General features: G+C 37.6%; 1 long non-coding RNA gene and 1 pseudogene across 1 annotated transcript, besides 2 other annotated features; both read right to left on the bottom strand.

The window, feature by feature from the left end:
• Positions 1-14391: 14391 nt before the first annotated feature.
• On the bottom strand, positions 14392-34816 carry LINC02821 (long intergenic non-protein coding RNA 2821). Its single transcript, XR_945070.3, has 3 exons — positions 34605-34816; positions 34193-34252; positions 14392-15410 (listed from the first exon to the last, which is right to left on the bottom strand). It is a non-coding gene; the product is annotated as a long intergenic non-protein coding RNA 2821 (long non-coding RNA).
• Positions 46548-46748: a silencer, noted in NCBI's record as "peak1798 fragment used in MPRA reporter construct". NCBI's record gives its function as "represses an SCP1 promoter by STARR-seq MPRAs in K562 erythroleukemia cells {active_cell/tissue: K562}" and the evidence as "EXISTENCE:reporter gene assay evidence [ECO:0000049][PMID:32103011]".
• Positions 57988-58188: a silencer, noted in NCBI's record as "peak1797 fragment used in MPRA reporter construct". NCBI's record gives its function as "represses an SCP1 promoter by STARR-seq MPRAs in K562 erythroleukemia cells {active_cell/tissue: K562}" and the evidence as "EXISTENCE:reporter gene assay evidence [ECO:0000049][PMID:32103011]".
• On the bottom strand, positions 100835-101485 carry LOC100125409 (histone PARylation factor 1 pseudogene; annotated as a pseudogene).

Here is a 103067-nt window from a genome sequence, read left to right as displayed (position 1 = left end):
ACCTATGTTGATGATGTAATGTGTTAATTCTTGTTAAAATATTAGTGGGTGAAAATGCCCTACCACTGCACCAACCCACCCCCTGCAGACTCAGGCTCTAGTCCCATCCTAGCACCAAGCCAGCTCCCATGGTCCCAGGCTCCAGACTGCCCCCTGTGGCCCTATGCTCCAGAATATCTAGGTTCCAGGCCCACCCCAGTAGAATTTGATACTAGTCCAGCCCTCAAAGACCCAAGCTCCAGACTGGACCCCATCAACCCAAGACCAAAGCCTGCCCGCATGGACTCAGCCTCCAGGCCCACTACCATGGACCCAGGTGCCAGGGCACCCCACTGAACCCTGGTGCTAGGTCAGCTCCTGTAAACTCAGGACCAGGCCCATCTCCATGGACCCAGGCACCAGGCCTCCCCTAGCAACAGGTTTTCCCTCATGGACTCGGGCTTTAGGCTGGCCCCTGTAGACACAGGTTTCAGCCTACCTATGCATGCCTACCCATGCAGGCCCAATCTCTAGGCCCAACCCAGTGGAGTCCAGCACTAGGCTGGCCTCTGTGAACCCAAGATCCAAGCCTAACCACCTAGATTCGGGTTCAACGCCTGCCCCACTGGACCCATGAGCCAGACTCAGCCAAGTGGACCTAGCCACCAGACCAGCCTGCCTGAGGATTCCAACAGCAAGCTTGCAAGCAGACCCCACTAAATGGCTCACCAAGAATCTCTGGATGGTCTGACTGGTAAAGGACTTTCCCTGCCAAAGCCAGTCTGTAAAGATGGGAAAAGCTGCCTGCTTCTTTTTAAAAATTATATTTTATTTTTTAGAGACAGAGTCTTACTATGTTGCCAGGCTGGAGTATAGTGGATATTCATAGGCACAATCATAGCACACTGCTGCCCCAAACTCCTGGGCTCAGGTGATCCTCCTGCCTTAGCCTCCTGAGTAGCTGGGACTTCTGTGCCTGGTTAAGAGGTTCCTACTTCTCCAAATAGACAAACACCAACACAACACCACAAGGATTACAAATAAAACTGCCTGACAAAGAATTGAAAATAATTGTCTTCAAGAAACTTAGTAAGCTCCCAGAGAACACAGCTAGACAACTAAACAATTATCAGGAAAACAATACATAAGGAAATGAGTTCAACAAAGAGAAGGCATTTAAAAATTCTGGAGCTGAAGAACACAATGCTTGAACTGAAAAATTCCATAGATAGATTTAACAACAGATTTGATCAGTCAGAAGAAAGAACCAGTGAGACTGAAAACAGGTCATTTGAAATTAGAGCAGAGGAAAAAGAATGATAAAGAGTGAAGAAAGCCTATGGGACTTAGAGAACACCATCATGTAAAACAATATTTGTGTGTAAGTTTTCTGGAAGGAGTAGAAAAAGAAAAGGGGAGAAAGCTTATTTTAAGAAATAGTAGCAGAAAACTTCCCAAATCTGGAGAGGGAAATGAATGTCCAGATTCATGAAGCTCGAAGAACCCCAAATATATTAAATATAAAGAGATCTACCCCAAGACACATTATAATCAAATTCTCAAAAGCCAAAGACAAAGATTATTTTGAAAGCAGCGAGGAAAGACACGTCACATGCAATGGAACCCATATGAGATGGTCAGTGAATTTCTCAGCAGAAACCTTGCAGATCTTGAGAGAGTGGAATGACATATTTAAAGTGCTGAAAGAAAAAAAAAAACCTGAAAACCAAGAATGCTACCCCTGGTAAATCTTTCCTTCAGAAATGAAGGAGCGATAAAGACTTTCTCAGACAAACAAAAGCTGTGGGAGTTCATCACCACTAGACATACCTTACAAAAACTGTAAAGGGAGTTCAAGTTGAAACAAAATGACACTAACTTTCTAGAAGCTGAAGCTGTGAAAAATTTTTAAAAATGACATAATATAAAAACATAGAAGTATAAAACTGTAAAGGTAAGAATACAGTCAAATTCAGAATACTCTAATACTAATGATGGTAATGATAGTACATAAATAACTCTAGTAAAAAGTTAAAAGTCGTGAGTGTTAAAAATAAATATGGCAACAATAATTTGTTAGTGGATACACATTATATAAAACATGCAAATTGTGACACCAGTACATAAAATGTGAGAGGAGGAGAAGTTAAAAGTGTAGAGTTTTGTATGTGGTTGAAGTTAAGTTGTTATTAGATCCAAATAGACTGTTATAAGATGTTTTATGTAAGCCTTATGGTAACCACACACAAGAAAAGTCTGTAGTAAATAAAAGATAAAGAAGACGAAATCAAAGCACACCACTACAAAAATAAATCATTAGGCTGGGCACAGTGGCTCACGCCTGTAATCCCAGCATTTTGGGAGGCCGAGGCGGGCAGATCATGAGGTCAGGATATCGAAACCATCCTGGCTAACATGGTGAAACCCCGTCTCTACTAAAAATACAAAAAATTAGCTGGGCATGGTGGCGGACGCCTGTAGTCCCAGCTACTCGGGAGGCTGAGGCAGGAGAATGGCATGAACCTGGGAGGCAGAGCTTGCAGTGAGCCGAGATCGCACCACTGCACTCCAGCCTGGGCAACAGAGCGAGACTCCATCTCAAAAAAAGAATAAAAATAAAAATAAAAATAAATAAATCCTTAAATCACAAAAGAAGTCAGCAAGAGAGAAAGAAAGGAACAAAGGAACTACAAAACAGATTTAAATGATTAACAAAATGGCAATATTAAGTTCTTCCTATCAATAATTAATTGTAAGTGGATTCAGTTCTTCAACAATAGAGTGGCTGAATGGATAAAAGGAAAACAAGATTCAATTATATGCTACCTACCAGATACTCACTTAAGCTTTAGGGACACACATAGGCTGAAAGTGAAGGGATAGAAAAAGAAGATATTCCATGCAAATGGTAACCAAGGGTGAACAGCAGTGGTTATACTTATATTGGACAAAATATACTTTAAGTCAAAAACTTTCACAAGGACAAAGAAGCTAATTATATCATAGTAAAGAGATCAGTCTATCAAGAGGATATAACAATTATGAATACTATGCACTCAACATTGGTGTACCTACATATTTAGCAAATATTAACTGAACAGAGAAATAGAAAGCAATATAATAATAGTAGAGTACTTCAATACCTCACTTTCAAAAATGGATAGATATAGATCATCCAGACAGAATATTGATAAGGAAACAGTGGACTTGAAATACAGTATAATATAAACCAAATGGATCTAACAGATACGTACAGGACATTCCATCCAACAGCAACAGAATACACATTCTTTTCAAGTGTACGTGAAACTTTCTCAAGGATAGATCATATGTTAGGCTGTAAAACAAGTCTTAACAAATTTAAAAAGATTGAAATAATTATCAATATCTTTTTCAACGACAATGTTATGAAATGCTGTAAAATGTTAGGAAAACAACAGGAAGAAAATTAGAAAATACACAAATTTGTGTAAATTAGACCACATACACTCGAATAACCAATAGGTCAAAGAAGTCTTCAAAAGAAAAATAAAAGGCCAGGTGCCTGTAATCCCAGCACTTTGGGAGGCTGAGGTGGGTGGATCACCTGAGGTCAGGAGTTCGAGACCAGCCTGGCCAACATGATGAAATTCCGTCTCTACGAAAAATACAAAAATTGGCCAAGCATGGAGGCAGGCACCTGTAATCCCAGCTACTCGGGAGGCTGAGGCAGGAGAATCACTTGAACCCAGGAGGCAGAGGTTGCAGTGAGCCAAGATCGCGCTACCACACTCCAGCCTGGACAACAAGAGTGAAACTCCATCTCAAAAAAAAAAAAAAAAGAGAAATGAAAAATATCTTGAGACAAATGAAAACAAAACCACAATATAACAAAACTTACTGGATGCAACAAAAGCAGTCCTAAGAGGGAAGTTTATAACAATAAATGCCTACTTAAGAAAAAAGAAAGATCTCAAATAAACAACCTATCTTTATATCTCAAGGAACTAGAAAAAGAAGAATGAATTAAGGCTGAAGTTAGCAGAAGGAAAGAAAATACAAATCCAAGCAGAAATAAGTGAAACAGACTAGAAATATTACAAAAGATCAAGGAAACTAAGAGTTGAGTTTTTTTAAATATAAGCAAAATTGACAAACTTTAGCTAGACTAATAAAAAAAGAGAGAAGACTCAAAATATTAAATTATAAATGAAAGAACAAAAATTGAAAAAAGCCAGGCACACTGTTGTGCAGCTGTAACCCCACCTACTCAGGAGGCTGGGGTGGGAGGATCTCTTGAACCCAGGAGTTTTAGGCCAGCCTAAACAATGTAGTGAGACCCTGTCTCAAAACAAACAATTATAATTGAAAGAGGAGATATTATAACTGATATCACTGAAATATGAGGAATCATAAGAGACAGCTATGAAAATTATATGCCAACAATTGGATAACTTAGAAGAAATAGATAAATTTCTAGAAACATAAAATTTACCAAGGCCGAATAATGAAGAAATAGAAAATCTGAACAGACAAATGATAAGCAAGAAGATTGAATTGATAATCAAAAAAACCTCCCAAAAAGAAAAACCCAGGATCTGATGGCTTTATTGGTTAATTCTACCCAACATTTAAACAAAAATTAATGCCAATTGTTTTCAAACCCTTAAAAATTCAAGAGCAGGGAGCACTTACATCATGAGAACAGCATTACCTTGACACCAAAGCTAGATAGTTGGACACTATAAGAAAAGAAATTATAAGCCAATATCCATGATGAACATAGATGCAAAAATCCTTAACAAAATACCAGCAAACTGAATTCAATTACACATTAAAAGGATCATACGCCACAATCAAGTGGATTTATCTCTGGGCTGCAAAGGTAGTTCAACACATGCAAATCAATAAATGTGATACACCACAATAACCAAATGAAGGACAATCATATGTTCAGTTCAATAGATGCAAAAAAAAAAAAAAGCATTTGACAAAATTCGACATCCTTTCATGATTAAAAATTCTCAACATTAGCTATAGGAGGAATGTGCCTGAAAGGCCATACATCACAAGCCTAGAGCCAATATAATACTCTATGGTGGAAAGCTAAAAGCTTTTCCTCTAAGATGAGGAGCAAGACAAGAAAACCTACTCTTCTCACTTCTATTCAGCATGCTACTAGAAGTCCTAGCTAGAGCAATTAGGCAAGAAAAAGATATAAAAGACAAGAAAACCCACTCTTGTCACTTCTATTCAAAATACTACTGGAAATCCTAGCTAGAGCAATTAGGCAAGAAAAAGAAAAGGCATTCAAATTGGAAGAAGTAAAACAGTCTCTGTTTACAGATGACATAATCTTGTATATAGAAAACCCTAAAGACTTCACCAAAGAACTGTTACAGCTAATAAATGAATTCAGTAAGCTGCAAGATACAAAATCAAATACAAAAATAAGTTGTGTTTCTATACACTAACAATGAACTGAGAAGGAAATTAAGAAGATAATCCTATTTACAATAGCATAAAGAAATACTTCAAATACATTTAACCAGGGAGGCAAAAGATTTGTATACTGAAAACTCTCAAACATTGATGAAAGAAACTGAAATAGACACAGATAAATGGAAAGATATTCTATTTTCATGGATTGGAAGAATCGATAATGTTAAAATGTCCATACTACTCATATAAACCTAAAGATTCAGTGCAATCACTCTCAAAATTCCCATGGCATTTCTCACAGATAGAAAAGCTATCCTAAAATTTGTAAGTAACCATAAAAGATCGCAACTAGCCAAAGCAATCTTGAGCAAGAACAAAGCTGGAGGCATCATGCTACCTAATTTCAAAATATACTATAAAACTATAATAATCGAAACAGCGTGGTCCAGGCACAAAAACACATAGGCCAATTGAACAGAATAGAGAGCTCAGAAATAAATCCACGCACTTACAGTCAATTGATCTTTGACAAAGGTGCCAAGAAAACACAGTGGGGGAATAGACAGTCTCTAATCAGTAGTGGTATGGAAACCATATATTCACATGCAGAAAAATGAAATTGTACTCATGTCACTTCATATGCAAAAATCAAGTCAAAATGGATTAAAGCTTAAATGTAAGACCTGAAACTATAAAAATACTGGAAGAAAAAGAAAACATGAGGGAGAAATTCTTGGTATTGGTCTGGGTACTGATTTTTTTGATATGACACAGCACAGGCAACAAAAGCAAAAATAGTCAAATAGGGTTATATTAAACCAGAAAGCTTCTGGACATGAAAGGAAGGACATAGAGTGAAGAGACAACCTATGGAACAGGAGAAAGTATTTCCAAACTATGCCTCAAATAAAGCATTAATATCTGAATTATATAAGGAACTCAAACAAATCAGTAGCAGGAAAGTAAATAATCCAATTAAAGAAGTAAAAGGACTTGAACAGACATTTCTCAAAAGAAGATGTGCAAATGGCTAGCAGGTATATGAAAAAATTCTCAACACCACTAATTATCAGCAAAATGCAAATTAAAACCACAGTGAGGCTCGGCACAGTGGCTCAAGCATGTAATTCTAGCAGTCTGGGAGGCTGAGGCAGGTGGATCACTTGAGGCCAGGATTTGGAGACCGGCCTGGCAAGCATGGTGAAACCCTGACTCCACTAAAAATACAAAAATTAGCCATCCATGGTGGTGCATGCCTGTAATCCCACCTACTTGGGAGGCTGAGGCATGAGAATTGCTTGAACCCGGGAGGTGGAGGTTGCAATAGGCCAAGATCATGCCACTGCACTCCAGCCTGGGTGACAGAGCGAGACCATGCCTCAAAAACAACACAATGAGATGTCTCCTCACACCCGTTAGAATGGTTAATATAAAAAAGACAAAAGATAGCAAGTGTTGGTGAGGCTGTGGAGAAAAGGAAACCCTTGTGCATTGTTGTTGGCAATGTAAATTGGTATAGCCATTATGGAAAATAGTATGGAGCCTTCTCAAAAAAAAAAAAAAAAAAAAAAAAAAACAGAAATAGAACTACCATATGATTCAGCAATTCCACTTCTGGGTATGTATCCAAAGGAAATGAAATCAGTATGTTAAGAGGTATGTGCACTCCCATGTTCACTGCAGCATTATTCACAATAGCCAAGATGTGGAATCAACATAGTGCCCATCAATGGATGAATGGAAAAAATGTGATACACACACACACACACACACACACACACAATGGAATATTAGCCAGCCTTAAAAAAGGAAATATTGGGCCAGGTGCAGTGGCTCACACCTGTAATCCCAGCACTTTGGGAGGCTGAGGCGAGCAGATCATGAGGTCAGGAGTTTGAGACCAGCCTGGGCAACATGGTGAGACCCTGTGTTAGCTCTACTAGAAATACAAAAAATTAGCCGGGCGTGGTGGTACGCATCTGTAGTCCCAGCTACTCAGGAGGCTGAGGCAGGAGAATCGCTTGAACCTGGGAGGCGGAGGTTGCAGTGAACTGAGATCGCGCCACTGCACTCCAGCCTCGGCGACAGAGCAAGACTCCGTCTCAAAAAAAAGGAAATCTTGTCTTTTGGGACAACATGGATGAGCTTGGAGGACATTTTACTAAGTGAAATGAGTCAGGCACACAAAGACAAATACTGTGTGATCTCGCGTACATGTGAAATCTAAAAAGGTAGAACTAGAGGCAGAAAGTAAAATGGTGTTTGCCAGGAGCTAGGAGGTAGGAGGAATGGGAAGATGTTGGTGAAGGGTACAGAGTTTCACTTATGCAGGATGAATAAGTTTTGGAGATTTAATGTCCAACATGGTGACTACAGTTAATAAGACACTATTATATATGTGAAATTTGCTAAGACGGATCTTAAATGTTCTCACCACATACACACACAACAGGTAACTATGTGAGGTAATGGATATGCTAATTAACTTGATTGCAGTAATCATTTCACAATATACATGTATCAAAATATCACCTTGTATACCTTAAATATATTCATTTTTTATTTGTCAATTATACCTCAATAATGCTGGAGAAAACAATTGACTTATTTTGTATAAAATATATACTAGTTATTAGAATCATGGAAAATGGTGGTTTGATTTACTAATTTAATGATTCAATTATTAAATTTTTCTCAAGGCTTTTTTTGGGGAAATTTCTTTATTCTAAATTCTGAGCTCCAATTAGAAACATCAGATGTATGTGTTGAGGGTCTATTATGTTAATGAATCAAATATTTAAGTGTTTATGTATCACACTGTGCAAGGCACTGGAGATATGATGGTGAAAAGTACAGAATTTCCCTGCCCATATGGAACTGTGGTAAGGCTAAAAATAAATTAAATGACAGATTTCTAAAAGATGTTACGAATAGAATGAGGCAGAGAGAGAGAATACTCAGTGGTTGAGGTAACTACTATCAGGAAAGGCTTTTTTTTAAAAACAAACAACAACAAAAAAACAAGGTCTTGTGCTGTCACCTGGGCCGGAGTGCAGTAGTGCCTCCACCTCCCAGCCTCAAGAAATCGTCCCACCTCAGCCTCCTGAAAAACTGGGACTACAGGTGCAAGCCACCATGCCCAACTAATTTTTTCATTTTTGTAGAGATAGGGTCTTTCTATGTTGCCCAGGCTGGTCTCAAACTTCTGGACTCAAGTGATCCTCCCACCTCATCCTCCTAAAGTGAAGGGATTACAGGTGTGAGCCACCATGCCCAGCAGGTAAGGCATTTCTGAGAAGAACTTTAAGTATCTGTTCTTTGCTATATTCCTAATACTAGGCACAGTGCCTGGTACATAGTCAATACTGAATGTATATTTGATGAATTAAAGGATGGATTATACCAGGAAATGGCTTTGAAGAGAGGCATTGACCAGAGATGAAATACCATCAGCTTTTCTTTTTTGACTGGTCATAGATGTTTGGGTTGGTCTGGCCTAAAGGTAGAAATACGCAATGGGAAAGAGAGCATAGGAAAACTATTGGAGATATATATATATATGGCATAGTAATATCCTTTTGATATGGGCCAGCTTATAAAGTCCAATCCAGGCAGAAAGATTGATGCGAATGTTGACTCTGTCAGTTCAAGTCTACTATCATTTAGTTTACTACTAAAGTACCAAACAAGCAGTGCAAGGGATATGTACACCAAATAAGCATGTAAGTGAATAGATGCAGCTCTTTAATGCTTCCTTGTACTTGACAAATGCCCAAGTTCGGTAATTGAGGCAGCCCATGAGGAATAAGATCAAAGGGGTTCAAAACTACAGACCTTGGTAACATTAGGCTGGGTGAGGGGGCCATAGTTAAGGATCTAATTCACTAATATATAAAAAATTTGTTGTTGTACTATAGTAATGTATTTACACAGTCTGTTCCTTCTGCACCCTCTGGCCAATACTAGAGCTGTAGGCCTGCCAAACCTTCCTTGAAGCAAAGTCTAATTGAAGACCTAAGAGTAAGATGCAAACTTACGTGGAATAATTAAATGTTAGTTTATAACTGTAATAATAATGTAATAAGAAAGGAGGGAAGCTTTTTTTATGATGTAACTCTTGTTAAACTGACTCACATTGACAGTCTTTCACCTTGCATTCAATAGACCGATCTATTATGCACATCTTTTGTCTACACATAAAAATATGCAAATAACACATTTATAAATAAAATCTATAAGTATTGATGAGTGCTTGGTTTTCTCACATCCATTCTCACCTTCTTCAATAAGAGAACCCAGATTTTTATTTGGATATATTGTTTTTCAGCTAAAAGACTACATTTCCTAGCCTACAGCTCACCTTTAAGTGGAAATATTGTGTGGTATTTCTGGAAAAATCTTTTTGAAAAGGAAGGAGTGTGTACCTATTCTTTCCTCTCTCCCATCTTGCTGCTCGAAATGTAGATGTGGTGACTGATGCTCCAAAATTCATATTGGATCAAGGGGACAAGAGCCACACCTAAAGCATAACAGAGCAGAAAACTGGAAGGACCTCAGCCCTTTGATTACTGTAGAGCCACCATATCAGCCCTGAGCTGTCTCTTGATTTCTCTTATACAAGAGAGAAAGAAGCATCTGTCTTGTATATGACTGTTCATTAGAGTTTCTGTTACTGTCTCCTGAACTTTATCCTAACCAGTTTGGTGAGCAATATGGATTTTGCTGAATTTTTTTTTATGACAGATGGAGGAGAAGGCAACATTTCATTACACACAGTAAACAATATTTTCATTATGCAAGTCTTCTGTCTAGTTTCTTCCCAGATCCAAATTCCCTTTAGCACCCCCGTCCCCATACCAAGCAAGGGCCATCCACCCCACCAACTCTCTATAATACTTTTTTCTTCTCCTGGAGTCAGGGCCCACTCTGATCCCAAAATGACGTTTGGGTGGACATTCTACTTACTTCACCCCTTCTTCAGGGATTCTTTTCCCTATATAGAGGGACAACTTAATTTTAGCTGAGCTTTTGCTCATAGATGCAGTCTACCACAAGATAATAGTAACAGCATCAACAATAACCCATATGATTAAGTGCCTACTGTGGGCAGTCATTTAATCCTCACAACAATCCTATAAAATGTTATCTATTTTACAGAGAGGATAAATAATCTGCCTGTGGCAGAAAAGCCTAGTTGTCTACCCAACATTCATATTCCTTCTTCCCTAAAATAAAGAGTTTTCACTGTGAAGTCACCATCCATTGTGGCTTACATACACATTCATAATTGTCATATCTTCCTTATATATTGATGCTTTATGAAGTATTTCCTTTTGTCTCTAGTAATAACTCATTTTCTTGAGGTCTATTTTGTCTAATACTAATACAACAACTCCTCTCTTGTGGTTATTGTTTGCATGGTATACCTTCCTCCATCTGTAAAATTTTTATTCTATTTGTATTAGAAGTGCATCTCATGTAGACATCATGTAGTTGGTGCTTACTTTTTATCCACTCTAACAGTTTCTGCTTTGTGATTGGAGAGTTTAGTTTATTTGCATTTGATATACTTATTGATATGATTGTATTTAAAGCTCTGCCATTTTGCTGTTTATTATCTATTTGTCTTACCAAATTTTTTTGGTTTTTTGTTCCTCATTTTCTTCCTTTTATGTTAATCAAATATTTTTTCATATTCCATTTTAATTTCTCTGTTGACTTTGTAGCTACATTTTTCATTATTTTTTACTTTTTCTAGTGTTTACAAAGTGGATCCTTAGCTAATCCCAGTCTACCTAGTTATATTGAATTAGTCCAGATGAAATATAGAAAACTCACAAGAGCAAATTCCATTTACCCCTTCTCCTTAGTGCTATTATTGTCATATATATTACATCTACATTTGTTATAAACCCATTAATATTAGTGAAGTGTCATACTTTTTTTTTTTTTTTTTTTAATTTATTTATTTTTTTTTTATTGATCATTCTTGGGTGTTTCTCGCAGAGGGGGATTTGGCAGGGTCATAGGACAATAGTGGAGGGAAGGCCAGCAGATAAACAAGTGAACAAAAGTCTCTGGTTTTCCTAGGCAGAGGACCCTGCGGCCTTGGCCTTCCGCAGTGTTTGTGTCCCTGGGTACTTAAGACTAGGGAGTGGTGATGACTCTCAACGAGCATGCTGCCCTCAAGCATCTGTTCAACAAAGCACATCCTGCACCGCCCTTAATCCATTTAACCCTGAGTGGACACAGCACATGTTTCAGAGAGCACAGGGTTGGGGATAAGGTCACAGATCAACAGGATCCCAAGGCAGAAGAATTTTTCTTAGTACAGAACAAAATGAAAAGTCTCCCATGTCTACTTCTATCCACAGAGACCCGGCAACCATCCGATTTCTCAATTTTTTCCCCACCCTTCCCGCCTTTCTATTCCACAAAACCGCCATTGTCATCATGGCCCATCCCCAATGAGCCGCTGGGCACACCTCCCAGACGGGGTCGTGGCCGGGCAGAGGGGCTCCTCACTTCCCAGTAGGGGCGGCCGGGCAGAAGCGCCCCTCACCTCCCGGATGGGGCGGCTGGCCGGGCGGGGGGCTGACCCCCCCACCACCCTCCCGGACGGGGCGGCTGGCCAGGCAGAGGGGCTCCTCACTTCCCAGTAGGGACGGCCGGGCAGAGGCGCCCCTCACCTCCTGGATAGGGCGGCTGGCTGGGCCGGGGGCTGTCCCCCCCACCTCCCTCCCGGACGGGGCGGCTGGCCGGGCAGAGGGGTCCTCACTTCCCAGTAGGGGCGGCCGGGCAGAGGCGCCCCTCACCTCCCGGACGGGGCGGCCGGCCGGAAGGGGGGCTGACCCCCCCCCACCTCCCTCCCGGACGGGGCGGCTGGCCGACCCCCCCCCCCCCGCCTCCCTCCCGGACGGGGCGGCTGGCCGGGCAGAGGGGCTCCTCACTTTCCAGTAGGGGCGGCCGGGCAGAGGCGCCCCTCACCTCCCGGACGGGGCGACTGGCCAGGCGGGGGGCTGATCCCCCCACCTCCCTCCCGGACGGGGCGGCTGGCCAGGCGGGGGGCTGACCCCCCCCACCTCCCTCCCGGGCGGGGCGGCTGGCCGGGCAGGGGGCTGACCCCCCCTCCCCCCTCCCGGACGGGGCGGCTGGCCGGGCGGGGGGCTGACCCCCCCACCTCCCTCCCGGATGGGGCGGCTGGCCAGGTGGGGGGATGACCCCCCCACCTCCCTCCCGGGCGGGGCGGCTGGCCGGGCAGAGGGGCTCCTCACTTCCCAGTAGGGGCGGCCGGGCAGAGGCGCCCCTCACCTCCCGGATGGGGCGGCTGGCCAGGCGGGGGGCTGATCCCCCCACCTCCCTCCCAGACGGGGCGGCTGGCCGGGCGGGGGGCTGACCCCCCACCTCCCTCCCGGACTGGGCGGCTGGCCCGGCGGGGGGCTGACCCCCCCACCTCCCTCCTGGACGGGGCGTCTGGCCGGGCAGAGGGGCTCCTCACTTCCCAGTAGGGGCGGCCGGGCAGAGGAGCCCCTCACCTCCCGGACGGGGCGGCTGGCCGGGCGGGGGGCTGACCCCCCCACCTCCCTCCCGGACGGGGCGGCTGGCCGACCCCCCCCCCGCCTCCCTCCCGGATGGGGCGGCTGGCCAGGCAGAGGGGCTCCTCACTTCCCAGTAGGGGCGGCCGGGCAGAGGAGCCCCTCACCTCCCGGACGGGGCGGCTGGCCGGGCGGGGGGCTGACCCCCCCCACCTCCCTCCCGGACGGGGTGGCTGCTGGGCGGAGACGCTCCTCACTTCCCAGACGGGGTGGTTGCCGGACGGAGGGGCTCCTCACTTCTCAGACGGGGCGGTTGCCAGGCAGAGGGTTTCCTCACTTCTCAGACGGAGCGGCCGGGCAGAGACGCTCCCCACCTCCCAGACAGGGCTGCGGCCCAGCAGAGGCGCTCCTCACATCCCAGACAGGGCGGCGGGGCAGAGGTGCTCCCCACATCTCAGACGATGGGCGGCCGGGCAGAGACGCTCCTCACTTCCTAGATGGGATGGCGGCGGGGAAGAGGCGCTCCTCGCTTCCCAGATGGGATGGCGGCCGGGCAGAGACGCTCCTCACTTTCCAGACTGGGCAGCCAGGCAGAGGGGCTCCTCACATCCCAGACGATGGGTGGCCAAGCAGAGACGCTCCTCACTTCCCAGACGGGGTGGCGGCCGGGCAGAGGCTGCAATCTCGGCTCTCCGGGAGGCCAAGGCAGGCGGCTGGGAGGTGGTTGCAGCGAGCCGAGATCACGCCACTGCACTCCAGCCTGGGCACCATTGAGCACTGAGTGAACGAGACTCCATCTGCAATCCCGGCACCTCGGGAGGCCGAGGCTGGCGGATCACTCGCGGCTAGGAGCTGGAGACCAGCCCGGCCAACACAGCGAAACCCCGTCTCCACCAAAAAAAAACGAAAACCAGTCAGGCGTGGCGGTGCGCGCCTGCAATCGCAGGCACTCGGCAGGCTGAGGCAGGAGAATCAGGCAGGGAGGCTGCAGTGAGCCGAGATGGCAGCAGTACCGTCCAGCCTTGGCTCGGCATCAGAGGGAGACCGTGGAGGGAGAGGGAGAGGGAGAGGGAGAGGGAGGGGGAGGGGGAGGGAGAGGGAGAGGGAGAGGGAGAAGGAGAGCGAAGTGTCATACTTTTTTGCTTTAAACAGTCATATGTGTTTTCAATAAGGAAAGAAACATATACATATATTTGTTATTTATATACTTACCCACATATTTACTATTTCTACTGTTTGAGTGTAATTTTAGTAAACTATGAGAAGTCTTGAAATATTTATATTCTGTTACCCAATAGTTGCATTTACAGGATTTTTTATGGAAATAAGTAGAGATGATAATAAAATTTCTTATATCATCATGTTTTGCTCACTGTTTCTTATAATTAAAATTTTGAAATAATTTAAATGTCTAAGAACAGGAAAATTATTACATAAACTATGTTACATATGTAGGACAGATAAACGTTTATTTTTAGGATATTGATTAAATTAGGCAAGTATATATTATATGTGTATATATTTTTATAATTATAGTTTTTAGGGAAAGACTGAGAAGAAATATATCTAGATATTAATAATGGTTCTTTCTGGCTATTTGGATTATGCGTTTGATTTACTGCCATTTTCTTATTTAAACTTTCTATATTTTCTAAATTTTTACAAAAATATATTTTCTTTTGTAATCAGACGAATAGCACAATGAGAAAATTCAGGATTGGGGAGTTATGTTATATAAGCGCTGGTCAGAATCTGAAACTAGTTAATCATAGTAGTAAGACTAATTGTCATAAATATATTTACCAACTTTAATGTCTTCAGTTTGACAAATTTGGAGGATAGAAGGTAAGAAGGCAAGGTATGGTGAAAGGTATATGAATTTACATATTATTCAATATAGTAAGCCTATTCTATTCGTAGGTCTTCTTTTCTATTCTGTTATGATTTAAAGATTGCTACAGGTTCCTAAATGCCTCAAAGGATCTCCCTCACTGGCTGCATTGGACGTTAAAATTTTTGTAAGTCAACTCCATTTGTTTAAAGCTCTATTGTCTCTCTTCCTATGAAACCTACCTTATTTGATCCAGGAGGGGAGCATCCATTGACATATAAGCATGGATTACTGTATCAAACTCAGGACATTCTGATGAAGAATATTTTGGTGGTGTGGGTAATACTCTACAGTTATAGAGCTGACTGTGTAGGGTTAATTCTAGTCAGAATTCTATGGTGAGGTATCCTAGAGGTATCACCTATTCTAGGGTGAGGTACTGGACACTTTGTGAGGTTGGTAGGTGGGTAGAAGTGAAAGAAAAAAGAAGAAAAAGGAAGGACAATACCAAATGGAGATGCAAGAATCATTCAAAATTATTCATTTGTTCAACGAACCTGTGTTCGCAGCTATTAAGCCTGTATTCCTCTTGAAGTGTCATTTGTCAGTGGCCAGTGATTTTTGTGGTTCTTGGTTGCTTGTTCCTTCATTGAGATAGAAGTCAAAATCCCTTGTAAGGTTTAAAGTTCTTTACCTATACAAGGTATGTTTATTATTTTGCCCTTCATACCTTCAAATTTCAGTCACTTCAGTAGTTGAAGAAATTAACCCCCAGTAAAGGGACATGGTAAGTAAACCATCCCCAGGGAAAATATACATAATAGTTAATCTGGGCCTTCTGGAGACTTTACCTCTTCCTTGGCTTTCATACATGCTGACAACTCTTTAAGATGGAATTTAAAGCCAAATGAGGAAGAAGGCAGAGGTTTGTGGATGCTTTGTGGTAAATGGATCTTTCAAAGGCCCCTAAGTCAATTTGCATTGGTAGCCCCTGTTCAGTCTTGTCCTAGGAGACCAGTCCAAAGGAAGGTAAGTTTTTAAAATGCACTCATAAAGTCAGAACACATACAGATACAATAAATCCAAATCTAATGCCTTTATTGTACAGGTAAAAAAAATTAAGTCTTGATAACTTGGTTGACTTAACCAAGATTATAACTAGATAAAAACCCAGGTCTCTTAGCTGATCTAATGGATTTTCCACAATATAAAGTTGTCCCAAGTCCAGGTATTAGATACACACCTTCAAAGCCCATAAATACATGAAACAAAGCAAGGCAAAAAAACAAGCAAGCAAAGAAAAGAAAAATCCTAGCAAGTCTCACATCAACCACTGGGAGAAAATGTGTAAACATTAAATGGAATGGAATTGCAAGCCATGTTGTCTTTTATAAAAAGTGGATTGTGTCAACTATACTAAATAATTTTCTCCCTAAAATTGTTGAACAAAAGAAGGTAATGTAGATTTTGCTTATCTGGGCTGTGAGGCTTTTTTGTTGTTTTGAGACAGAGTCTTGCTCTGTTGCCCAGGCTGGAGTGCAGTGGCGTGATCTGGGCTCACTGCGGTCTCCGCCTCCCAGGTTCAAGCGATTCTTCTGCCTCAGCCTCCTGAGTTGCTGGGACTACAGGTGCACACCACCATGCCTGACTAATCTTTGTATTTTTAGTAGAGACAGCGTGTCACCATGTTAGCCAGCCCTATCTCGAACTCCTGACCTCAAGTGATCCGCCCTCCTCAGCCTCACAAAGTGCTGGGATTATAGGCATGAGCCACTGCACCTGGCCCTGCGGCATTTTTTGATATGGGATGATGTGTATCATTTAAAATCTGACTTCAACTGATTTGGGCAATATTTCTTAGCCATAGACAAAGAATGAGTCTGTTGTGTGAAGATGCCTGGTTGAGTGTTATAGGAGTCAGGATAAGGTCACATTTACTTTATTGGATGTTTTATTCCATATCTTGACTCAAAGAAGGCAAAGGGCAAGATAATGAAATCCATTGGTGACCTAATTTCGGAGGCATTGTCAATGTGAACAAGAACAGAGAAGTAAAATAAATACAAGTTTAGACATATATGCCAGGAAGATGCAGTGGGACATCACTTCAAAAGCAACCTAATAGCTTGGAATGGAAATGGGTGCCAGAAATTCTAGAGATAGAAAATGATAATGACTTTTAAATGGTGGGGGGAGGGAATTATAATAGTTTGCAAAATCATACAAGATTACAATTTTGAATGGAGGAAAAAAATACCCCACACAAAAAGAACTATGTACTTAATATACATTTGCATAAATTTTCCATCTCAAAATCAGAATGGAAAGATTTCCATTATTATTTTGGAGATATAAACATTTTGGGTATAGGATTGGAGATAGTATCAAAGTAAACATGTAAAAGGATGAGTTACATATAAAATGACTGAGTACAATGTGAAGGTACAGATAGTATCCTTAGGATCTCAGATCTCACATAAATTAAGGAAAAAAAGAGAAGGAATTGAAAAGAGAGAAAAAAAGGAATTGCTCTGTCTGCCTTCTGTTGTCTATTATGCTTTTCTCTTGTTTTATAAAGAAAAAAACAGATTTTTTTTTCTTAATAAAGTCTTGCTAATATATAGGTTTAGAAAAGAGCAATCAGGGCACAGCAACAACCCATATCCAGGTAGTCTAGGAGAGACTCTAATTTTTATGAGTACTCTTGATGTCCCAGGGGACCAGAGCCAGTGCTGTTCAATTTTTTAAAATCCTCTCACAGTTTTGGAATTCATAGGGTTAAAATTCTCACAAAGTGTCTTTATGAGAACACATAGCAGTCTGTTTTCAATTGCATAAGTAATGGCATGATGAAATTCAGCACTGTGATTGCTATAAAATAAGAGATTCTTTCAGAAATCATATGCCATTGGACAAGAAAAGGACCCTTTCTGCACAGCTGGAGGGAGTAATTGAGGTGCCCTTTTCAGCAGATACCTGTATTTCATGGTAGAAGGAATCCATTAAAGATTGAAAGAGGTATTTAAATTAAAGGCTAACTTACCCAGAGAAATTAAAGGATCCAAATACACAAACTCTCACTAAATCACCAGTAAGTATGGGGTTAATTGTTCTGCATAAGTATAGTAGAAATCATCAGTGATGATGAGACATAAAAGGGAACAGAAGCAAGAGGAATAAAGGATACTTTAGCATACTTTTTAGTAAACATCCATCTAGTCTCCAGTTTTAAGGGGTTGCTCACAGCTTTACAATGAGGTAGTGAGTATTTATCGGCAGAATTCCTGGGAACTTAAAAGCAACAACTTTAGATGATCTCCCAGGAGAAGAGTTAGGAATGACCTGGATACAAATTTTCCCCTTTTCTTTCTAAGTCTGGCTGCTTAAAAATCAGCCATCTGGACTGCTTTTCTCTTCCCTAACCAGCACATATGCTGCTTGTGATCATTTTCCTAGGCCAGCAGGCTGTTTTGACAGAGGGCACTGTGTCAGCATTAATTTACCTCACTATATCCCTTTATGAACCAATTCAGGGAATCCTTGACCACATCCTCTTTCCTTTGCCTACTCAGTTCTGTCCATCTCAAATATTTGCTTAAAAATAAACTCAATGAAATGCCGCAACTTTTCAGATTTATAGAACAACATCGTATGTGCTATCAGAGAAGTGAAAGGAGCACCACAACATTTGTGAAGGCACTGTGGTGATTATAAGAACTCATTGAATACATGAGATATAAAGTCAAAATTGGACGCATTGATTTTATATTCAAAAACTTTCAAATAGTTGCTTATGGTTGAGGAAAACCTTTTATGACTTATTAATAACTAATGTCCATGGCATTTAATTATGGGTACCTGCTACATGAGCCAGGCACTATTTATTTCATTTCAGTCGTTACTAAATGTCAAGTATATCTCTGTCTTAGTTCGTTTGGGCTGTTATAACAAAAATACCATAGACTGGTTAATTTCTAAACAACAGAAATTTATTGCTCACAGTTATGGAAGCTGGGAAGTCCACGATAAAGGTGCCAATAGATTTATTACCTGGTGAGGGCTCACTCTGTGCTTCAGAGATGGTCTTCTCACTGAGTTCTCATGTGCAGAAGGGGCAGACAGGTTTCCTCAAGCCTCTTATATGGGCACTAATCCCATTTATAAAGACAGAGCCCTCACGACCTATCACCCCTCCCAGAGGCCCACTTCTTAATACCATTGCATTGGAGATTAAGTTTCAACACATGAATCTGGGAGGATCACAAACATTCAGGCCATAGCATGTGCTTATGCTGGAAGTACAAAGACGAAAGAAACATAACCACTTCCTTCAAGAGGTTTGGTAGGGGGAGAGAAAGATTCATTAAATAGTTACTTTCAGTAAAAATGTGGTAAGTGTAATAATAAAAGAGGCAAGCATGGAGAAGGCTATGGAAACATATAGGAAGGGTTAGAAAAAGTTTTCTGCAGGAAGTGACTTTTGAAACAAGTATTGAAGAATGATAGAAGGGGGAAGCAGCAGCTTCAGCTAGGGCCAAATGCTGAGAAAGTGCTTCAGTGGGAGTAAAGAATAGAGTGGGACATGTGGAGTCAGGGGAATGATGGCTGAAGAATCCAGCAGAGCCAGATCATGGAAGGCTTCATATGACATGTTAAAGAGCTTTCCTTAGCAGATACTTGATGGAATCATTTATTCCTAGCAGGAAAATTCTGTGGGAAAAAGCTTGGAAAACATACCAACAAGACTTCTTTAATGTAGAGTCTCTTGAAAATTTAAATATGCTAATGCATATTGTGAATCTCCAAAACAGGAATATACTATACAGTTTCTGACCATGAAACACTTAAACACTTATCAGAGATAATCTTTTGGGGCCAGAGTTCTGAGAATTACTTTGGGAAGTAGTGCACAAATCTTTAGGGAATCATTAAGAGTTTAAATAAAGCTTGTCCAATCCATGGCCCATGGACTGAATGTGGCCCAGGATGGCTTTGAATGTGGCCCAACACAAACTCTAAAATTTCTTAAAACATTAAGATAATTTTTTTGCGATTTTTTAAAGGTCATCAGCTATTGTTAGTGTTAGTGTATTTTATGTGTGGCCCAAGACAATTCTTCTGCCAATGTAGCCCAGGGAAGCAAAAAGAATTTAAAAATATTTAGGAGGTTAGATTGACCGAACTTGGTGATTGATTGATATAGGGAGGTAAGGGGTAGAAAAGATTAAAAGTTTCTAACACAGATGATCAGATGGATGGGGTGCCAACAAAGGAATAATTATAAGAGGAGGAATAGGTTTAGAGAAGATAACAGGAGTTTAGTTTTGGACAGGTCGAGATTGAAGACATGTATGGGATACGTAGTGGAGATTCTAGGAAGTGATTGCATATGTGTGTGAAGTTTCTATTAAATGCCCAGATTTTGGTAGTTAACAGGATATGGATGTAGTTACAATTATGACAATATTAAAAATTACCCAGGAAGAGTGAATAGAATGAAAAGAAGTATGGACCAAGGACAGAAGTTAGGGAATTCCAACAGAAGTATTTACGTACATAACAACTTCAAAACCTTGAGTCAACTCAAACCATAAACACAGGTTGCTGTTGAAAAAGACACCACCAACACAATATTAGACCTATATCAGTAATGATTTTTGGATCTATACTAAGTTCATGCCTCTCTCTACTTAGACTTTATATTGGTCTATAGCAAATATTTTAATATGCATTCTCCACTCCCACAACAATTCAATTACCAGAATTTTATTTTTTCTTTAACTTCAAAGTGCTTTTCTTCTTTTAGTTACTCTTTGAAAGCAGAGAGATTTGGGAGTAAATAGAGATTTGAACTGAGGCTGACATATTTGAACCTCTGATTTTGCAGAATCCTAGTGGTGGCTCCAAAGTTTCTATATAGGAAGGGCTTATGGAGGCAATCTGAAAGAAGGTGCTAAGGCAAGATTTACATAGGAAATGTTTTTACTAAGATTGTAGGTTACTTTGGTAACATTAAGGGTTAATGAAAATTATGCATGAAGTGGAGAGAGCCAAATCTTTTAAGCTGCCTCAGCTTGGCCTCATGACTGCTTTTTAACATCATTAATATTTCCAGCTGCTATTAAAATAAACCCTGTAAGCAGCTAACAATGTGTTAGCAACTAAATTTTGCTAAGCCATATCATCATGCATGTATTAACCCCATTTATATTGGTGATTCAGATACCCACTAGGATTCTATTATTTAGTAGAAATTGCTTTTTAAAAGCAATGTGGTAAAGTTTTAAAATACAATCACCCATGGCAAAATGTAGCTTTACTTAGTATCTACCACTGTTTGTGTCTACCACAATTAACTAAGATTACTTAGTATCTGCCAAAATACAAAAACTGTTGGCTCTCAGTTTTTATATTGTAGATGCTACAATTTTTATGTGGCTGTCTAAATTCTTTGTGAAAGGACTTGGAGTGTAAATAAAAATGAGTAAATAAGTATATGCTGCATTACATCTAATCTGAATAATAAGATTAATGATGTATCTAGTTCACTTATGTTTTAAATGGCATATGTTGGTGTTTGTGGTGCAGGTTTAATATTATATGAATGTGAGGAAGTATGAAGAAACACAGAACAAACTTCAAAAAATAAAACCATGCAATGTGCTAAATGCCTGTCAATTAATAGTAATTTAATAACTTTATATGTCATTGATATGAAGAATTAAAGCTGTTAGTTTTTTTGGCACAGAGTTTTCTTCTCAGGAGTAATTTAGGTATTAAAAAATATAACTTGTCATGTAGTTATTACAGCCTTGGAAAAAGCAGAAGCAATATATCTGGTGCATATGCCCACTCCAAATATAGCATTGCAGAAGGCATGTTTGCCTGGAATCCTTGCAAAGGGTACAATTAAGTTTAAGCTTAATGAAATCAAGGTGGTTTTCAATGCCTAGTTTTCATGATCAAAACAATGTTCATTGTTATGTTCTGTGCATGGTCAATGCATGGCCTGTTTCTTTAACACAAGAGATAAATTAAAAGAATAAAACAATGGTCACAATTACTTTTTCCATAGACTGGCTTCTTTCAGATAATGCCAAAGAAACAGTATTTTCTATTAATATTTGAAAATCTAGAGCAGAAATGATAAGTTGCATCTCAAAGGACTTCAAAGATGGTTCTTTAAAACAATCATTGTAAGAAGAAAGATACATAATAAGAACAGGAAATTTGAGGCTTGGAGGAAAGATAGTCTGTATATTATCCTTTGTCATGAAATATCTGGGTTTAGGCACTGTAGGCTGAGATTTTAGTTAATGGGATAGATGATTATGATTATATTTGCTGGTATTTCTTAGGAAATTTAGCTGGTATTTCTTAGGAATTCCTTAGGAAATTCCCATGAATTATAGATGTATACTGTACCGTTTTGTGAGAACCTCTCTCTCCTACACAGAGATGTCAAGTCCTTGGGTCTGAATTTTCTGGTTTCAATTTGAAAAGAAACCCTAAAATGTGTTAACTTAGAGTTTAAGGATCAGTCTGAGTAAAAGAAAAGTCTAAGTTGAAGGCTATATAAAATTTCAAGATCCTGAGATATTAGAGGTGCCGTTTCTTCCGTCTCCTCTCCCTTGTATCATTCCCAAAAGATAAATAATCCAAAAAGGATGAAGAAAAATATAATTGGGAGTCAAAGAATAACAACATAATGTTAAACCAGAGACCTTTGTTCACGTGTTTATCTGCTGACCTTCTCTCCACTATTATCCTATGTCCCTGCCACATCCCCCTCTCTGAGAAACACCCAAGAATGATCAATAAATACTAAAAAAAAAAAAAGAATAACAACCTAATGTTAATAGAAGAAGAAACAAAAACAAAATTTATTCAGATACATAACAATTTTATGAGTTTGCATTCTTCAAATATATGAGTTTTATCTGTGTCATCTTATGAAAATCAGATGGCATAAATGACCAAGAAATCTAGGCAGATGATTGTGAAACAATCTTGATGGACTTTCTATGTTTAAAGATGTGGTTTAACATAATAGTATAATTATAGATTCAGTGTTAGTTGATTTTTTGGGGGTAACATTCCTATGCCTGTGTTATTTCTAAACATATTTTCAATTTTAAATAATGGCTGCTATTGGGCATAATGTGACCAACTTTCTATCTTTCATATAATTGTATATACATATATAATATCATTTATTTATGTTATAGAAACTATATATATATATATTCCTAATGTGTATTTATGTTATAAAAAGGACTCTAACCTGTTCTGTTTTAAATTGTTAATTAGCCTGATTTTGTACACAAACACAGATTGCTTACGTTTGAATGTCTACAAATGTTCTTCCATCTCTATTCTACCTCCCTCTGCTCTCTGTAGCAATCTCTTCCAGCTGCTATTCTCACTCTATACTATGTCTCCCTGCTAAATTAGATTGGAATATACTTGCCTAGGAAATCACAAGTTCAAACATAGTACATCTAAATTTGGCAAAAGCTGTGAATAATATTTTCATTTTAAAAATCAAATAATTTTCAGAGAATCTAAGCAACATTCTCTAGAGTGGACACTCAGTACCTAGGGCATGTATTAGATGATCCGTGGGGTATGTGAAAAAACTACTTGTGCTTCTATTTCTATTTCTGTTTTCTTATCCCCTTATAGTTTCCATTTTTGCATGTTTTACAATGTGCATAATATATTCACAAAATGTTACTCTAGTAGAACATATGTACCAATATATGTTTGTTTGTTTGTTTTTTACTGCTAACATGTAAGGTCAAAGAAGATAGGAAATCAGAGGGGGTAAAGATGAAGAACACTTGCTTAGTCATATGATAAACCTAGATTTGATTCTTACCTCTAACACTTACTAGATTTGTGACTTAAGCAAGTTACATAAAATCTGTAAGCCTCAGTGTTCTTATCTATAAAATGGTAATCACTGTATAAACAAGGAGCCTCAATCTCCTTATTTTTTAGATTTGAGGTTTCTTGATTTTTAAATATTATTGTAAAACTCATCCCATTAGAGAAAATTTTTAATTTTTGTAAAGAGGTAAAATAAAATAGTTGACAATCATTTACCTACTCAAAAATTATTGTGCATTAAATTTGGTTTATATATACAAACACACACCTTCACACACACACTTGTAAACAGCAAAAGCTCATTAATAATTACTCCTAAAGTCCTGCAAATCATCCTAAAAGACACATCTTATTGATAACTTGCTCCAGAATTAGAGAATACAAAACATAATTTTAAATCAGTGAGGAAGTTAGCTTTTGTTCTCAGAAATGTGGTCTTATCTCAGATTTAGAAGACTTTTTTAGTCTGTTATGCTAGAGCAGGATTCCTTTCCCCCTAAACCTTTGATGAACATCAAAATACATTTTAAAAGTGTGCATTTTGTTTTGTTTTGTTTTGTTCAGTTTAGACTGTGTTTTTACCCATTGCTGAAACAGTCACTTACTCACAGAAACCTCATAAAACCTGAATAGCAACATGCCTGGATAGTAGTAATGTTATATGCTCACTATGAGTTTCTAAGAGAAAAGAATGAAAAGTAAAGACAAAAGAAGACCAAGAGAGTTTATTGCTAGCAGACCTACACTGCAAAAAATACAAAAGGAAGTTCTTCAGGCAGAAGGAAAATGGTAACAGATGGAAATTCAGATATTTAAGAAAGAATGAAGAGCTTTTCAAATGGTAAATATGTGGGTAGATAATTATTTCCTAGAAACTGACATAAAAATAATCATGTTTCTCTATGTAGCATTACTTTATAATGTATATAAATACCACAAATTTCAATTGAGACACCAAGATACAACAGAGGGCACATTCCAGAGGATATGATAATCCAGATGCAAATTTTCAAAGGAAACAGTCAAAAATATGTTAGATGACTCATCCTTATTAAGTGCATAAAAAGGCCAGGAGCAGTGGCTCATGCCTATAATCCCAGCATTTTGGGAGGCCAAGGTGGGAAGATCACTTGAGGCTAGGAGTTAGACACCAGATTGAGCAGTAGTGAGACTTGCCTGTAAAAAGAATTTGGAAAACAATAAAGTTAGCTGGGCATGCTCGTGTGTGCCTGTAGTCCACTGTAGTGAACTACGATTGCACCACACTGCACTCCAGCCTGGGCAACAGAGTGAGACCCTGTCTCTGAAAAAAAAAAAAAAAAAAGCACGAAATGTTTGGCTTTTTGGAAGGTTGAAGAGATTTTTGAGGATGATTAATTTAGAGAGAGCTATGCTATACTGTAATTACCAACCTTCACCACCCAAATGGATTGGGTAAGCTGGCACTCAATTCCGGTGACAGGGGTTTCCATAAGACTACTTATATAGCTTGATATGTGTTAACCATGGTTGAAGGGCATTAGTGGATTTTATTTATTAAGTCAGGTTTATTGAGGTATAATATACACACAGTAAAATTAACCTTTTAAGTTAGGTATGAGTTTTGACAAATGTACGCAGTCATGTAAAAAATACCACATCATTACACAAAAAAGTTATCTGGTGCCACTTTGAAGTTAATACCCTTCTCATACTCCCAGATGCTAACCAACACTGGTTTGAATTTTGCCCATTTAGTTTTGTCTTTTTCAGAATGTCATATGAACGAAATTATATAATAATATGTAGCTTTTTGTATCTTCCTTCTTTCAATTAACATATTGCTTTTGAGACTCATCCATGTTGTTGCATGCATCAGTAATTTCATGGATGAATGACAATTTGTTTATCCATTCACCAGTTGATGAATTTTTTGATTCCTCCCAGTTTCTGGTAATTATGAATAAAGCTATTTTAAGCATTTGTAAATAGGTCTTTATGTGAACATGTCTTCAACTTCTCTTGTGCTAGGAGTGGCATTTATGGGTCAATAAGTTAAGTATATGTTTAACTTTATTGGGTTGCTGTTTGACTCTACTTAGGAAATCTTTGAGATGGGTTGACAAACAACATGAGCAGCAAAATGAAGGAGAGTTCTCTGCCCTCCCAAAGTATGTGTGATCAGGAATACAGGAGTGTTTACTGTAGACCAGATAGCCTTTTATCAGTTATATACTGCTGCTAAAATAAAAAATAAGAAAAAATAAAAACCTACCACAAAATATAGAAGGTTAAAATAAAAGCAATAATTTATATGCTCACAATTTTGCAATTTGGGGTAGGCTCAGGGCTGGCTTGTCTCTGCGGTGTTGGCTGGGATCTCTCTTCTCTGTGTTCCTGGGGTATCTAAAATGTCCACTCCATACCTGGTGCCTCAGCTGGCATGACTGGAACACCTGGGATCTGGCTGAGCCTCTCTCTCCAGCAGGGTAGTTGGACTAATATGCATGATGACTCAGAACTCCAAAGGGGCAAAAATGGAAGCTGCAAGATCTCTTAAGATGTAGGCCTGGAAGTCACAAAGCATAGCTTTTGCTGCATTTTATTGGGATGGTCCCAGTTTCAAAAGAAAGGAAAATAGACTTCATCTCCTTATGGGAAGAGTGGAAACCACATTACAAAAGAGCAAGGGGTTGAGGAGAGAGTGTTATGGCTAGCTTTAGAGACAATCTGTCTCAGTTCATATTGCATTTGTATTAGATTCTGTTCAATGGTACTGCTTAGAAGGGTGATGGGACCTCAGAAGGAAGGAAGTGGAGGTGAGCTGAAGGATTCTAGAAGAATTAGCTGCCAGAATAAAATCCATTCAGCCAGATCAAGAAAATGGTAGTTGAGAGGCCCTCAACAGAGATTTCCAAAGAGCGAATAAAAATGGCCCATGGGGGGATAAAAATGTCAAATTATATGTCTTCCAGTCCCAGAGAGCACAGAGTCACCTTACAACAATAACAGTCATGTAAAAACTTTCTCATCCTTTTATTTCTTCTCCCCTCCCCATCCCAACTTTCACTCTGGTGGAAACAGAAAATCAAAAATCATAGTTAATAAACTAGGGGAAACAGCAGGGACAGGAAGGAGGACTGCACTCACTTCCAACTTGCCTGTGTCCAGCCTCTGCTGGCCCATGTTGCAAAAGGCAGGAAGACTTTAACATTAAAACAATTTTGGAGTTTTGATCATTATCTATTATTGTACACTTATAATTACTATACTCAGACTATATTTGTGACTTAACATGATCGTAGGACTTTACCCAAGAGTGGCCAGAAAAAATATGGGGTCTACCTGAGTTTTAATCCAAGGGTAGGAGAAAGATTGTCCACATCAAGGATCTTAAGTAAAATTATGGGAAACAAAAATAATTATTTAAAATACCTAATGCTAGATGACACGTTAGTGGGTGCAGCACACCAGCATGGCACATGTATACATATGTAACTAACCTGCACAATGTGCACATGTACCCTAAAACTTAAAGTATAATAATAATAAAAAAAAAAAGATTAAAAATAAAATACCAGTTATGTAGTTAGGTCTATGATAGGTAAGTTTTCATGGCAGTTAAGAAGAAAGAGTAAATAATTCCATGTAACCAATGTTTGTTACCACATATAATAGTATGTTCCATCACTTACCAGCTGTGTAGTCTTGATCAAGTCAGTTAATCCCTCCGTGCCTCATATTTTTGATTTGTAAAATGAAATACATAATAGTAATCTCGTTGGGTAATTGTGAGAATTAGATAAAATCTAGATTAAGTGCCTAACAGTGTCTAGCAAATAGCTGTTCAACAAATGATAGTTATCATCATCATTATCTGCCTTAAGTTGTTTTACTGAATTAAAATTTTTTGCAAGAAATTGTCCTACTTTTTATTTCCTTTTTAAGAAATAATATTTTAATAAATGCAATAATATCCTTAAAATGATTAACATAATCACTGGAACATGGTGGGTGTTCAGTAAATGGTGGTGGTGGTGGTGGTTATTATAGTTGCTTGAATATAAGCCCTTTCACCTCCCTCTCTTCCTGTTATGTACTAGCTATACCATTTCTAGTACTCTATTTAATCTCTTTGAATCTCGGTTCCTTCCTTTGTAAAACAGTGCTTTTACTTACTTTACCTATCTCACACAGTTGTTATAAAGAATAAAATTCAGTCTTTGAAAGTATTTGTAAATGCTATACACATATGAGTTAGCATTATTTTCATTCATTGAGGTTACCTTTAAAATATTATTTATAAATCTCTTTCAAAATGATTTTGAGTGACTCTCAAAGGTTTTCTGTAAAGAAAGCCAATACCTCTATTTACAAACTGCTTTCTAAAAGTAAGTGTAGTGTTCACTTCAGTAGCACATATACTAAAAGGTAAGTGTGTATTTTCTAGTCTTTATGCATAGATGCTGTGATTTCAGGGCAGTTGCAAGATCCTACTAGACCACCAATCTTTCTTCTTTTTAGTGCTGATCTTCTCTCCTACCTCACCTGAAATTTATCAATTAGCGTTTCTAGTTGGGTAGACTAGAAGGGTTTAAATTCTGATAACATGTTCTTATTTTACCTAGAAAAGTTAGGCAAACTTAAGGGTTGAGAGAAGGGACTGTCTCCTACAACTTCTCTGTTGGCACAAATTAATTGATTAGTCTCACTGTTAGCTAAGAATATCCATTCTAAAAGTGTGAGATCAAAAGTTGAGCTCATTTCAGTGGAGGAGCAAAACACGGTCACAACTACTTAAGAATAAATAGCTCGACAAGCTTTCATGTCATTTATTTCCAACAGAAGGTGGCTGCTTCCCCAAGATGCCTCTCACCAGATGGTGAATTCTCAGTTCATTTTTAACTACCTGCAAAATCATGGCACATGGCTCTGACCTCATTTCATTTTAGAATTCACCTTTTATTTTAGCTTATGATTTCCATCTGAGCAAAAAAGTTCCTTAAAAGGCAAGAGGTCAAAGTCACGGACAAACACACATGTGCATGAATATGTTTATTTTAATAAATAACTTATTCTTGATAATCCATCTGTAATTATGAGCAACTAATTTTTGTTGTTTCAGACCAGTTTTCCTTCTCTACCTATGCAACACCAGTTATCTCTATTGACTCAAAAAATGATAACTGATTTTAAATTATTCTAAGGAAAACATAATTCTAAAGACAAATTGGAAGTTCTCTCTGTATAGTGTATTTTGAAGTCAATATAAAATCCCTTGGATTATTTATATCAATCCTCATTCCCCAAATCTCTCTTTGTTAGTATTCATGATTGAGAATTTTTTTTTTTTTTTTTAGACTCATTTTCACTCTGTCGCCCAGGCTAGAGTGCAGTGGGGCGATCTCAGCTCACTGCAAGCTCCGCCTCCTGGGTTCATGCCATTCTCCTGCCTCAGCCTTCCCAGTAGCTGGGACTACAGGTGCCCGCCACCACGCCTGGCTAATTTTTTGTATTTTTAGTAGAGACAGGGTTTCAGCATTAGCCAGGATGGTCTCGATCTCTTGACCTTGTGATCCGCCCGCCTTGGCCTCCCAAAGTGCTGGGATTACAGGCGTGAGCCACTGCGCCCGGCGTCATGATTGAGAATTTATAGCACAATTATTCTAGGTCTCCGGGATAATCAGGGTAAGACCTTTGAGTAATGAGGAGTCACCAGGGAGTTTAGCCACCACTCCAAACAATTACAGCAGGTCCTTGAATAACCTCATTTTCTTCAACTTGGTTTCATTATAACATTGATGAGAGAAAAAAAATTGATTCCAGCCAAGGCCACTATCTGTGTGGAGTTGGTAAGTTCTCACCATGTCTACATGAGTTTTCTCTGGGTAATCTGGTTTCCTCCCACATCCCAAAGATGCATACATTAGGTGAATTGGAGTGTCTAAATGGTCCTAGCATGGGTGGGTGTGTCAGTGTGTGTGTGTATGAGTATACCCGGTGATGAGTATGTGTATGAGTATACCCAGTGATGAAAAGGCATCCTGTCCAGGCTGGTTCCTGCTTTGTGCCCTGAGCTGCCAAAATAGGCTCCAGCCATCTGAGCTGGAATAATTGGGTAAGTAATTATCATACTTGTTTTTATTAATCATTTAAGAATTTATACATAGCTCACATTTATTTTAATGTTTAATATTAGAAGTGTTTGGTTTTTATTTAGAAGTTTGGTGATATTTTTGTGACCAAAATATGCTATAGGAACTTAACTCTCACTTATATCAATTAGCTTATGGCAAAATTGGTTTCATTATCTGTTGTTTTGCTTCAAGTCACAGTTTCCAAAAATCTATTGACAATGTTAAGTGAGAGCTTTCTCTACTTTCATATGCCTGAACTTTTATGACCACACTCCTACTGCCCCCTTAAAGTTAGTTAGAGGTGGACATCTTGCAAAAGGGTACTCCTTGTAGATAGACATATGAGCCCAATAGAAGGGTCAGAATCTGCCCATTATCACTATTGAGAAAGTAAATTACAATAACCCAAGGGTGGACTATTTTGTCCTCTTCATGGGTGCAATTTGGCAAATGATGTTTTAGAGAAATCAAGTATAAATTAATATCAACTGTTTTCATCTTTATTTTCTAGGGTGATTTGATTATTGTACTGAGTAAAACAAATAGGCACTGGGGATAAGTGGTATGTATATATGAAAAAGATACTTAAAAATAATAAAATTATTTATAATATAGTTTCCTAAATAATAATAATTACTCTTGGTATCCACATGGAGTATTTTTGTTGCTGTAAAATTTTATAGCATAGAGCATTATAGCAATTATCCATAAAAATGTGAAGTTGAAAAGAACATTTGAGAATAGCTAGTACAACATCATAATTTTACACATGAGGAAACTGAAGCCCAGATAGATTTGGTGACTTTCCCAATGATACAGAGCTGGCTCGTGGCAGAGGATCATATCAGACATAATTCCATGTCTTTCAGCTCTTCGTCTGACAGTCTTCCCACTCCCATGCAGACTATACAGATAATTACTTTAATGTTAAAAATTAGTTTATGCACATACTTAAAATTGCACTTAAAAAGTAGTTCTCTAGCTTGGCCACACATGGAAATCACCTGGAGGGCTATTAAAAGCACCAACACCAGGTTGCACCTCAGATGGATTACATCACAACATCTGGGGATGGTATCCAGGCATCAGTAGTTTTCAAAGATCCCCAGGTGATTCCAATGAGCACCCAAGTTTGAGAACCACGCTACTAAAATAATTATAATGAAAAACAGGTGTCTTCTGTTCCACTGTTTCTAACTCCTTAGTTCTACTTTCTGTGGCCGTTTTTCTCAAAGTTTGGACCTAAGAGCAGTAGCATTGGCATCACCAGTGAGGCTTTTATTTATTTTTTTTTCTTTTTGAGATGAGGTCTCATTCTGTCACCCAGGTTGGAGTGCAGTGGCATGATCTCGGCTCTCTGCAACCTCCACCTCCCAGGCTCAAACGATCCTCCCACCTCAGCCCCCCAGTAGCTGGGACCACAGGTGTGCACCACCATGCCTGGCTAATTTTTGTATTTTCTGTAGAGGGAAGGTTTTGCCATGTTGCCCAGGCTAGGAGTGAGCTTGCTAGAAATGTACATTCAGGGGGCCCACTCTAACCTATTGAACCAGAATCTCTGAAGTTCCACAAAGCTGGAGGCATCATTGTACCTGACTTCAAACTGTACTACAAGGCTACAGTAACCAAAACAGCATGGTACTGGTACCAAAACAGAGATACAGACCAATGGAACAGAACAGAGGCCTCAGAAATAACACCACACATCAACAACCATCTGATCTTTGACAAACCTGACAAAAACAAGAAATGGGGAAACGATTCCCTATTTAATAAATGGTGTTGGGAAAACTGGCTAGCCATATGTAGAAAGCTGAAACTGGATCCCTTCCTTACACCTTATACAAAAATTAATTCAAGATGGATTAAAGACTTAAATGTTAGACCCACAACCATAAAAACCCTAGAAGAAAACCTAGGCAATACCATTCAGGACATAGGCATGGGCAAGGACTTCATGACTAAAACACCAAAAGCAAGGACAACAAAAGCCAGAATAGACAAATGGGATCTAATTAAACTAAAGAGCTTCTGCACAGCAAAATAAACTACCATCAAAGTGAACAGGCAACCTACAGAATGGGAGAACATTTTTGCAATCTACCCATCTGACAAAGGGCTAATATCCAGAATCTACGAAGAACTTAAACAAATTTACAAGAAAAAAACAACTCCATCAAAAAGTGGGCAAAGGATATGAATAGACACTTCCCAAAAGAAGAAAGTTATGCAGCCAACAGACACACAAAAAAATGCTCATCATCACTGGTCATCAGAGAAATGCAAATCAAAACCACAGTGAGATACCGTCTCACACCAGTTAGAATGGCGATCATTAAAAAGTCAGGAAACAACAGATGCTGGAGAGGATGTGGAGAAATAGGAATGCTTTTACAGTGTTGGTGGGAGTGTAAACTAGTTCAACCATTGTGAAAGACAGCGTGGCGATTCCTCAAGGATCTAGAACTAGAAATACCATTTGACCCAGTGATCCCATTACTGGGTATATACCCAAAGGATTTTAAATCATGCCACTCTAAAGACATATGCACATGTATGTTTATTGAGGCACTGTTCACAATAGCAAAGACTTGGAAGCAACCCAGATGTCCATCAGTGATAGACTGGATTAAGAAAATGTGACAAATATACACCATGGAATACTATGCAGCCATAAAAAGGATGAGTTTATGTCCTTTGCAGGGACGTGGATGAAGCTGGAGACCATTATTCTGAGCAAACTATCACAAGGACAGAAAACCAAACACTGCAAGTTCTCACTCATAGGTGAGAATTGAACAATGAGAACACTTGGAGACAGGATGGGGAACATCACACACCAGGACCTGTCGCAGGGTGGGGGTAGGGGGGAGGGATAGCATTAGGAGAAATACCTAATGTAAATGACAAATTAATGGGTGCAGCAAACCAACATGGCACATGTTTACCTATGTAACCTGCTCGTTGTGCCCATGTACCCTAGAACTTAAAGTATAATAAAAAAATACAAAATTAAACAAAAACAAACAAAAAAAGAATATCTGAGGTTCCAGTTAACTGTAATTATTCATGTTAAAATTAGCCTTACCGTATAAGGTATCATTTTTCACTATTTTTAGCAGTATCCTCTATATTTACCTCCACATCTAAATAATATGTTCATAATCCTATTTCTTGATTTGATAATTTTATACTTTATCTGTTGACTTCCTGTTATGGCAAATAAGGATTTATTTAGTTTTTTGTAGTTTTCCCCCTCCTCTCATCCTTCCAGTAGAGTTCTATCACAATATTTTGCTAAATCAATTACTCTGTGTTTATGTTATTAATACTATAAAAATATTGTTCCCTGCAAAGCTAAATAAACCTGTGCTTATATACCTTTTATTATATATTTAATATTTTTTTCCTAAGATTAATAATTGCCTGGTTTGTTTATTGGTTCATTTTCTATGTATCTACTCTTAATTTTTAAATATGCTCTACTAAATCTGTTATACGCCTACTAATATAATTTTCAGGTATTCAAAACAAAGATATTTTGCCCATTTCATCTGGAAACCTATGCCCTCTTCATCCATTTGCTCTGATTTGAACTGGTTATTTTCTGAAGTCAGCTATGCAGTTGACATTCTGGATCTTGCCCTTGACCTTTCTTTCTCACACTATATCCAGTCTGCAGGCAAATATGCTGCCTTTACCTTCAAAATGTATCTGGAGTCTGATCCCATCTCTTTTTTTTTTCTTTTTTTTTTTTGAGATGGAGTCTCACTCTGTTGCCCAGGCTGGAATGCAGTGGTGCGATCTCAGCTCACTGCAACCTCTGCCTCCCAGGTTCAAGTGATTCTCCTGCCTCAGCCTCCCAAGTACCTAGGATTACAGACATGCACCACCACACCCGTTACAGAAATGCACACCTAATTTTTGTATTTTTAGTAGAGACAGGGTTTCCCCATGTTGGTCAGGCTAGTCTCAAACTCCCAACCTCAGATGAGCCACCACCTGGGCCTCCCAAAGTGCTGGGATTACAGGTGAGAGCCACCACACCCAGCCTGATCCCATCTTGACCTCCTCTGCTACCATCCTGCCCAAGCCACCATCATCTCTCTTAAACACTGAAATAGCCTGCTTAACTCTTCCACCCATTCCCCCTTTCAGCTAAAAATATAGCACAGATCATGTCTCATATATTTATTAGTTAAGTGCAAGTAACAAAAGGAACCATATGCCATTTGGGAAATGTTTGTTTCTTTTTCTAAGTGTGTATGTAGGGTAAGGGTTTCGGGCGAAAGTTGGTGGTGGTGGTGAACAGATTACGGGTATGGGAATTCTATATACATTCTCACTGATTGGCCTGTAGCAGATCAATGTTATGGAAAACAGAAAAAAATTTTAACATTTCCACAATAAGTACTTACTATGCATTGTGAGGTTAAAGAAGTAGAAGAAGATTCTTGCTTGTGAAAATTTACAAATTTCTGTAGGAGATAAAACATGTACATATTCCACACCGAAAGAACAAAACAATATTTGATTATATGTAGAAACTAGTATTATAGACTCCTTAGAAATTCAGAGAGAGAATGCAACATTTTGGCTGACTAATAATATATTAAAAGCAGGATTTGAGTTTGAATTTAAAATATGGGTGATATTAATATTTTACTTCCAGTGACTGCAAGGAGAATTTTGGACTGAGATAATGATGATGACATTAAAGGTATGCAACAGGAAGTTTTATTAGGGTTCTCCAGGTAAATGAAAAACAATAAGAAATGTAAATATTAATAGATTAGATAGAGAAGAGAGTTATTATAGGAATTGGCTCACATTACTTTGGAGACTGAGAAATTCCATGATACGCCATCTACAAGCTGGAAAGCCAGGGAAGCTGGTAGCATCGTTCAGTCCAAGTCCAAAGTCCTGAGAACTTCAGGCAGTAAGGGGATGCTGGATTAAGTCCCAGTGTTCAAAGATCAGAGAACCTGGAGTTTTGATGTGCCAGGGCAGGAGAAGATGAGTGTCTCAGCTCCAGAAGAGCGAGCAGATTCAGCTTTCTCTTGCCCTTTTGTTCTATCCAGGCCCTCAGCCAATTGGATGTTGCTTATCCATGGGGGAGGGTGGATCTTCCTTACTGAGTCCACTAATTCAAATGCCAATCTCTTCCAGAAACAGCTGCACAGACATACTTAGGAATAATGCTTTACCAGTTATTACCAGCTGGGTATCCCTTAACTCAGTCAAGCTGGCATCGAAAATTAACCATCACAGAAATCTACACCCAATTTAAAGAGAATGTGGACCAGGACAATTTGATATGTAAGATTTGTGCCAAGGAGTAGCTGAAAATAAGATGAAATGGATAGATAGGTTTTTATTCATGTTCAATATCTAGTAGATCAGTTCCGCTTATCTTATTGATTTAATTAACCTTTGATATATCATGGGCAATTATAATAGTTCTCAGCTAACCCAAGAAAATAGATTTATTATTACCTCCTTCTTATAGATGAGGAAACTTGAGGCCCAAGGACGTTAAATAACTTGCCTAAGGTCAAAAGACTAAGGATGTGGTGTAGTTAATATCTGAACCTATGCAATCTCATTTCTGAGCCTATGCTCTTAAACACTGCCTTTACTGGCTTTCCTTGTCTATCATATATGTTACAAATATCTTTTCAATTTCTCATTCATAATTTTAATTTTGTATATGGTCTTTCTTACTGGATGATATTTAAAATTTTATGTGAGGCCAGGTGCAGTGGCTCATGCCTATAATGCCAGAACTTTGAGAGACCGAGGCAGGAGGATCACTTAAGCCCAGGAGTTCAAAGTTGCAGTGATTCATTGGGGCCTGTCAGGAGGGGCGGGGTAGGGGGAGGGAGAGCATCAGGAAAAATAGCTAATGCGTGCTGGGCTTAATACCTAGGCAGTGGGTTGATAGGTACAGAAAACCACAATGGCACACATTTACCTACGTAACAAACCGGCACATCCTGCACATGTATCCTGGAACTTAAAATAAAATAACAGACAAACAAAAGTTGCAGTGACATGATTGTGCCACTGCACTCAAGCCTAGGCAGCAGAGCAAGACTCTGTCTCTAAAATAAATTAAAATTTAAAAAATCACAAAATTTTATGTAATCAAAGTTTCAATATTTTTCTTAATTTTATTTAGTTTTGTTTCATAAGAAAGGCTTAGTATAAAGAATAATAAAACATTTCCTATTATATTTTCTTTTGAATTTTTAACTTTTATTTTTAACTTTATGATAATTAATCATGAATCTTTTATTGTATTTGTCTATGGCCTGAAGTAGAGATCTAATTTTACTTTTCTTCCAAATGGCTAGCCAATTATCCTCAAAATATGTCCTTTTTTAAATGACTTGACATGCCACCTTGATACAGTAGATGTTTAGAAATTTGCCAGTTGCTGGACATTCTACCAATAAGTGTTTCATTCTGGTTAAGAAGAATTCTTTTAAAAGTGTAACCCTGGAAGGAATATTAGTTAGAAACACTGTAATGTAAATTAGTTAGATAATACTGGGTATCTATTGATACCCAGCTGAGATAAATGTAGCTAAAAATAGTAATTTTGGCTCTGGAGGTCAAATCTTCCTGGGGACAAGGAAGTTAAAAGTAGAAAAGTTAATTTTTAATGTGGCATGAATGAGAGAAACTATTGTCTTCTTCACAACTGTTGTCATTGACAAAAAGCTCTCGCATTTTTTGATGACAATTACTGAAGTATTATCTGGCACCAATTGAAATAATACGGACTTATAATATGGCTTTTTAGTAAGCAAATCACTCCAAATTTTTCTAATATTTTTCAGCTTTAAACCAATGAAAAAGCCATAAAAATAGCCACAAGGATAAATAGTCCAATGAAGGCTCTTTCTTTGTAAATGTGAAACTAAGATCGATTTTGGGAGAAAATGTCAAATCTTTTCATTTCCTCTGGGGACAGCATTATGCAGGTATGTTAGTAGTCTTTCTGTAGAGTATCAGGAAATCCATCTGCAAATAATGAATAATTTCCTCCCATTTCACTATGTGCATGCTCTGAACAATTAATGTCCTTACTTGCCTTCACAATGGTTCAGTGTGATCTAACACAGATTGAGCCATCTGTCTGTGTTTTCTTCCATTTGCAACATTTGTTCTTCCTGCTGATCTGACTGCTTCTTTTCTCTGCTTTCTGATTCAGATTGAGCAAGCTTTCCCAGAAATGTACTTGTTAGCCAGAAGCAAGTCTCTTGGACTACAGAAATGTAAAATATTCTCCTACTATATTCATCCTGTTAGTAATGTTTTTAAAAACCTTTTTTAAAAAAGTATATTGCCTGGAAAGCATACTAGGTTCTTACAGAATTTTTAACCTCTTGGCAAAATCAAATATATGTAAATCTAAAATCACGTTTGGAAGAAATAAATACAATTTTCTGTAAATGTGGTCCTAAGGATCATTAGTGTCTTGTTCTAGTGAAGTTCCAACATTCCTTCTTAAGAAGAGCATCTCAGTACATCCAACTGGAATCAGCTGGCTTCCTCTTGAAGTACATTCTTTTCATGTTCCCTCAGTGAAAGTCTTTTGGTGATAAATCCTGTTTTCAATTTTTTTTGGATAGTGTCTTTATTTTATTTTCCTTCTCAGAAGATCTTTCAATTGTATATTATTTCATTATCTTCTGACTCCTTTTTTTAAAGCAATGGGGTCTTGCTCTGTTGCCTAGGATGGACTCAAACCCCCTGGCTCAAGCAATTCTCCCACCTCAGCTTCCTGAGTAGCTGGGACTACAGGTGCACAACACCACACCTGGCCCATTGTTATTATTAAGAAATTAAGCTGTCGTTTAATTGTGTCTCCTTTGTTGGGTAATCTATCATTTCTTTCTAGTTGCTTTTAAGATTTTCTTCTTGTCTTTGTTGTTTTGCAGCTTCACTCTATGTTGGGGTGGGAATTTCTTTTATTTATACTGTTCAGGATTTGTTGACCTTCCTGAATATGATAATTGATGTCTTTCATCAACTTTTTAAAATTATTAGTCATTATTTCTTTAAATATTACTTCTCCTTATTTGAATGACCTCTTCCTGGAAATGCTAATTAGCTCTTCTCACTCTATATTCTATGTTTGTAAACCTCTCTATACCTGTCTGTCTCTCTGAGCTGCAATTTGAATATTTTTTCAATTTTATAATCCATTCATTAATTCTAATTAGCTGTATCTAATCTGCTTTTTAACCTTTTGATTGAGTTTTAAATTTCATTACATTTTCATTTTTGAAGGTTCAGTATGGTTAGTTTTCAAATTTTCCTGATGAGTTTTGTCTCATTGATTTGTTTTTCATTGCTCATATTTGTCAATCCCTGTTATATTTCTGAAGACATAGTTAACAAATTTTTTTGTCTAATAGTTTCAATACCTGAAGTATGTCAGGGTCTTGTTATTCACTGTGTTGTTTACTCCTGTTTCTGATGGCTTATTTTCTTTTGTGTTTGTGATTTTAAAATTGTTATTAAATAATACTTGGAACTTTATCTGTAGAAATTCCTTGAAGCTAGCATAAATGTACGCTCCTCTAGGGAGAGGGGCCTATAAACACAACACACCCAACTCCACTTAAGTTTCACCTTCCATTAATGTAGATTTAGGCCCTAAATTCTTGTGAGGGTCAGAAAAAGGTCACAGTTTTCTGTGGAGAGACTTAAGCAAACAAACAAACTTTTATCCAGAGCCAATGCTGAGACAGGTTGTCTATTTGATTACAAGTTCAAGTTTCTTTTTTTTCTAGTTCACTCTTTCCCTGAGATGGTAGGCCTTCCAGGGCTCCACCTTTATGCAGCATGATCTTTGTTCCCATACTGTCTTCTGCACAGTAGCTCTAACCTACCATGACTCAGAGTTGGCCAAGAATTTGCTGGCTTTAGAGTTTTCATGTCTTCTTGATCTTGTGTTCCTGATGCAGTCCTATATTTGGTGGATTTCTCTTAGTTTATTGCAGGTTCATTCAATAATTAAAGTGAACTATATTTAATTTTATAGAACATTTTTAGATGTTCTGTGGAAGGAAGGTTTTTTGGATCTCTCCAATATTCTACCACGCTACTGATATTATTTCTCTTTCATTTTTGAAAGATAATTTCACTAAATATAGAATTTTAGGTTGATTTTTATTTCTTTCAACACTTTAAATACTTCACTCCATTCTCTTCTTGCTTGCATCATTTCTGATGAGAAGTCTGCTATGCTTTATTATCTGTTTTTCTGTATATGTGAGGTGTTTTTTCCACCTTGCTTAAAAAAATTAATTAATATTTTTGGTATAAATTTTTAAGGGGTACAAGTGCAGTTTTTGTTACATTAACGTATATTGTAATGGTGAAGTCTGGGCAAGATTTCCTTTGTCTTTAGTTTTCTGAAATCTGAATATGCTTAGGTGTGGGTTCTGTTTTTGTATTTATACTATTTATACAAATAGGACTTTAGTAAGAAGATGTATGTCAATCTGGCTAGGAATCAGAGACTTCAGATTTCTCTAGTGTTCTGGGATTTTTGTTTTTATTTTGTCTCCAGTCTTCATATGTACCTCATATGTACTGTTCTTCAAAGACAGTCTGTGTCTTGCAGCTCTTTCAGCTATATTCCACTGTTATTATATTTGAGACTTCCCAGTATGGTGGTAGGGTATGTGGGAGGAGAAGCACTTCATAATTTTCTGATTGACTGTCACTCTTTTAGTGGTCTAAGCCTTGAGTCTATGGCCTTCACCAATGTTTCTGTCCTTTTTTTCAGTGTTATAGCATTTATCCCCTACTCTCTACTCTCTGGCTGCAATATTGTCAATCTATTTCCTAAGGCTTGTCTCCAGTTGACTATGGTCTCTCTCCCCACCCTTAAATGAAATAGGAAGGCCAAAAGGGGCTGAAGTGGGCAGGAATTCTTTTTCCCCACCTGGGATAAGTTATCAGAATTATACTTTGGCAAAGAAGTTTTCTCTGGAGAGTAGGCCTTCGTTATGGGGAAGGATCTACATGTGGTTTGCACATAGATCCCCTTTAGAAGCCCCCTTTTCCTGCCAGAACCAAGAGTGAATTTTTCTGGGATCTTCATGATGAAAACTTGGTGAGACTCAGACAGACCGTAAAAGTGTGAGACCTGCAGTCTCCAGGAGTTTCTTATTCTCACACTAGTCTACACTCAGCCTCCAGCAATTTATCAAAACTATTACTTTTAAGTGTTTCTAACAGTTTATGTCTCCAGTGACTTCTGCTCCAAGTTAAGCAGATATAAGTTGCTTTATTTCTCTGGAAGAACATGCCTCTGCAGATTTCAGGATGGTGGTTTGATTCAAAGCATTAGTTCTATGATGGGTTCAAGTAGAGTCATTGATTTTTTAGTTAGATCAGATTGTTCTTGTTGTAAAGAGGTCAGAGACAACTTCTAAGATCTTTAAATGTTGGAGATGAAACAAGTTTACTACTGACTTAAGAGTTTCCATATAGTTTGGGTTCTTTGTTTTCAAACAAAAGAAACTGTCTAGCTAACTTAAGTGAAAAGATATTTGTCAGAAGGATATTAAGAACCAAGGCAGCTCTGGGCATCAGTAAACAAGAACTATAGGAAAGTTTTATCAGCAAAATTTTAGTTAAAACATCTCCACTAAGTGTTCAACTGTTTTCAATACATTTATTCATCTGCTCAAGATTCCAATTTCAGGAATTCTGGGACAAAGGTGTTGAGGTGGCTGCAGAGTTTTTAAATATTCTTGAATTCCTGCATAAAATTAGAGGAAGCAGCTAGATAGCAAAACTATCTGGAGATCATTTACAACAGAACTAGATTATAAGATGTCCCCCACAGCCTAAATTACCAGTATCTTCAGGCCTGTGGTTATCATTATCTTTGTTGAAGAAACCTATAAAATTCAGGATGATGATGATTTTTATAAGGAGGGAATAGTCTTCGGGATGAGCTAAATGAAGGGGGTTCTGAAATGGCTGAAAAAGTTCTTTACTTAATGTAGATGGTAGTTGAAAGATTGTTTGCATTGTAGTAATTCACTAAACCATATATTTGTGTTTTTTACCGTATCTGTGTTTTATAATAAAAAGGCTATAAATTTTTAAAATTATATTCTGGAAAAAGAGAATATAATTACCTGGCCTAATTTGTTATACAGGGATATCCTGTATGGGATATGTCAGTCCCATCAGATTGTGTTCACAGGGTTAGAAGTTATTCCCCAAAAGGAAATAACGTTCCTTCCAGATGGATAAATGAATGCTAGGCTGCCCAAACCCAATAATTTTCTATTACAATACAACATTTTTATAAATTTGGGATAGCCCTCTTGTGGTATATATCAATTCTATTATTGTAAGCAGCAAACAAATTATGTGAGTAAGGCCATTCAAAAGAAGAAAGTTCTAAAATTCAGCCACTAGGAAATGAACGAATTAAAAAAAATAGTTTTATAAGCAATGGTTTTACAAGTGTTAGTGTGTAGCTAATTAAAGACGACACTTTAATATTTATAATGAACAAATATATTGAATATGGAGTACTTTTCCCATTGCTTATTTTTGTTGACTTTGTTGAGGATCAGATGGCTGTATGTGTGCAGCTTTATTTCTTCATTCTATTCCATTGGTCTATGTGTCTGTTTTTGTACCAGTTACTGTAGTCTTATAGTATAGTTTGAAATCAGGTAATGTGATACCTCTAGCTTGAACTGAATTGAGAATAAATGTGCTGTAAGAAAGTGAAGACGAAAAATATAGACTATGGCTAGAAGTCTGAATGAGAAGAGAAAATAGTTGGTGGTATTAGGAGGAATATGAATTAAGGAGTTGATTTTTTAACATGAGAGGAACTAATTACCATCTGAGAGCATGCTGCTAGTAGAGAAGGAAAATTTCACTTGGTGAAAGAGAAAGGTAGTAAGGTCAAGAAGAGGTTAGAGAGTCTGGGATCAAGGACACAGCTAGAGCTGTTGCATAAGCATATGTAATATTTTTTTCTTTAGTGAAACCACTCAAACATAACTTGTATAATTCACATAATTCACATATTACCTTAGTTCTTTGAGGCAACCTTAGATATGGGTGAGACTGACTTAATGCAGCATTATCCTGTGGATTGTAGACTTACAAAATTTTTGTTAAGATTTATATGAATTTCCTGGGCGCTTGTGATCTCATAGTCATTTCTTACTCTGGCTCTTTTTTTTCAATTTACTCAGTCTAGTTTATAGATCATACACCACCCTGTTCATGTAGCCTATGTTTCATAGCATGTTAACTCAGTACTGGATTTTGGGCTTTTTCCTTAATAAGGCCATTAAAAACATTTGGCAGGGCACAGTGACTCACACCTGTAATCCCAGCACTTTGGGAGGCCGAGGCGGGAGGATCACCTGAGGTTGGGAGTTCAAGACCAGCCTGACCAACATGGAGAAACCCAGTTTCTACTAAAAAAATACAAAATTAGCTGGACGTGGTGGCGCATGCCTGTAATCCCAGCTACTCAGGAGGCTGAGTCAGGAGAATTGCTTGAACCCGGGAGGCGGAGGTTTCAGTGAGCCGAGATCGTGCCATTGCACTCCAGCCTGGGCAACAAGAGAGAAACTCTGTCTAAAAAAAAAAAAAGATTCACATTCACAGCATATATATGTAGACATTTTTGCTGAAGGCTGGTAATATGCAGGGATTCATTTCATATCACAGTAAAATAAAAACTCAACTTGAAGTCAGCCTCCTGTACTTTTCTTATTCTTCTCAGTTTCTGTCCTCTTCTCTAAGGAGCAAAATCTCAGTTTCTCTTACTCTTTAGTAGCAGAATAATTTCGTTCTCTATGTCCCCTGTACCTAAAGTCAGCTTGAGGAAATCGTGGCCTATCAAAACCCAGTAAAATGCTCAACAGAACAAATGGGCCTTCTTTAGAAATGTTTTTTTGCATCCCTCACATAAATTTGTAGCCAATTTCAAGTCTTTTTCTTTTTCAGGGCTCATAATGAAAAAAAAAATTTTTTTTTTTAAAGAATATGCCATTAAACAAAATAATACTATATCTGAGCTGGAAGAAAACTTAAACACTGCCCCTTACCCCTGTATTTTACCAAAATGAATGAGGCAGGTCATATAGTTTTCATACTCTTGAGCTTCTAAAACTCTTTTATATAAATGTTTTAGTTTATAAAACACCTCAAGTTTCTGAACCAGACCATGTTTTTCATTGACACCAAAGTCACATAATTTCTTCAATGTTTAATTTAAACTGTGATGTCATTGGGAGGGATCTTTTATTGGCCATCATGGTACACTGTCATTACATATTCCTAAAAATCCCTATGTCAGATTTACTGTTCTCTCTACTAAGAGAAAACAAAATCTGAATTTGCTTTGGTAACTGCTATACCTCACTTTTCTTAAGTTAATGAAGCTTTCCTCTGAAAAAGCCAAGAAGGTTCTATATCTTTTCCTGAGGATGGTTTGTTGAGTCTGTATGGAGAATCAAGAAAATGGTTTATAACATTAAATTTGCCACTAGCTGCTTATGTCAACTAGTTATGTCAGTTATGATATAACCAAACCTAATTATTTATTAATTGCCTCTTCACAGAGATGAAATAAAGAAGAAAAAGAAAGTGTTTGAGAATAGCTTAACAATTAAAAGCAACTTAAAAGACATGAACATAGCGAAATGACCCAGTGAGTCCAACATAGTGCTCTAGGGATGCTGAAGTGACCAATCAATGATGAGGAAGATGACAAGTACATACATATCACATGCTGTCCTCACCTGTGAGACGGTATCTAAAATATCAACAAGAATACTTCCTGTGGGAAGTATTTTAATAGGAGGATAAAAAGGAGCCTGTGATTTCAGAAAACGATGTTCCTATATCCAAGGAAAATACTCTCCCAGGAAAAACACAGCAGACTTTCCAGGTTCAAGATGTCGTTCCAGATTCCAGATTCAAGAAGCCATTATATTAATGCAAATTTAACTTGATGAAAAAAATTTCATGCTGTGTCTATGAAATGTGAGTAGAAATCATTACAGTGGCTGGGCGCGGTGGCTCACGCCTGTAATCCCAGCACTTTGGGAAGCCGAGGCTGTTGGATCACCTGAAGTTGGGAGTTCGCGACCAGCCTGACCAACATGGAGAAACCCCATCTGTACTAAAGATACAAAATTAGCTGGGCGTGGTGGCATATGCCTGTAATCCCAGCTACTTGGGAGGCTGAGACAGGAGAATCGCTTGAACCCGGAAGGCGGAGGTTGTGGTAAGCCGAGATTGTGCCATTGCACTCCAGCCTGGGCAACAAGAGCAAAACTCCATCTCAAAAAAAAAAAAAAAGAAAGAAATCATTACAGTAACATTAATAAAAGTAAGATGACAAAATATCTGAGGCATGGATAGCATAAAAGGCACCATTACTAAGAGAAGTTACCTATTGCTGGAACATGGAATTGTAAGAATAGAGAAAGTGGGGAGATTACCATCTGATGAGCAACATAAGCTTAGATGAGGGAGGCCTGGGTTTTGTGGAGAAGGGGTAAATGATGACTATAATGTCTGAAGACTAAGAAAATCAGAAAGACTGCTCTCAGCAGGCAAGAACATTTTATTTGATACTGTATGACCACATGTGAAAAGAACATCTTATCTGATTCTGTATGTGTTACTCTGATTCTATGCATGCCAGTAGTGTTATATTTCTGCATTGGACATGGGAAAATTGTAAACATCAATGATCAGATGTTTTCTAGGACCTTCTGAGGAGTCACAGAATCCTTCAGAAAGAGGAGACTGGAGTTGGTAACTTAAAGCAAAAAGTAATGGAATATTGATTGGGTTTGAGTTGTGTGTGAGCCTAATAATTCACAATTGAACAGTGGAGAATAATAGTGTAACTACCATTTATTGAGTACCTTCACTATACCAGGTACTGTACTACTTATTTTACAAATTGGATCTGATTTAACTTACATAATAAATGAGGCATTTTTTTCAGTTTTAGAAATGAAAAAAAAATGAGATGAATTAGATGCATTCCAAAGACTGGAATCTGTAACTTAATAGGAAGTTCCAAGACGGCATGTTTATACAAGAAAAGCCTGGTAATTTCAACCCAGGGATGATGAGATAGTATCATCTACTTTGTGCTTTATTGCAGAAGTTAAGACATGAGCTAAACTTGGGTTATTAGTGGAGAAGTAATTATCAAAATCTTGTCTTCACCTTGCTACCTTTTCAAACATTAATCACTAGCTGATATTACTATGCTAAACACGTGAATAGAATCCCAAATATCATGGAGGTTATCTTCTAGTAAGGGAAAAAGATCACAGACAAGTAGATAAATATTAAAGTAATTTCAGATAGTAATATTGCTGTGAAGAAAACGTGATGGTAAGATGGGTGAGGTTAACTTTAATTAGGGTGGGTAGGGAAGGTTTCCCTGAGGAGGCAAAATTTGAGCTGATTGTCAATATGAAATCAGCCATCTGAAGATCTGGCAGAAAATAATTTCAGATAAATAAAGTAAATATTTGGGAAATTTTCTGATTATTAAATTCGGATGGTCTATTTTATAGCCCTGTACTGTTTCAGAATTGACAATATTTCATTGAATGAAGAGTTTCAGTTTGTCCTGGGAAGTATTTCCCCTAACTCTTTTAATATTTAAACACTCAGTGGTCCAGTTTGTTTCTAAGATTCCACTATCAATATACTGGCTAGCCTCTTGTATGGAGGCCTCTTGTGGTCTTTTCTGCTTCTGTTCCTGCTCCTAAAGGAGAAAGCATCTCCCTAGCTGTGGTAGATCGTTTATAAAGACTGCTACAATAATTCCTCCCATCTGTATACATTTCTTTTTTTTTTTTTTTTTTGTTTGTTTGTTTGTTTGAAACAGAATCTCGCTCTGTCTCCCAGGCTGGAGTGCAGTGGTGCGATGTCGGCTCACTGCAAGCTCCGCCTTCCGGGTTCATGCCATTCTCCTGCCTCAGCCTCCCGAGTAGCTGGAACTACAGGCGCCCACCACTAAGCCCGGCTAATTTTTTTTTTTTTTTTTTTTTTTTTTTTTTTTTTTTTTTTTTTTTTGAGACGGAGTCTCACTCTGTGGCGCAGGCTGGAGTGCAGTGGTGCAATCTCGGCTCACTGCAAGCTCCGCCTCCCGGGTTCACGCCATTCTCCTGCCTCAGCCTCCTGAGTAGCTGGGACTACAGGCGCCCGCCACCGCACCCAGCTAATTTTTTGTATTGTTAGTAGAGACGGGGTTTCACCGTGGTCTTGACCTCCTGACCTCGTGATCCGCCTGCCTCGGCCTCCCAAAGTGCTGGGATTACAGGCTTGAGTCACCGCGCCTGGCTAATTTTTTGTATTTTTAGTAGAGACAGGGTTTCACCGTGTTGGCCAAGATGGTCTCAATTTCCTGACCTCGTGATCCGCCTGCCTTGGCATCCCAAAGTGCTGGGATTACAGGCCTGAGCCACAGCTCCCGGCTTCCCATCTGTATACATTTCTTTGCAACTGTGATTTTGCTACTTCTTTCATCAAGTGGTGAAATCCTTTCTCTGCACCCTTAAAACTGGGCTGGCGTTCTGACCTGCCTTACCAATAGAATGCAATGGAAGTAATATTTTGGGACTTCTAAGCCTAGGCATCAGGAAACCTTTGAAGCTTTTGCTCTTATCCTCTTGGAATGTTGCCATCACCATGTGAAGATGCCCCAGCCAGTCTCCTTGAGGATGAGGAGACCACATGGAGACAGAAGGCCAGCCAAAGCTGTCACCAACTCAGCAGACTTTTGAGTAAGGCTATCTTGGACCATGCATCCCAAGTGACCTCCAGATGACAGCATCTGCATGAGTGACCTAATGTGAGGTCAGCAGACAAACCATTCAATTGAAACCAGCTCATGTTTCTGACCCACAGAATTATGAACAAATAAAATGTTTGTCATTTTAAGCCACTAAGTTTGTTATGCAGCAATAGATCATGATGAAACTAGCTAAGCTCCAAAAATCTTTCTCTGGGGCTTTATGTCATTTTGCACTGAACTTGAAGTTGCTGACTGAATGCTTCTTCAAGAGGTCTCTTGAAAGATGCCAGAATACATTACACTAAGCTTTCACTTATTTAAAAAATTATTTCACTTCAAGAATGTGTATCAGCAGAATTGAAAGATTGGTTCTACTCTTTGATGGAGAAAGGATTCTTCACTTATTATTCTGAACTAATAGGCATATTATGATAGCATTGAACCTGCACAGATAGATTCATAGTCCTTTCTCACTATTTCCAAACTCTTGCTTTCTTTTAACACAAACTCTAAATTCCCAGCTTAAGAACTTCTACATTCTGTGCTACTCACCAAGTGTGGGTATCTGGCATTCTGAGTACCAAAATCTTGACTACTGTTTATCTATTGATTACTGGTATTTCAAATACCTGCCATTAGTAGTTGAAAGGGAAATTTTGCTTTGGGATGTTATGAAGATATAATTGAGAGTAGCAGAACCCACATTAATGAAGGAATCATATGTAGTTTTAGCATACTATGTAGCTCGGGTTTTAATTAGTGCCTCCTCCCTGTTAAGATTTGGAAGGATAGGAAGACATTGGTTACTGTGATCTTTAAATTTTTCACTACTTGACTACATTTATTTATTTATCTATTTATTTTGCTACTAGCTACACTTATTCTTTTTTTTTTGGCTGCTAAACAGATCCAGGTTGAATTTTCCTTCTTCAGTTAAAAAGAATGCCTGTTATATCTCGTTTTAGGCACCCTCCCTTTTTGCTCCTATGAAGTTTGATGAATAGAAGTAAGTTTCTGATATGAGTATTTACTTAAAGGTCTTCCTCTGTCATACTCACAACTCCACCATCCTATGGTTATGTTGTACATCGCTTAATCAGTGTCCCTTTTCCACTACCCTATCATCATCAGCTATGGTAAAGTTATCCATTTGCTAGCCCACTGGGGTTTGTGTGGTTTATCCAAGCAATGACACTTGAATATGAATGATACTAGTTTCTCCAATGGTTTTCTTTGTTGACCATGCAATATCTTGAGCATTTATTTTTAACTCCAGTTTTTCTTCATGGTGTCATATCCCTCTTAGATCACCCTCTTTCTATTCTAAGCTTGTGTTACCTTTTAGCCTAGGCACTCAACTTCCTGCTTCCTGTTTAAAAAACAGGTCTCAGTTTAGAGTAGAAATAAATGGCATTTTCTGAACTCAATTGTTGAGACTATTCTCCTGTTATTCACTGGATTGCGTATCCAGCTCTGCATACTTCCCCATTACCTGGTGATTAACATCCACGTGTTCTTCAGAGATAATGTTTCTAAATATCCTTTAGTTATGGTATTATAGTACACAACACAAACCTTCAAACATTTTTAGATGATGGACAGATAAATCTCATTAAGTACTTTTTCTTGAGGGATAGCAGATTTATAAATGGCATGTTTTTATAGATTTATGAATCTTTAACATTTTCATTTTGGGAATCATCTTCTGTGATTTCACATTTTTAGCCTCTAAATGTGAAAGGCTAAGAGCAAAATGAGCTGGAAGTGTTTGTAGGACTCTAAATCTAAATTTTGAGATATATGGAAGAGTATGTAGACATTGATTACTATTTATGAGGTCCTCCCTTAATGAAACAAAACATAAAATCCCAAAACAATACTCTAAAATTAAAAGTCAATTTGTTAAGCCTAATACTTCTTAATTAAATTTTTTGGATGACAAAAGTCCTACATGCATATGTTGTCATTATGAAAAATTAATATTATTTGGGAGCATGTAGAACAAAAACGTAAGTATTTCTTATCTTAGTTTGGGTTCTTCCCAAAGAAGAGTCTAAGAAAATGACTTCAGTATAGGTATTCTGATTGGGAGGTGATCCTAGGAAGCACAAGAGGAGTGAAAAAAGTGAGACGGGAAAAGGAAAAGGGCCAATAAAGCGTGTGGTAACAAAACAAATGGATTGCTACTGTAGACAATTGAGGCTCAATTTTGCTGGGGAACCTCTAAGGAATCTTGTAGGATTGTAGAAATGTACTTCAGAATTGTCCCCCTAAACGCCATTCTTTTCCTTAATATATTTGTTTAGTCCTAGGCTAATACCTTACTGTTTTATTCTAGTTGCATAGTATGTTTTGATTTCTAGTAGAATAAATTATCTTTCCTATTATTCTATTATTATTCTTTTTAAAACTCAGTGTTTATAAACCTTTTCTGTAATTTTTGGAATAAGCTAATTAAGATTTATTTTTTAAAAATACTGAGGAGATTTGAATCAGAATTGCATTGCTTTACAATATAGTGTCTTCCTATCCAGGAACATCGTATGTCTTCATTTGTTGGATGTTTTATGTGTTTAAGTTCTAGTTTTTAAAATAGATTTTGTACATTTCTTGTTTCATTTACTCGTCAATATTTTATAGTTCTTATTGCTACTGTGAATACAGTCTTTGTAGTATTTTAAAAACATGTATAGCGAATTCCTATAATTTTATGGTGCCTAAGCATCTATTTGAATATAGATTGGACTTTCTCATAGCAGAAGCAGGGCTTACTTACCCTTAACCCAGTTTTCAGTTTCCCACTTCCTCCTAGTTTCTCCGTGTGGTCAATCCAGATATCTTTCTTGTACAACTGCCTCCTGGTGACCACCTTCCTGTGAAACATGTAGATATAACCTACTTGACCTGCCCCGCTGACCCCCACACTTTGCATGGACTGCACAGATATACCACGGTGACCACCTCTCAGTCACAGTGTCCCCACAGAACTCATGCTTTCTTGCTTTAAATCAGCCCATTAGAATTCCCCTTGGGAAACCTGCTTGTGTAATGTCCTGGGCCCCAATAAAGGCTTGTCCCATAGCTCCTCTCTCTCTTTCTCTTGTTCTTTACCTTCTGCTTGAGTATACATGTCCTGGATGATTCCCCCTTTCCAACAGGCTTTGTGAAGCATGCTGCCCTCTTCTCTCAGGGATCTGTATGTAATAAAACTGTTTCTATTATTCATGTGTTTTGTTGTGCCTCCTCTTTTGTGTCTCACCTGACCAACACACCTGAATCTAGCATCTGTCCTAGACAGGGCAGAAGGCTCTTCTAAAGATTAGGGCCCTCCTATAGAATGGCTATCTTGGTAGGAAAAATGGACTCCAGTCACATAAGGGCCACAGTATAAACAAATTTCCTGTAAGAGGGACTCCTGGTCACAGTTTAGACACTTAGGCATTAGACTGTCAACCAGGATAAAGAACTATCCCGAGAAATGCACAATGTAACCATCTACAACTACCTCCCCTGGAGTCCCATCAGGACAGGGCTACAATTATAGCCACTCCCTAGAGAAAGACCTCTAGACCAAAGTTTTTTAAAAATTATGGAACATGTTATTAGTAATGTGTAAGAAAGCTATTTATATCTGCAGATAGATAATGTATCTAGCCATCTTATTAACTGGTTAATTGTAGGCAGATTTTTATCCCTTTACATTCTCTCCTTTTCAAACCTCTTTTATTAGCAGAAGGAGACACAATCTTGCTGCTACCTTTTCCATCCCATATTCTTGGAGATTAAAGATAAGACTATAGTTTATTTTTCTGACTCTTAACTATAGCTTACTTCCCTTTTGGGAAGGGTAAGTAATCAATCTAATTTCCTCTACCTCCAATGTATACTGGTCCACTGAAATACGTTTTTTTTTTTTTGCCTTTCACATTCTGGCTTAACTATGGCTAGAATTTTTTTAAAACTTACTAAATTCTAATGGATATCAAGGAAATACTGGAAACAATAAAAACAAAAACCTGCATTGATAGAAGTACAGAATTTTAACCATAGCACTGTTTACTTAAAAATGATAAACATTTTAAAAATAAGAAACATTTATTCCCAAATATCAACATATTTCTTTCCACTGTAACTGAGCCTCTTCTTCATTGTTAATTCTGCTGACATAAAAAAGAAGTAGAAAAGCTTGTATATAGTTCTTTGGTATTGATTTTATGTTAATAATCTGTTTATAATGTAATGTTATATACTTTATTCCAAATTCAAATATAAATTATTCCTAATAATCCAACTTTTTAAAGTCCTTGCCCTAGTCCAAACCAAGTTCTTGTTACCCCTATCCCTTTCATGTAAATCTTTTTACGAAACTATCTGAGCTTCTGAATTTAAGTAGTAATATTAGCATTGTCATCAAGAGGTTTGAAATCATACAGGCCTGGATTTGAGTTCCAATTCAATTATTAGATGTGTGAGTTTATGAAAATTAATCATCTTCTTTAAGGTTTGGTTTATTTTTGTAAAATTAGAGGTGAGGAATAAAAGATAAGTAATAAATCAAGCTGTTTGACAGGAATTAGAAATACATTATATTAAACCCTAAGAGATGAATGAAACTATAGCATCAAAATAAATAACTCAGTGGGTCCTTTTGCTATAAATTCAGGCATACCAAATTACTCGTAGTTTCTTGGCCATCCTATGGAGTTTTATATCTCTGTACCTTGGCACATACTGCTTTATCTTCCTGGAGTTTTCTCTCCACTTTTGCCCACCTAGTCAACTATTCCCAATGAGCTAATACAGTACATATGTGCCTTCCTCATGCAATGTTTTAGGTCATACTGTTCAAAATCAGCTTCACCAAGATTCAGATTAATTACTATGTCTCTTTAAAAGCTCTCCCTAGTGTTCTATGCTCCTGTAACACCTGATGCTTACCCCGTCCTAATACTGATTACATTGTATTGTTATTTTTATTTATCTACCTGTGTCCCCTCCATCACTGTAAGCCTCACTATGCATTACATATTTGGCATCTAGAGATGAGTGTAACTGTGTGAATTAATGGACACTTACACTGCAATATCCATGTACCATAACTCACCTAACCCTGGAACTTCTGAGCTCTTCAGTTATTCATTCATTCCATCCATGCATTTATCAATTTCATCCACTTATTCCATCCATCCATCCCATTTGTTCCATACAACCCCACATCTGTTTTATCTATCTGTTCATTTATTCCATCATCCTATCCATCCATTCCTTCTTTCTTATTCATCCACCCATCCCATCCATCCATTCCATCTCTCCAGAAAACAACATGTGATTGGCACTAGAGATTAAAAAATGAGAAATATATAATTTCTGATTTCAAGGAACTCATAATGAGAAAGTGGCACAAGCTAAAAAATATGTCACTTTTCTATTTTTTTGTAGTTACCAAAATGAGAACTTATGGTAATAATAGCATTATTTTTAGTTAACTACTTTTTATTTTTCAAAAATACAATAAATATTTGTTTACAAGTGAAGTGAGATTTTACTTTTTTCTGGAATTCAGTATCACATAGCAATTTTTATGGCACAAGAAATAACATTAAATTTCTGGAAAAAATATAAATCTACTTTTTCCAATAGTTTAGTAAACTTTTAAAGGAATAGTGAATAATGTGTCTTCTAATATAATAAATAATGCTTTTATTTTAAAATTTATTTTATTTATATTGGTATATAATAAAAATGTTTATTACCCCCAAAATACATATTTTTGGGGTACATATGACATTTTGATACCTGTATGCAATGTGTAATGATCAAATCAGAGTATTGGGATATCAATCACCTAAAACACTTATTTTTCCTTTGTGTTGAAACATTATAATTCTTTCATTCTAGCTATTTTGAAATGTAAAATAAATTATTAACTATAATTTTGCTACTGTACTATTGAATACTATAATTTATTTTTTATTTTTTATTTTTATTTTTTGCGATGGAGAATCACTCTGTCACCCAGGCTGGAGTGCAGTGGCATGATCTCAGCTCACTGCAACTTCAGCCTCCTGGGTTCAAGCAATTCTCCTGCCTCAGCCTCCCAAAGGCTTTTAGCTCCCACAAAGGCACGAGAACATGCAATATTTGTCTTTCTGTGGTCGACTGATTTTATTTAACATAATGACTTCCAATTCCACCCATATTGCTGCAAATAACATGATTTCATTGATTTTTATGGCTGAATAATATTCCATTGTGTATATATACCACATTTTCTTTATCCATTCACCCATTGATGGACACTTAGGTCGATTCTTCATCTTAGCTATTGTGAATAATGCTGCAGTAAACACGGGAGTGCAAATCTCTCTTTGATACATTAATTTCCTTCTTTTGAATATGTACTCAACAGTGGGATTGCTGGATCATATGGTAGTTCTATTTTTAGCCTTTTTCAGAACCTTCATACTTTTCTTTATAGTGGCTGTACTATGTACATTACATTCCCACCAATGGTGTATAAGGGTTTTCCTTTCTTTATCCTTGCCAGCATTTGTTATTTTTTGTCTTTGATAGTAGCCATTCTAACTGGGGTAAGATGACAACTCATTATGGTTTTTGATTTGCATTTCCCTGATGACTGGTGATATTGAACATTGTTTCATACACCTATTGGCCATTTGTATGTCTCCTTTTGAGAAATGTCTACTTAGGTCTTTTGTCCATTTTTAAGTTAGATTTTCTTTTTCCTTTTTTTCTATAATAACTTTTAAGTTCAGGGGTACAAGTGCCAGTTTGTTATATAGGTAAGCCTGTGTCACGGAGGTTTGTTGTAACAATTATTTTATTGCCCAGGTATTAAGTCTAGTACTCTTTAGTTATTCTTCCTACTCCTCCCACCGTCCACCATCTGGTAGGCCCCAATGTCTGTTGTTCCCCTCCTTTGTGTTCATGTGTTCTCATCATGTAGCTCCCACTTATAAGTAAGAACATGCAGTATTTGGTTTTCTGTTCCTGCATTAGTTTGCTAAGGATAATGGCCTCAAGCTCCATCCATGTAAATAACAGATGCTGACAAGGTTGCAGAGAAAAAGGAATGTTTATACACTGTTGGTGGGAGTCTAAATTAGTTCAACCATCGTGGAAAGCAGTGCAGCAATTCCTCAAAGAGCGAAAAACAGAACTACCATTCAACCCAGCAATCCCATTACTGGTTATGTCCCCGGTGGAATGTAAATAATTATATCATAAAGACAGATGCATGCATATGTTCATTGCAGTACTATTCACAATAGCAAAGACATGGAATCAGTGATAGGCTAGATAAAGAAAATGTGGTACATATACACCATGAAATACTACACGACCATCAAAAAGAACAAGATCATGTCTTTTTTTTTTCTTTTAAGTTGGTCAAGTTCCTTGTATATTCTGGTTATTAATCTCTTGTTGGATGGATAGTTTACAAATATTTTCTTCCATTGTTGGGTTATCTCTTCACTTTGTTGATTGTTTCCTTTGCTGTCCAGAAGATTTTTAGCTTGATGTAATCTCATTTGTCTATTTTTGTTTTTGTTGCTTGTGCTTTTGATCTTATCCAAAACTCTTTCCTCAGACCAATGTACTGTAGTGTTTCCCCAATGTTTTCTTTTAGTAGTTCTATCATTTCAAGTCTTACATTTAAGCCTTTAATCCATTTTGAGTTGATTTTTGTATATGGTGAAAGATGAGAATCTAATTACACCCTTCTGCATATGAATATCCAGTTTTTCTAGCACAACTTATTAAAGAAATTGTCCTTTTCCAAATGTATGTTCTTGGTTCTTTTGTCGAAAATGAGTTGGGTGTCAAGTGCTTGAATTTATTTCTGGGTTGTCTATTCTGTTTCATTGGTCTATGTGTTTGTTTTTATGCCAGTACCATGCTGTACTGGTTACTATAGTATTGTAGTATATTTGAAATCAGGTAGTATGATTCCTCCAGCTATATTCTTTTTGGTCAGGATTGCTTTAGCTATTTGGGGTCTTTTGAGGTTCCATACAAATTTTAGGATTTTATTTTTTATTTCTGTGTAGAATGTTTTTGGCATTTTGATAGGGATTGCATTGAATCTGTAGATTTCTTTGGGTAGTGTAAACATTTTAATAATATTAATTCTTCCAATCTATGAGCATGGGATATCTTTCTATTTTTTGGTGACTTTTCAATTTCTTTCATCAGTGTTTTATGGTTTTCCTTGTAGAAGTCTTTCATTTCTTTGGTTAAATTTATTACTAGTAATTTTTTGGTAGCTATTGTAAATGAGATTACTTTCCTGATTTCTTTTTCAGATTGATCACTGTTAGTGTTTATAAATGCTACTGATTTTTGGGTGTTAATTTTGTATCCTGCAACATTATGGAATTTGTTCATTAGCTCTAAGTGTTCTTTGGTGGAGTATTTAGGCTTTTTAAAATATAAAATCATATTGTCTGCAAACAAGGATAAGTTGGCTTCTTCCTCTCCAATTTGGATACCTTTTATTTCTTTCTCTTGCCTAATTGCTCTGGTTAGCACTTCTAGTATGATATTGAATAGAAGTGGTGCATGTGGGCACCCTTGTCTGATTCCAGATTTTAGAGGAAAGTCTTCTGATTTTTTTTTAACATGATATTCACTGTGGGTTTGTAATATATGGCCTTTATTGTGTTGAGGTATATTCCTTCTATACCAAATTTGTTTTATGGCTTTTGTCCTTCATTCTGTTGATGTGATGTATCATATTTATTGATTTGCATTTATTGCATCCCTAGGATAAATTCCACTTGATCATGATGAATAATCTTTTGAAGATGTTTTTGAATTTGGTTTGCAAGTATTGTGTTGAAGATTTTTACATCTATGTTAATCAGCAATATTGGCCTGTAGTTTTCTTTTGTTGTTGTTTCTTTGTTTGGTTTTGTTATCAGGGTATTGCTGGCCTCATTGGATGAATTTAAAAGTATTCTGTCATCTTCCACTTTTCAGAATAGTTTGAGCAGAATTGGTATTAGTTCTTTAAATATTGGTGGAATTCAGCAGTGAATCCATCAGGCTTTTCTTTGATGGGAGATGTCTTTTATTACTGCTTCAATCTCATTACTTGTTATTGATCTGTTCAGGTTTTCTATTTCTTCATAATTTTATCTTGTTAGGTTGCATGTGTCTGTGAATTTATCTAGTTCTTCTAGGTTTTCCAATGTGTTGGTGTATAGTTGTTCATAGCAGTCTCTAATGACATTTTTTATTTCTGTGGTACCAGTTGTAATGTTCCCTTTTTCATCTCTAATATTTATTTGGGTTTTCTCTCCTTTTTTCTTAGTCTGGTTAAAGGTTTGTCAATTTTCTTTATTTTTTCAAAAAAGCCCAACTTTTTATTTTATTGATCTTTTGTATTTTTGTCTCAATTTCATTTATTTCTGCTCTGATCTTTATTATTTCTTTCCTTCTACCAATTTTGTGTTTGGTTTGTTCTTGCTTTTCTAGTTCTTTGAGGTGCCTTATTAGGTTGTTCATTTGAAATCATCCTATTTCTTCAATGTATGCATTTACTGCTGTGGACCCCAAATATCTGAGACAGGTCTCAGTCAATTCAGGAGTTTATTTGCCAAAGTTAAGGATGCACACCCATGACACAGCCTCAGAAGGCCCGGATGACATGTGCCCAAGGTGGTCGGGGCACAGCCTGGTTTTATACACTTTAGGGAGACATGAGACATCAATCAATATATGTAAGATGTACATTGGTTCTGTCCGGAAAGGTGAGACAACTCAAAGTGGGGAGGGGGCTTCCAGGTTATAGGTAGGTAAGAGACAAATGGTTGCATTCTTTTGAGTTTCTGACTGGCCTTTCCAAAGGAGGCAATCAGATATGCATTTATCTCAGCAGAGGGATGACTTTGAATTTTATCTGTCCTTTGTCCACAAGGAAATTCCTTGTGAGGGAGGTATGTAGCTTTTTAATCTTAATAGCTGTCTTTTTTAGGAATAGAATGGGAGGCAGGCTTGCCCTAAGCAGTTCCCAGCCTGACTTTTCCCTTTGACTTAGTGATTTGGGAGATCCCAAGATTTATTTTCCTTTCACACTTCCACCTTTTCTTTTTAAAATCTTTCAGAGAAAGCGTTTTAGAAGAAAATGAGTCTCTGGTCTCAGATTTTGTCTGATCTCTCATGGTTAAAATAGTTTATTCCTAGACGGGTAGGTCCCATGTTGTTAGGAAAGTTCATTTTTAGCAGGTTGTGAAGTCTTACATCCTACAAAGAGAAACTAGGGTGAGGAAGGGAGAAAAACAACAACAAACAAAAAAAGAACAATCCTGGAAACTCGATTACTCTGAAGCCCATACATCAGTAGGCAGGTATGAAAGTGGCTTATGTGTGTAAATAGGCTGCTGTTATTTTCTTCTGAAGTTTAAGTTATCTAGCTTCAGTTTGCAAGTCTTTAAGAAAGCATAGCTTAGCTTTCAGTGATTTTAAATCAGCAAAAATAGGGGAAAAAGAAAAAGAAGAAAAAAATTGAAAAGATTATTTTGGAGACTTATAGCCAGGAAAAATTAGAATTCAGTCTAAGCTGAAGAAAATAATAAAAATTGAAAAACATTAGGCAAGACTAGAATCTAACAACAGATGTACTATAGTTTTTGATCCATAATTTCTCTCTCTCGTTTCCCATTTTTACTAAAGACAAATCATGGTAGGACTGATTTACTTTATTATACTTGGCCCGACTATTTTTATAAAGTGCAGCAAGAATAATTATTTTTCACATGGGCTTTTAAATTGGCTTTGATAGAACTTTGTTCTATAGAAGGAATCTCAGAAAGTCTTTTTAAAAGCTGATCCCAGTCATGGCTCTGTACCGTCAAATACCTATTGAGTTGGGTAAATTCTTTTCCTCTTGAGGTCCCAGGATAACTTGGGACTCCTGGGCCTCTCAGAAAGTGACGTTCTTTACTTACCACAGATCAGAAACCCTGTACAGGGACTGAGGAGACAAGGTATGAGGCCAGTTTTCCCAATGGGCTTTTATTGGATCTATAAGTCAAGTTTGGTTCCTTAAGGAAAGCACACCATTCCAGTCAAAGTCTTGGTAAAATAACCAGTTTCTCTAATGGTATCCAGTTGTAACACATGCTTATTGCACTGATGCGAATAACTATATTCCTGTAAATTAAGAATACTCACAAATAGTTTCCAAACCCTGGAGAAATCAGGTAGAGAGAAAGAAATATGCTCCAAATTTTGTTCACAGTAGTGTACTTTCTTCAATTGCTACAAGCTGTAAATAGCTCACATTAGTTTTCTTAATTCTGAAAATCAAAACAAAGGATTAGCAACATTTTTTGTGGGTTTTTAAATTTTATTTTATTTTACTTTAAGTTTTTTGTTATTTTATTTTATTTTACTTTAATACATGTGCAGGATGTGCAGGTTGGCTACATAGGTAAACATGTGCTATGCTGGTTGATCGGCAATGTTGTAAGCAAAAAAGTCAAAAATGATTACTTCAGTCTTCTCTTAGTTCAGGCCATGCATGTTCTGCTTGATATTCATGAACATTCAAGCTCTCCATGAGACTCCTGAAAGTTTTTCTTCTAATGTCACAATCTCCAAAGTTATCAGAACCTTGCATTCAAGAACACCTGTTAGAGTTTCATAGCTGATTATAAAACTACCTTCTAAAGAGGACCAAAACCAAACAACAAATGTCCATAGCTGACAAAAAGTGTTAGGGCAGCCACAGTCAAAGACAAAATTGACAAGGAAATTTGTTACCTCTGTGGTAAATAATAATTTAGCATAACAATTATAATTATTACTGATAATGTACACTAAGTTGTATCAGAATTATAGGTGTTTCTCATAATTTTGGAACACATGCCAATAAAATATTTATACAAATAAAACCCAAACAAAGCCAAACACCATTTCATATTTGACAATGCTTCCAGTAAGATTTTTATATCGAATAAGCCAAATATGTCATTTTTGGACTTTAGGGAAACTAATATCTTAAAGGATTAATTATGTCAGAAAAAATACATAATTTATCATTTGATTTTGGAAAGTTTGTCAAGTATCAAAGGTTTAAAACACTGATATCACAAAATAGGATCACAGGTCATTGTAAAATAAGTCATTTATTTAACCAAAGTGATAACTCAAAGATTACCACCAAAAGCCAAAAACGTTTATCCTTTGAGAGAGGAGAGTTAATTTTACAAACAATAAGCCTTAATAAAAATAGCAAGAGGACAATTAGTTTTGTTTTTCAAAAATTTATAAACAATCTATAACATTTTAGTCATCAATGATAAGATATAATTTCCATAAGCCTTTATAACCTCTATTAAGGAGTGGGTTAATTCTTCAAGAAAACCTTGTTAATCTGACAGAGGGGCCCATATGCTAGTTTTACATCAGTGTGCCTTTGACATTAACGGTTAATTCATAGAGAATGAATGAACTTATGAATGAATTTATTTCATCTCTCAAAATTGGCCCCTATAATCTCATGCACCCACCTCTTCTGTGATAGTCCCTGGGCCCTGAGGAGTTGAATGGCTTTAATTTTTGGCCCTGTGTTTCATGAACGAAGTTTATTTTGATTGGCATCTTCTACTGGGTTTGAATATGAGGCTTTAACTGCTATCAGCGTTAAGATTTAGCAGGACTTGGTGTCCTTTTTAGACCCAGGAGTCAAAGCCCTATAACTTATGGCACAAGGACTTTAAAAGCACATACAGAAAGTTACATGGATGTAATAACCTCAATTCAAAAAAAAAAATTAATCTCAGTTTTTCCTAAGCAAACCAAACTTAGTAATAACGACATAGGAATTATTTCAATAAAGCTAAGATCTATTTATTAGGCCAGTTACCCAAAGGCAAAAGAAAAGACCTCCTGCAGTTTACCTGCTATTCCCTATAGGGAATATTATGTTGGAAGGAAACATTTCCTTCCAACCTTCCTTCTTCCTTAAGATATGACTTGTTTGTTGTTTTTCAGTGTCAGGCCACAACAATTAGAACCTAAAGGAAAAAAAAACAACTCACAGGAGCTGAAAATGAGTTGATGGATAGAGTTACCATTTCAGGCCTCTTAAAAGGGGAGAGAAAGCTGAAAACAACAAGACACAATAAAAGTTGAACTTTGCATAAAAAATTATAATGTCTTGTAATTTATTAAGAGTAAAGCAATACCTTAAGAAGTTTACATATTTGAAGAAATTCCTCAGTGTTTAAGTTTTTAAAATCAAACCCAACCTCTAGAAGGACCATTATAATTTCTCTTTAATTAGAGACAATTTGATCATATAATTTTTTTCATAATCCTCTCATTATGACTTACACAGACCATTCATGACATGCTTAGACTTTCTAGTTTGTCCTGAACATCTTTCTTAAACAACCAGTTATTCTATTAGAGGACAAAATTTACCACACAAGATTATTTCTCATATAAAATTATTTTTCTTTAAGCTTTCTTACCAATGATACCTCTTTATCTCTATAACTTTCTTTATATCTCTCTCATTTCCTGGTTCCTTTTACCTTGTTTTATATATAACCTTTAAATAAGCTTTGAATGGCAAACATTTTTACCTTTTTATAAGAACACACATTTTTAGAAAGAATGTTTTCTTATGATTTTTTTTATTGGAAAATATCCAATTAACAAACTATTCATTATTTAATTTAACTTTAGATTCTAAATTATGACATTTGTTTCCAAGTAGTTATCCCATTACATTTACCTAGTTATTTTATGTTAATAATTTACCTAGATTATTTATGAAAACTGTGAAAGTTCTCATTTAAAGTTATGAAACCACTATTGTAAAATTATAACTGAAACAGTGAAGATATCTGACCTAACCAGCTCCATCTTGCTTCTAACCTCCAAGCTGTTCTTGTTCATTCCTCGGCATAGGCTGAACTAACTTTGGGAGGAACTAGTTTATAGTTTAGCTTTGAAACAAAGATGATAACAGTCCTTTCCCAAAACACACCCCCTTCCTGCCTGGGGACTATCTAAAGCCACAAGAATAGAAACTGTGGTTTAGGAGTCATGTGGCTGAAGGCTGCAAGATTCTAAATCTCCCCAAATTGCTTCTGGGGATAACATCACTATTGTAAAATGTAAGATCAGTGCTTGAGATATTTTGCAGACATTCCACTCAATGGATCAGCTGGCACCACCCAGATCAATAAACTGGCTCATCTGGTCTTGTGATCCCCATCCAGGAACTGACTCAGTGTAAGAGGACAGCTTCTACTCCCTGTGATTTCATCTCTGACCCAACCAATCGGAATTCCTGACTCACTGGCCCCCAATCCACCAAATTGTCCTTAAAAACTCTGATCCCTGAATTCTCAGGGAGATTGATTTGAGTAATAATAAAACTCTGGGCTGGGCACAGTGGCTCATGCCTGTAATCCTAGCACTTTGGGAGGCCAAAGTGGGTGGGTCATGAGGTCAGGAGTTTGAGACCAACCTGGCGGACATGGTGAAACCCTGTATCTACTAAAAATACAAAAATACAAAAATTAGCCAAAAATTAACAGGTGGTGCATGCCTGTAATCCCAGCTACTCAGGAGGCTGAGGCAGGAGAATAGCTTGTACCCAGGAGGTGGAGGTTGCAGTGAGCTGAGATTGCACCATTGCACTCCAGCCTGGGTGACAGAGCGAGACTCCATCTCAAAAAATAAATAAAAATAAAACAGTAAAACTCTGGTCTCTCACACACAGCTGGATCAGTGTGAATTAATCTTTCTCTATTGCAATTCCTCTGTATTGATAAATTGGCTCTGTCTAGGCAGCAGGCAAGGTGAACCCATTGGGCAGTTACAGTTATTTCCCTGTCAACCATTTGATAGCCTGTGATTTTCAGGTGTTTGTTTAAGTAAGAACCTTAAAATTAAATATATGGTTATTGTATTAGTTTGTTCTCACACTGTTATAAAGCTACTACCTGAGAGGTAATTTATAAACAAAAGGGGTTTAATTGACTCACAGTTCCACATGGCTGGAGAGGCCTCAGGAAACTTACAATCATGGTGGAAGGTGAAGGGGAAGCAAGGCATGTCTTACATGGTAGGAGGCAAGAGAGAGAGACAGCACAGGGGAAACTGCCACTTTTAAACCATCAGATCTCATGAGCACTTCTGCACTATCATGAATACAGCATGGGGGAAACCACGCCCATAATCCAATCATCTCCCACCAGGTCCCTCCCTTGACATATGAGGATTACAATCTGAGATGAATTTAGGTGGGGACACAAAGCCAAATCATATCAGTTACTTACAAAATAATTCAAGATTTAGTTATTTTCATTAAACCAGTATTAATGTCTTTATTTATCAAAAATTACACAAGCAAAAATCATTCCGTTTGGGGTTGGGGTTATAATTTTATAATCCTTATGCCAAATGTTGACACCTTATAGTATTTGGCAGGGATAAGTATGAAATTGCTTGATGAATAAATGCAAACAAAATGTATGCTGGCAATTCTTAAGACATTTCTAATATTACTTTACCAGTAATTTTATAGCTAGCTTATAAAAGATTTTACTTAAGTCATGTGAACTTGAGAAGCATTTGGGTTTATTATTTAATTTTATTTAATTTATGAGTGCTCTTTAAGTCAATTTACTACCTTGTGGCCAAAACACTTGTACATAAACATAAACACATACATACACACTCACACCCTCATAGAACCAAAGATCATATAGCTTTTACTTCATAACTCTAGCCATGATATATTAATACAAACTCATTGGTTTGCAAAAAAAGAAATGGCTGGATGCAAACTGTGGATTTTATCATAGAAAAGTAACAGCAGCTTTAAAGCAGGCAGAAAAGAAAATAGGAAAAAAGATAACTTAGGAACTCTATAGTTTGCAGGTCAACCTTAGGGCTCTTTTTCCTTGATGTAGATGTGCACAAAGACCATGATATTTCCATTTTACACAAACTGTAGCAAGTAGAGATGCTATAAAACCAATGGAGTGCCCAAAAGGCGGGTCATTCTCCTTGTTTGCTCCTCATTCTTATTTGTTTCCCACTTTTCTATTTTTGTTTTGCTTTTTGTTTTTTCTTAAAAGGAGGAACTGAGCTGTGGTCTAGGGTTCTTGTAGAGTGGGTCAGAGTGTGTGCTGGTTGCAGGCAGGACTTCACCGTGTGTTACTACTGAGTTGTTACTGCCCTCTTACTTGTCACTGTTTCTCTCTCTGGAGGTCTAAGCACCTCCAGGAGGGCTCAAAGTGCTGAGTGACCATGCCCATATGAACTTCCTAGATAAGGCTTTTAAAAACTAATTTTTTTCAGAGTTCCTGTAGGACCACTACACATCGCAGGGTGTCAACTCCCCAGACGTTCCCATGAGTCCCTCAGGTCATCCAGGGGTGCATTTCAGCTGGGAGGGGCGGAATACCCTTTTTCTTCAGAGCTGAGGAAACTCAGTCTCTTATTTACCTATGAAAACAACAGTTCAGTTCCTTAGCAAATGCACACAGACAAGCCAAATCGAGATTAATTTTGGGAGAAAAAGCAATGGAGAAGCCCCTTAAGAACGCATCCCTGAACTAGAAGTTGGATCCCTAAACAATGACTTCCTAGGAGAGGAAAAGAAAACAAAAAACAGCCAAGACCATTTCCTGTAAATTGTCCTCAGCCTCCCCTAACTTCATACCTTTCATTCTGCATTACACACACCAAGGCTAAATCCTATCGCAGTACAAGATAATCTCTGGTACCCTCAAAACTAAAGAGGTCAGGTAATGCAATACGGGAAAGCAGAGTTTTAGACCTAAGAAGAATCTGCCCATGACTCTTAAAACTCCACAAAGAAAACAGAATACCCCAAAAGGGGTGAGTGATATCTTTGTTCTGAGTTATGTAAAGGGTTTGAGTCGTTAGAAGCCTTCTCTCTAAATTTTTCTCAGTACTGAAGGTGGCAAAGGGGAAGAAGGTACAGGGTGGAAGAAAAGTAAAAGAAAGAAAAATTTTCTTAGACCTGAAACAAACACAGATACCAAGCACATGTTTTTTTGTTTGTTTGGTTGGTTTTGTTTTCTTTTTCCTTGTTTGCAGCTGCAAGGAATTTTAGTGAATTCAGAGAGGCCTTCCTTGTTACCCGTAATTTGGAATTATCATTCAGATTTGACCAAGTCAGGTAGAGTTGGTCAAATTTGACAGGAGTAAGACAGGAACAAACAACAAAATGAATCTCCCCAATATGATTATGAGCACTTGGGTGGTAAGGAGAAATTAAGACCAGCTGGTTGTTAAACTTAACTTTAGCCAGGAAAACCCCAATTCAGCTACTTCCCTAGGGATGGCTCTCAGGCTGAAGACTACTCTCTACCATCCTAGAAGCATGAAGAAACTCAAACTCACCTTCCCTGTTGGAAGTGAGCTCAATCTCCAGAAAGGAGTTACCTGCCTTCCATCATCATGGAAACAGGAAAACTTGCCTTCTTTGTTGGAAGCAAGTACAATTCCAAAAGAAAGGAGTTGTAAAGCAAAATAAAGTTAGACCTCAACCAAATTTGGGGAGATCAGGGATTCTCTGGAGGGGATGCTCCCAGACCTCAGCAAATTGTCCTGTTGTTTGGAGTCATAAAAATAGCTCAAGCTGGTACCAAGCACCCATAGGGAACTTGTCAAAGGTAAGGAGCACTTCCACTCAGAATCCCTTCATGGTTACCAAATGTAAACCCCAAATATCTGAGACAGGTCTCAGTCAATTTAGGAAGTTTATTTTGCCAAAGTTAAAGACACTTGCCCATGACATAGCCTCAGGAGGTCCTGAAATGTGCCCAACATGATCAAGGCACAGCTTGGTTTTATACATTATAGGAAGACATGAGACATCAATCAATATATGTAAGATGTACATTGGCTCCATCTGGAAAAGTGGGACAACTTGAAGTGGGAAAGAGAGAAGGGGGCTTCCAGATCATAGGTAGGTAAGAGACAAATGGTTGCATTCTTTTCAGTTTCTGAGTAGCCTTTCCAAAGAAGGCCATCAGATATGCATTTATCTCAGTGAGCAGAGGGATGACTTTGAATTTTGTCTGTTCTTTGTCCACAAGGAAATTCCTTGTGAAGGAAGTATGTAGCTTTTTAATCTTAGTAGCTATATTTTTTAGAAATAGAATAGGAGACAGGTTTACCCTAAGCAGGTCCCAGGTTGATTTTTGCTTTGGTTTAGTGATTTGGGGCGTCCCAAGATTTATTTTCCTTTCACGCTGCTATGAATTTCTCTCTTAGTACTGCTGTTGCTGTACAATGCTTAATTATTATACAGAGATTTACTCTGTATGAATGATAAAGCAAAATGTTTCAGCATATTTTAACATTGATGATTTTTAAAATGTTATCTTATTCATAAATAGCTGCCTTAATTTAGAAAATAAAGATGCAAAATTAAAATTTTGGATACAAACAAGATTTTAAAATATATTTTACTACTACATTGAAAAGAGAACAGAGAAGAAAGAGCTAGCCTCCTTCCACATGTGGGTAAAAGGACCAAGCTTTGGCTTTCTTATTATACTGATAATACAAATCCAGGAAGTAAAACAGAGGCCAAGAGGACATGCTATGCATGAACATTGACCTTTAATGTGACTTTACTATATACTAGCAAATGTAGCTCCATAAAAGTCAGATTCTGACTGATCAGATGAGTAACTCCTCATCCCAATGGCCACTGTGAGCCCAGAGGTATTAAAGTGTTTCTTCTCAAGACTCACAATGCCCCTGTCTCCATCTTGGATAGAATTTAATTTTTTTCTATGTTCTGGGCTAAAAACATGAAGAGAGGGAGAAGGCATATAATGTTTGCATTCTGCAAAATGGTTTTATCTTTGGATAAGATTATTGCTATGATTTAGGGAATGAGGAGGTTAAAAATAGTGTGAAATTCTGGCTACTTATTTTTTAAAGCTTATTGCCCTATACTTTTACATTTTAAATCAGATTATAATGCACGACATTAAAGGTAAACATACTTGTGCTCTGTTTAATATCTCTGATATAGTTTTGTGTGTCTCCTCTAAATCTCACGTTGAAATGTGATTTAGTTGGAGGTGGAGCCTGGTGGGAGGTATTTGGCAGGCAGATTCATCATAAATCGCTTGGTGCCCTCCTTGAGGTAATGAGTGAGTTCTCACTCTGAGTTCACTTGATATCTGGTTGTTTAAAAAGAGTGTGTCACCTCCCCCTCTCTCTTGCTCGCTCTCTCAGTGTGTGACATGCCTCCTCCCTCTTCACCTTCTGCCATGATTGTAAGCTTTCTGAGTCCCTTGCAAGAAGCAGATGCTGGTGCCATGCTTTGTGTACAGCCTGTAGAACTTTAAGCCAAATAAATATTTTTTCTGTGTATGTTGCCCAGTTTCATGTATTACTGTATAGCAACACAAAATGGATTAACATGCTCTCCTAGATTTAGATGTTTTCTCTGCTGAATATTTTCTGCTAGTAAATTGCTTTTAAAACTACAATCAATTTGCTATTTCTTCCAATCTAATGTACCTGTACTTTAATAAAATTTCTAGAAAATTAAGTTTCAAGACTAGAAATGTGAAATGGATTAATAATTATGATATCACTAAATAAAATCTCAATGGAAGAAAGAACAATTTAAACCTAAACAAATATTTTTCTATTTGTACAACCCAAAGTTATCTAAAACCAACTGGCAATATCTTAGCTGTTTAAAACTGTATTTTAAGACCTCAAATTTCCCATTTTCACCATCTGCTTCTATCAACTGGAATAGACTTGATATGGGATTTAAGTTATTTGTGCTATTTTCATGTACTTAAAAAATTTATGCCTGCTGCAAATATTTAATATAAATATTAAATATAAAACAAAGCAAAAAACCCAGGCTGAAAAGATAGTGTAAGCTTTTTCATCTGAATGCTCATTTTGGTAAAAGAAGATAGCAGCTAAATGAGAAACTTTGCTACTATAAAATTAGATAACAATTAGGTTAAATTAAAGCTCCAAAAGAGTTGAACTATTTTTACGCTTTCAGCAAAGTAGAAACCAATAACATCTTGCTCTTTCCTGTGACTTCGTATCCTAACCCTCATGCTGAAAGTTGCATAGCATAGCATATTAATTCCCAATGCTATAATATTAATAGAAATTATTAGTATAAACTATGATCTATTGGTTTATCTTTTGACAAGTCAATATTTTAGAATATTACAGAATTTTAGAATCTACAGAATTGTAGAATTTTAGAAAATATTACAATTAAAGAAATAATAATTAAAAATACTTATAGTTAATTAGTAAAACACAAGGGCATTAATTTATATTAAAGTACTTAGATTGAAGAGTGCTGTACAAATATTATTAATAATAATTTTTGTGTTTTTAATCTTTACTTTTCCTAATACCTTTGTTCCTGCTTAGTAGGGATATTTTTATGCCTTTTATATGATCCCTAGAACACTTCTTTCTTTTAGTCAATCCTACCATGCAGGGAATAAGAAAGGGATACAGAACTAGCAAGCACTGTGCTAGGCACTTTGTATAATGATTTCACTTAATCCTGGAATATGACAAAATCTTCCTAATAGGCCAAGGGTTTTTTGTTTGTTTGACTCTTCTGGCCATAGATGACATAGGTCATGGTTAGCGCTTTTTTTGTGTCTGCTTTTGTCTCCCTGTTATTATTTCTGCTAGTTTCCTTACTGCTACTTCAGCCATCTTAAATTCTTTAAACAAAACAATAAACATCATCATATAATAATTAAATTGGAAGGGATCTTTAAAGACCCCAAGCCCAATCCTTCATTGTAAAGATAAAGAAACTAAGGGCTACTAGGAAGAGCGTGACAAGGAATAAGTGCCACAAGCAACAGTCAACTTTCTCCTGTTCATTCATAAACTTCTTTTCTTTTCTTTCTTTTTTTTTTTTTTGACAGAATCTCACTCCGTCACCCAGGCTCGAGTGCAGAGGCACAACCTTGGCTCACTGCAACCTCCTCCTCCCAGGTTCAAGCAATTCTCCTGCCTCAGCCTCCCTTGTGCTGGAATTACAGGCACATGCCATCACGCCTGGCTAATTTTTGTATTTTTAGTAGACACGGTGTTTCACTATGTTGGCCAGGCTGATCTCAAACTCCTGACCTCAAGTGATCCCCCAGCCTCGGCCTCCCAAAGTGCTGAAATACAGGCGTGAGCCACCACCACCAGCCCATAAACTACTTTTTATGCATAGCATCTGCAAATGTTAGGATAGCTGTATGCCCAAGATGCTATGGTAGCATGATAAGCGATACTTAGCCTATGCCTGTGTGTGTGTGTGTACGCATGTGTGCGCTTTCAAGCGTGTGTGCGTGTGTGTGTGTGAGAGAGATAGAGAGAGAGACCTCAACACCCCTGTGAACAACCAGGGAGGGAGATGAATGACAAAAGGTTTCCTACAGCGACTGACACCTTAGGATCAGTAAGGAGCAATCCAGGCAAGGATGAACAAGGAAAAGCATTATACTCAGAGGAAATGGTGTATAAAAAGATATGGATTGTTGAGAGAGTACAGAGGGTGTGTGAAACTGAAATGAGGAATTAAACTGATATAAGAAATTGCCAAAGGAAGAGCATCTCTGAAGGTTTTATCACTTCTATGGAAAATATCATCAATATTACAAAAAGGTAAATAATTTTCAGAACTCTGAAAGTGTTTATTTTGATGATCTTGTACTTTCTTTAATTATCTTATATGATTCACTCGCCACACTCTGCCTATGTATTTTCTTTTTTTGCCAGAAAGCTTCGTGCTTAGTTCTGTTTTCAATTGTGGTAGCCTCTCTCAGACTGGTTTTTCTGATATAGTTATGTTATCTTTTTTTCTTCATTTCCTTCTTAGTTATTTGCTTTTAATTGCTGTTCTCTTGTTTTAAGTTGTCTCTTAGAAAATTATTTGTGTTTAACCTATGCCCTGGAAGAGTCCCTAATATGGAAGAGAGGCAAACACCACGACAAACTGCCTACTTTCCTATTCTGAGCAGGGCTGCCTTTGTATTGAGTTTGTTAATAGGTGTAGAAGATAGTTTTTGATGTTATTAGACATATGATTCAACTGCTTAGCCGTTTAATTAAAATGTTGAAGCTTAGATGTGAATGGCAAAAATGGAGACTGGTGACTTAAGCACAGAACAAACATTTACAATAATCAAAAGAATTTACTTTATTTCTTCCAGTGATTTAAAGTTTAAATAACCTTTTTATATTTCACATAAAGTGTGCAGGCTTAAAGTTTTAAGGAAGGTTTTTTTTTTTTAATTCTTATTTTCTCCCCTATTGATTCTAAAATTGGGAAAAACATACCACTCCTAAATTCCTGAACATTAATTATTTTTTTTAGATCTTTAGTCAGTCAATCTGTTAAACACTTTTTCTTTGCTTTCTTTTTTTAGAAAAAATCTCATTCCACTAAATGCATCTATATATTCCATACTCAATTCTTTTTGAAAGAAGACATAGCATAAATAAACAGAAAAATATTTATTAAGCACTCACCTTGCAGCAGACATTTTAATGGGAGTTGAGATTATAAAAATAAATGTTTATAGCCTGATAAATGAGAAAAATATTTCAAGCAAATTATTATGACATGGTGTGATAAGTGCAAAAGTAGAGGTCTCCTATGAGGGTTTTAAATTGTCTCTTAGAAAATAGAGAAGGAGACACTTGAACTGGCTCTTGATCAATAACAGGGCCTTTGCCAAGTAAATATCTGTGCTGAAGAGTGAGGATTGTGGTAAGAAAGGAATTGCATGTGCAAATGTATCAGACATTTAAAGAAGAGCTATTTGATCAGACTGGCTGGACTCTTAGATAAGGTCCTTTGTGATGGCAGAACCCAGAGTGAATGATTGCCAGAAAGATCTAGGAGCTGGGATCAAGGTCTCTTTAAAGTCTCTTTTTATCCTTTTATTTCCTATAGAACTTTGTAGAAATTAGGACTACTAAGACCTACAAATAACACAACCTTTATTACAAAATAAATGGGGTCCACAAGAAAACTTTTGCTTTCCTCCAGAGTTAAAATCCATATCTAGATGCCTGAGACATTTATCACTGTGGTGTACAGGCAACGCGGAAAGTTAGTGAGAATTGGGATGGGCTTCAATATGTAGGCTGAGACAACTGTAGTTCTTATTCTTTGATCTTTGTCTCTGGTCTTTGATGTAATAACAATTATCAAATAGCAGTTTGATGATGAATACTGCACGGTAATTTGGGATGTCTTATAATTTTTAAGATAGGGAACAGTCTGTACAGCAGTGCAGTGAAGTGATTTGCAGAGATGTGCCCTGATTAGTTTAGGGTATTGTTATTTAGCACTATTATTTTCTGTTTACTATTACCTGTAATCAAGACAATTAAATTATATACGTTTGAATGCCACAATTGCCCATATGCCATGGCTATGTTAGTTGGCAGCCAGAGAATTGAAGCATGGCCTATGTGTCCATACTCATTATTTTCATGACTGATTGTAGAGCATGCAGTTAGACTGACTGTGTCACCAGTCACTCCAATCTGTTATACCATAGTTGTTTTGTAAATTTGGATTTAACCCATTATGGAACAGAAATATGGCCAAGGTAAAGCTGTGTCCAAAAATGTAATCTTTATAGGTTGTCCATTTAGGCTATTACTTCTTACTTCTGTCCTTGTTATCCTATTACTTGTGCTATAAATATAAGGGCTCACGATTGCCACTGAATCCATACCATATGACCTTGGCTGCACATGAAAACAGATATAATTCTGTACAAGGAATAAATATTTTTTAAGGTTTCATGTAAAAATCTCAAGTCCAATTTTTTCATTGCCTCTATTAACAAACAGATGTATCCACAGAAAATATGTTAGCTTCCAAGGAATGATAAAAATCACTCTTAGGGAAGCAGCAAATCTTTTAAAGTAACCATGTAAAGGAAAATATCATTATTAATATATCCCTGAGAAAATAAATTTTCCATATTACCATTAGAGTATTCCTTTGCATTCATAATTTTTCAGACTGCCCATAAACTATAGAATAAAATCTAAACCTTGGCCAGGCACAGTGGCTTACACCTGTAATCCCAGCACTTTGGAAGGCTGAGGCGGGTGAATACCTGAGGTCAGGAGTTCGAGACCAGCCTGACCAATATGGTGAAACCCTGCCTCTACTAAAAATACAAAAATTAGCTGGGCATGGTGGCATGCACCTATAGGCCCAGCTACTCAGGAGGCTGAGACAGGAGAATTGCTTGAACCGGGCAGCAGAGGTTGCAGTGAGCTGAGATCATGCTACTGCACTCCGGCCTGGGTGACACACCAAGACTTCATCTCAAAAAAAAAAAAAAAATCTAAACCTTTAGTATGATATCCTTTGTATCAGCCTACCAACTTCCTCTCCACTATTCTTCCCCATTAAATCTCTGCTCAGGTCTTATGTTTTTCTTGTTGTTCCCTGAAGATACCATGTGCTCTTGCCTTAGTACGTTTGCATTCAAACTTTCCTCCCTCCATTCTTAGCAAGCTTCTATTTACCTTTCCCCTCTTACTACTATTTTTGTTTGTAGTTACTGAGTGCTCACTATACTCAATCCCTTACATATATTACATTATTTAATTCTCACAGTAGCCCTATGACATAGGTATCCTGATTCATAGAGGTTAAGTAACTTACTCAAGATCATATAGATAGTAAAGTGACAGAGGTCAGATTTAAATCCAGAGTTTTCCAAGTCAAGGACAAGAACTTTTAATTTTTGTATATGCTGAGAAATGTGTATCCAGATGTATTCTTCTACATATGGCTATTGTATTAATCTGTTTTCACACTGCTATTAAGATACTATAATTTATAATTTATATAATTATATAATTAAATATAATTATAGAAATTATATATAATATATAATATATATAAATGCTGTTATATAATAATATATAAATATACATTTTATATATAAATATATATTTATGTGTATCCACAAAAAACATGTTAGCTTTATATAAATTTAATATAATTTATATATATTATATATATTTTATATATTATATATATAAATTATATGAAGATACTATAATTTATAAATTATAAACTTATAATTTATAAACAATTTATAGATAAAATAGGTAATTTATAAACAAAAGAGGCTTAATTGATTCACAGTTCTGCATGGCTGGGGAGGCCTCAGGAAACTTAAAATCATGGCAGAAAGTAGAGGGGAAGCAAACGCTTTCTTCGCAAGGCAACAGGAGAGACAGAGTGCGCAGGGGAAACTGCCGCTTTTAAAACCATCAGATCTCGTGAAAACTCCCTCACTATCACGAGTACAGCATGGGGGAAACCACCCCCATGGTCCAGTCACCTCCCACCAGGTCCCTCCCTTGATACAGTGGGGATTACGATTCAAGATGAGATTTGTGTGGGGACTGAGGAGAGTGAAAATCACCTGGTGACCACTGAAGAGGTCCTGGAGACAAAAACTTCTTATCTGAGGAATTTAGAAAGGAACAAAGACCACCTGTTTGCATCTAGTTCCAGGCCTCTTTCAACTTTTATGAGTAACTAAAATTTCTATACATCTCTGGAATGCCATGCCAAAACTCATTTTACAATCCTAAATTCCCTCCTTAAAGTCATAAATACCCCTAAGGAAAATCCACCACAGTGTGTTTAGTCCTCTTGCTGAGGCACCCCGCTGCACCCTTTTGGAGCGTTCTTTCTTTGTAATGAACTTTGCTTTTTCAAACCTATACTGTTGTTGGTAAATTCTTTTTACCAACCTGTGAGTCGACCACTTCCCAGTGCCAGGGCTCTGACACATCATCCAGCATCTTGGTGACCCATTATGTGGACTTTACTGGGATTTCTCCATTCTTTTTTCCCTGCTTTTTCCTCCCTGCTTCGCTCGATGGTTCTTTACTTTTGGGAATTGACAGTCCCTGGCCGAGGCTACTCTTCGTGGGATTCTGAAGCCCTAGAGAAGGGATACCTGTCTGTCGTTGCCCTTAGGGTTCTTTTCTATTTTCAGACTGCCAGTGAACTAGTTTGAGTACCCTTTGGCAATTGAGGGTTTCTGGCCGAGGGCACTCCCCCACGTTACCTGAAGGCGAAGACAAAAGAGTGAATTTGCTATTGCCTGTTAGGGTAGCAAGTCCACTTTCACTTAACACTCTGTAAACTGTGCCTTGGAAACGGGCAGCAGTGATCTCACCTCTGCGCGGACGCACTCCACTGTTTGCAGACCCACTTTTGGATTCAACTCTGTCATAGGCACTAGATCCCAAGTTACAGATGAGTTCTCCATCACATTAGGTTTGAGCTGACCACTCAAACAAGGGCACGCCTGGTCTGGTCATCCAGGCAAGGGAATGCCCTCTACCCCTGGATAGAGTGAGCCAAAGGGAAAAGGAAGGTCCAAATCCCTCAGGCATGCCTCAGCGATCTTGTAGTCCCTTATCAAAACCCAACATGGGTTCAATTCATTCTTCATTTCATTCCTTCTCACCCTTGGGTTGCATTCTTAAAAACTGGTCCCATTTTAACTCACAAACTCTCAAAAGAAGTGTGTAATTTTCTTTTGTATTCAGAGGTCTCATCTTTTCAGGTCTTTTTAGCTTTATCCCAAAATCCCAAAGTACATAAAAATAGTCACATACGATTTCAAGGAATTTCCTCTCTCTCTGATTCTGATGTCTTAGATGATCCTTCCTTTTGCCTATCACATCCTCAGCCTGCTCCTGCTTCACCTACACCCTCTCTATCTGCTCCATCCCCCAGTCAACCTCCATATCCAGATACATTTATCCTCCTCACATACTTGCAGAGGAGTTACCTATGCCACTAGTACAGAGTCCTCAGAAAACCCCCAAAATATTTTGCCTCTCCACGAGGTGGCAAATGGAGATATGGGAACAATTCGAGTTCGTGTTCCTTTTCCAGTGTCTGATCTTTCACAAATTCAATCCAAGCTGGAGTCATTTAGCCAGAATCCCTCTAAGTTCATTCAAGAATTTTGGGCTTTAATTATTGCCTTTGATTTAACCTGGCAAGACATATTGGTGGTATTAACTATTTGTTGTTCCCATGAAGAAATATCACACATATGGTCTTTAGCTTGAGCTTGGGCACATGCAGCTCATGCTCGCAATCCTAATGATAATAAAGCTGGGACGAAAGCTGTCCCTGACACAGAAACCAATTGGCTGTATCAGGCTGCTGATGTCGGCCCAAACAGAGGCAGGGCCGGATGAGATTATATGATAACTTGCTTGTGGGAAGGAATGAAAAAGCCTGTACTAAGACCTGTTAAATTTTCTAAATTACAAGAAGTCACCCAGGAGCCGTCTGAGAACCTCACCCTTTTCCAAGCTAGATTGGTGGAGGCCATGCGTAAATATGTAAATTTAGACCCTGAAAGCCCTGAAGGCCAATCCATTCTCGCTGTACATTTTGTAAGTCAGGCTTACCCAGACATAAGACAAAAACTCCAAAAATTAGAGCAAGGCCCACAAACTCCCTTTCCTATTTTATTAAATACAGCCTTTGAGGTTTTCAATAACCAGGAGAAAACATCAAAAATAAAAAAGGCTGAATTGGAGGAGGAAGAATGCCATCACTAAGCTAATTACATGGCAACAGCCTTGGCACATTCTTTTTCTTCATCTAATAACCCCAAGGCTCATCCCTACACTACTAACAGAATGGGGGCCTGTCATTGCTGCAGAAATCCAGGACACTGGAGTAGAGAATGTTCCAAACCGCCAGGTTACAAGCCACTTCCAGGACCCTGTCCTCATTGCAAACAAGAGGGTCCTTGGAAGAGCAAGTGTCCTCTCTCTTCTCATGAGGAAGGCCACCTCTTCCTTCCGGGCTGTCACAGCCACAACCTCGCCAACCTCCCAACAAGGGGATCCTGCAGGACAGGAAAGGGCAAGGGAAAGAGAAAGGGCAAGGACAAGCACCTCTAACTTTATTCCTGGATTATGATCAAGCCTCTGAAAGTCGTCCTCTAGATGACTGATGGGGCCTTGAGGCCGTCCAGGCCCCTATCTTTTCCATCTCTGTGAACAAGCCTTGGGTAAATTTGATTGCGGCTGAACAAGAAATAATGTTCCGTATAGATACAGGGGCCAGTTATTCAGCTTTAAACGTTTATTACATCCCAATGTGCCAGTCCTCCATTTTCCTTACAGGTATTGATGGAAAACCTCAATGAGGCTGTTTCACACCACCACTCCCTTGTAAAATGGAAGGCTATTCCTTTACTCACTCCTTTTTAATCTTGCCAAGCTGCCCTGTTCCAATACTGGCTCATGATTTACTCACAGAATTACAAGTTAATTTACAGTTAAGGCCTCAATTTCTAGCCGTTTTAACTCATACTTCACTGAAAGAGCCACTACAGTCTATAGAACCTTGCATTCTAAAACAAGTGCCATTTGAAGTTTGGAATACTTCTATTCCTGGCCATTCAATTATCAGCTGCTCCCATCGTCATTCAGCTTAAAAATCCCAATAAGTTTCCCAGAACCCCCCAACATCCCTTGGAACCAGAAGCATGAAAAGAGTTAAAGCCCCTAATAACAAAACTTTTAAGCCATGAATTATTGCGCCCATGTAACTCGCTTTGCAACACTCCCATTTTAGCTGTAAAGAAACAAGATGGCTCCTACCAACTAGTACAGGACCTTAGAATTATTAATGAAGCTGTTATTCCTATTAATCCTATTGTCCCAAACCCTTACCCCCTTTTTGAACAAATTCCCTCCACCACAGCTTGGCTTACTGTACTTAATCTTAAGGAGGCTTACTGTACTTGATCTTAAGGATTCCTTTTTCTTCATTCCTGTACACCTGGATAGACAATTTTTATTTGCTTTTGAATGGCAAGACCCAGACACTCAAATAACTCAGCAGTTAACTTGGACAGTTTTGCTTCAAGGATTCAGAGATAGCCCCCACCTTTTTGGACAGCCCCTAGCTAAAGACCTGTCCACCCTGCAGCTTCTCCCAGATAGCAATCCACTCCAGTATGTGCTAATCTGTAGTCCTAACAGTTTCAGATCAAAATACAGTATTAGTACTAAACAATCGTTCTGATTGTGAGTACAAAGTATCTCCTTCTAAGGTACAAACATCCACACAAAGACTTCAATTTTGGGGTCTTATCTTAATCCCCCATACAAATAGGATCTCTAGCACTCATAAAGATCTTATCTTCCCAGAACTTTGGGAGGCCAAGGTGGGTGGATCATGAGGTCTGGAGTTTGAGACCAGCCTTGCCAACATAGTGAAACGCCGTCTCTACTAAAAAAAAGAAAAATACAAAAATTAGCTGGGCATGGTGGTATGTGCCTATAATCAGCTAAAGGCTTAGTTAGATTTGGTAGAGCTAAAGCCAGGGCCAAGATTAAGGCCCATTTTAAAGTATTTAGAGCAACCTTCATATCATTAGTCCAGGATAAAGAGGGCTTCAGGGCTTCATACAAAGGTTTCACTATTAATCCAAAGGAAAGAATCCATATTCTACCAGACCCAGCCACACCCTGAAAGAACCAAAGCTGTTGTTTAGTTACTGGAGTTGTCATGTGTAAGATAAGATCTTTTTATTTATTTATTTATTTATTTATTTGTTTTGAGACGGAATCTCACTCTGTTGCCCAGGCTGGAGAGCAGTGGCATGATCTCAGCTCACCACAACCTCTGCCTCCTGGGATCAAGTGATTCTCCTGCCTCAGCTTCCCAAGTAGCTGGGATTATAGGATTGACTTGCCACACCTGGCCTATAGCATATTTTTCAAAAACTTTAGACTTGGTTTTGAAGGGATAGCCCCCTGTGCTTAGCAGCAATGGCCCTCTTAGTCCAAAAAAGCCTCAAACTACATTACCTGCCCCTCCTGGACTCTTGTGTCTTTGTGGCACCACCAGTAATTATTTAAAGCCTTTTTAAGTTTTGGCCCTATCCCACCTTACTAATTCTCTTTATTATGGCGATTGTACCTGAGAACAGTAGCTTTTACCCAAATCACTGTCTTGAACATAACTTCCAATTCAGAATTCCATTCTACAAAAAAAAAGGGCCCTAGGACTTATTCTGGCCAGAGTTGTGGGAACTATCGCAACTCTCGCTCCTTGGGGAGGTTTTACTTACCATGAAATCACACTATGAGAACTTACCGCTTCCTTTGAAACAGACTTAGCAAAAAGTATATAAGCAATAGAAAAGTCTTTAGCCTCACTAGCAGGAATGGTTTTTGATAATAGATGAGCTTTGGATTATCTCCTAGCTGAACGAGGAGGAGTCTGTGCTGCCATCAACAAAACCTGTTACACCTACATTAATGTGTCCAGAGAAGTGGAAACTGATGTCCAAGAAATTTTCAAACAAGCCAAATGGCTACACACACTTTCCCAGAGTAACCAAGACTAGACCAAAACCTTTACTGATTGGTTTCTAAAAATCGCTTGGCTTCTCCCATTCTTTGGATCTTTGTTCCTTATCATTCTTCTAATATTCAGTCCCTGCCTTTTTAATGCTCTCATTAAGTTTATATCTTACAAATTACAAAAATTCCACCTACAGATGGCTATGTAATCTCAATTCCAGCCTGCAACAGCAACTTCCATTTACATGGGGCCTCGTGATAGAATCTGGTCTCTGCCTCCTGCCCCCGCCATGAATGAGTTTTTCATGACCCTTTATTCCCTTCATGACAGAGAGCAAGAAAGAGAAAAACACAACTTATCCCTTCATTGCTCCTTTCAGCAGGAAGTAGCCAGACAGACTTGATGTCCCTCTTATTAGACCCCACTTGATGCCCCTCTTATTGAGACCCCAAAAGGCAGCACATAGACATGAGCATGGGGGAATATAAAGGGTCAAAGATTTGACCAAAATATTTGCCAGGGGGAAAACGAGGAGAGCAGAAATCACCTAGTGACCATTTAACAGACCCCAGAGACAAAAATTCCTTATCTGAGGAATTTAGAAAGGAGCAAGGCCACCTGGTTACATCTGGTTCCAGGACCCTTTCAACTTTTATAAGTACCTAAAACTATATATCTCTGGAATGCCATGCTGAAACTCGTTTTACAACCCTGAGCTCCCACCTTAAGGTCCATAAATACCCCTAAGGAATCACTCAATCTTCTCAGTGAGGCACTCCACTGCATCCTTTTGCAGCATTCTTCCGTTCTAATAAACTTTGCTTTTTCAAACTTATACTGTTGTTGGTAAATTATTTTTACCAACTTGCGAGTCGATCTCTTTCTGGTGCCAGTGCTCTGACACCTCACTGGGCAGGGACACAGAGCCAAACCATATCAGCTATCCAATTTTCCCAGCACCATTTGTTGAATAAGGTGTCCTTTCCAATGTATATTTTTCTTGACTTTGTCAAAGATTTGTTGGTTGTAGGTATGTGGCTTTGTTCCTTGGTTCTGTATTCTGTTCCACTGATCTATTTTTATACCAGTATGTGATGTCTCCAGCTTTATTCTTTTTGCTTAGAATTGCTTTGGCTATTTGGGCTCCTTTTTGGTTCCATATAAATTTAGAATTATTTTTCCTAATTCTGTGAAAAATCACATTGGTAATTTGATAGGAATTGCATTGAATAAATCTACATTAAATAAATGTAGATTGCTTTAAATAGTATGGTAATTTTAACAATATTAATTCTGCTAATTCATGAGCATGAGATGTTTTCCCACTTGTTTGTGTCATCTGTGATTTCTTTCATCAATGTTTTGTAGTTCTCCTTGTAGAGATCTTTTACTTCCTTGGTTAAATTTATTTTTAGGCATTTGAATTTTTTGTGGCTACTGTACATGGGATTAAGTTCTTGATATGGTTCTCAGCTTGATTGTTTTTGGTATACAGAAATGCTACTGATATTTGTACATTGATTTTGTATCCTAAAACTTTACTGAAGTAATTTATCAAGTCTAGGACTCTTTTGGAGGAGTGTTTAGGGTTTTCTAGGTATAAGATCATATCATCAGTGAACAGAGATCATTTGACTTCCTCTTTTCTAATTTGGATACTTTTTATTTATTTCTTTTGCCAGATTACTTTAGCCAGGGCTTCTAGTTCTCTGATGAATAAGAGTGGTGAAAGTGGGCATTTTTGTCTTGTTCCAGTTCTTGGGGGAAATGCTTTCAACTTTTCCCCATTCAGTATGATATTTGCTGTGGTTTTATCATATATGGCTTTTATTCTTTGATGTATGTTCCTTCTATGCCTAGTTTCTTGAGGGTTTTTATTGTGAAAGGATGCTGAATTTTGCCAAATGGCTTTTCAGCACCTATTGAGATGATCATATGATTTTTGTTTTTAATTCTGTTTATGTGGTGAATCACATTTATGAGTTTGCATATGTTGAACCATCCTTGCATCTTTTGAATAAAACCCACTTGATCATAGTGTATTATCTTTTTGATGTGCTTTTGGATTTAGTTTGCTAGTATTTTGCTGAGGATTTTCACATCTATGTTCATCAGGGATATTGACTCATAGTTTTCCTTTTCCGTTGTGTCCTTGTCTGGCTTTGGTATCAGGATGATACTGGCTTTGTAGAATGAGTTAGGGAAAATTCCCTCCTCCTCGATTTTTGGAAACAGTTTTGGTAGGATTGGTACCAGTTCGTCTTTGTAATTCTGGTAGAATTTGATTATGAATCCCTGTGGTCCTGGGCTTTTCTTTGTAGGGAGATTTTTTTATTTCTCATTCAATCTCACTACTAGTTATTGGTCTGTTCAGGATTTCTATTTCTTCTTGGTTCAGTATTAAGAGATTTTTTTCCAGGAATTTATCCATATTCTCTAGGTTTTCTAGTTTGTGCATGCTCATAGTATGCCCACTGTATTCTTTGATGATCTTTTTTATTTCTGTGGTATCAGTAGTAACTTCTTTTTCATTTCTGTTTGTGTTTATTTGAGTCTGCTGTTTTTTGTTGGTCTTTCTAGCTAGTGGTCTATCAATTTTGTTTATCTTTTCAAAAAATCAACTCCTTGTTTTATGGATGCTTTATATTGTTTTTGGTCTCAATTTCACTTAGTCCTGTTATGTTATTTATTTTCTTCTGCTACCTTTGGTTTTTCTTGTTTTGCTGTTTTCTTGAGGTGCAATGTTAGATTGTTAATTTGTGATCTTTCTTTTTGACGTAGGCCTTTAATGCCATGAACTTCCCTCTGAGTATCACTTCTGCTGTATCCCAGAGGTTTTGGTATGTTTTGTCTCTATTTTCATTTGTTTCAAAAATTTTTTTACTTTCCACTTTTTTTTTTTTTTCCTTGAGATGGAGTCTCACTGTATTGCCCAGGCTAGAGTGCAGTGGCGTGATCTTGGCTCACTGCAACCACTGCCACCCAAGTTCAAGAGATTCTCCTGCCTCGGCCTCCCAAGTAGCTGGGATTACAGGTGCCTGCCATTGTGCCTGGCTAATTTTTGTATTTTTAGTAGAGACGGGGTTTCCATCTTGGCCAGGCTGGTTTTGAACTCCTGACCTCGTGATCCACCCACCTTGGCCTTCCAAAATGTTGGGATTACAGGTGTGAGCCACTGTGCCTGGCCTACTTTCCACTTTAATTTTGTTATCAACCTAAATATCATTCAGAATCAGGTTGTTTGATTTCCATGTATTTGTATAGTTTTGAGAGTTCCTCTGGGTATTATTCTAGTGTTATTACACTGTTGTCCCAGAAGATACTTGATATAATTTTGATTCTTTAAAATGTATTGAGTTATTTTGTGGCCTAACATATGTTCTATTTTGGAGAATGGCCCATGCATTGATGAAAAGAATATATATTCTGCAATTGTTGGGCACAATGTTCTATAAATGTCTGTTAGATTCATTTGGTCTAGAGTCTGATTGAAGTCCAGAGTTTCTTTTTTGACTTTCTGCCTCAGTGGTATGTCTAATGCTGTCAGTGTGTAGTCCCCCACTATTATTGTGTTGCTGTCTATCTATTTCCTTAGGTCTAGTAGTATTTACTTTATGAATTTGGGTGCTGTGGTGTTGGGTGCATATATATTTAGGATTGCTAGATCTTTTTGTTAAATTGATCTCTTTATCATTATATAAAGACCTTTTTTTTGGATGAGTTCATGTCCTTTGTAGGGACATGGATGAAGTGGATGAAGCTGGAAACGATCATTCTGAGCAAATTGTCGCAAGGACAGAAAACCAAACACCGCGTGTTCTCGCTCATAGGTGGGAATTGAACAATGAGAACACTTGGACACAGAGTGGGGAACATCACACATCGGGCCTGTTGTGGGGTGGGGGGAGGTGGGAAGGATAGCATTGGGAGATATACCTAATGTAAATGATGGGTTAATGGGTGCAGCAAACCAACAAGGCACATATATACATATGTGACAAACCTGCACATTGTGCACACGTACCCTAGAACTTAAAGTATAATTAAAAAAATATATATATAAAGACTTTTTTTTTTAACTATTGTTGATTTAAAGTTTGTAAATTAACTGAAGATGGATTAGAGACTTAAATGTAATACCTAAAACTATAAAAATCCTAGAAGAAAACCTAGGGAAAATCTTCTAGGCATTGTCATAGGCAAATAACTTATGACTAACACATCAAAAGCAAATGCAACAACAACAATGAAATATACAAATGAGACAATTAAACTAAAAAGTTTCTGTACCACAAAAGAAGTAATCAACAGGTAAAAGACAATCTACAGAATGGGAGAAAAGATTTGCAAGCTGTGTATCCAAGAAAGGATTAATATCCAGAATCTACAAGGATCTCAAACAAGTAAAAAGCAAACAAACCCATTTAAAAATGGGCAAAGGACATGAACAGGCAAGTTTCAAAAGAGGATATACACATGGCCAACAAACATGAAAAAATTGCTTAACATCATTAATTATTAGAGAAATGCAAATTAAAACCACAATGATAAAATATCTTATACCAGACAGAGTTGCTATTATTATTATTATTGAGACAGGGTCTTGCTCTATCTCCAAGGCTGGAGTGCAGCAACATGATCATGGCTCACTGCAGCCTCAACATCCCAGGCCCAAGCAATTCCCCCTCCTTACCCTCCCAAGTAGCTGGGACCATACATGCATGCCACAAAGCCTGGCTAATTTTTAAATTGTGTACAGACAACATCTCCCTATGTTGCCCAGGTGGGTCTTGAACTCCTGGGCCCAAGCAATCCTCCTGCCTCAGCCTCCCAAAGTTCTGGGATTATAGGCATTAGCCACCATTCCTGGCTAGAGTAGCTATTATTCAAAAGTCAGAAAAACAAAAGATGTTGGTGAGAATGCAGAGAAAAGGGAACTCTTAAACACTTTGGTGGGAATGTAAATTAATACAACCTCTGTAGAAAGCAGTATGAAGGTTTCTCAAATAACTAAAAATAGAACTGACATTCGAGCTAGCAATCTCACTACTGGGTATCTACCCAAATGAAAAGAAATAGTTGTATAAAAAAGATACCTGTACTTTTATGTTTATTGCAGCACTATTCACAATAACAAACATATAGAATAAACTTGTGTCCAACAATCAATGACTGGATAAAGAAAACGTGATATGCATACACACACACACGATGGAATACTACTCAGCCATAAAAAGAATGAAATCATGTCTTTTGCAGCAACATGGATAAAACTTCCATCTGCTATTCTACTACTCCTCAGGGATTGTTCAGGCCCCCTCCCTTCCTTACACATCAAGCTCAGGGATTTGCCCCCGCCCAGGACTGGCAAATTGACTTTACTCACATGCCTCAAGTCAGGAAACTAAAATACCTCTTGGTCTGGGTAGACACTTTCACTGGATGGGTAGAGGCCTTTCCCACAGGGTCTGAGAAGGCCACCGCGGTCATTTCTTCCCTTCTGTCAGACATAGTTCCTCGGTTTGGCCTTCCCACCTCAGTTTCTCAGGCTTTTGGTATTTAGTGGCTCCTGGTTTTACCTCAAATCGCCACCGTTAAGTCTCTCTTGAAGTGGATAGAAGATCTTCTGCGGCAAGGTACCCTCCAATACTTTCACCCTGATGAAGTCCCATTATTTACTTTTATACTCACTCTTATTCTCATTCCCGTTCTTATGCCACCCTCTACCTCTCCCCAGCTATCTCCACCACACTATCAAACTCACTCTCTCCTAGCCATTTCTAATCCTTCTTTAACAAACAATTGCTGGCTTTGCATTTGTCTTTCCTCCAAAATCGTGAAGTCCTCGACTTATTCACTGTTAAAAAAGAGAGGACTCTGTACATTTTTAAATGAAGAGTGTTGTTTTTACCTAAATCAATCTGGCCTGGTATATGACAACATAAAAAAAGTCAAGGTTAGAGCCCAAAAACTCGCCAACCAAGCAAACAATAACGTTGAATCCCCTCGGACAATCTCTAATTGGACATCCTGGGTACTCCCAATTCTTAGTCCTTTAATACCTATTTTTCTCCTTCTTTTATTCGGACCTTGTGTCTTTCGTTTAGTTTCTCAATTCATACAAAACAGCATCCAGGCCATCACCAATAATTCCATATGACAAATGCTCCTTCTAACAATCCCACAAAATCACCCCTTACCACAAAATCTTCCTTCAGCTTAATCTCTCCCACTCTAGGTTCCCACGTCAACCCTAATCCCGCTCAAAGCAGCCCTGAGAAACATCGCCCATTATCTCTCCATACCACCCCCAAAAATTTTCGCCGCCCCAACACTTTACCACTAGTTTGTTTTATTTTTCTTATTAATATAAGAAGACAGGAATGTCAGGCCTCTGAGCCCAAGCTAAGCCATCATATCCCTTGTGACCTGCACGTATACATCCAGATGGCCTGAAGCAACTGAAGATCCACAAAACAAGTGAAAATAGCCTTAACTGATGACATTCCACCACTGTGATTTGTTTCTGCCCTGCCCTATCTGATCAATGTACTTTGTAATCTCCCCCACCCTTAAGAAGGTTCTTTGTAATCTTCCCCATCCTTAAGAAGGTTCTTTGTAGTTCTCCCCACCCTTGAGAATGTACTTTGTGAGATCCACCCCCTGCCCGCAAAACATTGCTCCTAACTCCACCACCTATCCCAAAACCTTTAAGAACTAATGATAATCCACCACCCTTTGCTGACTCTCTTTTCGGACTCAGCCCGCCTGCACCCAGGTGAAATAAACAGCCTTGTTGCTCAAAAAAACAAACCAAAACAAAACAAAACAAAACTTGAGGCCATTATAGTAACTGAAATAACTCAGAAACAGAAAGTCAAATACCTCATGTTCTTATAAGTGGGAACTAATCGATGTGTACACATGGACATAGAGACTTTGAAGAATCCAAAAGGTGAGAGGTGGGAGGGGAGTGAAGGACGAGAAATTATCGGTTTAGTAAAATGTACACTATGTAGGTGATGGTTACACTATAAACCCAGACTTCAGCCCTATGTAATATATTCATATCCAAAACTGTATTTGTATCCCCTAAATCTATAAAAATATTTTAAATGGCAAGAAAATGTTTGGAAAAAAGGACAGAAGCTCTTGTCTAGTAACGTAGGGACACTTTTAAGCCAGCATTTCCTCCCTGTGAAACTCTCTCTGAGTCTCACATGTGGACTTAATTCTTCCATCTCACATTGTTGATATATTAATAGCTACCTGTATAACAGCACTTATATATTATGTGTGTTTGGACTTTGGTAACTTCATTCTCTTAAGGTTCTTATTTCTTTTATTTTTCCATTCCTTATGTGTAGTATAGTGGCTAAACTATACTAAATTGGAGCCTTGATAAAGACATCCCAACTGAAAACAATACTAATAATTATCAAAATAGCTTGCAAAATAGAGAATTATGTCAATTTTCCCAACCACCCTATGAGGTATGTAGGTTGTTTGATATAACTCCAGTTAATGGATGAGGAAACAAATTTTAAACTATTTGCAAGTTTGCATTTAAAGGTGGGAATGTATGGTAGAGATTAACAACTCAAAATCTGGATTTAGACAGCCTGGGATAGAATCTGGCTCTCCCATTTTTATCTTCAATGACTTAGCCTCTCTAAGCCTTAGTTTCTTCATTCAGAAAATGGGAGACAATAATAGTACCTAGTTCACAAACAGGGTCATAAGATAACAAATCAGGCTTCACAAGTGCCTGGTAACTTCTATTTTGCAATTATACACATGGTATATGGTGGAAACTGTGCTAGGCCTTTGGGAAACAGATCAATAAAACATACCTGTTCTCAAGAAACTTGCAGTTTACTGTGAAGTATAACTGCTATGTGGATTAAATAGAATACTGAATTGTGTATATGTTATTATGAGCACACAGCAAAGGGAGGGCCTATTTCTGCCTTCAAAAATCAGGGGAGTGCCCAAAAGGCAGAGAGAGTACGTGTAAATTCTCTGATCTTTCTGTTCAATTTTTTTAATAAATCAAAAACTGTTATAATTAATGAAATCTATTAGTTCAAACTAAAACTATTATAAGATAAGAAGTGAAATGTATTAATTCAAACAAAAAAGATTGAGGAGATTTAACAGAGGGGTTTATGTTAAAGATTGAGCCTTGAAGGATGATATAGGAGAAGACTTCTGGGAAATGATAGGAATGAAGGCTGGAAAGATAGGTTGGGTCCAGGTATATGTTTGGTGTTCCCCAATATGTCATTTTTAAAAAATTGTAATTTCATTTTGACAGTTTGCAAGTTTGCATTTAAAGGTGGGAATGTATGGTAGAGATTAACAACTCAGAATCTGGATTTAGGCAGCCTGGGGTTAGAATTTGGCTCTCTTATATTTTATCTTAGGTGACTTAGCCTCTCTAAGCCTTAGTTTCTTCATTCAGAAAATGGGAGACAATAGTAGTACCTAGTTCATGAACAGGGTCATAAGATAACAAATCAATCTTTATGGAAATATTACTAATAAAAATCATTTATTTTATATTTTTATTGCCTGAAATATTATTAATATTTCCATTTAAAAACTAAATTGTATTATGAATTATCTATTAGAAGTAAAAAAAAAATGACCAGGCGTGGTGGCCCATGCCTGTAATCCCAGCAATCTGGGAGGCCGAGGCGGGCGGATCACCTAAGGTCAGGAGCTCAAGACCAGCCTGGCCAACATGGCAAAACCCTGTCTCTACTAAAAGTACAAAAATTAGCTGGGCATGGTGATGGGTGCCTGTAATCCTAGCTTCTCAGGAGGATGAGGCAGGAGAATTACTTGAACCCAGGAGGCAGAGGTTGCAGTGAGCCGAGATTGTGCCACTGCACTCCAGCATGGGCGACAAGACGGAGACTCCATCTCTAGTATGCAGAGAAAAACAACTTAAATATGGTACCATTTCACTTATCAAATTGGACAAAAAATCTTGTAATTTTTAACAAGAATTATATATATATAAAATATAAAAAATATAATTTTTATATATACTTATATATGTATATTTGTATATACTTATACATATACTTATATATGTATATTTGTATATACTTATACATATACTTATATATGTATATTTGTATATACTTATATATGTATATTTGTATATACTTATACATATACTTATATATGTATATTTGTATATACTTATACATATATTTATATATGTATATTTGTATATACTTATACATATATTTATATATGTATATATGTATATAATTTTTTTTTTTGAGACAGAGTCTCTCTGTCGCCCAGGCTGGAGTGCAATGGCATGATCTCGGCTCATTGCAACCTCCACCTCCCGGGTTCAAGCTATTCTCCTGCCTCAGCCTCCCAAGTAGCTGAGATTACAGGTGCAGACCACCATGCCCAGCTAATTTTCTGTATGTTTAGTAGAGACGGGGTTTCACCACGTTGCCAAGGCTGGTCTGGAATTCCTCAGCTCAGGCAATCCGCCCATTTTGACCTCCTAAATTGCTAGGATTACTGGCGTGAGCCACCACGCCCAGCCATGTATATACTTGCAGTCATTACTGGCTAAAGTTTGGTGAAATGGGCACAATCATAAAGACAATTTTGTGATAAATAACAAAAGCCTTAGAAACACTCACTGCTTTGATTCAGCAATTCCACTTTACAAATCTATCCCAAGTAAATAATCATTTATGTTCACATGGATTTAGTTTCACAGGTTCACTGTAGCAACACTAATAAGAAAGCAATACTGCAAAAAATCAGCATCCAATAATAATTAATTAATTATGTAAACAAAATATGATACACCCATATAATGCAATACTGTGCATCCTTGAAATTGATGTTATAGAAGAATATTTAATTACATGAGGATATACTGAGAATATACTGTAATTTTTTAAAAGCAGATTATAAAATAGTATATATAAGTAATCTTATTTTTTATTAAAATGTGTTTCTATATATTTAACATAGGAAAAGAATTAAAAGGATATATATTTATAAAGAATGTTAAATTAATTTAATATTAATCTCCAAACAGTAGAATTTTGATAATTTTTAAGTTTTTCTATAATTATCATTATTTAAAAATTAGTAGTTAGTTTAGGAATCATTTATCTGTTTAGAGATCCATTTCATCTAGGAGGATTCTACGTTCCTTTATATTAAGTAACATATTGTATTTATATTTGCATATAAGGGATCTACCTTAGTAGTTTCAAATATTTAAAACCACTTAAATATTTGATAAATGACTGGTAATTCAGTGTTTGTGACTGTCAGTGTTTGTTGATTAAAACTCTTTACACATATGTATAACTCCTTTTTCATTTCAGCAGTGGATTTTATATTATTTTACACATAGATTTAATTATTTATTGAAAATTAACTCACATTAGGACACAAAGGCCTAAGAGTGATATAATGGACTTTGGGGACTCCTGTGGGGGAAGGTGAGGGGGGTGAGAGATAAAAGACTACAAACTGGGTACAGTGTACACTGCTTGGGTGACAGGTGGACTAAAATCTCAGAGATCACTGCTAAAGAACTTATCCATGTAACCAAAAACCACCTATACCCCAAAGACTATTGAAAGTAAAAACCCCAGAGGGTATAATGTAAACAAAGAAAATTAACTCACATTAACTTTCAGGAATTATTATTCTGTTGTTTTAGGATTTTTGTTTTGTTTTGTTTTTATTTTTAGTAGAGATGAAGTCTTGCTGTGTTGCCCAGGCTGGTCTCAAACTCCTGAGCACAAGCTGTCCTCCAGCCTTGACCTCCTAAAGTGCTGGGATTACAGGGATGAGACACCATGCCCCAAAGTGCTGGGATTACAGGATGAGACATCATGCCCAGCCTATTTTAGGTTTTGATGAAAAGTTATTATAAAGAAGTAGATATTGTAATTGAAAATAAGGATAAATTTTTTGAACAGAATGTCAGTTTTTGGCTCGGGTTCTGATTACTTGTATCAAACATTTATATTAGAAATGTTAATTCACATTACTCTGTGTTTTCCTATATTGTTGCACTGAATTCCCTAGAAGCAGAGCCTGAAAGCAGAATTCTTGTTCAAATATTTTATTTAGAAAGTTCTTTCAGGAAAGGAGGAGTCACACAGGAAGATAGGGAAGCAGGATAGGACAGAGGGGAAAGCTAAGCATCAATGTGGTCTCAGTTTCAGACTAGATTCAGTCTGATTCCACAAGGAAGTTCTGACACACAAATTGTACCATAGAATTAATCTTACATTGAGCTGAAAGGACTGGCTTTTGGTACATACATTTCAGTCAGTTATTTGCTGTGGAGTGTCCTGGAAGGGGTTGTGAGAGGCAGGCTGTAAGGAAAGGGGTATAAACCTAGCAGGCCAGGCAACTTCTGTCAGCTGAGGGCAATTCCCTGGAATAGAGGATCTGGGTGAGACTCCAACAGTGTCCACTGTAAGAATGCTTCTCAAAGTATGTTCTCTTTTCTAGCACCATCTGTCTGGTAGCATACAACAAAAACCACAAAATAACTTCTTTTTTTTTTTTTTTTTTTGAGACAGAGTCTCACTGTGTTGCCCAGGCTGGAATGCAGTGGCGCGATCTCGGCTCACTGCAAGCTCTGCCTCCCGGGTTCACACCATTTTCCTGCCTCAGCCTCCCGAGTAGCTGGGACTACAGGTGCCCGCCACCACACCCGGCTAATTTTTTGTATTTTTTAGTAGAGATGGGGTTTCATCATGTTAGCCATGATGGTGTTGATCTCCTGACCTAATGATCCGCCCACCTCGGCCTCCCAAAGTGCTGGGATTACAGGCCGCAAGCCACCGCTCTCGGCTATTAACTTCTATTTTATTTATTTTTATTTTTATTGTTTTGAGATGGAGTCTCTCTCTGTCACCCAGGCTGGAGTGCGGTGGTGTGATCTCGGCTCACTGCAACCTCTGCCTTCTGGGTTCCGGCGATTCTCCTGCCTCAGCCTCCCAAGTAGCTGGGATTACAGGCATACACCACCATGCCCAGCTAATTTTTGTATTTTTAGTAGAGACAGGGTTTCAGCATGTTGGTGCTCTTGAACTCCTGACCTCAGGTGATCTGCCCCTCTCAGCCTCCCAAAGTGTTGGGATTACAGGTGTGAGCCACCGTGCCCGGCCACAACAAAATAACTTCTAAAATGGCATCATGAATTATTAGATTTTATTCCTGTGTATCAAAAGCTGAATGAATTAGCAAACTGATTAAAGAAGAAAATTTGTAGATTAGAAAGCAGTATAAAAGTTTAGTAATCTATGAGATAGTGAGTGAAATGGAGCATCCAAGAACATCCATTCAATCAGTATTTATTGAGCTCTTTCTCTGTGCCAGGTTCCATACTAGGCGCTGGTGATATAGGAGCAAACAAAACAGATGTGTCACCCTCCCGCAATGAGGAGCCTAAAATACAGTGGATTAACTAAATATTACACATGCAAATACACCTACAGATCTTGTATGATAGTTGGATATTTTAACAGATTAAAATAGATTTCCCATGCTATATATTTTCAGTATTATATGATAAAAAATTATCTTTCAGTTTTCATCTTCTGCACTGTAGGTTTTTCTTGCAGGTGTGATGAGTAGGATAATAACATTATAGAAAAAGTATATAAATGTTATGATTAAACACACGTATTAATTCTAGAGCAGGACTTATTCTGCAATCTAAAAATTGACAAGTTACTTAATCAATTTAAGACTTTGTTTTTATATCTCTAAAGAAAATGGCAATAAAAATACCTGTTGTGTAGAGTTAATGTGTGGTATTCAAACAATGTTAGTTCTTTCCTCCTTCTGGAAATTATATTTTAAACATAAATTTTGAAAGACAGGAAAAGAAAACAGAAAGCATATTTCCAATTACTTTAGAATTATATGTCAATGGAAAACTGGATCTACACAATTCCTTTTTTAAAAGAGTTTCTGATTTTTAATTTTTGTAGGTACATATTAGGTATATATATTTATGGGGTACATGAGATATTTTGATACAGGCACGCAATGAATAATAATCACATCATGAAAAAGGGGTATCTATCCCCTCTGGCATTTATCCTTTATGTTACAAACAATCCAAATATACTAATTTAGTTATTTAAAAATGAACAATTAAATTATTATTGACTACAGTCACTCTGTTGTGCTATCCAATACTAAGACATTCATTCTATTTTTTTGTACCCATTAACCATCCCCACTCCCCCTCCCACACCCACTAACCTTCCCAGCTTCTAGTAACCATCCTTCTACTCTGTATCTCCATGAGTTCAATTGGTTTGACTTTTAGATCCTACAAATAAGTGAGGACGTATGTTTGTCTTTCTGTGCCTGGCTTATTTCACTTAACGTAATCACCTCCAATTCCATCCATGTTGTTGCAAAAGACTAGATCTCATTCTTTTTTATGACTGAATAGTATTCTATTGTGTATATGTACCACATTTTCTTTATGCATTCATCTGATGATGGTTACTTAGGTTGCTTCAAAATCTTGGCTATTGTGAACAGGGCTGCAACACATATGGGAGTGCAGATATCTCTTTGATATGCTGATTTCCTTTCTTTGGGGTGTATACCCAGCAGTGGGATGGCTGGATCATATGGTAGCTCTATTTTTAGTTTTATGAGGAACCTCCAAACCGTTCTCTGTATGGGTTGTACTAATTTACATTTCCACCAACTGTGTACAGGGTTCCCTTCTCTCTACATCTCCAGTATTTGTTATTGTCTGTCTTTTGGATAAAAGGCAATTTAACTGGGGTGATATGATACCCCCTATGTTTACTCAAGGCCCTAGGGCTCTATAATCAGCAGGTGGTGAAACCAGCCAGTTTTATATTCGTCCCTTTGGGGTATAAGTTTCCCTAGGCTTTGGGCCGGTCCAGAGATGCTGTTTGGGAGCCAGGGACTGCAGTCAAAAACTTTAGAAATTTCCTTGATGTTCTACTCTACTGTGGTTAAGCTAGCACTCAAACCGCAATACAAAGTCTTTCACGTTCTCCCCTTTCCACAAGTACAGGAGCCTCTCCCTGTGGCCACCACCATCACCAGCACACAGTGGGTTCTTCCAAGCCACTACTGATGTTCACTTAAACCCCAGGGCTCATCAGTCAGGCTGTAGTGAATGCTGCCAAGCCAGGGACTCTCCTTTCAGGAGAATGGGCTCCCCTCTGGCCCAGGGCAGGTCCAGAAATTCTGTTCAAGAGCATAGATCTGGACTTGGGGACCCCAAGAGCTTACTTATTGTTCTACCCCAGTGGCTGAGCTGGTACCTGAAGTGCAAGAAAAAGACCCCTTTACTTTTCCCTGTGCTTTTCTCAAGCAGAAGGAATCTTTCACCATAGCCACCACAGCTGGGAATGTGCTTGGAGACACCTGAAGTCAGTATGTTTCAGAGCCCAAGGCCCATGGTGTACTATCTGGTTATTGCTGCTGGTTATTCAGGGCCCAGGGGCTCTTAAGTCAGCACATGACAAATCCTGCCAGGACTGTGTCCTTCCATTCAAGTCGGTGGGTTTCCTTTTGGCCCAGGATATGTCTAGAAATATCTTCCATGAGCCAGGGCCTAGAATGGGGAGTGTTATGACTCTGACCAGTGCTCTATGCTCCTGTGGCTGAGTTGATATCCAAGTTGCAAGATAAAGTCCTCTTTACTCTTAACTCTCCCCTCCTTAAGCAGAAAGAAGGAGTCACTTTTGTTGCTGCCAGCACTTTTGTTGCTGCTGGCTGGAATTGGAGTGCAGGGACTGGCATAAATACTTCTTCAGCCCCCCAGCTGGTGTTTCCCTAGGTCACATGTCACCCTAGTCCACTGACTCTGAGCCCAGCCCAGCATGAGGACTTGCCTAGAAATTGCAGTCCTTGTGTCCTAGACTGCCTTTCAGGTTTACCTAGGAATTCAGAACACTTTGGCCCACGGTGGCAAGGCTTGCCGAGAATCTCAAGCTCTGACTGCGGGATGGGTAATTCCCCTCAGGCTAGCCCTGGTCCAAATGCTCCCTCTGTGGATGGGGTGCTGGCTAAGCCCAACATGGCTTTATTTTCTGCTGACAGAACAGCGCTGAGTTCAGTGTAAAGCCCTCTAGTCACTGCACTCTCTCTCCTCCAAATGCACAGATTCTGTCCCTGTGCTACATGGCTGCTGCTGTATACTGGGGAAGAGGTGGCATCGTGATTCAAGACTGTCTCTCTTCCCCTCCTCAATGCCTCTTTCAGCAAGATGAAGTTACAACCAGGTACTGTGATTGCTCACCTGGTTTTTGGTTCTTGTGACTCTTCTTTTCTGTATGCAGATAGTTGTTAAAATTTGATGTTCCTGCAGAGGGAACAAATAGTATATAGGCTTCTATTTTGCTGTCTTGCTCTACCCCACCTGCACAATTTCTGTCCTGAACATTAGTATTGCTATGCATTTTTGGCCCTGTGCAGAAATTTTGGAAAGCAAGCCTTATTCCTGGTAAATTGGAAAATATTAATCAATTTTTATTTCTCCTATTCCAAGGGGGATATCTGAGGGAAAAGAAGGGCATTGGTAGGGATTTTCTTTTTCTCTGAATTTTTCTATGTCCTTTTCTATGTATTTTCTGTGTTCTTTTCACAATCTCATGAAGAAATATCAGCTCACCTGACTAAGGACCCTTGTTGAAAATAACTAATCTCCAGGTACTTAATTAATTCCTGCAAAAGAGAAGGATTTAGCTGAAAGGGAGTAGAACAAAAATGCAAACTTTTATGAGCCTTACACCAGGGTCAAGACTAAAGAAAAGCATGAAGACAATGTTTGGCATTGGTATCCTTGACTTCTCCTTTCACTGTCCTTTCCCATCATGTTGCACACAGAGTTCTCAAACGCCTAATTTATAAATGTATTACCTACTTCAGGAGTATTTGCTTGTCAACAAGTGACACAGGACAAAGTTAGAATATGTAAATTGTCAATTTTAGAAATTTATAAATCTGTAAGCAATATGAGGAAGGTGTTTATGAACACATGACTTTCTCTACCTAAACAAGACTGTTTGATGTGGTAAAATGAACACTGGATAATTATAGTAGACACAGCATTTTAAAAATCCATTTTTGCTTTTTGAGTAATAGTATAATAGTATTCCAATTTCCTTTTGTGGAATTACTTCCCCTATTAAGTGAAAACTTGGTGAGAAAACTTGAATAAAGTACCTGCCTCTACTGGCCAGGGTGTGGACGAATGACTCAAGGTAGGTCAATCTGACTGTTTCTTCCTGGTTCTTTAATGTAATGATGCAACTTTAACATAACTCTTTAATGTAATGATGCAGAGATAAGGGTAAAACAACAGTTGGCACCTCTTATTCAATGATGGCTCTTTCAGTTCCTATTCCTGAGACTAACAAAGCTAACTGGTTTTTGTTTTTTCTGATCTTGGTACTCTAGGCTTTGCTTTACTTCTGTGAGCACCCCATAGTCTTCCAACATGATTACTTTTGCTTAGGTTAGCCAGGGAAGATTCTATTGCTTACAACCAAAGACTCACATTAGATTCAAGGTATTAGGAGGCATGATGGCTCTCTGTGAAATACTTAGCATCTCTGGCTCTATTTTTTCATATGTGAAAATGATGTGGTAGGACTACATGGTTTCTAATTTCTTCTCTAACTCTGAAAGGAAATGAATATATAAAGCTAGCCCTCCCTAAAAGCCACTAATAATTCTGAACATATGCCTATTCCTAGATGAATAAGTTGGGGGTTAATGCACTTTCCCATTAACTGTGACTTCTAATTTGGTCTCTTAGCATGCCTTCAGCCTCTAGGCCCTGGGGCCCATTTAAGGTCATTTAGGCAGAGGCCACATCTGTGGTATCTGAATTATCTGGCTAAGCATCCTGTACTCATTGGGTATTTGCCAACCATATGCTAGATCAGGGTCTGTCAGAATGCCCTCATTTTGGAAAACTATTTAAATGGCAAGAAAAATTAGATCTTAGAAAGAAAAGCATGGGTATAGAGCTCAAGGAATTGGCACAGCTGGGTATCATTAGCAATAATCAAACCTTATCCAGTATAAAAAGCAACAGAAAGTGATGATGTGGGAGCAGTGTGTATTTGTATGTGTATGTAAGTTTATGTATGTATTTGCGTATGTTTGTATACATGTATATATCTGCATAATAAATGTATATAAAATTTTTTTAAATCTTGGTTTCTTTGACTGCTTTCCCCTCCTCACCCTGAACTTGGATCTTTCTACTGTATCCCAGTGGGAGTGTTTGATGTATTGAAATCATCTTAGAATTTCACAGTCTTTGAGGCAGCAACTTTGATGCTGCAGACACAGAGGAGGGCTAAATAAATACATTATTAACAGAAAAAAAAGTGCAAATACTAAATAGCTACTGGAGAATCTAAGTTCTAAAAACATATCCATGAAAGATTCACATCTTTTTTCCCCATAATGACTAATTTTTTATTATAAAGTAATACTATTACTTTAGAAAACAAAAACTTGGAAAATATATGTAGTATATATAAAGGAGCAAGTAAATGTTACCTACACTCTTACCACTCAGATCTATTAAGTAACATTTTTGGATATTTTCTTTAATTTGCAGAAGGTAGTTTTTAATGAAAGAATCCAAATTTGGGATTTACTGAGCTTAGTTTGGAAATTCTTAATTGCAGACATGCATTTTGTCACCAATTTGCTAAATAAAAACAAGATAAGAGTTCCCTTAGTGTTGCTTAATTTAGCTTTATAAATAGACTTTAAAATCACTGTTGTACAAATTTTCTTTTTGAAACTTAAATTTGGCATTTTACATTTGCCCTTCCAAACCCATTCTCTTTAACCTACTCTATTGCACCAATCTCTGCTCACCTTCAAGTGCAAGCCCAAAGCCCTCCCAACCACACAAATCCATAGCACACATTAAGATAGGAAGAGACAGTCAATAATAATTGAACACTTACCATGTGGCAGGCAGTACACCAAAGTCTTTATTTATATATATGTGTGTGTGTATACACACACACACACACACACACACACTAGGTTGATCTTCAAATCCAAAGGCTTTTTATGTGCCATCTTGTTTAATCCTTACAAAACCTTATGAAATAGATATTATTCACATGCTTACATTACTGATGAAGAAACTACATTTCAAAAATATTAAGTGACTTGCTTAAGATGGTCATAAACTAGTTACTGGTAAAGCTGACACTTCAGCTCAGGTCTACCTGATTCCAAAGCCACTATGCTACTGCAACATATAAGGACAAAGAAAAGGCAGTGGCCATGCCTAGACAAAATTATGAAGAAGACAAAAGTCTGTGTTTTGTGCTCTCAATTCCCAGCCAATAGAAACCCATTTTAAAAGTATAGTGTTTGATGAGAAGGAGAATATTCACCAAAGGCTTTAAGTATTAAGTATTCAGGTGGGTGGGATGCTCTTAACATTATGATGTTCATTAGGAACATTGACGTCTAGGACATTAGAGCTCACAGGATACTTAGTACAATCTAATTTAATTCCTTCAATTTACATATTAAAAAACTGAGGCCTGGAGATATAAGGTTACAATTCTTGTCAATAACAGAGCATCGTAATTGTGATTCTACAGCCTAGAATCTGGGTCCCTTTTTCTTTCAATCTACAGATTCCTGAAAACACCAAGGCCTTGTTGTTTCATAATGTAGATGAATCTGATGAAGCAAAATGACTTTGAATGAACTTTAGAGGGTATTGCTTGTATATCTGCTAGCTGATTTTTTTCTAGGTTCAGTTATTTTAGGTCAAAGCCAAATAGTGACTAATATTTCCTTTACAGGCTTTGTGTCTTTCTGATATTTTATCAACAGAATGACTTGAGATTTAATCAATGCATACCTCTAAGTCTAAAAACCCTCACCTAAAGCTTATTCTGTAGCATCTTTGTGTTATAATTTATATGTACTTGATAAGGTAGAAGTTATGCCTGAATTCAATGTGTGTTCTTTTTTTCTATTTGGTTCTCTGCTTTAACTTTTAAAATGGAAATGTGTTGAACACAAAGAGTAACCAAATGAAACAACAGTATAAAACACAGTCTCTTCATTTAGTTTACCAGTAGTCTAGAAAGTAAAAAGATAAATTGAGGCATATAGCTTCGTACGTGTTTGAATCCGTATGATTTTTCTCTCAAATGTACTTAACCTTGAAAGAGTTCATTCTGAATATTCCCATCATTACTCCAGTGCTTCTTCTCAATCCAGAACTCAAAAACATGTATTTAAGCCACTTTACCTTCAGAGTCTACTTTTCTTTTCCTTTTTTTTGAGCCTCTGGGTTTGACCACTTAAAATAATTAGGATGCAAAAATAACAAGAACATTTCTCATTAGGATAGAAATGATGAGGACAAAATGTCCATTTAGTTTTATTCTTATAAAGCGAGCTGGAATTCCCAGAAGATTGAATAAGGATAGTGAGGGCAAATGCTATCAGATTTGTGGACTCATAAAGTAATTCTGTAGATATCATTTGACTAAATATATGTTTTGCAAAACTAAGCTCTGTCAGCACCACACCCAGATTATTTACTATAGTGTGCATTTCAAATGAACACATATGGATTTTCTATTTTGATGCATTTTCTTTGAGTTAGCTGAAGGTGTGAGTTGTGTTAAATTAAATGCAGAGAAGGAGATCTAAATGCTGGATGAAAAATGAAGGTGCTGGACACCTATAATTTGTGTATCTAGTAATCTGTCAAAAGCATAGTGAGTAATGAAGGAGTGATCACATTTATAAATCTCTCGCATTTAAGAATGCTCATTAGTTATACAAATTTAGTTGTATTTATATTTAGGAAGGTAATACAAAGTGGACATTTGCACATTTTAATATTCACTACGCACTACTTACAAATATCCTTATAATATACTTTTGGCACATGACATAAAGAACATTAACAGTATTTATGCATCCAGAAATTATCTTCTCAATTCCCTGACAGTGGCAAAAGCTGGAGGAAAAAAAGGGATTTCCACATAATTTATATGAGAGGCTCTCTTCTGTGATGTTGAGTGATTGTAGTCCTGTGTAGGGCTTAGATCCATTCATTATCAAATATTTACTAAACATCTATTATGTGCCAGGCACTAGGCTGGGTTCTGGATATACAATGGTGAATAAGGTATACATTACTTTAGCTTCCTGGAGTTTCTAGTTTTATGGGCAAGAAAGATAAGATAAATAAATAATTACAAATTGTAAAGGTCCTATAAAAGAAACAAACAGGGAACTCTGGTAGAGAATATCTGGGTTGAAGGGGATAGGCAAAGAAGTCTCCTGTCAAGAGATGACATTTAAATGGAATGCATGATGAAGTACGGAGTGGATGGTGCTCTTGGTTTCTACCATTTATTGAGTTACAGGCCTGGGCTAAAATTTTTTTATGTATTATTCAACAACTCTATAATATGATGCCCACATTACAAATGAGAAAACCAAGGGCTTCATTACCCAGGTCACAAAGCTGGTAAGAGATCTGAGATGGGAGAATGACCTGGAGTCTGAATCCAGAGTTCATACCTTTTGAAGCAGTAATTCCATTTCTAGGAAAAATATCAAAAAAGAATAACCAGAAATTTAGACACAAATTTACCAAACAAGATAATTCTCTGAACTCATTTTAAAAATGGCACTAATCTTTTATTTGGGGGCTGAGGAAGGATTTAAGATTGGGCTTATAGTTTCACTTAATAATATTCCTCATCTTCCTTTTAAAAAATGATTCATTGGTTTTTAATATATTCACAGAGATGTGAAATCATCACTACAATCAATTTTAGACATTTTCATCAACCTGAAAAGAAACCCCATACTCTTTGGCCTCCCACTACTCCCTATTTCTAGGCAACCACTAAACATGTTGTTATAGATTAGCCTATTTCATATACATCGAGTTATATATACACTTTGGTCATTTGGGACTGGCTCCTTTCATTTAGAATAATTTTCCAAAGTTCATCCGTGTTGTAGCATGTATTAGTATGGATGTACCACCTTTTATTTATCCGTTCATCAGCTGGTGGCGATTTAGGTTGGTTCTACTTTTTAAGCCATTAAAATTATTATTATTATCATCATTATTTTTGAGATAGAGTCTTGCTCTTTCGCCCAGGCTGGAGTGCAGTGGTGCAATCTCAGCTGTCTGCAACCTCTGCCTCCCGGGTTCAAGCGATTCTCCTGCCTCAGCCTCCCGAGTAGCTGGGACTACAGGCACGTGCCACCATGCCCAGCTGATTTTTGTTGTTGTTGTTGTTTTGTGTGTGTGTGTGTGTGTATGTGTGAGACGGAGTCTGGCTCTGTCGCCCAGGCTGGAGTGCACTGGCGCGATCTCGGCTCACGCCAAGCTCCGCCTTCCGGGTTGCCACCATTCTCCTGCCTCAGCCTCCCGAGTAGCTGGTACTACAGGCACCCGCCACCACGCCCGGCTAATTTTTTGTATTTTTAGTAGAGATGGGGTTTCACCTGTGTTAGCCAGGATGATCTCAATCTCCTGACCTCGTGATCCGCCTGCCTCGGCCTCCCAGAGTGCTGGGATTACAGGCGTGAGCCACCGTGCCCGGCCGATTTTTTTTGTATTTTTAGTAGAGATGGGGATTCACTGCATTAGCCAGGATGGTCTCGATCTCCTGACCTCGTGATCCACCCGCCTTGGCCTCCCAAAGTGTTGGAATTACAGGCGTGAGCCACTGCACCCAGCTAAAATTATTTTTTAAAATTACTTTTATTTGTCCAAATATATGGGGTACATGTGAAATTTAGTTAATGCATGTAATGTGTCATGATCAAGTCAGGGTATTTAGGGTGTACATTATTCAGATACGACACATTTCTATTAACTATAGTCACCCTCCTCTGCTATAAGACCTGAATTTTATTCCTCTAACTGTATGTTTGTGCTCTTTAGCCCACCACTCTTCAACCTCCCCACTTCTCCGAATTATGCTTCCCAGTCTCAGTTACCTATCTTTCCATTCCCTATCTCCTGCATAAAGTGATAACATGCAATATTTGTCTTTTTGAACCTGGCTTATTTCACTTACGAAAATGACCTCCAGTTCCATCTATGTTGCTGCAAATGACATTTCATTCTATTTTATGGCTGAAGAGTATTCCATTGTATACCACATTTTCTTTATCCATTCATCCACTAATGAACACTTAGGTTGATTCTATATCTTTGCTATTGTGAATACTGCTGCAATAAACACATGAGTGCAGGTATCCCTTTGATAGATTGATTTATTTGCCTTTGAGTAAATACCCAGTAGTGAGATTGCTTGATTGAATGTTGATTCTATTTTTAGTTTTGGAGAAATCTCCATGCTGTTTTCCATAGCGGCTGTACTATTTTACATTCCCACAAACAGTGTATAAGAGTTTCCTTTTCTCTGCATCCTCACCAACATTCATTATTTCTTGACTTTTTAATAATAGCCATTCTGCAGTCTAGATTAAGATACTATCTCATTGTGGTTTTGGTTTGTATTTATCTGATGATTAGTGATGTCAAGCATTTTTCCCTATAGCTCTTGGCCATTTGTATGTCTTCTTTTGAGAAATATCTATTCATGTTCTTTGCCCCCTTTTGATGGGACTATTTGTTTTTCTCCTGTTGATTTGTTTGTATATTCTGGATATTGGTCACTTGTTGGACAAATAGTTTGCAAATGTTTTCTGTCATTCAACAGGTCATCTTTTCACTCTGATTATTATGTTCTTTGTTGTGCAGAAGACTTTCAGTTTAATTAAGTCCCATTTGTCTATTTTTGTTGTTGTTGCCTATGCTTTTGAAGTCTTAGTCACAAATTCTTTGCCTAGACAAATGCCCAGGAGAGTTTTTTCTAGGTTTCCTTCTAGTATTTTTATAGTTTGGGGTCCTATGTTTAACTCTAATCCATTTTTGGTTGGTTTTTGCTTACAGTGAAAGATACGGATCCAGTTCCTTTTTCTGAAAGTAGCTATCCAATTTTCCCAATACCATTTATTGAACATGGTATCCTTTCCTTAACCTAAGTTCTCCTAGGCTTTGCTGAAGATCCATTGGCTGCAAATATGTGACTATTTCTGGATTCTCTTTTCTGTTCCATTGGTCTTTGTGTCTATGTTTATACCAATATCATGTTGTTTGGGTTACTATATAGCCTTGTAATATATTTTGAAGTGAGGTGACGTGATACCTCCAGCTTTGTTGTGTTTTGCTCAGGATTGCTTTGGCTATTTGGGCTCTATTTTGGTTCCATATAAATTTTAGGATTGTTTTTTCTAATTCTGTGAAGAATGACATTGGCATTTTGATAGGGATTGTATTGAATCTGTAGATTGCTTTGGGCAATATGGTCATACTAATGATATTAATTCTTCTGATCCATGAACATGGGATGTTTTTCCACTTCTTTTTGTCACCTTCAATTTCTTTCATTAGTATTTTGTAGTTCTTGTAGAGATTGTTCACCTCCTTGGTTAACTTTGTATCTAGGTTTGGTGGGTTTTGTTGTTGTTGTTGTTGTTGTTGTTGTAGCTATTATAAATGAGATTTCCTTCTCAGCTAGATCATTACTGATGTATAAAAATGCTATTGATTTTTGTATATTGTTTTCTGTTCTACAACTTATCTGAACTCATTTATTAAATCTTAGAGTTTTCAGGTGGAGTCTTTTTTTTAACATTTTTAGTAAACGTTTATTTTTTACATTCCTTAAAAACAAAACAAAAATCACAAGTTTAATACTAACCCTTTGAAATATTGTACACCAAAGTCACCTTACTCATGCAGCAAGTTGGTCTATGTTCTCTTTACTTCTGTTTGCCAGATGATCCTCAATAATTTCTGCAAACAGATTCCTCTTCAACAGATTATATGCAAGAGGTAAAAGCTGGACAGCAACTTTATGAAAATAATGTGAGCCATAGCAAAAGAGGTCCATTCCCAACTCAAGCCCCATCCCATAATCACATTCATTATTAGCAAACTGCACAAAAGTCATCATTTCCTGAATGGGAGCAAAAGCTTTCAGCCTCAACTGTTGTCTTGCAAATTCTCTTGAGGTCAGCATCTGTTTCAGGGAGCTCTCTGTACCTAACATCATTTTTATCTACTGGAACAACAAAGCACCATGAAAGGTCTTTGACACAACTTTCTTATCTCTCTGTTTCATCTTCATGGTTCTCTGTTCCAGTGAGTACCCCCAGTTCTCCGGCTGCTTTTGTAAGTTTTTCATCTATGTTTTTCAAGAGATTAGTTTTCTTTTTATCTGTTACTTTGGGTTGAGTCTTTAGGTTTTTCAAAATATAAGATTATATCATCAGCAAAGAGGGACAATTGGACTTTCTCTTTTCCAGTTGGAGTGCCTTTTATTTCATTTTCTTGCCTGATTGCTCTAGCTAGGACTCTAGATATTGATTGCTCTAGCTAAGACTTCCAGTACTATGCTGAATAAGAGTGGTGAAAGTGGACATCTTTGTCTTGTTTACATTCTTAGAGAAAAGACTTTTGACTTTTCCCCCATTCGGTATGATGCTAGTTGTAGATTTGTCATATATGGCCTTTATTATTTGAGGTATATTCCTTCTATGCTTAGTTTTTTGAGAGTTTTTATCATGAAGACATGTTGAATTTTATTAAATGCTTTTTCAGGAATTTTGTGTCTATGTTCTTCAAGGATCTTGTTTTTTTTGTTGTGTCCTTGTCTGGTTTTGGTATCAGGTGATGCTAGCCTTGTCAAATGAACTAGAAAATATTCCATCCTTTTGATTTTTTGTAATAGTTTCATAAGGATTGGTATTAGTTCTTTGTACACTTGGTGTAATTCGACTATAAATCCATCTGGTACAGGGCTTTTCTTTTTTGGGAAATTTTTAAAATTACTGATTCAATCTCACTACTCATTTTTAGTCTGTTTAGGTTTTCTATTTCTTCTTGATTCAATCTTGACAGGTCATATGTTTCTAGGAATTTATCCATTTCCTCTGTGTTTTCCAGTTTGTCAGTATATAGTTTTTCATAAGTCTCTGATGATCTTTTGTATTTATGTGGTATCATTTGTAATGTCTCCTTTTTCATTTCTGATTTTATTTGGGTCTTCTTTCCTCTTTTCTTGGTTAGTACAGCTAGCAATTTATCAATTTTTTTATCTTTTTGAAAAACCAACTTTACATTTCATTGATCATTTGTATTGTTTTTTTTAGTCTCCATTTCATTCATTCCTACATTGATCTTTATTATTTCTTTTCTTATGCTAATTTGAGGATTGGTTTGTTCTTGCTTTTCTAGTTCCTTGAGGTGAATTGTTTTATTGTTAATTTGTAATCTTTCGTGTGTGTGTGTGTGTGTGTGTGTATGTGTGAGACAGAGTCTCACTCTGTCACCAAGGGTGGAGTGCAGTGGCACAATCTCGGATCACTGTACTACAACCTCCACCTCCCGGGTTCAAGCGATTCTCATGCCTCAGCCTCTGGAGTACCTGGGATTGCAGGTGCATGGCACCATGCCTGGCTAATTTTTGTATGTTTTAGTAGAGATGGGGTTTGGCAATGTTGGCCAAACTAGTCTCAAACTCCTGACCTCAAGGGATCCACTGCCTCAGCCTCCCAAAGTGCTGGGATTACAGGCATGAGCCACTGTGCCTAGCCTAATTTGTAATCTTTCTACCTTTTTGATGTAGGTGGTTATTGCTATAAACTTCTCTCTTAGCACTGCTTTTGCCATATCCTACAGTTTTGGTATGTTGTATTTCTATTTTCATTTCTTTTAAGAAATTTTTGGTTTCCATTTTAATTTTTTCATCGACCCTATGGTCATATAGGAGCATATTGTTTAATTTCCATGTCTTTGTATAGTTTCCAAAGTTCTGCTTGGTATTGATTCCTAGTTTTACTCCGTTATGGTATTAGAAGA

The sequence above is a fragment of the Homo sapiens genome, chromosome 12, assembly GCF_000001405.40.
Source record: "Homo sapiens chromosome 12, GRCh38.p14 Primary Assembly".
Classification (NCBI taxonomy): domain Eukaryota; kingdom Metazoa; phylum Chordata; class Mammalia; order Primates; family Hominidae; genus Homo; species Homo sapiens.
Note: the sequence above shows the minus strand (reverse complement) of the source record. Positions and strands in the feature narration are given on the sequence as shown.